This window comes from Carcharhinus amblyrhynchos, chromosome 3, assembly GCF_965287045.1.
Source record: "Carcharhinus amblyrhynchos chromosome 3, sCarAmb.v2.hapA, whole genome shotgun sequence".
Lineage (NCBI taxonomy): Eukaryota > Metazoa > Chordata > Chondrichthyes > Carcharhiniformes > Carcharhinidae > Carcharhinus > Carcharhinus amblyrhynchos.
This window is the reverse complement of record NC_137326.1, coordinates 13,436,749-13,580,927: the sequence shown is the minus strand read 5'-3', so window position 1 is coordinate 13,580,927 and position 144,179 is coordinate 13,436,749. Positions and strand designations below refer to the sequence as shown.

At 42.5% G+C, this 144,179-nt stretch overlaps 3 protein-coding genes across 5 annotated transcripts in view; all 3 read left to right on the top strand.

Annotated features, from left to right (window-relative positions):
- Positions 1-51,530, top strand: part of LOC145335809 (hyaluronidase-like) — a 55,708-nt gene extending 4,178 nt beyond the window's left edge. Inside the window, exons 2-5 of one of the 2 annotated variants that reach the window (XM_080181539.1) lie at positions 1,413-1,532; positions 44,745-45,728; positions 47,325-47,414; positions 48,104-51,530. In XM_080181539.1, the coding sequence (XP_080037665.1) occupies positions 1,458-1,532; positions 44,745-45,728; positions 47,325-47,414; positions 48,104-48,427 (1,473 nt within the window). In that variant the 5' untranslated portion in view covers positions 1,413-1,457 and the 3' untranslated portion in view covers positions 48,428-51,530. Of the gene's footprint in view, positions 1-1,412; positions 1,533-14,291; positions 14,379-44,744; positions 45,729-47,324; positions 47,415-48,103 lie in introns of those variants that run through there. The other variant, XM_080181545.1, reaches the window with a different exon arrangement.
- A 24,158-nt stretch (positions 51,531-75,688) lies between these two features.
- LOC145335792 (interferon-related developmental regulator 2-like) lies at positions 75,689-111,094 on the top strand. 2 transcript variants are annotated; one of them, XM_080181526.1, is made up of 13 exons: positions 75,689-75,985; positions 86,518-86,577; positions 93,495-93,605; positions 94,918-95,002; positions 95,109-95,233; positions 95,760-95,917; positions 98,064-98,114; positions 100,389-100,567; positions 103,595-103,703; positions 105,021-105,155; positions 108,229-108,357; positions 109,297-109,392; positions 110,634-111,094. In XM_080181526.1, exons 1-13 carry the CDS (start codon positions 75,949-75,951, stop codon positions 110,712-110,714), a joined length of 1,356 nt encoding a protein of 451 aa, XP_080037652.1. In that variant the 5' UTR covers positions 75,689-75,948; the 3' UTR covers positions 110,715-111,094. The 2 variants fall into 2 exon arrangements, with proteins under 2 accessions (XP_080037652.1, XP_080037659.1); XM_080181533.1 differs by lacking the exon at positions 86,518-86,577.
- Positions 111,095-115,152: 4,058 nt separating this feature from the next.
- On the top strand, positions 115,153-139,153 carry LOC145341337 (uncharacterized). Its single transcript, XM_080186252.1, has 4 exons — positions 115,153-115,325; positions 132,359-132,503; positions 135,132-135,395; positions 138,669-139,153. The coding sequence occupies exons 2-4, from the start codon at positions 132,398-132,400 to the stop codon at positions 138,812-138,814; spliced, it is 516 nt and encodes a 171-aa protein (XP_080042378.1). The 5' UTR covers positions 115,153-115,325; positions 132,359-132,397; the 3' UTR covers positions 138,815-139,153.
- Positions 139,154-144,179: the final 5,026 nt, after the last annotated feature.

Sequence of the window (144,179 nt, the reverse complement as noted above, 5' to 3'; positions counted from 1 at the left end):
AGCTTACTCACCCCGCCAACCCGCCACTGTTAGCAATGCCAGAGAATAGCACTCACACATTAGTAACTGTGATCAGAAATGTCAACATACAAACTAATTTGTGAATGACCTGCCACTTGGCGCTGTATTTGGCTCTTATTGCAACAGTCTGTTGTTTAGTTGTGGCAATTTGTTTTCATTTTCCTTTTTGCTCTATTCAGAATCAGAGCTGGTACAGCACAGGAGCTCATTTGACTTATTTCTATGCCCGCTGTTTAAGATTTAGTCCTAACCCTCCACCTTTCCTCTGGACCCCTTGCAAATTTGTTCTTGTCAGATAATTATCCAATTCCCTTTTGAAAGCCACAATTTAATTATAACTCCTGGTCTCTGGCAATGCATTCCACATCCTCACTGCCTGATGCATAAATACGATTTTCCAAATGTCACCTCTGATTCTTTGCCAATCATCATAAATTGGTGCCCGCTGATTCTCAACCCTTCTGTCAATAGGAACAGTTTCTCCCATTAAAAATTAACAGGGGTCTATTCAGAATCCTCTTGATATGGATTTCTCCTCTTTTTTTCCCCAAGGAGACCAGCCCCAGCTTCACCAGTTTACTGATGTAACTGTCTTTCACCCTGGCAGCATTCTTGTAAATGTTTTCCAACTCCAGTTCCTTCCTAAAGCCCAATGTTGAGGCCCAACTGCAGTTTTATAAAGGTTCATGAAAACTTCCTTGTTTATATATTCTATGTTATTTATAAAATCTAAAAGTCTTTCTGCCTTACCTCAACCTGCCTTCAGTGACTTGTGCTTACATAGCCCCAGGTCTCCCTGCTCCTGAGCCCTTTTTAAAATTGTATTCTTTATTTTATACTGCCTCTCCTCATTTTTCCTATCAAAATATGTAATTCCAAACTTCTCTGCATTACCAAGAGCAGCTTCTTCCCTGCTGCCATCAGACTTTTGAATGGACCTAAGCTGATCTTTCTCTATACCCTAGCTATGCCTAAAACACTACATTCTGCACTCCCTCCTTTCCTTCCCTATGAACAGTATGCTTTGAATAGCACGCAAGAAATAATACTTTTCACTGTAAGTACATGTGACAGTAAATCAAATCAAATACCGTCCATTTCACTAACCTATATTCTCTCCCTGCTTCACAATACTTCCAAGTTTTGCCTCATCTGCAGATTTTAAATGTGTCTTCTCTGCTCTTGTTAGCTGAGACTGTTGAGACATGTTTTAATAATTTTCTTTTAGATTTTCCTTTCCCCTGGTCAATCCATAACCCATTCTAGCCATCCTGAAATGTTTGTAGAAATCCAATATCAAAGGCGTTCTTATTTGCAATTTTCCCATTCATTAATGGTGAGTTGCCAACTCTGCAGACTTGCTTACCCATTTATATCTTGCCCTGATGCAGGCATGCCTCCCATTGGCTGATGACAGATTTCTGGTTGTCGCAGTCATGTCCGAGACCCGAGCCGGACGGCCTATAGGGCCTAATGGAAGATGTGCAGAGCTAGGTGAAAGAAAGATTGAGGTAAGTTCATTGTCCAAGTGATTGACTAAATTTGGGTAATGGGTCAATATCTCTAAAATAAAAGTCATAAATCCCAAAACCTCACATCCATATCCCCCTCCTTGAAGTCGCTCCTTAAAACCTGTGTTTTTGACCAAGCTTTTGTCCAAATGTCTTTGGCTGTGTGTTAGTTTTGTCTGATTATGTCCCTGTGAAGGGTTTTGGTTCATTTTACGTCGATGTTCATGTCTTAATGTTCCACCTCATCTTGGCTTTTCTGAACACCACATAACATTGTCTACACTGATCTGATAGTTGGAGCACTGCACAGCAGTCATTCAATCACAATTCACCTCTTGTGATTGAAACAATTACCCCCAAATAAGAATGCTTCTTCTCTGCTCCTGATAGTTTTGACAGCAGCTTCTTTATCCTCTCACAGCTTAAGGAAGCCCAGAGTCTATTAATGTCCCCTGGAAAAGAAAAATGATCAGTAGAGAATAAATGGCCAAATTTTTTTTGAATGGAATTTGGCTGCAGTTGGCAAGACCAATGAGTACTGTCCATACCCAGCTACCCGTGAGAAGATGGTGATGGTGAGCTGCCTTCTTGAACCATTACGATGCCTGTGGTGTAGGTATTCTCCAAGAATGCTATTAGGTAAGGAATTCCGGGATTTTGACTTGGTGACAGTGAAGAAACGGTCGTATATTTCCAAGTCAGAATGGTGTGTGAGTTGGAGGGAGTTTGCAGGTGGTGGTGTTCCCATGCATCTGCTCTCCTTGTCCTTCGAGTTGGTAGACTTTGAGAATTTGGGAGGTGCTGTTGAAGGAGCCTTGGCGAGTTGCTGCAGTGCATTTTACAGCTGGCGCACACTACTGCCACAATGCACCTGGATGGTGTCGAACCTCTTGAGTGTTGTTGGATCTGTACTCAATCCAGGCAAGTGGCGAATATTCCATCACACTCCTGACCTGTACCTTGTTGATGGTGGACAGGCTTTGGGGAGTTAGGAGGTGAGCTACTCACTCCGGAATTCCCAGACTCTTACCAACTCTTGCAAAGTGTTTATGATCCAGTTAAGTTCCTGGTCAATGCTAACCCCCACCCCAGGATATGAAGATGAGGATTCAATGGTTGTAACGGTGTTGAATATTAAGGGTTTTTTGTTAACTGTCTCTCGTTGCAGATGGTCATGCCTGGCAGTTGTGTGGTACAAATGTTACTTTGAATTATCAACTTGAGTATTGCTGAATGAAGAGACATTCTGTCAAAATTTTTCATCTTGCATTCATCAGGACAATTTGCGATAATCCCAATGTAGGCAATAACACATTTATACTGTTTGAGAAGTGAGCATTTGTTTCTTTGCTGTACCCATCACTCCTGGTAGAAGTCTACAAGATTATGAGAGGCATGGACAGAGCAGATAGTCAGAAGCTTTTTCCCACAGTGGAAGAGTCAATTACTTGGGGGCATAGGTGTAAGGTGCGAGGGGCAAGGTTTAAAGGAGATGTACGAGGTAGGTTTTTTACACAGAGGGTGGTGGGTGCCTGGAGGTAGTGGAAGCAGATACGATAGTGACTTTTAAAGGGCATCCGGACAAATATATGAATAGGATGGGAATAGGAATTAGGGTATGTCCCTGGAAGGATAGGGGGTTTTAGTTCAGTCAGGCAGCACGGTCGGTGCAGGCTTGGAAGGCCAAAGGGCCTGTCCCTGTGCTGTAATTTTCTTTGTTCTATCACCACTTCCCTTGGCTTTTGTATCATGAAACCTTTTATCATTTAATCCCTCCTCCCATCCATCCTATCACACTCCTTCCTTTTTGTTCTTCCTCCCCCTCCTCCCTTTCACTTGCTCAAAACATTTCTGTCTTTGATCAGTTTGATGACGGGTCATTGACCTGAAACATTAACTCTGTTTCTCTCCACAGGTGCTGTCTGACTCAGGGTTTATGGCCAAAACTTTCTTTGTGTGTCCATGATTCTGTGAGGTGGTGGTGGGAATCGATTATTTCTTTTTCCTCGTTTTCTCCCTCCCTACTCAGGAATTGTTGAGGTTCATTTTAAATGCACAGACAACACTTCTGTACCATATTCTTAATCAGTCTCACAACACCAGGTTAAAGTCCAACAGGTTTATTTGGAATCATGAGCTTTTGGAGCGCTGCTCCTTCATCAGGTGAGTGAGTGAGTGGACGGATCTGAAGAAGGGACAGCAATCCAAAAGCTTGTGATTCGAAATAGACCTGTTGGATTTTGACCTGGTGTTGTGAGACTTCTTACTGTGCCCACCCCAGTCCAACGCCGGCATCTCCAAATCATATTATTAATGTTGACAAGATGCTCAGCCAGGCTTTTTAATTCTTTTGTGGGAAATAAGTGTTGCTGGAAAGGTCAACGTAAGTTTCTCATTCCCAGTTGCACTTGGGAAGGTGGTGATGAGCCGCCTTTCTGAACCACTGCAGTCCATTGGATTCAGGTACACCTACTGTGCCATTCGGAAAGTAGTTCCAAAGTTTTGACCCAGTGACATTGAAGGGACGCTGTTATAGTTACATGTGAGGATGGATTGAAGGGGGGAGTTTGCAGGTGGTGATGAGCCCACGGTGGTAGATTCTAAGTGCTAGAGAGCGCAATTTTGGAAATGCTGTCAAAGGAACCTTGGTGAGTTGCTGCAGCATATCTTGTATTTATTAAAAATTAATCCAAGGGATGTGGGCGTCGCTGGCTAGATCAACATTTATTATCCATCCCTAACTGCCCTTGAGAAGGTGGGTGGTGAACTACCTCCTTGAACCATTAGGTTCCATATGGTGTAGTGCTGTTAGGGAGGGAATTCAGGGATTTTGACCCAGTCACAATGCAGGATGGCAAAATAGTTCCAAATCAGGATGGTTTGTGATATGGAGGGAAGGGAATAGCAGGTAATGGTGTTCCATGCATCTGATGCACTTGTCCTGTCAGGTGATAGAGGTCATGTATTTGTTTGGAATTTGCTATCGAGTGATTGAGGTAAGGTCAACAACTAAGATAGTTGGGTATGAGGAACTCCTGCAGTGATTCATTGAATGAGATTCATTATAGAATACAAGAAGTTCAGTCCTATGCTCACCTAGTATCCAGGCCTGCGTGCTTTATTAATGCTACTCATTAGGCAACATGTGGAGACATTTGTTTCTGTTCCTGGTGTTTAAACTTTCCTCCTACTCTGTGTCTTGTCAGTGAGAATTGTTGGGCAACCAGACCTGACTCGGGCATCACCTGGGATCCTCTCACTCCCTGCAGAACATAAGAACTAGGAGCAGGAGTAGGCCATCTGGCCCCTCGAGCCTGCTCCGCCATTCAATAAGATCTTTTCGTGAACTCAGCTCCACTTACCCAGCTGCTCCCATAACCTTTAATTTCTTTACTGTTCAAAAATTTATCTATCCTTGCTTTAAAAACATTCAATGGAGTAGCCTCAACTGCTTCACTGGACAGGGAATTCCACAGATTCACAAACTTTTGTGTGAAGAAGTTCTTCTTCAACTCAGTCCCAAATCTGCTTCCCCTTATTTTGAGGTCATGCCCCCAAGTCCTAGTTTCACCCGCCAGTGGAAACCACTTCCCTGCTTCTATCTGATATATCCCTTTATAATCTTATATGTTTCTATAAGATCTTCCCTCATTCTTCTGAATTCCGATGAGTGTCGTCCCAGTCTACTCAGTCTCTCCTCATAAGCCAACCTTCTCAACTCTGGAATCAACCTAGTGAATTTCCTCTGCACCCCCTCCAGTGCCAGTATATCCTTTCCCAAGTAAGGAGACTAAAATTATACACACTACTCCAGGTGTGGCCTCGCCAGCACCTTATACAGCTGTAACATAACCTCGCTGTTTTTAAACTCCATTCCTCTGGCAACAAAGGACAAAATTCCATTTGCCTTCTTAATTACCTGCTGCACCTGCAAACCAACTCCTTGTGATTCCTGCACAAGGACACCCAGGTCCCTCTGCACAGTGCTACGCTGTAATTTTTTACCATTTAAATAATAGTCCATTTTGCTGTTATTCCAAAATGGATGACCTCACATTTACCAACATTGTACTCCATCTGCCAGACACTCACCCACTCACTTAGACTATCAATATCCCTTTGCAGATTTTCAGCGTCCTCTGCACACTTTGCTCTGCCACTCACCTTAGTGTCATCTGCGAATTTTTACACACTACACTTGGTCCCCAACTTCAAATCATCTATGTAAATTGTAAACAATTGCGGCCCCAACACTGATCCCTGAGGCACACCGCTAGTCACTGATTGCCAACCAGAAAAACACCCATTTACCTCCAGTCTTTGCTTTCTGTTAGCTAACCAATCCTCTATCCATGCTAATACATCTTATGTAGCAGTTTTTGGTGCAGCATCTTGTCAAATGCTTTCTGGAAATCCAGATACGCCACATCCACAGGTTCCCCATTGTCCACTGCACGTGTAATGTTCTCAAAGAATTCCACCAAATTAGTCAAACATGACCTTCCCTTTATGAACCTATACTGCGTCTTACTAAAGGGACAGTTTATGTCCAGATGGCTCGCTACTTCTTGCTTGATGATAGATGCAAGCATTTTCCCTATAACAGAAATTTAACTAACCGGCTTATAGTTTACCTGCCTTTACCTACTTCATTTTTTAAACAGTGGTGTCACATTTGCTGTTTTTCAATCTGCGGGAACCACCCCAGAGTCCAACGAATATTGGTAAATTACCACTAATGCATTTGCTATTTCTCCTGCCATCTCTTTTAGTATCCTGGGACGCTTTCCATCAGGACCAGGAGACTTGTCTACCTTTAGCCCCATTAACTTGCCCAACATTAACCCTGTCATGATAATGATAGTTTCTAGGTTCTCACCTGCCATAGCCTTCCTGTCATTAATTTTTGGCATGTTATTTGTGTCTTCCACTTTGAAGACTGACACAATATACCTGCTCAATGCCTCAGCCATTTTCTCATTTCCAATTATCACATCCCCCTTCTCATCCTCTAAAAGACCAATGTTTACTTTAGCTGCTCTTTTTCATTTTATATATTTGTAGAAGCTTTTGCTATCTGTTTTTATATTCTGAGCTAGTTTACTCATGTCCATCTTACTTTTCTTTATAGGTTTTTTTGTGGTTTTCTGCTGACCTTTAAAAGATTTCCCAATCCTCTAGGTTCCCACTAATCTTTGCCATATAGCTGCTATATAAACAACCCGGCCAATATTCCCTTCTTGAACCCCAGGATTACAAAGCCTAACTATAGTACTCCTTGGTTGACATCTGTAAACTGAGTACAGACTGGCTTTGAATTGAGACTTCCTTGACCTGTTCAGCTGAGCTGCTCACTGGGTAAACTCAGTGAACAGCTGGGAGATTTCCTTTTGATGAAATCTTACTTTCACTTGTGGAAAGACAAAAAGTGATACATTAACGCATTTCCCCATTTTCAAACCACACATTAATCATCCTTTGCAACTGGAAGATATTGTTTGAATGCAATGAGTCAAGCCAACCACAGCCATTTTCTTGATCATGCAGCTAGTTGATTAAATTGTGTAAGGGGAAATGGTGGAAGTCATTCTGTTTCATATAAAATTCCTCTGCTGTGCTAAATACCTTGATCAATCTGGGAGGCATGGTGACATGGTGGTTAGCACTGCTGCTTCACAGCGCCAGGGATGCAGGTTCAGTTCCCGGCTTGGATAACTGTTGGTGTGGAGTATGCGCGGTCTCCCCATGTTTGCTTGAGTATCCTCCGGATGCTCCAGTTTTCTCCCATAGTCTGAAAGATGTGCTGGTTAGATGCATTGACCCGAACAGATGCTGGAGTGAGGCGATTAGAGGAATTTCACGGTAACTTCATTGCAGTAACTAATGTAAGCCTACTAATGACTAATAAATAAATAATAAAGAATTTAAACAGGAGCAAAGATGTGCGGGTTACATTGATTGGCCATAGTAAATTGTCCCTTAGTGTCAGGGGGACTGGCAGGGTAAATAAGTGGAGTTACGGGGATAGGGTCTGGGTGGGATTGTGGTCAGTGCAGACTCAATGGGCCAGTTGGCTTTCTTCTGCATTCTCTGGATTCGATTCGATTGTTCAAAAAGAAGCAAGTTGAGGAATACAATGCGGTAAGCATGTGTTCTTTACTATTAGATCATTACTAAACGTTCATTCAAATCTGGGAGGATCAGATTTCAAAGATGTAGGTTTGATGGCACATTTCATTACATTTAATAATGGAATTTGAGTCTTTGGGGCAGCACGATGGCACAGTGGTTAGCACTGCTGCCTCACAGCGCCGGGGACCTGGGCTCGATTCCTGGCCTGCGTGACTACCTGTGCAGAGTCTGCATGTTCTCCCCGTGTCAGCGTGGGTTTCCTCCAGATGCTCTGGTTTCCTTCAACAGTCTGAAAGATGTGCTGGTTAGATGCATTGGCCATGCTAAATTCTCCCTCAGTATACCCGAGCAGTCGCCGGAATGTAGTTACTCGGGGAGTAAGCCTATTTGTGACACGAATAAATAAACTTGACGATTGTTATAGCTAATAATGTGCATTTTATAGAAAGAAAGTGCATTTATAAAGCGCCTCTTACGACGTAGGATATCCCACAGTGCTCCATAGGCAATGAAGTAGTTTGGAAATCTAGTCATTATTTTAATTCAGAGATCTGTGGTAGCCAACTTTGTGCATAGCAAGGTCCCACTGACAGCAACAAGGTAAATAATCAAAAATAAGTGATGTTTGTTAATGAATAAATGTTTGACAGGAAATCCCCTGTTCTTTCTGGAGTATTGCCATGGGATTTTTTTCATCCACTATAAAGTCATAGAGGTTTACAGCATGGAAACAGGCCTTTTGTCTCAACTTGTCCATGCTGCCTTTTTTAAAACCCCTAAGCTAGTCCCAATTGCCCGCATTTGGTCCATATCCCTCTATACCAATCTTACCCATGTAACTATCTAAATGCTTTTTAAAAGACAAAATTGTATCTGCCTCTACTACTATCTCTGGCAGCTTGTTCCAGACACCACTCTCTGTGTGAAAAAATTGCCCCTCTGGACAATCTTGTATCTCTCCCCTCTCAGCTTAAATCTATGCCCTCTAGTTTTAAATTCCTCTATCTTTGGGAAAAGATATTGACTATCTAGCTGATCTGTGCCCTTCATTATTTTATAGACCACTGTAAGATCACCCCTCAGCTTCCTACACCCCAGAGAAAATGTCCCAGTCTATCCAGCCTCTCCTTATAACTCAAACCATCAAGCCTTGGTAGCAGCCTAGTAAACCTTTTCTGCACTCTTTCTAGTTTAATAATATCCTTTCTATAATAGGGTGACCAGAACTGCACGCAGTATTCCAAGTATGACCTTACCAATGTCTTGTACAACTTCAACAAGATGACCCAACTCCTGCACTCAACGTTCTGACCGACAAAATCAAGCATGCCAAAGTCCACCTGTGACCCCACTTTCAAGGACCATGAACATGTTTCCCTAGGTCTCTTTGTTCTGTAACTCTCCCCAATGCCCTACCAATAACTGAGTAAGTCCTGCCCTGGTTCAGTCTACCAAAATGCATCACCTCGTATTTGTCTAAATAAAACTCCATCTACCATTCATCAGCCCACTGGCCCAATTGATCAAGATCCCGTTGCAATCAGAGATAACTTTTTTAATTGTCCACTGTGCCACCAATCTTGGTGTCATTTACAAATTTACTAACCATGCCTCCTATATTCTCATCCAAATCATTAATGTAAATGACAAATAACAGTGGACCCAGCACTGATCCCTGAGACAGACTGCTGGTCCTGTGACATGTAGGACCCTCAAGTTAAATTGCATCCTAAACACAGTGCCCCTGTCAATGCAGCACTTGTTTAATACTGTACTCAAGTGTTCACCAGGATTCTGTGTTTAACTTTGGGAGCAGTATTTATACCTGCATCTTTCTAACTTAGGCAAGAGTGAAGACTGTCGCCCCTGTACTTCATACTAATCAGAATTTTGTGTGTATTGGAAGAAGAGTTATAGTTAATATAGCTAGTAATCAAAATTAATCTGTATTTGTGATCCGTGCTGAGATCTTTGGTGTTTGTAATATATGTAAATGATTTGGTGGAAAATGTAACTGGATTGATTGGTAAGTTTGCAGATGACACAAAGGTTGGTGGATTTGCGGATAGCGATGAGGACCAGGATATAGATCAGTTGGAGACTTGGGCGGAGAAATGGCAGGTGGAGTTTAATCTGGACAAACGTGAGGTAATGCATTTTGGAAAATCTAATACAGATAGGAAATATACAGTAAGTGGCAGAACCCTTAAGAGTATTGATAGACAAAGGGATATGGGTGTTCAGGTACACAGGTCATGGAAAGTGGCAACGCAGGTGGAGAAGGCAGTCACGAAGACATACAGTATGCTTGCTTTCATTGGCCGGGGTATTGAGTTTAAAAATTGGCAAGTCGTGCTGTAGCTTTATAGAATCTTAGTTAGGCCGCACCTGGAATATAGTGTTCAATTTTGGTCGCCACACTACCAGAAGGATATGGAGGCTTTGGAGAGGGTACAGAACAGATTTAACAGGATGTTGCCTGATATGGAGGGCATTAACTATGAGGAAAGGTTGGAGAAACTTGGTTTGTCCTCACTGGAGCAACAGAGGTTGAGGGGAGATCTGATAGAAGTCTACAAGATTATGAGAGGCATGGACAGAGTGGATAGTCAGAAGCTTTCTCCCACGGTGGAAGAGTCAATTACTAGGGGCTATAGCTTTACGGTGCGAAGGGCAAGGTTTAAAGGAAATGTACGAGGCAGACTTTTTACACAGAGTAGTGGATGCTGGAACTCGTTGCCGGGTGAGGTAGTGGAAGCGGATACGATAGTCTTGACAAATACATGTATAGGATGGGAATAGAGGGATACGGTCCCCTGAAGGTAGGGGGTTTTAATTAAGTCGGACAGCATGGTCGGTACAGGCTTGGAGGGTCGAAGGGCCTGTTCCTGTGCTGTAATTTTCTCTGTTCTTTGTATTGCGTTCTAACGGATTTAACTCTATATTTCTACTCTTGAGTATTGTACAGTTAGATTAACTGCCTGTAGATTTAATGAAAGAAAATTGCTTATTTGTCTGCAGATCCCAAGTTGAATCATTTTTTTCTGAGACGTCTAGTGAGAGAAAGCTGGGTAGATTTGTCAGCGGCTATATTTTCTGTTAAAAATAGATATAAAAAGCAAGTTCACCCTGGATTTTGTTCACCCTGAAACCAATACCTCAGTTATCGATATCTGATGTGGTGTGATCAGTCTTGCTGCAGTTTTCATTCTTCTGATGTCCTGTCATGCGGCATTGATGAAGTTGTTAGGACAGCCACACCTAGCAGAGAGCTTCCAGAGTCGCGGCCTATTGTAGACCATGAACAAATTGTTATTCTTGCCAGTTACCCTGAATTTGCCTTGCAACATAGATCATGTTCACTGTTGTGCTTGGAATAGGATCGTCACTGGGTTTCAAGATGACCTTTGAATTTCGTGGTAAAAGCAAATTACTGCGGATGTTGGAATCGGAAACAAAAACAGAAAATGCTGGAAAATCTCAGTAGGTCTGACAGCACCTGTGGGGAGAGAGTAGAGCCAATGTTTCAAGTCCAGATAACACTTTGTCAGAGCTGACGTTGAGCTGTGATGAAGGGTCATCTAGACTAAAGACGTTGGCTCTATTGAATTTGTTCAGCTGGCTCAGGAGAACCCTGGCAAGGATTTTACCCAGTAAGAAGTCTCACAACACCAGGTTAAAGACCAACAGGTTTATTTGATCGCAAAAGCCACTAGTTTTCAGAGCCCTGTTTCTTCATCAGGTGAGTGGGATTTCAGTTCACAAACAGGGCATATAAAGACACAAACTCAATTTACAAAATAATGGTTGGAATGCGAGTCTTCACAGGGTAATCAAGGTACAGACAATGTGAGTGGAGAGAGGGTTAAGCGCAGGCTAAAGAGATGTGTATTGTCTCCAGCCAGGACAGTTAGCGAGATTTTGCAAGCCCAGGCAAGTCATGGGGGTTACAGATAACGTGACATGAACCCAAGATCCCGGTTGAGGCCGTCCTGTTGTATGGAACTTGGCTGTAAGTCTCTGTTCAGCGATTCTGCGCTATCATGTGTCGTAAAGGCCGCCTTGGAGAACGCTTACCTGAAGATCAGAGGCCGAGTGCCCGTGACCGTTGAAATGTTCCCCAACAGGAAGAGAACACTCTTGCTTGGTGATTGTCGAGCGGTGTTCATTCATCCGTTCATAGGATTTTACCAGCCAGGGATAGAGTGAGACACTACAACGTTTCCACTGTTGAAACTGTCCCCTTCACATTTGTGCAGTGTGATAGCTATCATGTCTTTCAACCCTCAGGAACCACTTCTTTATCTCAGATTAGTATGTGAGCCCAGAGCGAGAGGTGTGGGTGGATGGGAGAATTTTGAAGGCTGTGAACCTACTTATACTGATCCCCAGCAACTAAGAGGGAATTCCTCTGTCCTCTTTGTGATATAAAAGCTTGTGCTGCCTCCCTCCTGTTTGACGTCTCTCCCTGTCGCTGCTCCCTGTGCCTCACCCTCCCCTTCCCTGCTGCTCGCCAACTGTCCCTTCCAACTTGCCATTTTCTGTGAATGAGGGCTCAACAGAGGGGTAGCAAGAGGCGAGGAAGCAACCAAAGGAACAAGGGAGGCAGCAAATGGGAGAGGGAGGTGGTGAGCAGCAACATTCCACAGATCCATTTAATAACTTAATTTGCATACACTTGTCAGTTTCTTAGTAAATTAGATATTTCCAAATTAAAAATCTTTCAAGACGTACATGTTAGGAGGTTTGTGGGTCTAAGAAAATCAGCACACTTCGAAAAGTTTTCAGGAACATGTGCAATCAGTGGAGTCTCTCAGTTCCAACTTGGAGGGCATGACCAGTTTGAGGACATGATTCAGGTGAATTGAATCTTGAACCAACATAAAAGATAATGGAAAACATAAACATAAGCATATTTGGGCATAACTCACACTTATTTACTTTGCACATTCTCCCCGTGTCTATGTGGGTTTCCTCCGGGTGCTCTGGTTTCTTCCCACAATCCAAAAATGCGCATGTTAGGTGGATTAGCCATGCTACCTTGTCTCTTAGTGTCCCAAATTCTGTAGGTTAGGGGATTAGCAGGGTAAATGCATGAGGTGAAAGGGATAGGGCAGGGGGTGGTCCTGGGTAAGATGCTGAAAGTAAGTATGCAGGCACAGCAGGCAGCAAAGAAGGCAAATGGTATGTTGGCCTTCACAGCAAAAGGATTTGAGTATAGGGATAGGGATTTTTTGCTGCAATTGTATAGGGCATTGGTGCGGCCATACCTGGAATATTGTGCAGTTTTGGTGTCCTTATCTGAGGAAGGATGTCCTTGCTGCAGAGGGAGTACAGCGAAGTTTACCAGGCTGATTCCTGGGATGGCAGGTCTGACTATGAGGAGAGACTAAATTGGTTAGGATTATATTCACTGGAGTTTAGAAGAGTCAGAGGGGATCTCAGAATTATAAAGTTCTAACACGGTTAGACAGGGTAGATTCAGAAAGAATATTCCCAATGGTGGGAAAGTCCAGAACTAGGGGTCATAGTTTGAGGACAAGAGGTAAACCTTTTAGAACTGAGGTGAGGAAAAATTTCTTCACCGAGAAGGTGGTGAATGTGTGAAATTCACTCCCACAGAATGTAGCTGAGGCCAAAACATGTGATTTCAAGAAGAAATTATTTATAGCTCTTGGGGCTAAAGGGATCTAGGGATATGGGGAGAAGGGAGGGGGGAATAGGATATTGAATTTGATGACCAGCCGTGATCAAAATGAATGGTGGAGCAGGCTGAAAGGGCTGAATGGCTTATTCCTGCCTCTAGTTTCTATGCCCTATCAGAGAGTCAGTGCACACTCAATGGGCTGAATAGCCTCCTTCTGCACTGTAGAGATTTTATGATTCTGTGATACTTAACCCTATGTTTATAACTCCATCTTTATGGAAGTTCATCTGATTGAACTTGAAATTGGGCACACAATGAATGGAAGCTCTATCTTGTGGGTGGGATTTAACACACAGCTCTGGATTCAGCTGAGCAGTAAGAAGGTCAGTGGATTAAATCAGTGCAAACTGACAAGGTAATTAAAGGGGCCAAAACAAATAGCATCAGTTTTGTGGATGCTGAGATGTGAGAAATTGTGGCTGAGCTAGGACTTGATGCAGGTGAGGCTGGAAAATTAAACTTGAAATTGAATAAAACTGGTTCCGTACTATGGAAGGTTTTGGGTTGAATAATCTTTCCAATGTCCGTTCACCCACTGTTCAAGTAAAAATTGTCCTTGTGTTAATTACCAAAATAATCATAGCCCGGAGTAATTGATTTATAATCATTTGTAAAAATGGTGGTTGGGATTTTTAATTTCCCATTCAATATAATATAAACTTTTTAAATAAAAAGTCCAACAAAGTTCAGTACAACTTCTCTGGGCTCAAAAAAATTATCTTTCTGATAATGAGTTTACACTTCAAATCATAATACTGAACAGTGACCAAATAAAAAAGTGGTATTTGTGTGTATTTATTCTGCCAATCTGACAAAGTTGAAAAAGGGATTTGCTGAGGCTTTTTTTTATGATTGTCACAAGAGCATTAGTCACTTCCTGCTGCTTAAGCCATTCAGAAACCTTTTCCCGTGCTAAAGTTGTTCTAGTTATGTTGTAGTTCTGCTCATTGATTCCTGCAATCCATGCGAGGATAACTCTCCCAAACACACTGGCGTTTCACCACTTGGTAAGTTAAATGCTGCTAAAAATTAGACTATGTTTTCAGATGTATTTGCGAAACTATGTTATTCAAATCACATCCAAATTGCTCTTAAAATCTGCCTTGTATTTCCTAAGGAAGTGAAAGCAGATGAGAACTGACTGTGTCACAACACTCTCCCTTTTTCTTTTTCTAATTTTCCTCTAGATATTACCATGCTTTGCATCTGTTACTGATTATCAATTAAATTTCCTTCCACACTGAAGTACAAAAGGGATTGTTGTTTTGTTCTTAACTTGTCCAGTCCTATGCCCTTTTGCCTAATGTGTGCAAACAAGACTCAAACGGAAGAGATAGGTGTAATGAATACAGTGCTTTTGCCCAAAATTCTTCAGGCATACAGATGTTCTTTTGTTTCCCTGCACAGTGACTGTTAGAACTAGTTTCAAATCACAATGCATTTCTGTGGAACTACGTAAGTACTATTGTGAAATCAATCACATGTACCACGAACATATGACATAGGAGCAGGCATGGGCCATTCGGCCCCTTCAGTCTGCTCCACCATTCAATAATATCATGGCTGATCTGTTTGTGTTTCAAATTCCACATTCCCATCTATCCCAATAACCTTTGATTCCCTTGCCTAATAGGAATCCAGCTATCCCTGCATTAAAAATATTCAGTTACCTGCCTCTACCATCTTCGAAGACAGTGGGTGCCAGAGTCACACAACTGACTGAGGGAATAAAAAATCAACTCTGTCCTAAAAGAGGGACCCTTGGTACTATGTGCCCTAGTTCTGGACTTGCCCACAAGAGGAAACATCCTTTCCACGTCCGCTTTGCGATGACTGTTCAGGACCTTATATACTTCAATCAAGTTACCCCTTACTCTTCGAAACTCCCACAGAAACAAGCCCAGTAATTCCAACTTTGCCTTATGAGATAACACATTCCTTAAGGAGGTCAAAGCTGCACACAGTATTTGAGATGAGATCTCAGCAATTCCCTGTATAACTGAAGCATAACATCCTTATTTTTCATGTTCAATTCCTCTTGTAAGAAAGAACAGCATTCCATTAACCTTCTTAATTACTTACTCTACCTATGTTCTAACTTTTTGTGACTCATGCAGTTGAACACCTAAATCCCTCTGCACTCTGGAATACTGAGCGGTGTGCCTCAGGGATCAGTGCTGGGTCCACTGTTACTTGTCATTTATATTAATGATTTGGATGAGAACTTAGTATGCATGGTTAGTAAGTTTGCAGATGACCTCAAGCTTGGTGGCATAGTGGACAGTGAAAAAGGTTATTTCGGATTGCAATGGGATCTTGATCAATTGGGCCAGTGGGCTGACGAAAGGCAGATGGAGTTTAATTTAGAAAAATGCGAGGTGATGCATTTTAGTTGATCGAACCAGAGTAGGACTTACTCAGTTAATGGTAGGGCATTGAGAGAGAACAAAGAAAATTACAGCAAAGGAACAGGCCCTTCAGCCTTCCAAGCCTGTACTGACCATGCTGCCTGACTTAACTAAAACCCCCTATCCTTCTGGAGACCATATCTCTCTATTCCCATCCTATTCATGTATTTGTCAAGATGCCTGTTAAAAGTCACAACCACATCCACTTCCACTACCTCCCCCGGCAATGAGTTCCAGGCACCCACTACTCTCTGTGTAAAAAATTGCCTTGTACATCTCCTTTAAACCTTAAACCTGTGCCCCCTAGTAATTGACTCTTCTACCCTGGGGAAAAGTTTCTGACTATCCACTCTGCCCATGCCTGTCATAATCTTGTAGATTTCTATCAGGTCGCCCCCTTGACCTCTGTCGTCCAGTGAGAACAAACCAAGTTTCTTCTACCTCTCATAGCTAGTATCCTCCATACCAGGCAACATCCTGGCAAATCTTTTCTATACTCTCTCCAAAGTCTCCACCTCCTTCTGGTAGTGTAGTGACCAGAATTGAACACTATACTCCAAGTGTGGCCTAAGTAAGGTTCTATAAAGCTTGACTTGCCAATTTTTAAACTCAGTTACCCAGCTGATGAAGGCAAGCATGCCATACGCCCTATTGACTACCTTCCCCACCTGCATTGCCACTTTCAGCGACCTGTGTATGTGTAAACCCAAACACGAGCAATTGGGACAAGCGTAGGGATTTTAAAAATGGGAGGCATGGACAAGTTGGGCCAAGGGCCTGTTTCCATGCTGTAAACTCTATGACTCTACTGCAGTCATTTTCTGTTTAAGTAATACCCTGCTTTTTTATTCTTCTGGCCAAAGTGAACAACTCATATTTTCCCACATTATACATCTTCCAGATTATTGACCATTGACTTTATCTACCTGTAGCTGTCTGCAATCTCCTTATGTCTCTTTCACAATATACTTTCCTACCTACCTTTGTGTCATCTGCAAATTTGGTTCCCGTGCCTTTGCGTCCCTCATCTAAGTAAGTGATACAAATTGGAATAAGTTGAGGCCCCAGCACATCCTGGCAATTAAGCAAAGAGCATTTGTGCATATTCTGTGTTTTCTGTCAGCCAGCCAATCTGCTATCCGTGCTAGTATGTTACCATATGCCTCGGGTGACTGTTTGGAGTTTGCACGTCCTCCCCATGTCTGTGGTGCTTGGTTCTCTTCCCACAGTCCAAAGATGTGCATGATAGATGAACTAGGCATGGGAAATGTGTGGGGTTACTCTAATTTATTTCTCCTGATTAACCTTTTGGTCATTCTCCACCATTCTTTATGTTCTGACCAATCATCTGACCTGCCACTTAGCTGCCACAGTTAGATGCTTTTTCCTTAAGTTTGATACTGTTCCTAACTTCTATAGTTAGCCATGGATCGTGGGCCCTCCCATTAAAATTTTTCTTTATAGTGGGAATATATTTGTACTGAGTATTATCAAATAGCCCCTTCTCCTTGGATCAATCCTCTTACCTAGTATCCCAGTTTACTCAAGTTAGTTCAGCTTTCATGCTCACATAATTGCTATTATTTAAGCTTAAAATAATCGTCTTAGACCCACACCTCTCCCTTTCAAACTGGACGTAAAAATCATTCACATTGGACATTCATGTAAATCTGCTTTGCGGTACTCCTTCAAATGGTAACAGAGAAGGCATCATTATAGTGGGACTGTTGGTCTGTCACAAGCTGGCTTGACACTGTTGTCACTAGGATTTCAGTAGATCCTAATGGTGGGCATGTGATATTTCTGTGCATTTATTATGTCAAAGATCTGAAAAATAGCCAAGGTCACATCTAGGTTTTATCTCATAATCGTCATGAACTTGGGTTGTGTCTGAGAGACGTTTGAGCAATTTTACACTTGAAGTACCAGTATTCACAAGTGTCTCACTGGCGGTACAGAACAGTTATCAGCAATGAATTGAGTATCACGTGAGAATCATACTTTAGCGTCAGCCTCAACCATTGAGTACCTCTTAATTGTACAAGGAAAGACTACTGTTGCTGGTTTATGTTCCGCAAGCTCTGTTTATCTAATCCACTATTTCCTTCAGGTTGTTATTAACCCTTATGTGCAGCAATCCAAATGATGAATTATACCCATAATTTATGGCGTTCAGATTTGTTCATTTGGTTTTTGATTTGAATCAGAAAGTTTTGGCGAGGGCGGGGGAGCCTTCCTACTTGGGCTGATTATCTAGGCAGTCATGCCAGTGAAGTACTAAGAGAGAGTGCTGTATAATGGTGCCATCTTTTGGGTCAGACTTTAAACCAAGGTTCTGTCAACCTGTTCAAGAACAGCAATGATTTCTGGTCTTGTCAGAAAAACTGGCCACACTGCTGTTTTATTATTCATTCATACAGTGAAGAACTTTGATTTGTTTTCTTTAAATCAGACATATTCTTAGACATTAATTCTGAAAGACTTCAGTGAATAGGCCATACAGAAATCAAAGGCTTAAATATATGGGCTTGTGTGCATTCATTTGTTCAAGTCATTAATGAATTTAGTACACAACTGGCTTTTTGAAAAGAAATGTGATCTGAAAAGCACTCAAGCGTCAACTAGCTGTTTGAAATAGTCCTTTCAGTTTTATAAAACATTACTGTTTGGACTTGAGCAAGAGTCTCACCCTCCGTCACCTGTACTAGATTGCGCAGTGTGGGGAGGACGGTGAATACAGAACAATGGGTTTGGAGGACATTTTGAGCTTGGTGTTCTCAGGCTTCTCAATCACAAATTGTAGAATCAGCCTCTTACCCTCTTGGCTTTCCCTCCTGCCTCTCAGCCAGGCAATGTTGTACAACAGTAAGTGAGCTTGGAGTGATGGGGGAGAAAATTATTAATCCAGCGGTGAAACTCCTTATGGAATAGGAGCATCTGTTTGGTTCAAGCTGGAAAATATTGTATAATGCAGCACCTCTCCATCAGAACTCCTGTGAATGCCATCGCACCCGGAAAGGATCTAATTGGTTGAGAAGATGACTGCAGTTTCCTGCTTTGTCAATTTTTCAGTGTAATGGGACACTTGGGTGGATAATGAATCCAGCACATTCTGGAGTTTCTGCTTCTGTTCTTGCATATCCACCAGTTTTGTTATAGACAAATAATTCACAGTGCGCCTGACCAATGGATTCTGTAATTTTTTTGTGGTGCACAACCGATTTGTTTTAGTTCGCAGGCCCTTTAGATTTTCTTGTATAACTGAAGTAACTTAGAGGGATCAACTTGCGCATGCCCTGTTTGGGAACCTTTGGATGTAGGGACGCACTGCATCTAACATGTACAGTATTGACAGTGCATTTCCTAGCATATTCGAGAGGTAGTGCTCGATCGACTAGCGGGACTGATGGTGGACAAGTCCCCAGGACCAGATGAAATGCATCCCAGGGTTCTGAAGGAAATGACAGAGGTGATAGTGGATGCCTTAGTGATTATTTTCCGAACCTCGCTGGATTCCGGGGAAGTGCCGGAAGATTGGAAAATGGCTAATGTTACGCCGCTGTTTAAAAAGGGTAGCAGGCAAAAGGCAGGGAATTATAGGCCGGTTAGTTTAACGTCTGTTGTAGGAAAAATGCTTGAATCCGTCATCAAAGAAGAAATAGCGAGGCACCTTGAGAAGAATTGTTTGATAGAGCAGACGCAGCACGGATTCGTTAAGGGGAAGTCGTGTCTGATGAATTTATTGGAATTCTATGAGGAGGTGACTAGTGCGGTGGACGGAGGGGAACCGGTGGATGTTGTGTTTCTCGATTTTCAGAAGGCATTTGATAAGGTGCTGCACAAAAGGTTGCTACAGAAGGTTAGGGGGCATGGAGTTGGGGGTAAGGTGTTAGCTTGGATAGAGGATTGGCTGTCTAATAGGAGGCAGAGAGTAGGTATCAATGGGTGCTATTCAGATTGGCAGTTGGTGATTAGTGGCATGCCCCAGGGATCAGTGCTGGGGCATTAGCTATTTACCATTTATATAGATGATCTGGAGGAGGGAGCTGAGAGTAGGGTGTCGAAATTTGCTGATGACACAAAGGTAAGTGGAAAAGCAAATTGTGCGGAGGGTGTAGAAAGCCTGCAGAGGGATCTAGATAGGCTAAGTGAGTGGGCGAGGACCTGGCAGATGGAGTACAATGTTAGCAAGTGTGAGATTATCCACTTTGGCAGGAATAATAGTAGGAGGGATTACTATTTAAAGGGCGAAAAGCTGCAGCATGCAACGGTGCAGAGGGACCTGGGGGTCCTTGTGCATGAGTCGCAAAAACCCAGCCTACAGGTGCAGCAGGTGATCAGGAAGGCAAATGGGATGCTGGCCTTCATAGCGAGGGGGATAGAATATAAAAGCAGGGAGGTCTTGCTGCAACTGTACAGGGCACTGGTGAGGCCGCAGCTGGAGTACTGTGTGCATTTTTGGTTGCCGCACTTGCGCAAGGATATTTTGGCCTTGGAGGGAGTGCAGAGGAGGTTCACTAGGCTGATACCGGAGTTGAGGGGGTTGAACTATGAAGAGAGGCTGGATAGACAGGGCTTGTACTCGTTGGAGTTTAGAAGGATGAGGGGGGATCTTATGGAGACGTATAAGATGATGAAGGGGATGGATAGGGTAGAGGTAGAGAGATTCTTCCCGCTCAGAAAGGACAGCAGGACTAGAGGGCACAGCCTCAAGATAAAGGAGGGGGGGCAGTTTAGAACGGAGTTGAGGAGAAACTTCTTCACTCAAAGGGTGGTGAATCTCTGGAATTCTCTGCCCGTTGAAGTGGTGGAGGCTACCTCGCTAAATATATTTAAGACACGGGTAGATAGGTTTTTGGTAGGCAAGGGGATTAAGGGTTATGGGGAGAAAGCGGGAAAGTGGAACTGAGCCACTTCAGATCAGCCATGATCTTAGTGAATGGTGGGGCAGGCTTGCGGGGCAGGCTTGCGGGACTAGATGGCCTACTCCTGCTCCTATTTCTTATGTTCTTATATTCCCCTTCATTCGCACCATAGTGATGCAGGATGCCAAGGTCACATTTTGACCTATGGAGTTGGAATTTTTGTGACTATTCCATGGTGTTCAGTTATATTTATACTTCATCTAATGAAGCAGCTCGTCAGCCTATCGCCAGACTTGAATAAGCATTCAGTCTTGGGCTAATGTGGTAGACATAATGTTTGTGTGACAGGTAGTGACCGTATTGAACAAAAGTAAAGCCTAGCCACCTCCCCGCGATCCAGAGTCGCACCACCGTCAGCAAGGCCCCCCTACCATGAATGCCTAGAGATCAAATTTGGACAGATGTTGAACTGAACCAGGTATATAAACACCATGGCTACTTAAACAGAACAGAGGTTGGGCTCATTTCATGACCTTTCAAAATTTCTCCACACTGGATTTAGGAACTTGTTGGAATACTCGCCCCTTTTCCGGATGGGTGCAACCATAACATTCAAGTTGCTCAACACCTTCCAATGTTGAACAATTCACTTGGTGATGCCCTTGCTGCTGGATTCAGTGAGTACACAGCCCATCCATTACAGATGCATTGTGGCTGCAGCGTGCACCCCCACTCTGAGAGGCTCATTTTCGTGGCAGACAAACTCCACCTATAAAGCCCCAGCTACAATGTTTTCAGCAAAAACAAAGGGAAGGGTTTCAACAGATGCAATTTACTCAAGAATGATATGAAATACAAATAGAAAATGCTGGAAATACTCAGTTGGTCAAGATAGTTTTCATATGAGAGAAACGGGAGTTAATTTTTCAGGTTGCTGACCTTTTGTCACATTTCAGATTGGTGAGTTTTTGTTGAATTAAAAGAGTTGTGCAGGTAATACTGCAGTAATGAGTCTGTTTTCATCTTTATATAACGTCCCAAATGATAGGAGTTAACGAAAAATGGTAAAAGAAATCTTTTGAATTGGGCCATTATTTTAGCATTTAATAAATACGTTTTAATAAAATTGTCAAAGAATTGTGAACACTGATTTGAGACGTGTCCACAAGGCGCCCTCTTTTTTTTTCCCCTCAATCATTATTTTACCTCTTTCTGTTAAATCACATCAATCACATTACCACAATCTTGTTTCATTTCATGTTGGATTTGCACTGTTTTGAATGTCAGAGAACTGCGGAAATGGTTCCTGAAAATGTCCTCCCTTGGGTGAGCTTAACATTTCCTTACCAGAGAAGCTCACCATTAACAGTCCCTTTTACCTTTGAACCATAGATTTCAATTTGCACATGCCATGAGTCTCTACTGCTGTTATTCCTAGTGTTCTTTTGCGATGTTTTAATATTTCTAATTTGCAAACAAACATCAGTCGGTTTCAAGAACACCGATAGTAATACACAGCCGCAAAAATAAAACAACGGATGCTGGAGAGGGAAATATAAATTTACATTGCAGCACCGTCTGCATCCTCCTTCCATACTCAGCTGCTAACCTTGTGTAAGACAGACCTCTGAACATGCAGCTGGTCTGCTTTTCAAATTGCCTCTAAACTTTAAAAGGATCACTTTGCACCTGTGTACTCTCTTTTCTACTGGTCTGTTTTGTCTCTTAACACATTTTAATTTTGTTCCTGTTAGGGGAATTTCACAGTAACTTCATCACAGTGATAATGTAAGCCTTACTTGTGACTAATAAATAAACTTTAAACTTTTTAAATTTTGCTTCCGCAGTCTGTAGCGCTTCATCACAACCCACCCACCTGTCATTTAACCTGCTTTGTCATGCTTTGTTGTGGATAATTGTAAATGATGTCAGTAGTTTTTTGGCATCCCCTCACAGGCTCCTGCCAATTTTTTTTTTAGCTTTTCTCCTGGACTGGGGAAGTGAATGAGATGGGCGCTGGATCTGGGGCAATGAGGAGAAAAACAGAAGTGAATAGAAACCAAAGATGAAGCAGCTCATTCTGCTGACCGTTTTTCAGTTTTGTTCCCTGTTTAATTTTAGCCAAGCTTGCGCCTCTCTTTTACCTCCCCAATCATATCTTTTTATCTGACGCCTCTTTTTTTCCCTCTTCACTCCTCATTTTTGTTTAGACCCTCCAGTGCTAGACATATTGTTCAGTTCTATTTACTAGACCATTGACCACCCAGCTTTTTAAAATGTTGCTTTATCTTTGGCTCCCATTCACATCAATTTTTCTCCTCATTGCCCCTTTTCACTTTATTAAGGTATTGCTGCCCACACCTATTTATCACTGTTGCCTATTGCTTTAATGTACTTAATTTTATTATTATACAGCTGCCAACTGATTCATTAGTTTTGTTTTTAGTTCGTCATTATGCTGTTCACTAGATTTATTAATGGTGTCCAGGCTCTCAAACTTCATTGATTCAGTGGTTGCTGGTGCTGTATTGACTCAACGCTGCCTGTAATGCTGTTTTGCAGTATTCATCAGTAGCCTTTTGTTGCTGTCTGGGTGTTGTGATGCATGTGACTTGTGTTGGTTTTTGTAGTTTGGGCTTTACTGTTGCAACCGTTTAATGTCTTAAAAACACATGTTTTGTAATACGTTAATTTTTTTTGTAACTGTTTATCCTGTTAGTCTTTAATCCCTAATTACACTAACTACTTATATTGTCCACTGTCCTATGGCTTACTGTCATCGCATTCTTTCAAAACATCAAGATAGAACTTTACAATGTTATACAGATCTTGCCCCCCCATGCACAATGGTCCATGTTATTGTTAAAATAAACCAGAGGAAGATTGACAAAATGGTGGCTTTCATGAGGCCACAGGACCTAGTTGGAGCATGAGAGAAAAGTTAAATATTCAACAATAGATTAATGAATTTGCTCTACAGTGATTGCAGAACGAGAAACCTGGTTTATGAAATTGTTAGCGCAACCTGCTTTCTTTTCCCAAAGGTGTACATTCTTTATGTTACCCCATGAATAGACACTAAATTAAATTCTAACATTCTATTGCTGTTAGTGTGAGAAGATCATTACTGAAGAGTTGAAAACAGTTCCTCTACACTACTGTCCTGAGTTTGTGGAGGCCTGTGCAGACCTCATCAACGAAGAATGGAAGAGGAGCAAAGCATCTCGGATTCATTCACTGCAGAAATCCTCCAATTCTTTCCCAGTTTGTCTTGTGTTGATTAGGACTCAGAAGAATGACTGCAACCCTAGGAGTGAAACCAAAGGCCAATTGGTGGGTCACAGCAGGCTCTCCCATGTAGTTGGCAAACCTGCTGCCTTGTTTGTGGAGACAGTTGTTATTGCTAAGGAGCTTCGGGGCAAGGGTTACGGTAGAAAACTAATGGAGGCCACAGAAGCCTATGCCAAGCACCGTGGGTTCAACACTCTGTATCTCACTACTCATGATAAACAACATTTCTATTCCCACTTGGGATACAAGTTATCGAAGCCAGTCCAGAATGCAGGGTCAATGACGACATTCATGCACATGGAATTTCTTGAAAGGCTATCTCTGGGTTCTACTATGCAACCCTCATGTAATTCCAGTCTCCCTCAATCATCAGGGACAGTTTCAGGTGTTGTATCATCATGCACTTCTCGCCACCCTATATCTGCTGACTCCTCAGCTCACGCATGTTTACAGACCCCAGTCACAAATCCTAACTGTCCAGCTACGTCATCACCATTTCTCCCTCGCCCCTCTTTACAAATAACTTCTTCACCGATTTCTTCATCTGCTCAAATATATACAATTAATCCTCCTTTAACATCTCATCCCATCTCACCTTCACATTCAATAAGTTCTCCATCCACTTCTATTATTACATGCTCTTCACAACCTAGAGAATATCAGGCTCCCGTGTCTTGCATCTCAACCACTCCACAATTAGAAGCCTGTATTCCTATTCCACCCCCACCTCCACTCCCACAATTATCCCAATTTCCTTGCCATTCTAATATATTAGGAGACAAGCATAAGTCAGTTAAGGACAAAGGAGATACTGCACAGAACACGTTGGAGACTCCCTACCGAGATGTCAAAGGCCTTCCTGTCTTCTGGATGAAGAAGGACATGTAACTTGATTTTTAAAAATGTTTCAAATGCATTAAAGAAGCTGCTTGAAGGCTGTCTGAGCCAGCTGTACCATGGGATACATTCTAAAATGACTACCTTAAAAACAGAAGGTTGGTGGTCTTAGTATTGGGTCCAGCTGGCATTGTTGCATTATTCAGATGAAAAATATATGCCTTATACATGTGAAAGCAGCTCCCTAGAAGTTCAAAATATCCTGGTCAAGGTATCTTTCAAAGCAATAATGTATTCAATTGCTTCACTGTTTTGAGAAATTTATGTTTCACTTGAATGCACAACGTATAAGGTTTACATGATCAATTATATGTTTATTTCACTTGCATTTTGCTCAGTATCTTTAGATCTTCTAATTGGACAAATATCCTTTCACAGATCTGCTCTTGTGCTAGCTGTTCTGAGTTACTTTTTTCCATCAGGGATGGATGTACCATCTTAAGTTTAAGCAAAACATATGAAGTATCTCTTATCAAGACAGGCATGATTATACTTGCTTTGTGAATGTCTTGTTAGTAAGGGTTCTAACATGACAGCCGGACACAAGACTATCCTAAACAAATTATGTTGAAACTAGAAAGGATGTAGTGTCTTCCAGGCCACTGAACAATGGAGATGTCATAGAAGGGGAGCTTTGCAGACAGTTCACAGACAGGAACAGAGCAGTAATCATTAAAATAAAGGTAGCGTGTAGTTAAGTGGAGAATGCTTTTTAGAATTAATCCAGTCCTATTTCTTAGATCAGTATGTTTCTGATTCAAAGAAACACAAGTGTGAATACATGGATTTCTATTTTTGGCAGGAAATGATGAGTAGAGTCCCACGTGGGTTGGTGCTGGAGCCACAACATTTTACAATTTCATCAGTAACTTAGATGAGGGGAACCAAGGTGTGATATCTAAATTTGCAGATGACACAAAGAGTAGGTTGGAAAGTAAGTTATGAAAAAAGAAGCTTAAGAAGCTGGTGGGCAGATATAGAAAGAACTATTGAGTCTCTACAGTGCAGAAAGAGGCCAATCAGTCCTTTGAGTCTGCACCAACCCTCCAACAGATCATTTCCTCCAGTTTAAAGCTAACCTGAACCTAAAAAGATGCACAGCGTCAAATATTAATTCCAATTCTCTCATGGGAAGTGTTGAGTGTTTCCACTATGATCTGTAATTATATGAACCAGTTAATATTACTTGTGGGAAAACTTTGAATCCATAATCCAAGATAAAAGTCATGTAAGAAATGCGTAAATTTATGAAGGGCAGCCAGCAAGAATTCACGGAAGGCAAGCTGTGTTTGCTAAACTTATTGGGATATTTTTGAATAACTGAGTGATTTTACAAAAACATAGGCTTAAACATGTGGACTTTCAGATAGTATTCAATAAGCTGTCTCACAAAAGTTGTTGCAAAATTACAAGGATGTGGTGTAAGAGGAAATGTAACATCATAGATGGAAATTTGATAATGGACAAGAGATGAGGATCAGTTTTATTGTATTGGAGTAACATTGGATCCAGTTTTGTTCTTATGTAAAAATGTTTTTATTTGGGCATAAGGAGAGAACTTTTCTAACAACTTGAAAGTAGGGGCTTGACAACCAATATTTCATCTAGATTTTAAGGTTGTGAGAAAATACTTAAAATGGCATTATAAAAAAGGATATTAAAACCACAGAGAATATACTACATAGATTCACAAGTGTGATGCCAGCAATGGAAAGCGAGGAGGAGAAACTGGAGGCCAGTGGACTGAAAGAATGAGGAAATATACTAGGAAAATTACAGTGAGGATTATTGGAACATGGAATGCTCAGTCATGTGGATTGGTTGCAGCAAGGATTATTGTATCTTTTAAGATCATATCAAATAACAGGACAATTGATAGAACGTGGTCATTGAATCCAGGTTTGGACTGGACTAGCAAAGCACAGCTCAGACACAATAAGTTAAATTGTTGTTTTCTATGATATAAGATTGTACTTGCATGGTTAATGCATGTTGGACCCATGAACACCAAAGTGGCAAAGTTAGTTGTCTGTTATATTTTGTTAATTCATTTACATGTGATCTTGAGTACTTACTTGAATGCTTCAGAATAAAACATTGTGTTCCTGTGTGATATGTTGCTTTGTACTCTGTTAACCAATCATTTGGACACTGGAGTAAATTACATTATAAATGAGTTAACGTTTTCATGAATCTGAGTCCGCTACTGTTTTCAAGTGAGATTGCAAACTTGATGTGCATTGGAAACTTGCATTTTTACCTCTACCACTGTGCCAGCCCAAAAGCAGTTAAATTGTTCACCCAAACTGATTTTATTTATTTTATTGTGTAATTACTGCACTTGTCAAACACATTGATTCAATATAATGCCATTAGAGTTGCTTTGCAATCTATGCAATACTATTGCTCTACAACCTTGGCAAGTTAACTATTTTGCAGAGTGGTGCTTGTTCAATCAAATCAATAAGAATAACTTGAATTTAATTCTGTTCATTAGGCACAGAATATAGATTTATTCCGTTCAGCTCATACACTGCCAGTTTTCCCACTGGTTTTTCCATTTTGTTGAATTATTGTACTCCAGTAAGATTTATTTTTGCTAAAGATTGAAGCATCATCTCTTCCTGATGATTGTGCTATAAAATTAGATTATCTGGTAATTTGAAACAAGCAATGCAAATAATACAGCAAAGTGAAAATTACATGCTTAAAAACGATCGGATAGTTCTAATTGAACAAATTGAGTGAACTAGTTTGCAATTTTTTTCACCGCTCCAGGAAAAGGGGTAAAAAGGGTGAGGCTTAATTGCCTTCCACGATACACTATTAATAAGTCTTAAACTTATTTATGTAAATATGCTATTTAAATTTCCTTCTATGCCTCCCCTAAGTTAGGCTGCTAATTGAATAATTAATTAGTGTTTTGTTATTGAATTTGCTCATGCTAGAATTGTGGTGAGGCTTCTGGTAACAATAATGCATAAAAGAGGAGGCTTTCATCCTGTTGATCCAAGCTGACATAGATCTTTGGTCACAGTACTTAAAGGACATTTTTTAACTTGCCTAACATATCCCACCCCTTGATCTTTTATTTGAAATGGAACTTGTATATTCTGCATTATAGGGGCACACAATTAATTATGTACTCTAACCTTCACAAACAAATGAATAGGCCATCATCTACAGTAGGGAAACTGTGGTAAAACTGTCCCATTAAAAGCTTGACACTACACAGTATCATACATGTTGAAGGCCTTGATAAAGCTCTCTGCTTTAGGCCTACTTCTGGTACAATAACAATTGAGCTTTTTTACTGCTTTTGATATCAAAAGAACAAATTTCTGCTGTACAATAGAGGGAAATTCATTCTATAACATTTTACTTTCACAGAATTCCAATGCAATCAGAATTTCAATCTGATGTGTTGTATGTATCTTGAAATTCCCACATGGGTGTCATTGGAATTCAGTGTTAGTAATACTGATGCTATAACAGACTCATGATGCTTTTGTTATTTCAACTATTTCTTCAGAAGTGCCATTTAAAATTTTTAATTTTGGAATGAAACACAGGAATGTTCAATTGCTGGTTAGACACCTTCTTGAGAAAGTTGCAGTTTGTTGCTGAGACAACATTGAAGTAAATTTTATTAATAGAATGTTCCCATGAGGTTTACTAGCCATTATATTTCATACAAAGTGTTATTTTACTAATCAAATAGTCATTGATCTTTGAATGCAGCTGGTGATTCTTCACACGTCACACCAAAAATTGTAATGGTTTTGAGATTTTATTTCCTCCCAGTTTCTGTAGAAACTCACTTGCATATTACTGAGCACAAAATCTGTCACCTGGCATAATTGAACATTGTTTTAAAATGTTAATTGTAGAAAAAGAAAATTTTGTTTCAAAAAATTCCATTGTGTGCTTAAGTGTGGTAACTTGGTGAAATTTGATTTGTAAAGTTGAAAATGGGTTTAAGAAGAAATTAAATATAGCTTTTGGGGCTAAAGGGATCAACGGATATGAGGGGAAGGAGAGATCAAAATATTGAATTTGATGATCAGCTATGGTCAGAATGCCAGAGCAGGCTCAAAGGGCTGAATGGCCTACTCCTGCTTTTAGTTTCTATGTTTACCACATCAACTACTGCCCGTGAGTAACCTAATTCTAAATTACTGAAAATGACTTTTAAAAAAATACAGAACCATTTCCTTGTTAGATTATGGTATAGTGGCTTATAAAAAACACATTCTAAATCTTTTAAAACACTCCTATTTATGTCCTTGCGCACAAAGGACACAATTTACTCTTTGGAACCCCATTGAAAGACTGCAAACAAGTGCAGTGAGTGGAAACCCCCAATGATGATTAACTCATACTACATGTGTGGTCAACTTTGTGGATAGGGCTTGCACCAAGAAAACTAGTGTAATCAAGCAGAAATTCTGGGTACTTCATGTCAAACCTCAGGTTTGCATTAAGGAGGAACTAGGATCATGCACTGAGCAGAAGTATGTGGTGTCCTTTTCCTCCTAAGATTATTTTCTTGTCATTTGGTGTATTTTGTCCAGCTCATTTGCAGAGCAACCCAAAGGACGTGGAAATATCATCTGTCCTTTAATGGATTTTTTTTTAGTCCAGTTTCTCCCTTCACCATAAGTGCTTACCCCTAAAAGATTCCACAATGTCAGCCCTCTCAAGCAGGTAACCTCCATGTCTGTGTCTAGGCAGTGAGTGTCAGCAAGCCAATTTCAAGGGAGGACGTCAGAGCCCACTTGCTTCTATTTACATTGTACGTCCATGTACACTTGGTCCAGCAAGGATCTCTATTTAATATTCAGAAGCTGGGTTGTTTTTACCCTTTTTATTCCAGGAGCAATAAAGAATGAAACGTGGGGCTGGATTTTATAGCCTCAGCACCCTGCCACACAACTGCTGCGAGAATTTTGACAGGATTTGTGGCAGCCAAAGGAAAAAAGGCCACATAATATACAAAGGGTGGTGCACCTTCTCACCCAATCCGAAGCTATCCCCCATAATAGAGTGGGTGGGTATGTGCCTAAGCTTGCAGCCTCCAGCCACATGTTAATAAGTAATTCAATTGAGTTTGTTCACATGCCACAACTACACTGCCCATACTATAACATGGTCAGCATGGGCAGGCAGCCAGGAGTGGACAACCCGGTTTTTGAAAAATATTTTTAATGGTACAGGAAGAAGGGAGGGGTACTATCTTCACATGCGGTGCCCTTTGTTCATTGGGGAATATCCCCTACCACACACACTCCCATTCCACACCCATGGGTTTTATGTATGTAGGGGCATGCCCCTTTAAGTGAACGGATCAAGTGACCTGGGACTCGAGCACCACCCTGGGTGGAGCTTGTCTTGCCAGTCTTATGCTAACTGTGTTAGGAATTAGTTGTGTTAATAAACTGTCCCAGTTGGTTTACTACCGTTGATCTGGTGGTCTATTATTAGTCTCAATATCAATCATAGTAACTGGTGACGAGGCAGTCATAACCCACAGACTGCAAATCACCGCTGATTTTTTGGGAGAGGGAGGAAGATTCAAGCTGCTGCCCTGGACTCCGAAAATGGCAGAAGTCACCGAGGTAATGCGGTAAACTCGAGGGTACAGACAGGCCTAGGCATTGAGAGGCATGATCACAGGGGGACATGGACTGTGTTCACACTGCAGAAGTACTTGATTTGATTTGATTTATTATTGACTGAAGGTAGTGGTCATGAGGGATCTCAGGCTACAGTTGGAGGCCAGGTATAGGAGAGGGATCTCTCCTAAATCTATATCGAGATGATTGGGATGGAAGCAGTTGCGAGGAGCTGCGGATGGCAACCAACAGGAAGAGTAGGGAAAGCAAAGGAGCGGCGGCAAGATGTGTGCGAGAAGCAGCTACAGAACAGGAAGGTGGGAAAATCTTCCACCAAAGGAACCAGGAAATGGTGGGTCAGTTCGAGACAATGGGGCCTTTCAGCGAAGACATGGAGAGCTGGACTCTCTGCATGGAGCATTTCAATGATTAATTAAAGACAAATAAGGTAAAGGATGAACTGCAGTAACAGTTTTCTTAAGCATTGTAGGGAATAAAATGTTTGCGACATCAAACAACCAGAGAAACTCACAGAGCATCCCCCTAGCAGAGGAATCATTTTGCCTTGAAGCCACTTATGACAACAGAACAGTTCCAATTTTATGAGAGAATGCAATTGGAAAGTGAATCCATTGCACAATTTGTATTAATGAGATAGGCTGAGACACTGTCTGACAAGATGCCTTGAGGGACTATGTGTGAACTTTGCAGTGACGTGATACAGTGGAAACTGCTGACTAAAAGCAGCCTAGATTTTTAAAGTGGCTTTTGAGATAGCTGCTTCCATGGAACTGACTGCAAATGAAGCAACACAGTTGGGTGTCGGTACCCCAGTGCACAAGGTAGCCAAAGAGCAACAGAACGGGGAGTCAACCATAGAATGTCGCCGCTGTGGCAAGTCCGGCCACAAAGAGTCCACATGCTGATGCTGAACTCTCAAATCCCAATGCCGCCAGTGTAAGCGGGTGGGACATATTGCCCAGAACTGTAGGCGCAATTAAAAGAAGGAAAGGAGAATCGGAGCAAGACAAATCTGAAAACGTGCCTTCAGCTTAGGAGAGGATAGAGATTCTGCCGAGGGGGCAGAAGAACCCAAATCGACAGAATTTCAGCTGAATGCTTTATCGGTTGGAAGAGAAGCTGATAGATTCTGGGTCCTTCCAAAGGTGGAAGGGAAGATAATCAAAATATAAGTAGATATGGGGGCAGCGGTATCACTGATTCCAGACTCAGAAAACAGCGACATAGTGGAAACACTGCCATTGAAGCCTTCAAAAATCACCTTACGTACTTATACAGCAGAAGAAGGGTCCCAACCATCTCTGATGAAGGAAGTGTCTTCCTTTTGGGATTATGTCGTCACCAGCCCATTTCCAAAGGTCAATGGACCAAATTCTAAGTGGATTACTTGGGGTCCAGTGTTAGCTGGACGACATTTTGGTGAAGGGCTCCACCATGGAGGAGCATTTGAAAAACCTTGAAAAGACCTTCAGAATTCTGACCCTGCAAATCCTTTACAGATTCAGTGAGTACCTGGGGCTTGTTATTAACAGTGAGGGACTACACAAGACAGCCAAGAAATGGAGGCCATCGTGAAAATTCCCAGGCCAGGGAATGTATCGCAGTTACGATCATTCCTGAGATTGCTAAATTATTATGTAAATTTGTGCCAATTTGGACACTGGACTGAGACCTTTACACCATCTGCTGAGTAAAGGGTGACCCTGGAGAAGGACCCAGAGGTGTGAAGGGGCTTACTGGGAGGTAAAACATGCCTTACAAAGGTTGGAAGTATTTGTACTCTTCAATCTGAAGTTGCCATTGCAATTGGCCTGCGATGCCTCACCTGGGGTTGGTGCGATATTGTCACACGTATTGTCCAATGAAGAAGAAAGGCCCATTGTCTTGGTGTCAAAGTTCCTGTCAAAAGCAGAGGAAAGATATGCCCAAATCAAGAAGGAAGGATTACGTATATTATTTGCAGTGAAGAAATTCTCCCATTTTCTATATGGCCAGTATTTATGCTATTAACCAATCACAGGCTCCTGACCACCATCTTCGGGTCATACACAGGAATATCATCCATGACAACAGCACGATTACAACAACAGGCATACCTTTGGCAGCATACTCCTTTAACGTGCACTATAGACAATCTGAACAACATGGGAACATTGTGCACTCTCAAGACTGCCTCTCCTGAGGGGAATGGATGTTTCTGATAAGCATTTGAAAATAATGTATTATCATCTAGACGATAAAGTACATGTATCAGCAACCCTGGATTAAAATGCCACAAGAAACAGCCCAGTCTTAAGTAAAATAATGGATTTAGTTTTACAAAGGAAGACTATTCATAGAAATCAGCCTTATTTGAGTACCTACCTCTGAAAGAGGTGGGAGATGTCTGTAACAGACAGATGTCTTTTATGGGATACGAGAGTGGTCATTCCTCCCATGTTGCATAGCAAGGTGCTGGATCAAGTGCAACAAGGGCACCTAGGTGTGGCGCAGATGGAAGAGGTTGCCAGGAGCTGTTTTTGGTGACTCGGTGTTGGCTCCCAGATTGAGGAAGAGGCAGGTGCTTTTGGATCCTGTGTGATAGTGCGGAAAGCTCTGCTGTTATCACCCCTCCACCTGTGGGAATGCCCTGAAACTCCTTGGCAAAGGATCCATGTAGACTTCACAAATCCAATGGAAGGTTTTTGGTGGTGGTCGATGCCCACTCGACATAGGCAGAAGTTGCAATATGAATTCGGTGTCCAGATAAGACCAAAGATAAGTTGTTTGGGCAGCACAATAACAGAGTGATTAGCACTGCTGTCTCTCAGAGCCAGGGACCCAGGTTCAATTCCAGCCTCTAGTTACTGCCTGTGTGGAGTTTGCATATTCTTTCTGTGTTTGCATAGGTTTCCTCCAGTTGCTTTGGTTTTCTCCCACAATCCAAAGATATGTGTGTTAGGTTGATTGGCCATGCTAAATTAACCCTAGTGCCAGGAAGATTAGCAGGCTAAATATGAGCAGTTACTGGAATAGAGCCTGGATGGGATTGTGGTCAGTGCAGACTCGATGGGCTGAATAGCTCCTTCTCCCTGTAGGGATTCTACGAATTCCACGTGTTTGTTTTAGAAGATCAAATAGTGAATGACAATGGGCCACAGTTTGAGGCAAAAGAATTTGAACTACCTCGACCACCAATGAGTTTGCCAGATGAAGTCGGCTCCACACCATCCTGCAACAAATAGCCAAGCCAAAAGGTTTATCCAGACCTTGAAACAGGCACTGAAGATTTCCCAAGGGGGTAGGTTCCCTTGGAAGGCGAGTGAATTGATTCTTAAGCACTTATCGCACAATACACTTCATGTGATGACCTAAGTTTCCCCAGCGTCGTTGATGTTTGGCCACAGATTGAGGACCACTTCTGACGTGATGCAGCCACAGGAGACAAGAGAAGTGGTAACAAAGAAGCAAAAAGGGCAGATGGCCAATAGAGAAAGAAAGACAAGAAAGGGAGAAACCATATTGGCAAGGAACTACATGGTGGGGGAAAAATGGGTTCCTGCCACAGTGGTGGCCTAGACAGTGCCAATGTCATACACTGTTCGTTGGCTCTGGAGATAATACATGGATCAGCTGGTGGCTGTTCCATCTCACAGAAGGGAAATGCTCCCTGACATGGGATTGTTGCAAGAGGACCCGGAGGAACTGACTCAGTCTTGTGTTCCTGAAACTAGGAAAGTTCTGACCAGAGAGGAATTGTTGGCAGAAGCTGCTGAAGACAGCAGCCAGCTTAGAGAGGAAGATCGAGAGCTTCTGGAAATGCGGAGAAGAACACCTGAGAGGAGCCAGGTGGCAGGAAGATAGCCATCCAGGAACCTTCATCGTCCAGATAGAGTGATCGTGTCTATGTAGACCTTTTAATGGATGTTGATATTGCCATTCACAGTTGATATTCATGTTTCTATATATAGTTAAATTGCATATTTATGTAATTGTGCTATATATAGTTAAATTGCATATTTATGTAATTGTGCTAAAAGTGTATCTACATTATTTCGGGTGTTTTGAAGTAAAGAAAGAGGAGTGTTATGTATGTTGGGGCATGCTCCTTTAAGAAAATGGGTCAGATGACCCGGGACCCGAGTTCCACCGTGGATGGAGTTTGCCCAGGCAGTCTTAAGCTGACTGTGCTTGAAGTAAGATGAGTTAATAAACTGTTCCAGTTGGTTTACTATCACTGATTTTGTGGTCCATTGTTAGTCTCAATATAAGATCTCAAAATGTAATAATAGACACTCCTGGTTTCTCATCATGCTAAACCAAAAAGCAGTATGCCATCAAGGACTTGTCTTAATCAGGTTTGAGCCCACCATTTAAACCCAACTGGTTTATTACTAGATTCAGAAAAACCAGCATCTTTTTTGTTGCTCTATTGCAATGTTTCCTGTAGGGTTTCTATCTGCAATTGGAAACACCCACAGGAAGACCAGGAAAATCACAACTATGGGATTGTAATGGCCGTTGCTACTTAAAATGAGCTGGTTATCAACCACTCCTCCTATTACACATCTGCACCTCGCTGCCCCTTCATTGTATCATTACGGCACAGAATGAGGCCTTTTGGCCCATCAGATCAATGCTGGATCTGTACAGCAATCTAGTCAGTCCCCTTCTCCCCACTCAATTCCCATAGCCCTGCGTTAGTTTGCCTCAAATGCCCATTCAATTTCCTTTTGAATCACCTCGGCTTCCACTACCATTCTCAAGCATCACATCGATCCGTTTAATCTGTAAAACACATTTTTAAATTTGGAGCATCTTATGGAATGTAGGACGTACCAATGAGTATATGAACAAGCTTGAAAGAATTAAGGGGGTCAGTTAGCTCTGTTGACTGGTTTGTGATGTGGAGCAACAGCGTGAGTTCAATTCCTACATCGGCTGAGGTTCTTCTCAAACTTATCCCTCACCTGAGGGATGGTGATCCTCAGTTTAAATGACCGCCAGTCAGCTCTTCCCCTCAAAGGAGTGAATAGCCTATGGTCTTCTGGGGCTATAGTGACTTTATCTTTACAAATGTTTAAGCTTTTAATGAATATAACATGACAGCATGGATATTAATACAGATGCAGAGTGCCCTAGAGTAGACCTTTTTAAACCTTGGCCACATAGTAGTTAACACTGCTGCCTCATAAAGGCAAGGATCTGAGTTCAGTTCCCAGATTGGGTCACTGTCTGTGCAGAGTCTACACATTCTCCCCATGTCTGAGTGGGTTTCCTCCGGGTGCCCTGGTTTCCTCCCACAGTTTGAAAGATGTGCTGGTTGGGTGCATTGACCATGCTAAATTGTCCCTCAGTGTAGCCAAAACAGGCACTGGAGTGTGGCAATGAGGGGATTTTCACAGGAACTTCATTGCAGTGTTAAAGTAAGCCTACTTGTGACACAAATTGATAAACTTAAGAAACTTAAAACTTATTCCGCAGATTAAGGAGACCTGCATTTTACAGCATATTGTAATTATTTGAATACTGGAGTTAACATGATTGTGCAATCCTTTTATTATTTTATACAATTGTATTTAAGTGATTGTAACTGTTATGAATCATGATTACTTGTTTTATTTGTATTATCGTCACAATTTGACACCTACCACCACAATAAGTTTTCAATAAAGAATTATCTATTCAAAACATCCCAAGACACATCACTGGACAGACAAAAAAAATCAACACCAAGTCAACAAAGGAAACATCAGGCAGATGATGAAAAGCCAAGTCAAACGAGTATGTTTTAAAGACTTATCTTAAAAGGCAATTATCTATCAGTTTAAGAAACAGCTATCTCAAAATGTAAGTGTGAACTTATCACTGTTAATTTGTGTAGAAGAAAGCCACTTTGACTGTTAAGAGTTCCACAGAAGACCATTGGCTGCAGGGTTTCCCAACATGAAACAGCCATTGGCTGTACATCGTTCTGAAACATCCTCAGGATGTGATGAGGCAATAGATAGGGACAAAGTCAAGTTTATTTCTTCAACCTTTCTGCTGGGAGACGCAGGAGTACTAGCTCGGATAGTGGTAAGTAAGTCTTTCACGTGTTGGCTGTGTATAAAACATTTTTAACGCTTCACAAAATATATATAATGACAACTTGTAGAATTAGAGCTCCAGTTCTCTGAGGTTTATCTAAATCTGCCTTTAAAAACAGAGCAATTATTGGTGATGTTTATGAAAGTACGGTTATTTTTCAGTTATTAAAATACGAGTACTTTACACCAAATGTAGTCAGTGAAAAGACTATCGTTTGGCTTCTTTGCAACAAGAATCAACTATTTTTAGTCAAGAGTACCTTTAAGGTGTAAAAACAGGCTGGACAAAACTGACGCTTAAAAATGTGGCTCCAGAAAATCAACCAGATATTAATGATGCAATTTGAGTAAAGTATTTTTGCTGCAAGTTATGACCAGAAAATAGAGGTTGCACCAAGTTAAAGTTGTGGGATCTAAGTAGACACAGGTTGGACTAAATAGTATGGTCATTAGACATTTATGCTGTATGAAAGCAGACCATGAATGGAGTCAGTATACATGTCCTACACACTAGTTAAACATAAGCATGGAAAACAGTATTTGTACTATATATGTGAAATATACGAAGTATAGAGATGCTTGCACTGAATTTAAGAAGCATGTAAGCTATTTTCAACAACCATGAGCTGTAAAGTTGAGCAAGAATGTGGTAGAGATCTTGATAATTTGTGTAGAGTAGCAACACGATGTGACAGAAGGAGGAAGTGGGGTGTCCTAGAAGGATCAGTGATGGGGACACTGTCTTCACACTTAATGTTAGCAAGTTAGATTTAGAAATCAAAACCACAGTTTCTAAATTTGCAGATGGCATCAAATAGTCATTACTGAGGAGGATTTCAATAAATTGCAAGAAGACGTTGATGAAGTTTCAGAATGGGTGTATAATTGGCAAATGAATTTCAATGTAGATAACTGATAATGTTGCAGTTTGGGGGGAAAAATAAGGTGTATTACTTGGAAACTAAGAATTAAATGGGGTTAGAGAAAATGGGTTCTGGGAGCACTAATACATAAATTACTAAAGTAACACTGCCATAAAAAAGTAAGGCAAATACTAGCATTTACTTCTAGAGGAATGGAATTGAAAAATAAAGACGTTATGCTGAACATGTATTGAACCTTGGTTAGACCGTATTTGAAATACTATGCTCAGTTGTGATCGCTGTTATAAAGACAATCAAAGGGCACGGGAGAGAGTGTGAGAAATGAGAAGAATGGTACCAGAAACTGCAAGGGAGGATGAATCGGCTGGTTCCCTTTCTCTGGGAAAGAGAAGGCTACAGAATGACCTAATAGAGATCCTTAAACTAACAGTTTTAGACACTGAGAAAGTAGCAAAAGCTTACCAAAAAATGGCAGATTGTTGGTTCTGGCACAAAAAATGAGCGTTCCCATTTGACAGCACCAGCATGTTTTTGATCTGAATCTTACGGTTCATTAGTGTTAATTTTTATTCCCGTGAGTTTCACGCTGCTAGAGTGGCTCGTTCCCTCTGATTCACTCAGCAGGTAACGGCTTAACTGCTGCACGCACTGGGGAGCTCCATATAAACAACTCCCCGACACTTGTTCCACAACCACTGCAGGGGATAACAAAGAACAAACAAACAACCCAGCACGGGAAACAGGCCCTTCGGCCCAACAAGCCTGCACCGCCGCACCCTCCTACACCTACCCTGCCCTGCGTGTCTGCAAGTGGAACCCCTAACTTAGCCAGATTCAGGGGAGAATAGTGTCAATTTGGTAAACCAATCAGCCTAAGAGCACATCTTTGGGGTGTGGGAGGAAACCGGAGCGCCCGGAGGAAACCCACGCAACCACAGGGAGAATGCGCAAACTCCCACAGACACAGGCCCAAATCCATGTATCTGCACAGCTAGCAGTGCTAGTCACTGAGCTGTTGCGGCGCCCGTCTACTGGTCCAGGATCAAGCACACACACCGGCACAAAGTACTAGGCCACTCCCGGAACCTCCAAGAGCAGCCCACGCACGACCCACCGTGTGCATGCCCCTTGTTTGACAACAAGGTGGACCTCCACCTGCAGAATAAAAAGACAAAAGAAGAAAGCAGCAAGAAGGCAGTACTGCGCATTTCAGAGGGGATCCTGAACAGGCTGCTGGATGGAGTGGAGCAGAGGAAGGAAAAGCACTTCAGAACAGTACCCGCACTTCAGGGACTGCAGTCCAACAGGGTGACCCTGGGATGCAGTGGCAGTCCTGGTCAGTGCATGTGCACTCCAGAAGAGGATGAGACAGCAGTGCTGAAAGAATATGAATGATCTTCATCGCTCAGTCAGGGTAAGTGAACCAGTCTCCCAGTAGACCCCCTTGCACCCCAAAGCCTTGCACCTCCAACCCTTCTCTCGCTTAGCCATCTTGTCCTCAGCCAACACCTGGCACAAGGTCCCACCTCCCTTCCACAATCACCCCCCCGCACCCCCAGTTGCTGCTATGCTCCTCACACTCAAGTTCACACTCAAGCCCCATACCTGCCACACCTCATCACCACCTTAAATGTCAAAACTCCTATCTACACTCTCCCCATCTGTATCATTACAGGACAAACTATCACAACACATATGAGCAGGCGCAGCCATCTGGAGTAATACCGGAGCTCCACACGCTTTGAGGAGCAAGCCCTCGACCTAGCTGCAGAGGAAGAAGAGTGTGCCTGTGCTGCTGGTGAAGTGGGGGTAGCAGAGAGACGTGGGGGTCTTCAGTGCATATGCTGCTATTCCTCAGGTCTTGAGTGAGTGATCAGTGTGCCCTCCGTATCTCCTGTAATGCACTGATGCCAACTCCCTTCTCTGCAGGCTGACCTCTGGAACAGGCTAGACTGTCCTTGTGTCCATTGGACTCCAGCAGCTCCAAGGAGGACTACTACAACCTCGCATTGAAGAGGCATCACAGCTATCACTCGCATCCAGAACCAGTGCAGATAATCACACCTAAGTGGGTCCAATTATTAGGCAGGCCTCTAGGTCATTTACTGGTGAGCACCTCACAGCTGAAGATCCACAGTAGGTGGAGACAGGGACATCCCATAGAACTGGCACTCGAAGGGATGCCAGGGCCCAGGACTCCGCTGAGCCCCTTGCAGGTGATGTGCTTTTGGGACCGGTCATCCCACAGCTGCTGGAGCTTCAAAGGCAGAGTCATGAGTATCAGGAAGAGATGACAGCAGCAGCCCTCCAACATAGGCCCGTTGGAGGAGTGCCATCGCCTTCTATCTGAGGAGATGCCATCACTGCAGCGCAACAAAATCAACACTGCGAGGTTGGCATCCACGGTGGAGACTTTGGTGCAAGATATGCACTCCCTGGCAGGAGATGCAGGGCCTTGGCTGCCTGGTGCACCCGCTGGTGGGAATCCACGAGTGTCATTGCCAAGGACGTTGGCACTCCTGGATTTCATCCAGCTGCCCCTGCATCTCATGGAGGAACCCAGGATCCCTGGGGATCTGAAGGGAGGAGGATGAGCAGCAGTACAGCCTGGAGGCCTCCAGCCAGGCGACCCTGGGTGTCTCCAGCCCATCTGACACCCCCCTCCCTGTGAGTGACACACCTCCAGCCCCTGACACTGGAGAGGGAAGCAATCAATCATCTGTGTTGTCCTGAAAGCAGACCTGGCTCTTCAAGGCCCCTGCTCCCCAGGTGTTTCCACCAGGGTTATTCGAGGCAGAGGGATGTGAAAGCAGCCCACCTCAACCTCTGTTGTGTATCCTGGGAATACACCTAGACATAGTGGGAGAGTCAGGAAGATTGATAACAGTAGGCACTTGGGTGAATATAGGCCTCAGTGTAGATAGGCCACCATTTTGTTTTGAATATTTGGCAATAAATTTCACTTTGTGCACTCAGAGAGTCTCCATCCTGTCTGTTCATGCCACCAAGCTTAAGGGAACTTCTGTGCGCCTCATCGCTGTAGAGTGTGAGAAGTCCTATTCCCTTCCACCCTTTTGCCGGCTCCCACTAAGGAAGGGCACTCCCTCCGCTGTGATATGGACCAGAACCCAGGAAGAAGGACATGGGAAGTGCTGCTTGCAAACCAGCCCGCACAACCCCATTAAAGCAAAAGGTGCCTTGACATGAAAGAAAAATGAGGCCTGCAAGTGACCCCTCCTGACGTCTCTCCCCAAAATGGTGATTCTGGGCCCTGAGTTAACTGCATCCCTTGAGTCCTCTCCAGTGCCCCCTGAGCAGTGAACACCGCGGAGGGAGCTGGCTACCTGAGTGCTCATCTCTGAAAGATGAAGGCGCCAGGTTCGTGCTTCTGTAGACCTGTTGTAAATGGTGCCAACATGACATCATGTGGAATATCCGGTGAGGGGGGGAAGTCCCGGAGAGAGTGCTCATTAATGACATGCTAATTGTGTTAAAATGAACCTGCAGCAGGTTTCACGCCACTCTGCCAGCGAGAGGGCTGGTACGGTTGGAACTTTGAAACTGGCCAGGATGAAATGCACTCTCTGGATTCTGATCATATCCTACTATTCCTGCAGAAGATGCAGGTTCAAAATCGCCCCAATGTTTCCATTTGCACACAAAAAAACCAGAAGCCATCAATGTAAGATCGTCACCATGAAATCAAACTGAAGAAACCTGTCTCTCCAGATACTGGTGCAAAAGTGGAACTCTCTACTGAGGGAAGTGGTTATACATATACATGTCTTTAAGGGAAGTCTAAATAAGTTTTTGAAAGAGAAGGAAATACAGGGTTATGCTGATAGAGTTAGATAAGGAAAGATGGGTGGCATGGTGGCACAGTGGTTAGCACTGCTGCCTCACAGCACCAGGGACCTCGGTTCAGTTCCAGCCTCGGTGACTGTGTGGAGTTTGCACATTCTCCCTGTGTCTGCAGGGAGTTTCCTCCGAGTTCTCCAGTTTCCTCCCACAGTCCAAAAATGTGTGGGTTAGGTTGATGTCAGGGGGGGATTAGGAGGGTAATATGTGGGGTTACGAGGCTAGGACCGGATCTGAGTGGGATTGTTGTCGGTGAAGGCTTGATGGGCCAAATGCCTCCTGGACGTTAGATTCTATGATTCGGTGGAACATAAATCTTGGTTAGGCTAAATGACCTGTTTCTGCACTGTGTATTTCATTTAATTGGTTTAACGTAATTGTGACAGAATTGTTATGATACAGAGGGAGAGCATTTGGCCCATTATGTTAGCACTCTTCAAACAAGCATCATGATTTAGTGCCATTCCTCTGCCTTTTCCCCATACCAACGCAAATTGTTCCTATTCAAGTAATCATCTAGTGCACTTTCCACTTCACAGTTTACAACACTTCTAAATCTTATGTCATCCACAAACTTTGAAGATCTAGATCATTAATATTTAATTGGAAAAGTAAGGATCCCAATACCAATCCCTGGAAAATACCATTGTAAATCTCCTCCAACTCGAAAAATATCCAAGGACTGTTATCTCTGCTTCCTATTGTTCCGCCACAGTCTAGTAATTAGGGGAATTAAAATCCCCCATTATAATGTTTGCATCTTTTTGTAACTTTCCTGCAGATTTGTTCTTCAGTAGTTCAATAGCTTAAGGAGGAAATTATTGGAAATAAAGAACAGTAATTACACTTAATGAGCAGCCATTTAATGAGCAACATTTTAATCCATAAACATGACACTATTATTTTAATATTAATCCATTACACATTAGGTTTGAAAATTATGATTTTAGAGTGGGGATTGGGACATTAATTCAGCAGACCAATTTAATTTGCATATGTCCGTCATCTCACGGCTGTGGACAACTAAACAACTCGCTGGAGGAGGAGACTCCACAAATAGCTGATGCAGTTTCCAGAATCGGTGTGGTGAAACTTTATAGGATTCCGGTGGGAATTCGGGGAGGCAGACACTGTGGAGTCTACCACAAAGAGAAGGGACGGAAAATTACTGCTACATTTTTATGGAATCTGTAATAGCTTAAAGAGACCTGTTGCCAGAAAACATGTCTCATCAAAATCTGGAGTTTTTCACACCAATTGCCCACTTTGTGGACTATTTAACTGCTGAATTGAGCTCCAAGAATCTTAACAATCACCTGTTGCACATTGGCATTATTAATGTCTAACGTTTGAGGGTAAATAATTAATGTACAGGATGTGGGTGATGCTGGCTAGGCCAGCATTTATGACCATCCCTAATCACTCTTCAGAAAGTGGTGGTGAGCTGCCTTCTAGAGCCGCTGCAGTCCCTGGGGTGTAGGTGCACCTACCATGCTCTTAGAGAGGAAATTCCACAATTTTGACATAGTGACAATGAAAGAATGGTGTTATATCTCCAAGTCAGAATGATGACTGACTTGGACGGGAACATGATGTGGAGATGCCAGCGTCGGGCTGATGTAATCACAGTAAGAAGTCTCACAATACCAGGTTAAAGTCCAACAGGTTTATAAGGGTGGCGATGTTCCCATGTGCCTGTTACTGTTGTCCTTCTAGATGGTAGTGGTCATAGGTTTGGAAGGTCCTGCCTAAGGAACCTTAGTGAGTTCCTGCAGTGCATCTTGTTGATGGTGCATATGGCTGCCACCGTTGGTTGATGGTGGAGGGCGTGAATGTTTGTGGAACAGATAGCAATCAAGTGGGCTGCTTTGTCCTGGATCGTGTCAAGCTTCTTGAGAGTTGGTGGATTTGCATTCATCCAGAAAAGTGGGGAGTATTCCCTTACATTCCTGACTTGTAGCATGATGGCATAATGGTTCACACTCACAGCCCCAAGGAATCGGGTTTGATTCTGGCCTTGGGTGACTCTCTGTGTGAAGTTTGCATATTCTCTCTGTGTCTGCATGGGTTTTCTCCAGATGTTCCAGTTTCCTCCCATAATCCAAAGATCTGTAGGTTAGGTGGATTAGCCACAGTAAATGCAAAGGGTTATGAGGCTAGGGCAGAAGGGACAGTTGGTGCAGACTGTTTCTACATGGGAGCGATTCTATGGTGGACAGGCTTTGGGAGTTAGGAGATGAGTTTCTCGCCACAGAATTTCTAGCCTTTGACCTGCTCTGTAGCAACAATTTCTGGTCAATAGCAACTCCAGGATATTGACAGGGGGAGATTCAGCAATGTCATGGGGTGATGGTTAGATCCTCCCTTGTTGGAGATGATCATTGCCCAACACTTCTGTGGCGCAAATGTTACTTGCCATTTGTCAGCTCAAACCTGGATATTGTATTTGGATGTGGATTGCTTCAATATCTGAGGTGTCACGAGTAGTACTAGAATTATGCAGTGATCTGCAAACATCCCCACTTCTGACCTTATGATGGAGGGCAAGTCATTGATGAAGCAGCTGAAAATAGTTGGGCCTAGGACACGAAGCTGAGGAACTCTTGCAGTGATGTCCTGGAGCTGAGATGATTAATCTCCAACCACCACAACCATCTTCCTTTATGCCAGGTATGACTCCAACCAGCAGAGAGCTTTTCCCTTAATTCCCAAAGATTCTGGTTTTGCTAGGGTTCCTTGATGCCACATTCGGTCAAATACTGCATTAATACCAAGGGCAGTCACTCTCACATCATCTACGAGTTCAACTCTTTTGTCCATGTTTGAGCCAAGGCTGTAATGAGTAATTGTATTGAACTACTAACACACTATCATTTAGATTAAAATAATAGATGCCATTAATATCATGGTCAGTCTAGGTGATTTAGAACTGTTTGTTTTCTGGTTTTTCTCTGCTGGTGAAGACACGGGTAGATCTTGACTTTGTGCAGAAGTGTAAAATTGGGTGGTAGCCAAGCAGCAGCCCCTTTACATCTCTCTCAACTGAAGTCAGTGCAAATAACAATCATAAAATTAGCTACCACCTGCTTTATACAATCACACAAAGTTAAGGACAACCATTAATTTTTACTCTGTAGTTTTATTGATGCAGGCACTTGACTGAAATGGGTATTCTTTGTCTTTAAGTGAGATATTGATCAGTAAGTTATTTTACTAGAAGAAGTGCTTGCTGTCATCTGGTATCAACACACAGACAACAAAGCTGTTATAGCCTCAGGTCAATGGTAGCATTCCAAATGCTGTTCGGGCTGAGGCCACTTAACACAACAGGGATCAAACTTTGGTTCTCCTTCATTGCATATCTATTATACAATGGATCTAGAGTGTTTGTGTGCATGACTATTATTCAGTGGATCTAGAATGTTTGATTTCCAAATGAACTTCTTTTTTGGTTCATATCTTACAGAATGATCTACTTGGGAGATCTTTACCAGCTACTGAGAAAAGAGCCACAGTCATGCTATCAGGCCTCATACTGTTCGCTTGCACTTTATTTTACTTCTCCACTCATCCAGCCTTCATATGGGGGGTAGAATTTAAACCAATATCGGCCTCACCAGAGATCCACAGTAAACCATTTATTGTGATTTGGAACACACCTACTGAAGGCTGTAAGACTAAATTTAATGTTGATTTGGATCTGACTGTCTTTGATATTGTTGAAAATGGAAATGAGAGCTTTGTCGGGAAGAATATCACCATATTTTACAAGAACAAATTGGGGCTCTACCCATACTATACCCATGAGGGGATCCCAGTGAATGGTGGCCTTGTGCAGGATGCCAATCTATCCAACCACCTCACAGTAGCTACAGAAAACATTGCCGATTTGCTGGACCAAGACTTCCATGGGCTTGCGGTGATCGATTGGGAAGAGTGGCGACCACTTTGGGACCGTGACTGGGGTCGTCTACGTATTTACAGAGAAAAATCTGAAGAGCTAGTAAGAAGCAAATACCCACATTTGTCAGAGAGTGAGATTCTCCGGATTGCCAAGAAGCAATATGAAGCTGCTGCACAGACATTTATGGAACAAACACTAAAACTAGGACAGATCCTGAGACCAAAGGGCTATTGGGGCTTTTATAAATTTCCGGACTGCTATAATTACTTTAAAAAAGATGCACCAAATAATTACACAGGTCATTGTAATAAGAAAGATATCCCTAGAAATAATGAGCTAGCATGGCTCTGGAAGGTGTCGCGATGCCTGTATCCCAGTATCTACATCCCTGAAAACCTAAAGTCCTCATATAAAGTTCAAAAGTTTGTTCACTACAAGATTAAAGAGGCTCTCCGCGTTGCTGCCCTTGATCCAGACAGAGATGCCTTGCCTGTTTTGGTCTATTCCAAATATTCATACATAAAAACACTTGACTTCCTCACTGAGGTAAGCAACAAATACATTGTTCCAAAATAAGTCAAATGGTGTTTGATAAAATAATTTGGGCTGTTAGTAGCTTGGATAGCGAGACTTGGATTTCAATCCCAATTTCAACTTTTTTGCATTTGGGCTTTCTTCCTGGTAGATGAAGCTGCAAGCAAAGACATGTTATCAGACTGTGAAAAAATCTCCACCTTTAATACTCTTACACTGTACTGCTGGCTGGGAAAACTTCTGGAATGTTCAGCTTTCCTTGCAATGGAGCTTTAAACTCTGGAATTGCTTCCTTACACCTCATCATCTCTTTTAGCGCTCCATTAAGAAGCACTATAAAATCAAATTCTTTGCAGTCCTAATTTCTTCTGCAAAGTGCTTTTGTTATCAAACTGTTGTTTTCTGGAGACTAGTTGAAGCTGGCCATGGAGGGAAGGAATTTGAGCTAAGGTATGATGGGATAGAAAAACACTTAAATATCAAAGTAGCTTAAAAATGATGTACGCAATTTGAAAGTAAAGGGACTGGAATTTAGACTGAGCAATTCTTTGGCAGGCTCACTGGCAATCCTTTGATAGTTGATACAGAGAGCTGGGGAGAGGCACTGTGTCCAGGGGAAGGGGATGGGGAACCCATGGGCTTGGGCTTCCCCTGGAAACATAGGGGGCCTGTAAAGGAGATGCACCACCCCTTGCCCAGCCACCAACTTGCCCAGTGAAACCTCCCAGGCTGCACACTTAGTGTAGGCCACTCCTGTTGTAGGTAAAATCACAGCAGCATTGGAAGGACCTCCCAATGCCTACCCCGCCACTAGTAAAACTATGGTGAGTGTGAGCAGGTAGGCACCCAATTTTATACCCCGCCCCCTCTTGTCTTGCCAGCCAACCCACTGCTAAGGGTGCCGGTAAAATCCAGCCCAAGGGGGAAAAAATATATAGTTGGAGCAATGAACTCTTTTGAGCACAGTATTCAAACACTATTATATTGTGGGATAGATTTCCCACCAGAACAATGCTGCAGAAGTAGTTTCCAAGCTGTTCCTCCTCTCTGCATCACTGTCCATCACCTTCGTTATTTACTCTGTTCAGCTGTCAATAAATGTAGAGTCATATTGAAATCTTCCATCTCTTTCACAAGTACAGGTAGGTGATATCAAGACAATATTCACAGGCCCCAGGATTGATGTCACTGCCCACTTTAGGCGATGATATGTGGCAGAGGGCGAAACTAAAAGCTGAGAAAGGGGAAAGGATGTTAAAGGAATCAGAAAGGGAGGACTTGCAGGAAGTGGCAGTATACCAACCTTGGGGGAACACCTAGACATGCACTCAGAGTGAGATTTTTAATCTAATATGAACTCTGTATGAGGAGACAGAAAGAAAAGACAGCTAACCTTGAGGTGCTTTTGAGCACCGTCCATCAGCTGGCTCGAGATTCCCTTTAGTCAGCATGAGGGAGCTTCTCCATTTTGTTTTCCATTATTGCGTGTGCTGTTATAAAGTAGTCTAACATAATATGAAAAATAATTTGATCTTCTAATGAGTTGAACTCAGCTCGATCTAGAGTACCTGATCTATAATTCACATCTTTACCTGTCATTTTTTTTAGATTGATTTGGTTCACACCATTGGAGAGAGTGCAGCCATGGGGACCTCTGGAGTGGTTTTATGGGGGGATATGGACTTTGCACGCACCATGGTAGGTATTTAATTCCCAGACTTGTCAACACAGTCAACTGCGGACAAATAAGAAATAAAATAAAAACGAAAAAAGACTGAATAATTGAGCAGGTCTGGCAGCATCTGTGGAGAGAGAAACAGAGTTAACATTTTTAGTTCATATGACCCTTCTACAGAACAAGAGGCTGTGAGCTGGAGACAACCTCCTATGATAGCCCAACCTTGTAATCTAGTTGTACTGGGTGACACGGTAGCATAGTGGTTAGCACTGCTGCCTCATAGTACCAGAGATCCAGATTCAATTCCTGGTTTGGGTCACTGTGCAGAGTCTGCGTGGATTTCTTCTGGGTACTCCAGTTTTCTCCCACAGTCTGAAAGACATGCTGGTTAGGTGCATTGACCCAAACAGATGCTGAAGTGTGGCGAGTAGAAGAATTTCACAGTAACTTCATTGCAGTTGTAAGCAATGTAAGCCTTACTTGTGACTAATAAATAAACTTTATTGAGTCACTCACACCTCCTACATCTTCCTCAGATAATCGACTGGAAGCTAGTCATTGTAATGTGAGAACCTACATCTGTTACCTCATGGCAAAGCTCACTAATGTGCCTAAATCCCTTGTTAACTTTTCAATATTTTCAATATTCTTGAAAATGTACTACTGAACCTTAAACTTTCTTAACGTGTGTGTGTACTTTCTCTATTAGGAACGCTGTGAGGCACTGAAGGATTACATTGACAAGGAGCTTGGAAGATATGTTCTAAACACTACCATTGCTGCCATGTTGTGCAGCAGGGCTATTTGCAATGGCCATGGACGCTGTGTGCGGAAGGATCCTGAATCCAGAACTTACTTGCAGCTTGATCCCAAAAGCTTTGAAATTTTCTCTGTTCTTAGTTCCACTGGCTCTGTGTTAACAGCCCGTGGAGAATTGCATTCTGAAGATGTGCAAAGCATGAAAGAGCAGTTCACCTGTCAGTGCTACAAGGGATGGATAGGGTCCCATTGTCAGGAAATGTCAAACTTTTAGATTGGGAATTGAACATTCTTCCTCTGTTTTTACTTTATATTTCAACTGAAGGTGGTGATTCTCAATTGGAATCATAAGGTACGACATCTAAACGGATATTTTTCTTAAGAGGTTAGAGTGAAAGTCTCAGTAGGCTATTTCAATGTTACATTCCCCATATGATGTGCACTTTTCAGCAGGCAATCACAAAACAGCAATCGCCTGCCAGAATCATGGAGTCATCATCATAGACATCATAGAAACGCTACAGTACAGAAAGAGGGCATTTGGCCCATCGACCACAATCCCACCCAGGCTGTACCTCCATATCCCCACATATTTTACCCACTAATCCCTCTAACCTACACATCTCAGGACTCAAAGGGGCAATTTTTTGTTAGCATAGCCAATCAACCTAACCCGCACATCTTTGGATTGTGGGAGGAAACCCACACAGACACGAGGAGAATGTGCAAACTCCATACAGACAGTGACCCAAGCCGGGAATTGAACCCATGTCCCTGGAGCTGTGAAGCAGCAGTGCTAACCACTGTGCCACCCAACGCAGGTTGTTCAAAAAAAAAGGTGTGCACTGTTTGCCCCATCTTCACCTGTATTTTAACAGGTTATTCTGACAACTAGTGCTCACTGATTTTTGGTCTTAGGAATGTTAGCCAATCTGGCGGAGACCCTAGATGGGTGCTCAGAGGAGAGAGAGTCAAAACCAAGATGGTGTGTGGCCGGGCCAGTAGTGCACTGCAATATTTCTGTGGATCCAGAAGGAGCACTCCTGTTCCATCTGACTCCACAATTACAAATGCCAGTAGCTATGGATGGAGAGTTTTGCATTGTACCTTCACCCCTGTGTCATAAACTTCCAATCTAGACACTAACCGTGGCATTCGGGACCTAATTTGCTAGCGAAAAGGCCTATCTCTGTTTCAGCCAGATTCATCACTACCCTAATGATAAGGATACCAGCTGAGCCCTTTCCCATCCTAACACCAATTGTTGGCAGAGAAAGATATATGTGTCAGCCTGATAGAAAATATCCATTTCAGCAACTCAGCTAATGTGTAAATTTTAGTCTTCATCGCAGTACTTACACTAAAATTGAGTAATTAAAGAGCCTGTTAATGAGTTTTCAGACACTCAGCCTTGGCAACAGTGTTGCCCAAAATTGTACCCCAGAAACCCTGGGGGTTAGTGCCACAGGAACATTTGTTCGATAGCCCTGAAGTTGATGATTTTGGGTTCGTGTCTATGAGTCACATGCTGCACCCACACCAACAGCAGGGTGGACTCGTCACACTAATAACTGAGTGGCTAAACAAATTGCAGTAAGTTCCTCGTATCTGGAAAACAGAGGCTGAGACCCAAATCCATTAAAATATAAAAATAATTAGTGAAGAAACCAAAGAAATATTATAACCTTGGTCGAGATCATAAAGAAATCTGTAATTCTAATTATTTACTGAAGGAATGAAGCCACAACATTATACAATCTAAAACAAAATATTTTTATATTACACAGTAAAGTTTTGCGATTCCAGGTTAAAGTCCAACGCATTTATTTGGTATCATGAGCTTTTGGAGCTCGTGTTACCAAACAAACCTGTTGGACTTTAACCTGGTATTGTGAGGCTTCTTATTGTCCCCACCTCAGTCCAACACTGGTGTCTCCACATCATGGATTTTATATTACAGGAATGAAACGAAGCAAACACTAAATATTACCTTGTATTACCACCTATGCTCTAAAATCCAGAAATAACATAAGTTCAATATGAATGAACAGGCAAATTGTGGTAGATTGTAAACTATAAATTACACATTAAATGTTTGCAATTATGTTACATCTGATATAAAAGTAAAATACTGTGGATGCTGGAAAATCTGAAATAAAAACAGTAAATGCTGGATAACCCCAAAGGCAGGTTCTGTAGAAGGGTCATTTGGGTCATTTAGACCTGAAATGTTAACTCTGTTTCTCTTTGATGCTGCCAGACCTGCTGAGTTTATCCAGAATTTTCTATTTTTATATGTTATAACTAAGACAGATCTTATGAATTGACTGAGCAGCCCATTCAGCACTCACATCATTTATCCCAGTCACAAAATAATTCAAAAACTCTTGTCTTCCTCCCTAAGAATTCCAGCTCTTCTAGAATTTCAACTCTTATAGAATTTCAGCTCTTCTAGAATTTAGCCTGATCCCTAGGAGAGCGTAATCAATCCAAGTTCCCATCGGCATGGTTTTCACCAAAAATGGCACATGTCTGCAGAACCTCCTCAATTCTGCTTACAAGAGTTAAGAAGGTTAGATATACCAATGTTTTCCTTAAGTGATGGAAAGAGCCAGAATGACTCCATATTCACTTATTCTCAACTTGTGGATCTTGCCTCTGTCTTTTTCAGCCTGCTTGTACTGCACCACTGGAATCAACACTGGAGCTCTGATGGCTGTGTCCCTTCATATGGTTTCCGTCAGTTTCAATCTCCCAAATTATGCTTTCCAATCTCAGCTTCAGGCTTGGTTTCCTTAGAATCTAGAACGATCAGTTTTGCAATTAGGGTCTGTCTCAAAAATACGAGCTTTGAAATTACGGATTCCTTCACAATATAGAGACCTGCTCTGAAGCATCCATCTATGCCATTGTATAGCTCAAAATTTGGAGCTGCTAAAGAGATTCCCAGGTGTCTCTTGGTGTGGGTGCAGCATTGATTCATAGACACAAACCCAAAATGACCACCTTCAGGGCTATAGAACAAATGTTCCTGTGGCAAGCATAATGACAGGGTTTCTGGGGTACAATTTTGGACTACACTGTTGCCAAAGAAGTGGACATTGCTGCTTAGGTCAGCAAATGTTGCCCATCACCAGCTCCCTCTGAGAAAACACTGGTGAACAATCTCATTAGCCATTTCAAAGGGCAGTTAAGAATCAATCACATTCCTGTGGGTCTGGAGTTACATATAGACTAGACCAAGTAAGGACGGCAGATTTTATTTCTAAAAGGATACCAGTGAAACAGATTAGCTTTTACAACAATCTAGAGTTTCATGGTCATGATTACTGATGTGAAATGAAATGAATTTAAATTCCCCACCGCCATGGTGGATATCTCTTGAGTGCAGAGGGACCTCGGGGTCCTTGTGCATGAGTCGCAAAAACCCAGCCTGCAGGTGCAGCAGGTGGTCAGGAAGGCGAATGGGATGCTGGCCTTCATAGCGAGGGGGATTGAATATAAAAGTAGGGAGGTCTTGCTGCAGCTGTATAGGGCATTGGTGAGGCCGCAGCTGGAGTACTGTGTGCAGTTTTGGGCGCCGCACCTGCGCAAGGATATTTTGGCCTTGGAGGGAGTGCAGAGGAGGTTTACTAGGCTGATACCGGAGTTGAGGGGGTTGAGCTATGAGGAGAGGCTGAATAAACTAGGCTTGTACTCGTTAGAGTTTAGAAGAATGAGGGGAGATCTCATTGAGACGTATAAGATGATGAATGGGATGGATAGGATAGAGGTGGAAAGACTCTTCCCGCTCAAAAAAGACAGTAGGACTAGGGGGCACAGCCTCAAGATAAAGGGGGGGGCGGTTCAGAACGGAGTTGAGGAGGAACTTCTTCACTCAAAGGGTGGTGAATCTCTGGAATTCTCTGCCCGTTGAAGTGGTGGAGGCTGCCTCACTAAATATTTTTAAGAAGCGGGTTGATGGGTTTTTGATAAGAGAGGGGATTAAGGGTTATGGGGAGAGGGCGGGAAAGTGGAACTGAGCCACGACAGATCAGCCATGATCTTATTGAATGGCGGGGCAGGCTCGAAGGGCCAGATGGCCTACTCCTGCTCCTATTTCTTATGTTCTTATGTTCTTATGTTCTTATTATTCCAAACCTCTAGATTGCTATGGAAGTAATGTAAACACTGTGCTACTGTAGCATAACTGCATTAGTTTAACATAAAAAAGGAACATAGAGTTTTGATACTTTTCTAGTTATACTTGATTGCCAGCTCAGAAAGAGATAGAGGAAAGAAATCTTCAGTCATCAGGAGCTAATATAAGTGATCAAAAGACTTAGCTCAAGATACTTAGTGCAACATACAAAAGAAAGTTCAGTTGAAGCTAGTAGCTCAACAACAATCAGCACAAAAATTCATCATACGTAATAAGTGTCCTCTTACAGCCTTACTGGATTCCTGTCTCTGTTCATTGCTTCATCTGCAAAGCACACAGAGCCTCATACATGTCTGTGAGAATCATTGCTTCTCAAAGTTGCCAAGTGGAAGCACTTCACTCAAATATTTTTGATTTGATTTATTATTGTTACATGTGTTAGTATACAGTGAAAAGTATTGTTTCTTGTGTGCTACACAGACAAAGCATACCATACATAGGGAAGGAAATGAGAGAGTGCAGAATGTGTTACAGTGATAGTTAGAGTGTAGTGAAAGATCAACTTAATGCAAGGTAGGTCCATTCAAAAGTCTGATGGCAGCAATGACGAAGCTGTTTTTGAGTTGGTTGGTACATGTCCTCAGACTTTTGTATCTCTTTCCTGATGGAAGAAGGTGAAAGAGAATATGTCTGGGGTGCGTGGGGTCCTTCATTATGCTGGCAGCTTTTTCAAGGCAGTGGGAAGTGTAGACAGAGTCAGTGGATGGGAGGCTGGTTTGAGTGATGGACTGGACTTTGTTCATGACTTTGTAGCTTATTGCAGTCTTGGACAGAACAAGAGCTATACCAAGCTGTGATGCAACTGGAAAGAATGCTTTCTATGGTGCGTCTGTACAAAATTGGTTAGAGTTGTAGCAGACATGCCAAATTTCTTCAGTCTCCTGAGAAAGTAGAGGCATTGGTGGATTTTCTTAACTATAGCGGCCGCATGGAGGGACCAGGACAGGTTGTTGGTGATCTGGACACCTAAAAATTTGAAGCTGTCAACCATTTCTACTTCGTCCCCATTGATGTAGACAGGGGCATGCACTTAACTATGTTTCATGAAATTGATGACTATCTCCATCATTTTGTTGACATTGAGGGAGAGATTATTGTCACTGCACCAGTTCACCAAATTCTCTTTCCTGTACTGTGTCCCATCATTGTTTGAGACCCGACCAACTGCAGTACAGTTCACCTTGCGGCCTAATGTCAAAGAATTTTTTTTTAGTTTATTGCCTAATCTGTTTATCTGGTATACAATCAAAGCTGGTTTTGCTCAATTTTTGCTTCTTTATAGTGTCATTTTTCAATATTCTGTTGACCAAATGCTTGCAATATACTGAAATTATGCTTGTGTGGAGGCTATTGTTTGATGCATCATACAGTAGAGCCTGGAGTGACAAAATATGATGGTCCTGCTGAACACATCTTCCTTTCATCCCTCTGTCAGCATTCCACAGAGACCATTCCGTCTATTAGGATAATCTAGTCCACTCCTCCACTCTTCCCAACACCTCTCCCGTCACTCATGGTACCTTCCCATGCAATCACAGAAGGTGTAACACCTGCCCTTTTACATCTTCCACACTTGCTATCCAAAGTCCAAAATACTCATCCAGGTTAAGCAGCATTTCACTTCTGCCCTTTTCAATTTCATCTATTACATTCACTGCTCCCGATGTGGTCTCCTCTATATCAGAGGGACCAAACATAGACTGGGTGATTGCTTTGCTGAGAACCTCGGCCTGTGTATGATCAGAACCCTGACCTTCCGGTTGCTTGCCATTTTAACGCACAATCCTGCTGCCACGCCCACATGTCTGTCCTTGGCCTGTTGCAATGTTCCAGTGAAGCTCAACGCAAACTGGAGGAGCAGCATCTCATCTTCCGGCTAGGCACTTTACAGCCTTCCAGTCTCAACATCGAATTCAACAACTTCAGATGATTTGTTCTATCCCACCTCGACCCCTTTGTTTTCATTTTATTTTGTTTTTAACTGTTCTCTACCTTGTATTTCTTCATTACGTTTATTTTTCTTCCCCCCCCAACTTTTTTTGCCCTTTTTTATCCCCCTTCTCTTACCTTTATTCTCCATTTGCTTCCTTTCTCCCCCTTTTCCTCAGTTTTACCTATTTCCCACCCATTTCCCCCTTCCCTAACATCTTCACCTATCACAGCTTCCCCTCTGATTTCAGCTTTTCTGCTGTTTGGCCATTCACACCTTCTATCCTCTCTATGGACTGCCATTACCAGCCTTTCCCTTTGTTTTAGTGGCTATGATTCATCTTTCATTCCCTCACCCTACAGTATAAGTATCTGCCAGTTTGTATGCCTTTTAGCTTTGACAAAGGGTCATGTAGACTCGAAACACCAGGTCTTTTCCCTCCTTACAAATACTGCCAGACCTGCTGAGATTTTCCAGCATTTTCTCTTTTGGTTTTAAATTCCAGCATCTGAAGTAATTCACTTTTATCCAGTGACAAAATACAGTTTGCAATACTTTTCACACAATGAGCTGGTCACAGCAGTGCTGTTATCAGTTGGGAGCTAAGAGGAGTCCAGGTTATGGATGGAAAGTTGCAGATTGTGTCACACAGAGCCGCCCAATTCCAGAGCAGGATTGAAGGTGGTCAATGAGAAGCTTTTATACTTGCTCTCTCTCTTGGGTACCAATATCCTGGGGGGGGAGTTTGTTAATGCTGTTCGGGAGGCTTTAAACTAATTCAGCAGGGGGGTGGGAACCTGAATTGTAGCTCCAGTGTACAGGAGGTTGAGAGTGGTGAGGTCATGAATAAGGTTTCAAGGTCACAGGAGCGTACCGGCAGGCAGGAACGTGGTTTGAGGTGTCTCTACTTCAATGCCAGGAGCATCCAGAATAAGGTGGATGAACTTGCAGCATGGGTTGGTACCTGGGACTTTGAAGTTGTAGTCATTTCGGAGACATAGATGAAGCAGGACAGGAATGGTTGTTGTAGGTTCCAGGATTTAAATGTTTCAGTAAGATCAGGAAAGAGGGGGAGGTGTGGCATTGTTAGGGACAGTATTACAGTGGCAAAAAGGATGTTTGATAAGGACTCGTCTACTGAGGTAGTATGAGCTGAGGTTAGAAACAGGAAAGGAGAGGTCATTCTGGGAGTTTTTTATAGGCCTCCGAAAAGTTCCAGAGATGTAGAGGAAAGGATTGCAAAGATGATTCTGAATATGAGCAAAAGTAACAGGGTAGTTGTTATGGGGGATTTTAACTTTACAAATATTGACTGGAAAAGCTATAGTTCAAGTACTTTAGACAGGTCAGTTTTTGTCCAATGTGTCCAATTTGTCCAATGGCGCTAAATGAAAATTTTTCGTCAGTATGCACACAGGAAAAAGACAATGTTGTCAAGTAGAATACTGAGATACAGGCTATTAGACGGGATTGAGGTTCATAAGGAGGAGGTGTTAGCAATTCCGGGAAGTATGAAAATAGATAAGTCCCCTGGACTGGATGGGATTTATCCTAGGATTCTCTGGGAGACTAGGGAGGAGATTGCAGAGCCTTTGGCTTTGATCTGCCAGAAGACTGGAAGATAGCAAATGTTGTCCCCTTGTTCAAGAAGGGGAGTAGAGACAACCCTGGTAATTATAGACCAGTGTACCTTACTTCTGTTGTGGGCAAAATTTTGGAAAGGATTATAAGAGATAGGATTTATAATCATCTAGAAAGGAATAATTTGATTAGGGATAGTTAGCACGGTTTTGAGAAGGGTAGGTCATGCCTCACAAACCTTATTGAGTTCTTTGAGAAGATGACCAAAGAGGTGGATGAGAGTAAAGCAATTGATGTGATGTACATGATTTTCAGTAAAGTATTTGATAATGTTCCCCACGGTAAGCTATTGCAGAAGTTATGGAGGCATGGGATTGAGGGTGATTTAGCGGTTTGGATCAGAAATTGGCTAGCTGTAAGAAGAGAGAGGGTGATGGTTGATGGGAAATGTTCATCCTGGAGTTCAGTTACTAGTGCTGTACCGCAAGGATCTGCATTGGGGCCACTGCTGTTTGTCATTTTTATAAAGGATCTGATTGAGGGGGTAGCAGGATGGGTTAGTAAGTTTGCAGATGACACTAAAGTCGGTGGAGTTATGGACAGTGCGGAAGGATGTTGCAGTTTACAGAGGGACATAGATAAGCTGCAGAGCTGGGCTGAGAGGTGGCAAATGGAGTTTAATGCGGAAAAGTGTGAAGTGATTCACTTTTGAAGGAGTAAAAGGAATACAGAGTACTGGGCTTACAGTAAGTTACTTGGTAGTGTGGTTGGGTAGAGAGATCTTGGTGTCCATGTGCATAGATCCCTGAAAGTTAACATCCAGGTTGATAGGGTTGTTAAGAAGGCATTTGGTGTGTTAGTTTTTATTGGTAGAGGGATTGAGTTTAGGAGCCATGAGGTCATGTTACAGCTGTACAAAACTCTGTGGTGCAGCTGCACTTGGAGTATTGCGTACGGTTCTGGTCACCGCAATATAGGAAAGATGTGGAAGCATTGGAAAGGGTACAGAGGAGATTTACCAGGATGTTGCCTGATATGGTGGGAAGGTCTTATGAGGAAAGGCTGAGGGACTTGAGGCTGTTTTCGTTAGAGAGAAGGTTAAGAGGTATATAAGATGATCAGAGGATTAGATAGGGTGGACAGTGTGAATCTTTTTCCTCGGATGAAGATGGCTAGCACGAGAGGACATAACTTTAAATTGAGGGGTGATAGATATTGGATAGATGTCAGAGGTAGGTTCTTTACTCAGAGTAGTAAGAGCGTGGAATGCCCTGCCTGCAACAGTAGTGGATTCACCAACATTAAGGGCAATTAAATGGTCATTGGACAAACATATGGATGATATTGGAATAGTGTAGGTTAGAGGGGCTTTAGATTGGTTTCACTGGTCGGCACAACATCGAGGGCCGAAGGGCCTGTACTGCGCTGTGATGTTTTATGTGGATGAGATGCCTGACAGAAAGGCAAAGGAGAGAGAATGACTGAAAGTATTAGCTTATGAGGGAACAATCAGGGACTTGGCTCAAAATCCAAATAATTAAAGAAAGCTTTAAATGGAACAGTTTTGTAAAATAAAGTGTGCTTAAACATGATTTTAGATTAACAGCTACAAGGTAGCAAACAGCTTAAAAACTAAAAAAACCTGAGGTTGTTTTGCATTGCAAACAAAAGAAAGCATTTGAGATAAAGCAGTACTATTGCAATTATTTCACTGCAAATGTTTTGTAATTCTCTGCTAATTTTCCAGTATTAAGATTTGCCAGAATGCATTTTACTATTATGTTTTGTTGGACCTTTTACTAATTTTAATAAAGAAATAATGAGAATAAAGCATATTGTTGAGGCTGGGATTTTTTTACAGTTTGAATTATTATTTCAGTCTAGAGAAGGAACCTGCCCAAACAGACAAGTCTGAATGAGCATCAACGCCTCATATTAGATTAGAATAATTGTTGCAATGTTAAAGTGTCACTCATTAGATCAAATGCTTGCAGGCCAGAAAGAGGAAAGCATTGTAACATGAAAGTGTGAATAACAATATTCCCATCATATGTGCCTTAGCCATAGTCACGCTCATTAAGATGTAACAATCAATTATAAAGCTTTCCATCATGAGTTGTTCATTCTTACTGGCTGAAGGATTTGATTTGATTTATTATTGTCACATGTATTAATATACAGTGAAAAGTATTGTTTTGTGCGCACTATACAGACAAAGCATACCATTCATGGATAAGGAAGCAAGAGAGTGCAGAATGTTGTGTTACACTCATTGCTAGGATATAGGGAAAGATCAACTTAATACAAGGTAAGTCCATTCAAAAGTCTGAAGACAGCAGGAAGAAGCTGTTCTTGAGTCGGTTGGTGCGCCTCAGACTTTTGTATCTTTTTCCCGACAGAAAAAGGTGGAAGAGAGAATGTCCAGGGTGCATGAGGTCCTTAATTATGCTGGCTGTTTTGTCGAGGCACTGGGAAGTGTAGACAGAGTCAATGAATGGGAGGCTGGTTTGTGTGATGGATTGGGCTACATTCACGATCTTTTGTAGTGTCTTGGGCAGAGCAGGAGCCATATCAAGCTGTGATATAACCAGAAAGAATGCTTTCTATAGTGCATCCGTAAAAGTTGGTGAGAGTCTTGGCTGACATGCCAAATTTCCTTAGTCTTCTGAGAAAGTACAGGCGTTTTGCAATTATTCGGCATAGGAGAACCAGGATATGTTGTCGGTAATCTGGACACCTAAAAACTCGAAGCTCTCAACCCTTTCTACTTCGTCCCCATTGATGTAGACAGGGCATGTTCTCCTCTATGCTTCCTGAAGTCGATGACTATTTCCTTCATTTTGTTGACGTTGAGGGAGAGATTATTGTCGCTGCACTGGTTCACCAGATTCTCTCTCATTCCTGTACTTTGCCTCATCATTGTTTGAGATCTGTCCCACTACGGTGGTGTCGTCAGCAAACTTGAAAATCAAATTGGAGGGGAATTTGGCCACACAGTCATGTATAAGTGTATAAGTAGCAGGGGGCTGAGAATATAGCCTTGTGAGGCACCAGTGTTGAGGATGGTCATGAAGGAGATGTTGTTGCCTATCCTTACTGATTGTGGTCTGTCAGTTAGGAAGTTCAGGATCCAGTCGTGGAGGGAGGAGCCAAGGCCCAGGCTGCAGAATTTGGAAATGAGTTTTGTGGGAATAATAGTGTTGAAGGCTGAGCTGTAGTTAACAAATAGGAGTCTGAAATAGGTGTCTTTGTTATCTCGGTGTTCCAGGGTTGAGTGCAGGGCCAGGGAGATGGTGTCTGCTGTGGACCTGTTGCAGTAGTAGGCAAACTGTAGTTTGGGAGGCTGGAATTAATTTGTGCCATGTCTAGTCTTTTGAAGCACTCCATAATGATGGATGTCAGAGCCACTGGACGATACTCATTGAGGCACATTGCTTGATTTTTCTTAGGTACGGGGATGATGGCTGTCTTCTTAAAGCAGATAGGGACCTCAGATTGTTATAAACAGAGGTTGAAGATGTCTGCGAATACCCTCACCAGCTGATCTGAGCACGAGTATTAATCACAGTAACAACTTACAGAATACTAAAATTCAAGTTCAATATTAGACCTTGACTTAACTTTTGAGTGACTGGCAAGTATCCAGGCAGATATTGGACGTTATCTGTGTCTCGGTCTCTGTAGTCCTCTGCGTAGTCTGGTTCTTTGGTCTGGTCTGACACACTGGCTTTGGTCTTCCTTCCTTCCTTAGGTATGGTGGCTGTCCTCGTGCTGGTCGTTGCTGGTGATGGTCACAGTTGTTGTTGTTCATTTGTTGGGAGAGAGAAATTCTATTTTTGCGCAGCACCCTTTATACCTCATTAGTTTTCTTACCTTTTTGGCCATTGCCAATCAGTCGATCAGGACTTGGTCACCTTTATCGTTAAGATTCAATCAGGTGCTGCCAAACCAATGTCTGTGTGTGTTCCCAACGGCTGTGCCTGTAGGTGGTGGAGGCACATAGAACACATATCTCCCTCCCAATAAGGGGTTAAAGTGCCCCGATGTCTGATAAACATTTGCCCTGGAGATGGCCTATATTCTGTCTATTATGCTCTTGCAGCTGCAGCCTATTTACCTCTGCCCAATTTCTTTTGAGCCTGCAGCCTATCTGTTTCTGTCCTTGTCCAATTATCCTAGCATGCTCTTGCAAACCATCATCTTAGGTGACCCGTTTGGCCACAAGTAGGGAACTCAAAAATTAACTCAGGGTACAGCATTGAACAAGGAGCATCAGATGAGTCAATGCGGACAAAATTGTAGAATGGAGTCTTGGCTTCTACCCAAAGGGCAATATGATGTGAAGATGTCGGCGTTGGATTGGGATGGGCACAGTAAGAAGTCTCACAACACCAGGTTGAAGACCAACAGGTTTGTCTGGAATTACGAGCTTTCTGAGCACTGCTCCTTCATCAGGACGATGAACGATATAATTTGCAGTTGCACATTTCAATCTCCTCATTCTTACTTGTGCCAAATAAAGTCATAACGATGAACAATAGGTGTCAGTGTTAAACAATTGAGCAGCATTCAAGTGACTACGAGAGGAAATTGAAACTCCAAAGAGTTGAAAGGATTTTGTTGTTTAGACATTGCCATATCCTGATCAGCAACAAATTAAACCAATCCTGATGGAACCAAAATCTACAATTTTTTGAAGCCATGCCTAATATGATGATAGTTTTGAATTTTTAGTGTATGATATACAGGTAATGGTGTACAGGTATTTATCAATAAACATTCTACATATAGAAATATGTGTGTATGGTTTGTGTAGCATGTTCAGAAATGTGACTTCTATAAAGGCAGGCTTGGTAGCAGGCAGATGCTGCAAAGGCAGAATACATTTTTAAACTTCCTATGATGGTGTTTGTGGATTTTCGAGGTGTGAAATGTGGTGTCACACCAAATATGAGCCATGTTGCGATGAGGACCCTGCTGCTTGGTTTTAGAATTGAAAGCTCTTGGGGGTGAACTTTGACCTGTAAGACAAAAACCAGACTAGTTTTTGGTAACGCTACGTGTGGAATGATTTTGTTCTTTCTGCTCAAAATAGCATTAAAGATTGGAACCACAGATCCTTAAAATACAGAAGGCAATTATTTGGACCACTTTATCAGTGCAAAACTAATGCAATATTGCATGTTTACTTTCCAAATCATTATTGTTGATATCCTTTAAGCAACTTCATACATCTCACCACAACTTTGCTATAGTTAAGTGGTTAGGTACGCAATTAGGTCCTGCATTTTAAAAACTGAGGGGGTGATCTTGAGCCCATGATAGCCGTCCGTGTGAATGTGGTCAGAGGCTCAAGATCCGGAACTCTCAGTTCTCACCGGTGAGATCGCAATCTTGGATCTTTCCCACGCCTCGCTAGCGACATCATCAGGTTCACACTCAAAACGTTTAATATCATTAACCCACCCCCTCACCAGATATTGAGTCCCTGCTGTGTATTGACGCTATACTGACGTGATGTCACATCCGCAAGGTTTGCAACAGGTTCGCCCAGACTTGAACCGATCATGGGGGTCTTCCTGAGGGCTAAGTATAGTCCTTGGGGGAGAGGCACATGACCAGGTAGTGGCTCGGCAATACCCTGACAGGTTGGTATGCTACCAACCTGGCAATGCCAAGCTGTGCCCAGGAGCAGGCCCCAATAGGAGCCTCATGAGGAAGGGGGGGTTCATTTAGATATGGTTGTGGCCTGGAGCAGATGGAGAAGCAGGGGGTGCCAGCAATGGCCGTTGCTGAGGGGGTAGGGTGTGGTGGGGAGAGCTGGGTGCCAACTCTGACTGTGGAGCTGGGGGAAAGAGCTGATGGTGTGCAGTGAGGATTCAGTAGTCACAGGGGGTGGGAGAAGAGGCTGATGATTGGGAGTGGGGAAAATAGGCCAATGGTTGGGAGGGGCTGCAGGAAGGGGCCAATGATTGGAGCGAGGGGAGAGAAGTGCCAACTCTGATCAGGGGTGAGGAGGGAAGCTTCTGAGATCTCTGTAGTGGACTGGGTTGGGGGCTGGGGAGATGGAATGTTATAAAAGGACTTTGTGTCTTCAAATTGACCCAAGTTTAACCAAGACAGTTGCTGACCAGAACATAACTTCAAGCTGTGAAAGAATATTAATGAACTTACTGATAGGAAAGTCAATGTTCTAAATGTGTCTGTTCAAAGGTGACTTTTTTTAAAAAAAAGTATTGATCCTGGGTCACTCAACTGTAATCACATTTTTGAAACATAGATGATACTGTGCCTGAACTAATAAAAGTAGAATTGTTCGAAGTTGTAGATGCAAAGAGTGAGCATTGACAAGTAATATCAAATGAAGCACTGACCGTTTCAATGTCATTTGGAAGATACATTTCTATGATACAAGTAGCTGTGTATTTCAGGAAACAATTCTAAAGGCTCTTGGAATTTTGGACGGTGTCACTATCTATTATTGAGATTACATTATAATCCACATTTTAGATGAAAGAGACCATGTTTGGATACTGGACACCCGATTAAAAGTAATGCCTTCAAAAAAAATCAAACTAAACAAAGGTAAGATGAGAAATGAAAGATTTAGTCAACAAGTTTCTTAAGATGGACTAAAACAAACTCCCATGAAGTTAGAGCAGCAATTAAGAAACTTCACCCCACCCATGCACTCAACATGAACAGTGGTTACAGTGCCGGGGATCCAGATTCAATTCTGGCCTTGAGTGACTGCGTAGAGTTTGCACATTCTTCCCATGTCTGCATAGGTTTCCTCCTGGTGCTCCAGTTTCCTCCCACAGACAAAAAGATGTGCAGGTTAGGTAGACTGGGGCCATGCTAAATTGCTCCTTAGTGTCCCAAGATGTGTAGGTTGGGGGGAGCACCTAGGTGAATACATAGGGTTCCAGGGATAGGGCCTGGGTAAGATGCTTTGACAGTCAATGCAGGCTCAATGTACTGAAAGGCCTCCTTCTGCCTTTAGGATTTTATTCTATTTCATGAACAGCAAACAAGATACCCAAAGGGTTTTTGAATGGTCAGATTGATTTATTTAATAATTATTAGAGTAAACCATTTCTTGTAATCTGCTTAATAGAAAAGCAGGTTTAAATGACACTATCACTGTGAGTTTGTCAAGGATGACAAAGAGATACTGTTTAAGTATTACTTTGACATCAATAAGGAGGTATTCTATTCTATAGTAGGCAGGTGTGCTTGTACTTTGAGAAGAAAAGGCTTATGCTCAGGGTGAGGATTGTCCACCAGAATAAACCAATGGCTCAATCTCCATCCTTGGTTTTGACTGGTATTTTTTTCCCTTTACCACAGGCTTCCTCCTCCAGTTTATCTTGCTTCTATTTCCACATGCCTTCGCGCCTTTTCTGTGGCCAGTAATTATCTTTTATCTGCTTGATTCTTTCATGTTAATATCACTTCAGCGTTTTAATCATCTCCTGTGTCTAGTTAAGTACTTTACAAGGTGGGCAACATGATAACACACTGCAGCTTCACAGTACCAGAGACTCAGGTTCAATTCCCTGCTTGGGTCACTGTCTGTGTGGAGTTTGCAGGTTCTCCCCGTGTCTGTGTGTGTTTCCTCCGGGTGCCCCGGTTTCCTCCCACATTCTGAAAGATGTGCTGGTTGGGTGCATTGACCCGAACTGGATCCGGAGTGTGGCGACTAGGGGAATTTCACAGTAACTTCATTGCAGTGTTAACATAAGCCTTACTTGTGACTAATAAGTAAACCTTACTTCTATTTCTACTTCGGTGTATGTTTTATCGTCTTCTGCACACTTTCTCTTTATGCTGTTCCTTTTAAATTAAGAATATTCTGCAGAATTCCTATTTGGACAAGGGTTGACAATATTAATGTTAGTATCATGTATTTATTTAGCACCTTTGATGTAATAAAAATTTCCAAAGGCACTCAAATTAAGGTGTGAATTTCACTTCTTTTAACACTTTGATTATGGGTGTCAGCTGTGGCTTAGTTGATAATACTTTGAGTCAAAAGGTTGTGGGTTCAAGTCCCACTTCAAATGAGTTGAGCACAAAAAAGTAGGTAAGGTTGCCAATGCAACATTAAGGAGCATAATATTTGAAATGTTAAACTCAGGCCTTCTCTGCCTTCTTAAGTTCTAAGGTAAATGTAAAAGATTCTATTGTAAGAAATCATAGAAGTTGGAATATAGTGTTCGATTCTGATAGCTGCATTACCAGAAGGATGTGGAGGCTTTGGAGAGGGTACAGAAAAGATTTACCAGGATGTTGCCTGGTATGGAGGGCATTAGTTATGAAGAGGTTGGAGAAACTTGGTTTGTTCTCATTGGAAAGACGGAGATTGAGGGGCAGCCTGATAGAAGACTACAAGATTATGAGGGACATGGACAGTGGATAGTCAGAAGCTTTTTCCCAGGGTGGAAGAGTTAATTACTAGGCAGCATAGGTTTAAGATGCGAGGGGCAAGGTTTAAAGAAGATTCATAGAATCCCTACAGTATAGAAGGAGGTCCTTCGGCCCATCGAGTCTTGTGAACATAGCCCAGTCCATCACGCAAACCAGTTACCCTGCTAATCCTGCTGACACTAGGGTCAATTTAGCATGTCCAATCAACCTAACCCACACATCTTTGGAGTGTGGGAGGAAACCAGAGCACTGGAAGAAACCCATGTAGACACAGGGAGAATGTGCAAACTCCACACAGTGACCCAAGGCCGGAATTGAACCTGGGACCCTGGCGCTGAGGCAGCAGTGCTAACCACCATGCCACCACGCTGCCCTTTTATGATGATATGTATGAGGCAATTTTTCTTTACACAGTGCCTGGAACTTGCTGTCAGGGGAAGTCGTGGAAGCAAATACGATAGTGACTTTTAAGGGGCAGCTTGACAAATACATAAATAGGATGGGAATGGAGGGATATAGTGCCCAGAAGGATAGGGGGTTTTAATTCAGTTGAGCAGAATGGACGATGCAGGTTTGGAGGGCTGAAGGGCCTGTTCCTGTGCTGTAATTTTCTTTGTTCTTTGTAATTCTAGAACATTCTAAGAAATGTATTGGATCTTTTTCCTTAGTTCCCATGGTAATGTCTCAGACTAACAAACACAAGATAGCAAAGACTGTTATCTCTGCCAAGGACATGCCTCTAGCACAAGCTCTGAAACAACAGTGCTAATCTTGCTCGAGGGGACAAGTGGTGACCTTATGTCCCATATGTAAGCCAGCTGTCTGAAGGTTGAATAGCAGGATATCCTAACAAGTGATGAGCCACAAGGCTTCCTACTGAAATAGGAGGAGTTACCTTGAATACCTCATACCCATAGTGGACAAATGGATAAACGTTTGGCAAAGTCTCCCAGAAATGAAGAATAAAAATGGACTCTCAAGATGGAAAAACAACAGTCTAAACAAAAGAGAGTTTTTCAAGGTGGATGAACGCTGGCTCCAGCTGAGTAGCTTAGTTAGCTCAAAACAACTGAAAAAAAAAGAAACTGCTGCTTTCAACCCTCATTTGATTTATTATTGTCACATGTATTGGGATATGGTAAAAAGTATTGTTTCTTGCACGCAATACAGACAAAACATACCATTCATAGAGTACGTAAGAGAGGAGAAAAGGAGAGGGTGCAGAATATTGTATTACAGTCATAACTAGAGTGAAGAGAAAGGTCAGCTTCATTTCTGGTAAGTCCATTCAAAAGTCTGATGCAGCAGGGAGGAATCTGTTCTTGAATTGGTTGGTACGCGTTCTCAGACTCTTGTATCTTTTTCCTGTCAGAAGGTGGAAAGAGTGTGTATGGGATGTGTGGAATTATGCTGGCTGCTTTTCCAAGGCAGCAGGCAGAAGATAAGGGGGCATGGAGTTGGGGGTAGGGTGTTAGCGTGGATAGAGGATTGGTTGTCAAATAGGAGGCAGAGAGTGGGGGTTAATGGGTGCTATTCAGATTGGCGGTTGGTGACTAGTGGAGTGCTCCAGGGGTCAGTGCTGGGGCCTCAGCTATTTACCATTTATATAGATGATCTGGAGGAGGGAACTGAGTGTATGGTGTCGAAATTTGCTGATGACACCAAGATTGGGGGAACGGCAAATTGCGCAGAGAGTGTGGAGAGTCTGCAGAAGGATCTAGATAGGCTGCGTGAATGGGCCAGGAAATGGCAAATGGAATTTAATGTTGGCAAGTGCGAGGTGGTCCACTTTGGTAGGAATAATGGTAGGAAGGACTATTTCTTACGTGGCGAAAAACTGCAGCAGGCGACGGTGCAGAGGGACCTTGGGGTCCTTGTGCATGAATCGCAAAAACCCAGCCTGCAGGTGCAGCAGGTGGTCAGGAAGGCGAATGGGATGCTGGCCTTCATAGCGAGGGGGATTGAATATAAAAGTAGAGAGGTCTTGCTGTGGCTGTACAGGGCATTGGTGAGGCCACAGCTGGAGTACTGTGTGCAGTTTTGGTCGCCGTACTTACGCAAGGATATTTTGGCCTTGGAGGGAGTGCAGAGGAGGTTTACTAGGCTGATACCGGAGTTGAGGGGGTTGAGCTATGAGGAGAGGCTGAATAAACTAGGCTTGTACTCGTTAGAGTTTAGAAGAATGAGGGGAGATCTCATTGAGACGTATAAGATGATGAATGGGATGGATAGGATAGAGGTGGAGAGACTCTTCCTGCTCAGAAAGGACAGTAGGACTAGGGGGCACAGCCTCAAGATAAAGGGGGGGCGGTTTAGAACGGAGTTGAGGAGGAACTTCTTCACTCAAAGGGTGGTGAATCTCTGGAATTCTCTGCCCGTTGAGGTGGTGGAGGCTGCCTCGCTAAATATTTTTAAGACGCGGGTTGATGGGTTTTTGATAAGAGAGGGGATTAAGGGTTATGGGGAGAGGGCGGGAATGTGGAACTGAGCCACGACAGATCAGCCATGATCTTATTGAATGGCGGGGCAGGCTCGAAGGACTAGATGGCCTATTCTGCTCCTATTTCTTATGTTTCTTATGTAAATGGAGTCAATGGATGGAAGACTGGTTTGCGTGATGGACTGGGCTATGTTCACAACCCTTCCTAGTTTCTTGCAGTCTTGGTCAGACCAAGAGCCATATCAAGTTGTGATACATCTGGAAAAGATGCTTTCTGTGGTCCATTCTGTAAAAATTGGTGCGAGTCGGAGCGGACATGCTGAATTTCCTTAGCCTTCCGAGAAAGTAGAGGCGTTAGTGGGTTTTCTTCACTATAGCATCAGCATGGAGAGAGCAGGACAGGTTGTTGGTGATTTAGACACCTAGAAACTTGAAGCTGTCCACCATTTTCACTTTATTCTGATTGATGTAGACAAAGGCATGTCCTCCACTACGCTTTCTGAAGTTGATGACTATCTCCTTCATTTTACTGACATTGAGGGAGAGATTATTGTCACAGCATTTCACCAGATACTCTATCTCTTTCCTATACTCATCAAGGAGAGGACAAAGAACTTCTTGAGATCACAGCCAACTCAAGGAAGGAAAGAAGAAAGAGAGAAGACTGCTGTCAATAAACAGACAAGAGGCTGTCACTTCCAGCCATAGAGGTCATCTTCATCCATCTGTTTCTCTGATCCAGGAACAATAAACCATCCTGATGAAACTGCCACCTCAGTCATGGAGATCAGTCATTTTCCCTCATCCATTATTCCGATTTGGGAGCAGTAAACAGTTCTCACCTTTCTTTTATTCTTTCATGGGATGTGATCATCGCTGGCTATGACAACATTTATTGCTCATCCCTAATAGTCTCTGAGAAGGTGCCAGTGTACTGCCCCCTTGAACTGCTGCTGTGCACATGGTGTGGGTGCACCCATTATGCTGTTAGGGAGGGAGTTCCAGGATTTTGACCGAATGCTGTATTTCCAAGTCATGATGGTTTGTGACTTGGAGTGAAGCTTGTAGATGGTGGTGTTAGGAACATAGTAACAGGACTAGGGCATTCAGCCTGTCAAGCCTAGTCCGTCATTCAATATGATCATGGCTGATTAGACACTTCAATGCCTTTTACATACACTATCTCTGTAATTGTTTAGGTTATTGTTAATCAGAAATCTATCAATCTGTACCTTAAACATACCCAATAATTGAGCTTCCAAAACCCTTTGGGGTAGAGAATTCCAAAGGATCACAACCCTCTTTGTTTTGAAATTGTGTCCCCTGGATCTAGTTGCCCTTGTCTTTTTGGATGATGGAGGTTGGTTGTTTGAACCTTCCAAATAAGGTGAGTTGCTGCAGTGCATCTTGTAAGTGCTGCACACTAGTGCATTGTTGGAGCTGCAGTCATTCGGACAAGCAGATAGTATTTGAACACACTCCTGACTTGTGCCTTGTACATGATGGACCATCTTTGACAAGTCAGGAGGCTACTCTCCACAGAATTCCCAGCCTTTGACCTGCTCTTGCAGCCACAGCATTTAAATATTTCAAATCAAATGATGTTGACAGCATGGAATTCACCGAAACATAGAAGATAGGAGCAGAAAGGGGCCATTTCGCCCATTATAATCATGGATGATCGTCCAACTCAATAGCCTAATCCTGCTTTCTCCTATAAACTTTGATCTGACCATCTCTTGAATACATTCAATGTTTTGGCATCAACTACTTCCTGTGGTAATGAATTCACCAGACTCACCATTCTTTGGGTGGAGAAATGTCTCCTCCATTCTAAATGGTCTATCCTGAATCTTCAGGATGTGACCCCTTGTTGTTTTTGCTTCCAAAGTGAATACTTCACATTTACCCAAATTTTATTGCATCTGCCATTGATTTGCCCATTCACCCAACCTGTCCAGATCATTCTGAAGGATCTCTGCATCCCCATTTTGGTTCACCCTCCTACCAATTTGGCATTATCTGCAAACTTTGAGATGTTAAATTTTGTTCCCTCATCCAAATCGTTAAAATATTGGGGTCCCATCACCTATCCCTGTGGCACCCCGTTAGTTACTGCCTGCCAATTCCACTTTGCCAACTAGTTTTCAATCCATCTCAATACTTTTCCCCCAATCTCATGTGCTTTAATCTAGCACAATAATCTCTTGTGCGGGATTTTGTCAAATACTTTCTAATAGTCCAAATATACTACATTGACTGGCTTCTCCTTGTCAACTCTACTGGTTACATCTTCAAAGAATTCCAACAGATTTGTGAAGCATGATCTTCCCTTCATAAATCCATGCTGACTTTGTCTGATCCTGCCACTATTTTCTAAATGCTCTGCTATAATGGTTTCAAGAATTTTTCCCACTACCGATGTTAAGCTTACTGGTCTGTAATTCCCTGTTTTCTTTTTACCTCCCTTTTTGAATATTGGAGTGACACTAGCTACCCTCCAATCTGCAGGGACTGTTCCAGAGTCTATAGAATCCTGGAAGCTGACCACCAATGCATCAACTATTTCTAGAACCACTTCCTTAAGTACTCTGGGATGTAGATAATCAGGCCCTCCTTCAATCCCATCAATTTTCCCAGCACCATTTCCCTACTAATATTGATCTCCCTTAGTTCTTCCCTCTCAATAAATCTTGCATTCTACAACATTTCTGGCACCTGATTAGTGGCCTCTTTTGTGAAGACAGAATTAAAGGATGTATTCACTTGCTCAGCTATTTCTTAGTCCCCATTATACATACAGGAGGTTATTGCAGAAGGTCAGGGGACATTGAGTTGGGGGTAGGGTGTTAGCATGCATAGAGGATTGGTTGTCAAATAGGAGGCAGAGAGTGGGGGTCAATGGGTGCTATTCGGATTGGCGGATGGTGACTAGTGGAGTGCCCCAGGGGTCGGTGCTGGGGCCTCAGCTATTTACCATTTATATAGATGATCTGGAGGAGGGAACCGAGTGTAGGGTGTCGAAATTTGCTGATGACACCAAGATTGGTGGAACGGCAAATTGTGCGGAGGGTGTGGAGAGTCTACAGAAGGATCTAGATAGGCTGCGTGAATGGGCCAGGAAATGGCAAATGGAATTTAATGTTGGCAAGTGCGAGGTGGTCCACTTTGGTAGGAATAATGGTAGGAAGGATTATTACTTACGTGGGGAAAAACTGCAGCAGGCGGCGGTGCAGAGGGACCTTGGGGTCCTTGTGCATGAGTCGCAAAAACCCAGTTTGCAGGTGCAGCAGGTGGTCAGGAAGGCGAATGGGATGCTGGCCTTCATAGCGAGGGGGATTGAATATAAAAGTAGGGAGGTCTTGCTGCGGCTGTATAGGGCATTGGTGAGGCCGCAGCTGGAGTACAGTGTGCAGTTTTGGGCCCCGTACCTACGCAAGGATATTTTGGCCTTGGAGGGAGTGCAGAGGAGGTTTAATAGGCTGATACCGGAGTTGAGGGGATTGAGCTATGAGGAGAGGCTGAATAAACTAGGCTTGTACTCGTTAGAGTTTAGAAGAATGAGGGGAGATCTCATTGAGACATATAAGATGATGAATGGGATGGATAGGATAGAGGTGGAGAGACTCTTCCCGCTCAGAAAGGACAGTAGGACTAGGGGACACAGCCTCAAGATAAAGGGGGGGGCGGTTTAGAACAGAGTTGAGGAGGAACTTCTTCACTCAAAGGGTGGTGAATCTCTGGAATTCTCTGCCCGTTGAAGTGGTGGAGGCTGCCTCGCTAAATATTTTTAAGACGCGGGTTGATGGGTTTTTGATAAGAGAGGGGATTAAGGGTTATGGGGAGAGGGCGGGAATGTGGAACTGAGCCACAACAGATCAGCCATGATCTTATTGAATGGCGGGGCAGGCTCGAAGGGCTAGATGGCCTACTCCTGCTCCTATTTCTTATGTTCTTATGTTCTTATACCCCGTTTCTGTCTGTAAGGGACTACATTTGTCTTTACCAATCTCTTTCTCTTCACATATTTATAGAAACTCTGAGTGTCAGCCTTTATGTTCCCTGCAATCTTACTTGCATACTGTATTTTCCCCTTCTTAATCAATCACTTGATCCTTCTTTGCTGAATTCTAAACTGCTCCCAACCCTCAGACCTATTATTTTTCTTGGCCAATCTGTAGGCTTCTTCCTTGGATCAGATACTTTATCTAATTTCCTTTGTAAGCCATGGATTGGCCCTCTTACCCATTTTGTTTTTGTACCAGACAGGAATAAACAGTTGCTGCAGTTCCCCCATGCATTCCTTGATTGTCTGCCATTGCCTATTCACTTTCATCCCTTTAAATAACTCTCTCCAATGTATCAAGGCCATCTCACACCTCATATCCTCATAATTTCCTTTATTAAGATTCAGCACCCTAGTCTCTGAATCAACTATTTCATGCTCCACCTTGATAATGAATTCTGTCATGGTCACTCATCCCCAAACAGTCTCGTACAGCTAGATTGGAAATATTTCCCTTCTCATTACACAGTACCCAGTCTAAGGTGGCCTGCTCTCTAGTTGATTCCTCCACATTTTTGTCAAGAAAATCATTTCATATACTCTCCAGGAATATTCCTCCTCTACGGCATTGTGGCTAATTTGATTTGCCCAATCTATGTGCAGATTAAAATCATCCATGATCACTGATATTTCCTTATCACATGCATCTCTAATTTTGTGTTTAGTGGCATTCCCAACATCATCACTGCAGTTTGGGGTTTTGTGTATGACACCCACCAATATTTTTTGCTCCTTGATATTTCTCAACTCTACCCATACAGACACTGCATTGTCAGAGCTAATATCCTTTCTCACTATTGTGTTAATTTCCTCTTTAAACAGCAGTGCCTCTCCATCTCCTTTTACTTTATTCCTGTCCTTCCTAAATATTAAAAACCCTGAGACGTTCAACTGCCATCCTGGTCACCCTGCAGCCATATCTCAGTAATCCCAATTATATCAAATCCATTTACATCTATCTGCATGATTAGTTCATTGACTTTATTGCAAATGCTCCACACATTAAGGCACAGAGAGTTTAAAGGTTGTCATTTTAGCATTGTTTGCCTTGCTCCCAATATTTTTCTCTATAGCCCTGCTTGAACTTTGTCCTTGGTTTCTCTGCCTATCACTTTTCTTATTCCTTTCCTATCTTTTGTTTTTGTCCTTGCTCCCTCCTTCTCTGACACAGGAACATAGGTTCCCAACCCCCTGGAATATTAGTTTAAATTGTCCCCAACCGCTTTAATTCAGCGGCCACAATGCCATTGAATACCAAGGGCAGATGGTTGGGTTCTGTCTTGTTGGAGATGGTCATTGCCTCACACTTGTCTGGCACGAATATTACTTGCCACATATCAGGCAAGCCTGATCTTGCTGCATATAGACATCGACTGCTTCAGTATCTTGAGTTATAAATGGTGCTAAACATTGTGCAAATATCAGCAAGCGTCGCCACTTCTGACTATATTATAGAAGGAAGGTCATTGATGAAACAAATGAAGATGTTTGGGCCTTGGAACTACTCTAAGAAACTCCTGTCGTGATGTCCTAGGACTGAGATAATTGACCTCCAACTTTGCGCCAGGTATGGCTTCAACCAGTGAAGATTCTTCCTTCTTATTCCCATTGACTGCAATTTTCCTCAGGCTCCTTAATGCTACGCTCAGGCAAATGCTACCCTGATGTCAAAGGCAGTGACTTTCTCTCTAGAGTTGGGCTCCTTTGTTTGGACCAAGATGAGTCTGGAATTGAGTGTCCCTGGCAAAATCCAAACTGATCATCAGTGAGCATGTTATTGCTGAGTAGATGCCTCTCGATAGCACTATCAATGACACCTTCCATCACTTTGCTGATGATTGAGAGTAGACTAATTCGATCAAAATTGGTCAGGTTGAATTTGTCCTGCTTTTTGTGGACTGGACACACCTGGGCAATGTTGCAATTGTACTGGAATGGTGTTCCTAAAGACATTGCTAGCTCTGAGGCACAAGTCTTTAAAACTATTGCTGAAATGCTACCAGGGTCCATAGCCTTTGCAGTATTGAGTACTTTATGATATTACATGGAATGAATCAAATTTTCTGAAGACTGACAACTGTGATGCTGAGGACATCTGCAGGAGGCCAAAATGGATCATCACTCAGCACTTCTGTCTGAAGGTGGCTACAAATGCTTCAGCCTTGTCATTTGCACTAATATACTGAGCTCCTCCATCAATGAGGGTGGGGATATTTGTGATGCCTCCTCCTTCCGCTATTTGTTTAATTGTCCTCCACCATTCATTGATGGAGTTTATCTTGTAGATGGTGGAATGGCTTTGGGGAGTGAAGAGGGAAGTTATTTACAACAGAATTCCCCACCTCTGACTCTTGTAGCCACCTATTTATATGGCTAGTGATCCACTTAATGTTGGTCTTGTAGTACAGTGATAGCATCCCAGTGTCTGGTGAGTTGGTTTCTTTGATTTATAAAATTAAATGATACTCTTCGACAGCTTTTCTTTTTCTCCCCCAGGGGAGAATTCCCCTATTATTATTTAAAATAACAGCAACAGCAGTTTGAATTTTCTATTGTGCCTTTAATATAGGAAAAGTCAGGATGGGGAGGTGGGGGAAGTTGTTTTCAGTTCAAACTATTTCTATTGTGCTGAGGAGAGTTTATGACTGGAAAAGTGAACACAAGCTTGAAGAAAGAATGAGCTGTTGCTGAGTAACCAGGGGCCACCTTTGAGACAAAACCTTCTGAGTGTATTTAACTGCACAACTTAAAGGGTTACATGTGGGAATCACAGGAGCACCCGGAACACAAGAAGAATGGAAGCATGAGAGCTACTTTACAGATGCATCATAGTTGGCACCCTTCCTGGATGTATCACAGCTTGCTATGGCTCCTGCTCTGAGCGAGACTGCAAGAATCTACAAGGGTTGTGAACATAGCCCAGTCCACTACGCAAACCAGCCTCCCACCCATTGACTTTGTCTACACTTTCCACTGCCTCAGAAAAGTAACCAGCATTATCAAGGACCCAACACATCCTGGGCATACTCTCTTCCACCTTCTTCCATGGGAAAAACATACAAAAGTCTGAGATCACATACCAACCGAATCAAAAATAGCTTCTTCCCTGCTGCCATCAGACTTTTGAATGGACCCGCCTCTTATTACACTGGCTTTCTCTACACTCTAGCTATGACCAACACTACATTCTGAACTCTCTCCTTTCCTTCTCCCCTATGTACTCTATGAACATCCATACATACAGTGCAGAAGGAGACAATTTGGCCCATCGAGCGTGCACTGACAACAATCCCACCCAGGCCCCATCACTGTAACCACAAGTGTGCTAATCCCCCTAACACTGAGGGGCAATTTACTTTGGCCAGTCCACCTAACCTGCACATTTTTGGACGGTGGGAAGAAACAGGAGTGCCCAGAGGAAACCCATGCCAACACAGGGAGAAAATTCAGACTCCACACAGATAGTGACCCGAGGCCAGAATTGAACCCAGGTCTTTGGTGCTAAGGCAACAGTGCAAGCCACTGTTCCGCCCATATGGTATGCTTTGTTTATATAGTGAGCAAGAAACAATATTTTTCACTGTTTCCCAATATAAGTGACAAAAATAAATCAAATGAAAAAGTACTTAATAAACTGTTATTGTTATAAGTCCTGATGCGGAGATGCTGGTGTTGGACTGGGGAATTCCCTGTTGGGGAATACTTCACCAGGTTAAAGTCCAACAGGTTTATTTGGTAACACAAGCCACAACCCACAAGCTTTTGGAGGACTGCTCCTTCAACAGTGGGAGTCGTGTTTACAAACAGGGCATATAAAGGCACAAGACTTGATTACCTGTACAGACTCGCATTCCAACCATTATCTTGTAAATCGAGTTGGTGTCTTTACTACGCCTTGTTTGGGAATGCAACTCCCACTCACCTGATGAACGAGCAGCACTCAAAAAGCTTGTGGCTTGTGCTACCAAATAAACCTGTTGGACTTTAACCTGGTGCTGTGAGACTTCTTACTGTGCTTATCCCAGTCCAACACCAGCATCTCCACATCGAGGGAACGCTTCAGCAGTCAAGGGCACTCAGCCTCTGATCTCGGGTAAACATTCTCCAAGGCAGCCTTCAATACACATGATAATGCAGAATCGCTGAGCGGAAACTGATAGCCAAGTTCTGCACATGTGAGGACGGCCTCAAACGGGATCTTGGGTTGGTGTCACACTACCTGTAACCCCCATGACTTGCCTGGGCTTGCAAAACTGGTCTGAGACAAATCACACCTCTTTAAACTGTGCTTAACCCTCTCTCCACTGGCATTGTCTGCATCCGTAAAGACTTGATTACCTGTTAAGACTCACATTCCAACCAATATCTTGTAATTGAGTCTGTGTCTATAAATGCTCTGTTTGTGAACCCAATCCCCCATTCACCTGATGAAGGAACAGCGCTCCAAAAGCTCGTGCTATCAAATGAACCTGTTGGACTTTAACTGGTGATGTGAGACTTCTTCCTGTTATAAGTCCTCGGCTGCTAGTCATGGGAAGATTGCACATCTACAATGGTCATTGTCTGTTTCTGAACAGGAACGATGGGAAGAATTGCAAAAGAGGAATAACAAGGGCAAAAAAAAGTTGCAAAAATGATCCAAGGCAGAGCTGCGCGGGAAACTGGAATCCCGACACGTGACCTGTTCCCGCCCTGGGGGCGCCGCTGGATGATCACGTGGTGTCGCGGGCCGGCCACAGCGTGTCAGACCGGATTGTGAGTCCGCGCCTGCGCCACCTGAGCGGTGCATGCCGGGATTTGTAGTTTGCCGCCGGGCCCGCGGCCGCTGCCCGGGCGAGAGGCAGTGCGCCGGTGCGGACTACAACTCCCGGCAGCAACCGTGGCACCGGCCGGCACAGTGTGGGAGCGAGAGGAAAGATGGTGGAGGTGCGTGCCTGCTTGTCCCCTTATCATAGCCAGAAAATCCACCTCATCCAGCCTTGTAACCAGCGCGGCCGCTCGCTTGTGACAACTCTCGACCGTGTCAAGCCCCGGAGTCGGTCTCAAAGGCCGTTGGCATCTGTTGGCTGATACAGGGCCCCCTCACCAGCCGCCAGCCAGAGGGTCGTCCCGGCCGAGTCCAAGCCGCCAAACACTCGAGAACGGAGATGCCGAAATCGCGGGGCCGGACTGGCCACAAGAAGGGTGAGAGACAGGCCCGGGGCCCATGAGGAACAGAACACAGTCTGTACCAGTGCTGAAAGCTGGGGGTGAGGGCCAATGGGCAGGGAAAGAGCCAGGCTCGGTTTGACATGTGCTCGGGATTAGAGATCTCTGTTCTGGATTCAGTATCTACGAGAGTCAGAGTTGTTGGGAAGTGGGGTGGGGTGGGTGGAGCTAGGGCTGCTTGTGTTTTTAATTTTTAAAAATTATTTATTAGTCACAAGTAGGCTTACATTAACACTGCAATGAAGTTACTATGAAAATCCCTAAGTTGTCATACTCCGGTGCCTACATTGAGGGAGAATTTAGCACGGCCAGTGCATCTAACCAGCACGTCTTTTGGACTGTGGGAGGAAATCGGAGCACCTGGAGAAAACCCACACGGAGAATGTGCAGACTCCACATAAACAGTAAACCAAGCTGGGAATCGAACCCGTGTCCCTGGTGCTTTGAGGCAGCAGTGCTAACTATTCACCTGACAAAGTGCTAACCAGTGCTTACCACTCATCTGACGACGGGGCAGCGCTCTGAAAGCTAGTGGCTTTTGCTACTAAATAAACCTGTTGGACTTTAACCTAGTCTTGTGAGACTTCTTACGGTGTACTTACGCCACATGGACTGCAACGATTCAAGAAGATTGCACTTCATTTTATTACAGAGGCAGTTGGAGATCGGCAGTAAATGCTGACTTAAGCATCCATGCTTATGTTTGTACTGCGTATGAAAATGTGTTCGTCCTGGACTGAGAGCTGCACACTGGTTAGCACGACTGCATTACAATGCCAGGGACCTGGGCTCTCTCCAGCCTTGGATGTTTGTCTGTGTGGAGTTTGCATGTTGTCATATTTACACGGGTTTTCTCTGGATTCCTTCCACAATGTGCAGATCAGTTGGATTGGCCATGCTAAATTGTCCCTTAGTGTGCCAATATGTGAGAGGAGAATTAGCAGGGCAGCTACAGGGATAGGGCCTGGGGTGGGATGCTTTATCAGAGAGCTAGTGTAGACTAGATGAGCCAAATAGCGGTTACAGGGCAGGAGAGGTTAAATAACAAAGATGTAATAGAACACATGACAAAAGGATTGGTAATTACAGTATTGAACATTAAAGCTTTGGTCCGGATTAGGTGTTGATAGCAAAATAAAGGTCAATGCTGTAGGGATTCTTTGAAGGTAGGCTGGACGTCATTATACATTGGGGTGGGCGAGAACTGGAATTGATGTTTGAAGTGTACCAGGTTGTGGGCCAAAGTTCAATGGGTTACTTGTGATAAGTGCTGGGGCCGCCAACAACTGATTTGTAACAAAGTGATCTAATGTGCAAGGACTTGCATTAGTTTGGTGGGGTGACAAGTCCTAAGTGTCATTTAATATTTACAATGCAGGGTCATGGAAAAGAATTATAAGGAAAGTAGCTAAGTAAAATAAAATTCTGACGTTCTACTTGTCATAAGAACAGACTTGTGTTTATGTCGCACTGTTTGATTTTGAAATGTGATCTAATCACTGAGAATCTAGGGAAACGTGGCATCCTGTGGCAGGGTCCTATATTACACAGCTCAGATTCCGATCTGGGTGTCCAAAAGGTTAGTGTGCAGGTACAACTAAGAGAATGTTATTTATTGCAAGAGTAATTGAGTACAAGAGTAAGGAGGTTATGTTTTAGTTATACAGGGCACTGAGGAGATCACATCTGCAGTACTGTGTACAGTGCTGTCTAGGTTTAAGGGAATATCTAAATACATTAGAAGCAGTTCTCAGAAAGTTTACTAGACTAATACCAGGAATGGGAGGGTTGTTTAAGATGAACAGGCTAAGCTCGTATCCACGAGAGATTAGGAAAGTAATAGTTGTCTTGATTGAAACGTTTAAGAACCTCAGGGGTCTTGGCAGTGGATTTGTAGGGGATAGTCCTCTTGTGGCAGACCCTTGAGCTAAGGGTCATGTGTTAAAAATAAGGGGTCACTTATTTAAGGCAGATGAGGGGATTTTTTTTGAGGGCTGAGTCTTTAAAACTCAGGCAGTGAAAGCAGGATTTTTGAACATTTTTAAGGTGGAGTTAGCTGGTGGTTCACCGATTAGCAAGGTGATGAAAGGTTATCGGGTATGTGTTATGAGATCAGCCATGATGAAGGGTCGTCCAAACTTGAAACATTTGGCTCTATTCTCTTTCCACAGATACTGTCAAACCTGCTGAGATTTTCCAGCATTTTCCATTTTTGTTTCAGATTCCAGCATCTGCAGTCATTTGCTTTTATATCAGCCATGATCTTATTGAAGGTTGGAGGGAAGTGAGTGACCTAGCCCTTGTTTGTTTGGATGCTGGAAATATGAAATGCAAAGCAGAAAGTTCTGGAAACATTCAGCAGGTCTGGCAGCATCCAAGGAGAAGGAAACAGTTAAGAATTCAAGTTCAATATTTTCTTTGCAACTGAAAACAGGTAGAAATGTGGTGGGTTTTATGCTGTTGAAAATGGGGAGGTGGAGCAAAGTAAAGGTGAAGGGATAGGTTACAGGGTAAGAGAGATTAAATGACAAAGATGTAATAGAACACAAGACAAAAGAATTGGTAATTATAGTATTGAACATTAAAGCTTTGGTCCAGATTAGATGTTGATAGCAAAATAAAGGTCAATGCTGTCTGAATAGTAGAATGTGTTAATAACAAATAAAGGGTCAGCATGATAAACAACTAGATCATCCGTTTTAAGATTTTGTTTAGGGATAAGTTATTTCACACACACAGCCTTGGCTTAACAACACATCCAAAAGACAATGCCTCTTAACAGTGCAGCACTCCCTCAGTACTGTACTGAAATGTCAGTTATTTTATGGGCGCGACAGAATTAAATAATTTAGATTTACTAATGGAAGATCATTGAAGCTGTTAGCACATAAAGATGATGCACAAGTTCTTGGCAAGTACAGATAAAACAGAGCAAAAACCTCAGGAAATGATCAAGTTGCATAAATACAGTTTCAACCCTGCTTGTGAGCTTCATGCACAATCCTGGTTCTTTATACTGAGAATGTATGTGTCCACACGTTGAAGGTTGCTCAGTGAAGAGCAGGTAAATTACCTGGGATACATTACCTGAGTCATAATGTGTTTATATTTGAGGGGTCTTTAATGGTAATATGAGTGAATTATTCAGGATCCTCAGGGTATCAACAAAATAAATGGTAGTATGTTTAATGCAGTTACAGGTTCTACAATAAGCACGCAGCCTCAAAACTTAGAGAAAACTGTTAAGTGTTGACATTGAACTACATCAAGGGCTGTGAATTCTTTGGAATTAATTCTAGGATCAGTGTTTAGCGGTCAAGGCCAATATTTATTGCTAATCCCTAACTGCCCTTGAAAAGATGCTTGAGTCAGTTTCTTCAACCACAGCAGTATTGTGTGATGAAGGTATTCCTATAGTGCTAGTTGGCAAGGAGCTCCCTGATTTTGACCCAGTGACTTCAAAAAGAATCATGGAATATGACCACGTCAGATTGGTATGTGGCTTGGAAGTGATGATGCTTCCATGCACCTGCCTTGACCTCTTAAGAGGTGAGGATTTGGGAAATCCTGCCATCTTTAGATTGTAGATTCTAGACATGAAACTCATGATACATGGATGGTGGAGGGAATTGATGCTAAGGCTGGTGGATGAAGTGGCAATCAAATAGAGCTCTTTTCCCTTAATGATGAGTGCTCTTGCAGCTGCCCATGGTGATAAGCCATTTACTGCAGCCTTTGACCTGTTCCAGTTACCATAGCATTTATGTGGCTCGGTGGCCTCAGAGTGCCAGAGACCCAGGTTTGATTCCCAGTTTGGGACACTATCTGTGCGGATTCTATGCATTCTCCATGTCTGCGTAGGTTTCCTCCAGGTGTGCCAGTTCCCTTCCACAGTCCAAAGATGTGCTGATTACGTTGATTGGTCATGGTAAATTGACCCTAGTGTCAGGGGATTATCAAGGTAAGTACATCGGGCTATGGTGCTAGGATCTGGGTGGGATTGTTGATAGTGCAGACTCGATGGGCCAAATGGCCACCTTCTGCACTATATGGATTCTGCTATGTGACTGGGTGCAGTTGAGTTTCCAGATAGTGGTGACCTCAGGGTATTGAAAATGGGATTTCTGGTGATTGCATTGTTATTAAATGTCTAGGAGAGGTTAGATGCTCTGTTTGGTGATGATCAGTGCTTGGTACATGAGACACCATACTCTTGCCATTCATCTGCCCTGCCTTGAATGTTGACCAGGTTTTGCTGCATACAAACATTGATTACTTCACAAATAGAACTGAACATTATGCAATCATCAGCAAACAGATTCACTTCGTACAATACCGATGACTACGTGTCATTTGATTGTATTGATAATGGTTTCTTACGTTATTTTCAGATGAGAGCAGCTTTAAAAGGGTTGTGATTGGCCTGGATAGATTTGTCCTGCTTTTTGTGAACAGGATGTACTTGGGCAATCTTCCATATTGGATTGATGCCAGTATTGTAGCTGTATTAAAACAGTTCAGTGAGGGCCGTGGCTAGTTCTAGCGCGCATGTCATTAGCATTACTGCTTGGACATTGTTAGATACCTTAGCCTTTACCATATATAGTACGTTAGCAATACAACATTTAAATTTCGGCATTCCGTGACTGGAAGGAGATTAAAACAATAGTGTTTGATGGAGGTTCACTGAGATGTTTTCTGGGGTAAGAAATTAGTTAGTAGAAAAAAGTGGCTACAAAAGTAAAAGGAAGTATCATTTATGTAGCAATGGTTCATACACTCAGGATGTCCCAAAGTGTTTCCCAATCAATTAATTTTTTGTGTATTATTGTTGGATAGTTAATTTTGAACAGTGAGATATCTGAAAATCTCATTTCTTTGAATCCCAAATGATCGCACAGTATAGCGAGCTTTAGAAAACACTGGGGTCTGGCCAGTGAGTTGCTCCAGCACTTCAGCGGCTCTAGATGACCAGATAGTCTGCCTTATAACCTTGATTGAGTGATCATTGCTGTCTGGGACAATAGGATGATAGAAGGACAAGCAAAATGAAACCATAGCCATCTGACTGTAGGAACAGTAAGAGTCCTGTTCAAAACCCTTGATAGAATTACCCAACAAATATTGATCAGTCTGTGAATTGCAAGTTCCATTGACCCAGCATTCAGTCTTTTAGTGAGAAATTTCAGATTTCCAACACTGTTAAAAGGTGCTTTCTGATTCTTAAATGGCCCATCAAGTCACTCAGTTCAAAAGCAATTAGGGATATGGGCAATAAAAGCTGGCCCAACCGGGGATGCCCATATTCCATAAGCGAATTTAAAAAATTCAATCTTATATGACCTAGATCTGATTTTAAGTTTATAGCTATTTGTTTTAAATTCTGTTAGCAGAGGAGATGGTTTCTTTGTGGCTATTCTATATAAATGTCTCAGTTAAATCATTCCCGTTGAGATCATACCTCGAAGGATATGCAGAAAACTTTGTTAGCGTCCAACCGGAATTTTCTAGTAACTGGAATTTTTGACAACTTGATTTTTTTTTGAAAAGCCAGTCACTTTGTGTTCAATTGATCCAATCTTTAAAAATAAACTTTATGGGGGGAATTTGAGGGCAAACCTTTTTACCCAGAGGGTGGTGATAGTCTGGAATCCACTGCCTAAGAAAGTGGTGGAGGCGGGATATCTCTTAGTACCTGGATGAGTACTTGGCATGCCATAACATTTCAAGGCTATGGACCAAGTGGGATTAGGTGGGCAGGTCAGGGCCTTTCATGCATCGGTGCAGAGTCAATGGGCTGAAGAGCCTCTTCTGCGCTGTAGGATTCTGTGATTCTGAAATTGATAATACTAACAGTAGATGGTAAATCTGCAGAATTGGTCTTGGCCATTACATTAAAAATTACTAAATTATTGGATCATTGTTTGCTCAGGCAAAAACAAGCAATACTGCCGCTTGTTTTGTGTCCAGTTTAAGATAATTCTCTGTTAATTGATGTCACTCATTCCCCGAGCATGGCAGGTAAAGACTTTACAGTATTGCATTTAAAGAGGGTGGGGCAGCAACACAGATTAAGCAGAATGATACATGGGTGCAAAGGTTTAAATTTTGAGGACAGATTGCATAGACCATCTTTGTATTTGTTGAATGTAGAAGATTACCACATGATCTAATTGAAGGTTTGATATAATAGATTGGGTGAAAACTAGAAATTAAAGTAGGCAATTTGACCCTTGAACCTGCTGCACGACTGAACAAGGTTGTGACTGGTCTTCTATTTCAACTCCAGCTTTCCATGCCTCTTAATTCTCCTGGGCTGATAGATTTTTGGGCGCCATGCCACAAATATACTCAATGATGGAACATCCCAGTTCTCTGGGGTAGAAATTTCCAGAGATTCGTAATCCTTTGAGGGAAGAAATTTTTCTCATCGGTGCCAAATGGCTGACCCCTTATTCTGGTATTGTAACCCTGTGTTCTAGATTCCCCAACCGGGGGAAACACTTTTTTGTCAAGCTGATTAAGAATTTTATATGTTCCAGTTAGATCATAATTAATCCTTCTAAACTTTGAAAGATACAGGTCATTCTATGCAATCTGTTCTTATCGGACAATCCCTTCATCCCAGGAACCAGTCTAACCAGCTTTTGTTGCACTCCCTCAAGGGCACCTATGCCTTTCCTAAGACAAGGAGGCCAAATCTGCACAATGTTCTAGCTGTAGCCTCACCATTTCATTCCTTATTCCCCAAGCCCTGTGAAACAAAAGCTAACATGCCATTAGCCTTCCTAACTGCTTACTGTTGTTACTGTTATGAGTTTACAAACAGGCATATTAATTGGGAGTAGGCAACTTGGCCCCTTGAGCCTGCTCTGCCATTTGATAAGATGATGGCTGATATGGTAGTAACCCCAACTCGCATTCCCACCTACCCTGATAATCTTTCACCCCCTTGTTTATCAAGAATCTATCCAGCTCTGCCTTAAAATATTCAGAGACTCTGCTTCCACTGCCTTTTGAAGAAGAAAGTTTCAGAGATGCTCAACCCTCCCAAGAACAAGAGTTTCTCCTCACATCTGTCTTAAATAGGCGACCTCTAATTTTTAAACAGTGGCCCCTAGTTCAAGATTGTCCAACAAAATGAAACATCCTTTCTACATGCATCCAGATAAGACCATTCAGGATCTTGTATGATTCAATCAAGTCATCTCTTACTCTTCTAAACTCCAATGGATACAAGCCTAGCCTGTCCAACCTTTCCTCATATGACAACCCACGCTTTCCAGGTATTAATCTGGTAAACCTTCTCGGAATGGCTTCCAATGCATTTGCATCCTTCCTTACATGAGAAAGATACTACTTCACGTGCCCTGCATAACTGAAACAGATCCCTATTTTTACATTTAATTCCCCTCACAATAAATAAAATTCTGTTAACTTTCATAATTACTTGCTTTACCTGCAAATTAAACTTTTGTGATTTGTGCACAAATACATCCACATCTCTGTATCTCAGAGCTCTGCAATTTCTCATCATTTAGATAATATGCTTTATTTTTCAATTCCACCTGCCAAAGTGGACAATTTCATATATTTTCACATTTGCCAGATCTTTGCCCACTCGTTCTTCATTGAAATCCCTTTGTAGCCTCCAAATGCCCTCTTCAGAATAGTTTATAAGTTGCTGATATTTCAGAGCTGTGTCTCTAAGGTGAAATGAAGGAATTCATGTGATCCATGCTGAAGTCTGCTTGAAAACAAGCCTAGTTGTTTTGATTGTTAGAGATTAAAGGGGGCCCAAATTGTTTTGCTGGGAAAGATGGTGCAAAGTCTTTACTCTTGGAGACAATGGTAGCAACTTGTCTGAAATGCTGAATGCTGTCAGACGCTGAAAGATGCCCTCATAAGAACAGGATATGGTACTCGCCTCATCAATCGACAGTTTCAGCGTGCCACAGCAAAAAACCGCACCGACCTCCTCAGAAGACAAGCATGAGATAAGGTGCTCAGAGTACCCTTTGTTGTCCAGTACTTCCCCGGAGCGGAGAAGCTACAACATATTCTCCGGAACCCTCAACATGTCATTGATGAAGACAAATATCTCGCCAAGGCCATTTCCACGCCCCACTTGCCTTCAAACAACTGCACAACTTCAAACAGACCATTGTCTGCAGCAAACTACCGAGCCTTCAGGAGAACAGTCACTACGACACCAACAACCCTGCCACAGCAACCTCTGCAAGACCTGCCGGATCATCGATACGAATGCCATCATCTCACGTGAGAATACCATCCATCAAGTACGCGGAACGTACTCTTGAAACTCGGCCGTTGTCTATATGATACACTGCAGAAAAGGAAGTCCCAAGGCATGGTACATTAGGGAGACCATGCAGACGCTATGACAACAGATGAATGAACACCGCTCGGCAATCACCAAGCAAGAGTGTTCTCTTCCTGTTGGGGAACACTTCAGTGGTCACGGGTATTTGGCCTCTGATCTTCGGGTGAGCATTCTCCAAGGTGGTTTTCACGACACACAACAACGCAAGAATCACTGAGTAGAGACTGATAGCCAAGTTCCGCACACATGAGGACGGCATCAACTGGGACCTTGGGTTCATGTCACACTATCTGTGATCCCCACGACTTGCCTGGGCTTGCAAAATTCAGTAGCCATCCCAGCTGACAAGACACATCTCTTTAACCTGTGCTTAATGCTTGCTCTGCTCACATTGTCTGTACCTTTAAGACATGATTTCCTGTAAAGACTCGCATTCCGACCATTATTTTGTAAATTGAGTTTGTGTCTTTATATGCCCTGTTTGTGAATAGAGCCCCCATTCACCTGATGAAGGGGCAGCACTCCGAAAGCTTGTGGCTTTTGCTACCAAATAAACCTGTTGGACTTTAACCTGGTGTTGTGAGACTTCTTACTGTGTTTACCACAGTCCAACACCGGCATCTCCACAACAGTGAATAGACCATATTAAAAACGTCAGGCTGTAAATAGTTGTGCTTTAAACTTCATTTAGTTCTATGGTGGAAGAAAGTTGGACTCTTGTGGATAACTAATCAGTATTTTTACCTGGATACAAGGCCAAATATGATTTATGTTGCCATGGAGATGGGCTCTGAGAGACTAGAGATTTCTAAGATATCCTTGGAAATACTCAGACAAGGTTAGTCTGCCAGGGTCTAAGAGACAAAGTGTAGCAAGTCTCTGGTTCGAAGCGCTGAAAAAATTAAATTGAAAGATTCATCTAGTTTACATTAAAGGAAAGATTTCTAGTAACCCTGTCACTGAAGGATAGTTCTGGGGGTAGAAGTTCCCAGGCTTAGAAAGAAAAAAGAACAGAAGTAAACCCCGGGAGCCAACAATCATTTTAAACTGATTTCAAGAGTATTAAATATCTGTTTGAAAGACAGTGCCATGTATATCTGTGAAGTGTTTTTTCTTGGTTGTGCCAAAACAAAAAGGAGGGTATTCTATTCTGTGGTTATAAAGTACAGTTTACTTACAAAAATATTGTTTAGTCAATAGAGTCTTTAGCTTTTTATTACAGTAAGCGTCTTAAATATGAAATCTTATTTCAGATATTAACTGGAAGTTCAGATTTCTTTAGCAAAGCTATTGGTCTCCACGGAGATTGTAACACAATGCTTGGATTTTCATTTATTGTGATTCTTGTACAAGAGCATCCCCTCTGAGTATAAATCTTTTCCTGTCCCTCGCCATTTCAAAATATAGCCTGCTCTTTCATTTTTCAAGTACAAAGCAAGGCAGATAGATATAGCTGCCAGTGAAGCTCAGATTAAAATCAACTTTGTGAAACTAAATGACTGCATAAAGGGATACCATAATGTAGAAAGGAGTCACTTGCTGACGTGAACATTTTGCTTGTTATTGAGTTTCTTGAAAGTGAAATGTAAAACAATGCAAATTAATGAAAGTGACCTCAGTTGTAAGGCTACATTTTGTGCTGGATGCCGAAATAAATTTTAAAAAAGCACCAGGTGTTTGGCAGGACTTTATCTCATTTCATGTAGCAATTTGCTGAGAACAATGCTGTAGAATAAAAAGCATCCATACTTTCCCTGTGTTTTATGTATAATCTGCTTGATGACAGCAGTAAGTGTGTGGAGATGAATAGCTCTAAATGATGTGTTTTAACGTAATTGCCCAAATCTAGAGTGAACTCTAATGTCAATGGTAATGTTCATTTAATAGATATCTTAGGAATAGATCAGTTGGCTTGGGTAAGAATAAGTCGATTGCATTGGACGAATGCCTGGAATTTTTACTGACAGCTGTGTTTGCATGGCATGCATTGTCTCTGGTAGAAGAAATAGGAGTTCTGTACAAAAGGTTCGTTAAAAATCCATTAGCATTCAGAAATGGTATTTTAACAAAATTATTTACTGAGTAGTGAACATTTTGTCAGTGAGGGGAAGAGTCACAAAATGTTTGACTTTTAAAGTGGTTTTCCAACTTTGTTTCTTGACAGGTTCTTTAAGACATGAACTACTCCAGCTGAAGGTTTCAGCCAAAGTAGCTCAGCAGAAAGGTACATAGTCATCATCTGTAATCTGCATGATGCATGGCTACTGTTGTTTCTTTCATCGTTTTGCGGGTTTGAAAGAAATTGATGCTTCTGCTGTCTTGGATTTACAGCAAATATTAAAATGTAAAGCTGCACAAATCCCAGTGGTCTAGTATATAAAGCTGCAATTCAATGTGATACTAAATTATTTCAATTCCTGTTCTGTCTAGAAATAGAATCGTAGGAACCTTACAGTCCAGAAGGAGACCATTCGACCCATCAAGTCTGCACCGACAACAATCCCACCCAGGCCCTATCCCCACAATCACACACATTTAGCCTGCTAATCCCTCTAACCTATGCATTCCGGGACACTGGGCAATTTATCAAGGCCAATCAACCTAACCCGCACGTCTTTGCAATGTGGGAGGAAATCGGAGCACCGGGAGGAAATCCACACAGACACAGGGAAAATGTGCCAACTTCACACAGACAGTGACCCAAGCTGGGAATCGAACCCAGGTCCCTGGAGCTGTGACGCAGCACTGCTAACCACTGTGCCGCCCCTTATCTGATCTCAATCCCATATGTAGGCTTTCCCAGCTTGGGGCTGGGAAAGGGTAAAATCAGCTACAATTCCTGAGAGCAATCATTATCCATTGCTGTCTGCTGGTAAATGCACCCATGTTTATAGTGATTGTGAGAAGGTTTGATGTCCCTCTGTTTAATATTGACATTTGCTCTCCAGTCTTATATGAATGACCATTTGGATGAACTATCAAAAGGGGAGTTGATAATAGTAGTACATTATTGTCTCTAGGAAGTGGGTGAGGGCGCAAGTATAAATCATTATTTTGTTACCTTTCCTGTTTTCTTAATCTTGTTCAAACTTCATCCGGATTCCGGCCTTTTCTTGCATTTTGACACTTCAGTCTGGGTAAAATGTTGATATTACCATATGAGGTAGGGTATACCCATAATCTTGCTAAAGCTGCTATGTTTTCTTTAGGCCAGCAGCAGATTGTCACCTTACCAGCATGTGGTGTATAACATCAAGGTCCAACAGAAACTTGGAGATATTTTTCTCCTAATTTGCAATGCAGGTGAAGGGGGTCTCAGTTGGACAGACAGCGAGAGACCAGTATGCCCCTTTGGAGGAGGTCTGCTGAATTAGAATCCCTACAGTACAGATGGAGGCCATTTAGCCCATTGAATGCACTGATGCTCTGAAGGAACAACTTAGCCTGTAAACCCTATCCCTTTAACCCTACAGATTTACCCAGCTAATCTCCCTAATCTATGCATTTTAGGATACTCAGGTGGTTTGGCCAGGCTAAATTGCCCCTAACAACACATCTTTGGACAGTGGGAGGAAACTGGAGCACCCACAGGAAACCCATGCAGACATGGGGAGAACTTGCTAAATCCACAGAGTCACCCAAAGCTGTAATTGAATCCGAGTCCCTGGTGCTCACCACTGTGCCACCTGATAAATTGAGTCAATCAGGCAATTAACATGTAATGGGTGGGCCTTCCAGAACCCCAGGCCATAGGTCCTGCCCATCAAGGGCTGGCAATCATTTAGTTAACCTGTTTGAAAACAATGTGACAATATATGATCTGTGGGCTTTAATACAAAATGCAGAGTGCAGCATACCTTTCATTTTTGTACTGTAAATTAAGGAGACTTACATTTTGCAATGTACTTTAATAATTTGTACACTGAAATGTCTCTAACTGTGCAATCCTTTTGTTATTTTAACTTATGAATTATGAGTAATTGTTTTATTTGTATCAAGATCGCAATTTGACTTGTGTCACCATAATGATTTTTCGCAATAAAACTATCCTAATTTTCTCTTCAGCTATTTAGAATACTTTTCCTATGTTTCTTTCCTGTTTGTTATTTCCGTGACAGTGTACTAACTTAATTTTATCTGAGTGTTGTTATGCTATTGTTATTTTTATAATAAAACTGCTTCACTTTCACTACCCCATTTAGTATGCAGTGCAGATTGTTTTTGTTTTTGTTCTGAGAAAATGAGAAATACGTATTGCCTTGGCCAATCTATGAAGAGGCTCTTAGACCTCTTTCATGCACAATGTGGTTCACTAGGTGAAGCATTTATAAAGGTTCAGTTTTTTTTTACAAATTGTTTGTTTGGTTTGGCCAGGAGGGAGGAGAATGGTGGAGATTCTTCAGCCCTTCCTTGCTTGTATTTCTATCAGAAATGTGCAAGTTGATTAAAGTTTTTAGTTTAGAACTTTTGCTATACTGCTGTTAGTAATGTGTCTGATTTCAGACTCCAATATCATAGAATTCCTACAGTGCAGAAGGAGTATATTGGGCCCGTCAGGTCTGCACCAACTCATGTTTTACCCAGACCCCTTCCCCCACCTTATCGCTGTAACTCTGTACATTCACTGTGGCTAATCCAGTCAACCTACATATATTGGAACACAAAGGGACAATTTAGCATGTTCAGTCAACCTAACACTCGCATCTTTGGACTGTGGGAGGAAACTAGAGTACCTGGAGGAAACCCACACACACTGGGAGCATATGTAAACTCCACACACAGTCAGTCAAGGCTGGAATTGAATCTGGATTCCTGGGACTGTGAGGCAGCAGTGTTAATCGCTGTCCCACCCAGATGATTGTGGTTTAATTTGTACGGTGTTTTGTTTCTTATATCTAATATGGTTTCTGTAATCTTTTCTGTGTCAAAGTTAACAGCTGCTGTTTGCTTTCCCCCTCTCCCTGTCCTGAAACATCTCTGCCGAATTTTCAAGCCTCAGTTCGCTTTCACAGCCGTGGGATACAAAAGTTACAAATGCCTAGTTTTGTGGTCAGAATGTGTTGTGATGGAACCAAATTGGAGCAGGCATTTCCATTCAACTTCTAGCTTATCACCACTGACATTCAGTGCCACTCACCATGTTGTGAAAATTGTACGTCAGTGTTTTACACTGCAATAACTCAAAATTGCTGCTGATTGGATATACAGTATCCAGACCAAATTGTAGCTCTTGATCAGATGGCAGCTTATTTCTGAATGTTGCAGTGTATGTCGGATGATTGAAGTAGCATCTGCAAATCTCTGCTGTAGAATAAATACAAATAAATTATGTAATAAAATTCACCTTTATCTTCTAGCCTCAACATGTTTCATTTAGAAGAAATTAATTATACTAGAGAAAGGTGCTTTATGTACTTGAGATTACATTAGGGAAAGGCACTTCATGTGCTTGAGATTGTGTTAGGAAAAGGTACTTGATGTACTAGAGATAAAGATATGTGAGATTGGGTCTTATTCAGTGAAAATATTTACATTGTTACGTGATCTGAGTTTTCTTTAGTTCTGACCAACAGCATATGTTTTTGTCAGAAAGCTGCCTTGTGTGCGAAGTCTGTGTTGGTCTTTAATCTGGACAGTGATTTTCTGCTTATTTGGTACAAAGTTCCTTGTGTTACTTTTTAAAATGCTGTGTTCAATTTGAAGTTCTGGTTTGAGCGCACAGATAAAATTTTGATAACTAAATTTCTATAAATTTTCCTGACAGAGGAACCATCACCGTCACTAATATCCAAAAGAGAAATCAGTTTGTGAATGAGGTTGACTCAGGGACTCTTGCACCACCTGTCTGGTTTCCTCATACTGTCTGGCAGTCACCCATTCTCTCTCTTTGCCTGCTAACCTGAGGTGTACCATCCTAGTAAGCATGCTACTTAGGTGGTTCTGTGCCTTATGCGTGCAACCGTTGCTCAAGTTCCACGGCATGTGATACTGTTGAAGGTCAGCATATTTATCACTACATTCCATCCGCCATATATTCCATTAGGAGCTTTCCAACACCAATATTTAACAGAAAAATAAATAAGCATTAGCAGTTTGGCTGCTGAGTACCTGGATTTTTCAGTGGTTGGTAACATAACCATCCTATTTCCATATATTTTCACTAAAACATTATTTTCAGTCATTAAATCAATGAAAACACCTGTCAATAAATACTACCTTGAGTGAGTTACAGGTGGATTATTTTTGTTACTGGTGACGATAAGAGTATTTAGATGTATGTTGGGTTCTACTGCAGCTAAGGTGTTAGAATAGATGGCTATGAACCAAGCTCATACAGGGACATTGGGATGGATATAGGCCATTCAGCCTCTTGAGCCTGTTCCATATTTGGTGAACTAATTGCTGACCTTACCATCCATTTATCTGCCTTGGCAACACATTCCTTAATACCCCTGGATAACAAAACTCTACCAATCTCAGTTTAAAATTATTAATAGAGCTTGTATCTATTGTGCTTTTGTGGAAAAGAATGCCACACACCCATGTGCGAAAATATTCCCTACTTTTTTTTTGCTGAATGGTCTGATTCTGATTTTAAGGCTATGTCCAGTTGTCCAAGATTGTCCCACCAGTGGAGAAATCCTTAAGCCTCAGTCAAATTGATCCTTAGCCTCTTGTATTCTAGGGAATGCAAACCTAGACAATGTAATCTCTTGTAAATTAATCTTTGGCGTTCGATGATGTTTGAGTGAATCTACACAACATTCCTTCCAAGGCCAATGTAGCTATGTTGCAGTACCCAGTACTGTATAGTTACTGCAGATGTGGTCTGACCACGTTTATATGCAAAGTTCCCTCACTTATATTTCTAATCCTCCTAGATATAAAGCCTAACATTTAATTAGCCTTTTTGATTATATTTTGTATCCAGCCAGCAACTGTGTGAAAGGATGAATATAAAATTCATTGGATGTGATTTATCAATATTCACAAAGCACTTTTTTCCTTCCTGTCATCTGTGCTGTTGCTTATTTATTTTTCTGTATTCTGGCTACGTTTGAGAGAACAGTTCCCACTTATGAAAGGGGTTCTTGTTCCATTCACTGTTTCGCAGCTCCTCCTGAATACCAGAGGTTTTGTTTGCAGAAGAGAATTATAATCCAGGTGTTGTAAGGGTATGCCAAATGTATGCCACCATAAATATCTTGAGCAGTAATATTGCCTGCTTTTTTCATTACGTTGTGTAGGACAGGTACTTTTGTACAGTGAAGAGAGGCTCCATAAATTGCTAGGCTGCATGGGTGCTGCCTGTCAGGATTTATAATAGCATTATTGAAGGCCTTGGAACCAGTCATGAGCTCTAGATGAAATAATGTATGCTCTGACAGAAGAGTGAAGATTTTTATAACAAAATCACATGCTGGGCAAAGGTTATAAAATGATTGTATTGAACATTGCTGTTACAGGCAGGGGGATGAGGTGAATTGAATTATAGTTACCATTCCCCACTTCTGTCCATGACAGTGGTAGTTATTGTTTCGAATCTAATTTGTTTCTTTTGGTATCCTGTGCCTTGTTAAAATGGGCCATGGTGTGTATCCCAAACCTGGCTTATGAGGTCCGTATTTAAAAATTACCCCACAGCAACTCTTTAAGGTGAAACAAAACTAGGTGCGTTCAAACCCCAAAGGATGGATTTTGACACTTTCTCTGGTATACAAGATAGAAAGGCAGAGAAAGAAAGAGGAGAAAGTTACAAATTGCAAGTTACTTAAAAGAAAATCAAAAAAGATATTTTACGACCAGTAAATAATGTCCAATGATGGTTCTTTCAGGTAGCTTTTTTGATTTGATTTATTATTGTTACATGTATTAACATGCACGAGAAGTATTATTTCTTGCGTGCTGTACAGACAAAGCGTACCATTCATAGAGAAGGAAACGAGCGTGCAGATTGTAGTGTTACAGTCGTAGCTAGGGTGTAGAGAAAGATCAACTTAATGTAAGGTAGGTCCATTCAAGAGTCTGACAGCAGCAGGGAAAAAGCTGTTCTTGAGTCGGTTGGTACATGGCTTCAGACTTCTATATCTCTTTCCTGAGGGAAGAAGGTGGAAGAGAGAATGTCCAGGGTGTGTGGGGTCCTTAATTGTGCTGACTGCTTTGCAGAGACAGTGGGAAGTGTAGACAGAGCCAATAGATGGGAAGCTGGTTTGGGTGATGGATTGGGCTACATTCATGGCGTTTTGTAGTTCCTTTGGTTGCATTCCTGGGAATTAGGTGAAGGTGGTTGAAGGTGCAACAAAGTATTCTTGTATTCTGGGAGGTAGTTCACACTGTAGGAATTCTTCTAGAAATCCGACCTAGAGAAAAATAGAGGTCAGAGGCAGCCTGCTCCAAGTCCGATTTCAGCAATGTAAAAACGAGTCTAAAAGCTGTATAATTAAATTAATTCCAACAGTTAAAGTCTCGGTCATGTGGGAGGTTGGTTTCAGGATTAAGGACCTTGTTAAAATCCATTGTATTTTGAGCAGGTAATCGTGGTACCGTTAGCACAACATTGGGGATGAGAAGTCACCAATAGCTCTGCTTCTGTCCAGAGGCGTTTTGAGTAAACATCTCATCATCTGGTCCTTTGTGTTGGCTTAGCTGGAATGTTCATGCAATACAAAGTGAGGTTGCATTCCCAGAGGATGATGAGTTAGCTTTTATTCCTTTGGAATGACTTAAAATCTTGCAGAACTACCAGCATTAGATCAACAGTGACCATTTTATAAGCGACTGTCCACTTTAAAAAAAAAACAAAATTTAAAGCAGAGAATGTGGAAGGGAAATACATTTTTTAGATTTTTTTCTTCATGACTTCTCGCAAAAAAAAGTTTGAATTTTTGTAGCATTGAAAAGATTGTGATGCAACTTGTATTTTCAAAACTATTAAAGGGATGAAAAGCATGGTTCGATACAGCGCTTTACATGTGTGTCACAGATGTCTGAAAGCTTTTCGTTTGCAGTGGATTGTAAATGCATGTGTAGTACCACACAAAGCAGCGCTTGCACAGATACAAGTTCAAGTTAGTCACACGCAACAGCACTTGTGCCCTGTAGAACCAGAATGCAATTCATTTTACTACACTTTCCCTGCAGGAGGACGGAATGGAATTAAGGGGGAGACTCAGGCCAGTGATGATGATCTCGCCAGTGAAGTGCTGAGCCATTGCAGCAGTGCCAGTGAGACGCCCAGTGTGCCTGAAGAAGGTAGTAATGTGATGCATTTCCTTCGGTGTTTGATGTTTCGAGACCTGGCACATACGTTTTGAAACATGTTCCAAGCCCTTAAGTTTTAAGAGTGTGAATGTGAACCACCTTGATACTTACAAAGCCCTGCAGGTTTATAGCTTTGCTTTTATACTTAATTATCATTGACAAGAAAGAGAATTTTGCTTTCTGTCCCTCACCTTTAGAAGTCCTAACTGGCATTTCATAGTTTTTTTAAAGTTTGTTTATTAGTCACAAGTAAGGCTTACATTAACACTGCAATGGAGTTACTGTGAAATTCCCCCGAGTCGGCACAGTCCGGTGCCTGTTCAGGTAAATACATCTAACCAGCACATCTTTCAGAATGTGAATGTCTTTCACGTGTTTCAAAAGATTAGAAAAGCTGTGGGAAATCATCAATTGTAGTTATTCTGCACAAAGTGCTCCCTAGCCACATTTATATGGCAAATTTTCCAGGTATGTCCTGTCTACAAAAAGATTCTATTTAATCAATGGTCCCCAACAGTCTACTTCTAATTATCAGCAAAGTGATAGGGCACATTTGTTGTACTATCAAACAATGCTTATTCATCAATAACCTGCTGAATAACGTCACTAGTACACAGTTTGAGGCCATTTGTCTCCAGACCTCATTCCAAATGTGGACAAAAGAACTGAATTCCAGAGGTGAGGTGAAACCACATTGGACTGTCAAGGCGTCCTAGCAAAACAGAAGTTAATATGAAACGGAGGGGAAATCTTTCCACTGGTTGGAATTGCATCTAGCTCAAAAGAAAGTAGTTGTGTTGTTGGAAGGCCAGTCATCTTAGCCCCAGGGTATCCCTTGCCAATGTTACTTACCACTTACCCATCCAGACCTGAATGTTGTTCAGACCTTGCTTCATCAAGGCATGGCAGCTTCATTTTCTGATGAATTGCAAATGGAACTGAGCACTGTAATCATCAGCAAGCATTTCCATTTCTGACCTTATGACAGAAGGAAGATCTTCTGTTGAAATATTTCTTCATGGTTTGTGTCAACTACCGTATTTGGTAATGTGTTCCACATTCTTTACCACAGTCTGACTATTTAGCAAGAACAGATTTTGCAATTAGGTGCTGCACTGCTCTGGAGAGTTAATATTCTTTTCAGTATCCTCCAGGTTATGATGACCAATGTTCAGTGGCAGGTTTTAAGCTATGTTCTTTTACTGTTAAAGATTTCATTTGTTTCCCCATCACCTTATTCTCGCTAACGTCCTAGAAGATGGGAGAACATTGACAAATATCCCTGTATTCTTTTTATTTTTAGGAAATGAAGCCATTAATGAACAAATGGCCCAAGAGGAAGCTGAAGATAAATTGAAGGAATGTATTGATAATACAATGGACAAAAGGTGAGGCAGGCTTGAGAGCTTTGTATTTGCATTTGGGTTTTCATGCTAGCTGGAGTTATTTATCATTTGTTTTTGTTACATTCACTCGCTCATTTTCTATTTTTAGTGCAAAAACAAGACAATATGCCCTCGAAAGCCTCAAGTTAGCATTTTCTTCCAAAATCCTGTCAGACTTCTTGGTGGAAAGGAGAGTCACCCTCACTGACTGCTTGGAACGCTGCTTAAAGAAAGGTGCGTACATCTTGCGAAACTGAAGTGGCATGTTCAGAGATGGTTAGTTTGAAGAGGTGACTGGTGGATCCTTACCTTGCAGAACTGACCTTGAATACAATGAAATGCTTGTAATAATCTATCCTCACCAGAATAGCTCATATTTTGCCATGGTGAACTACAATTAAATTTGAAATAAAAAGTGAAAACACTGAAAATGGGTCAGGCAATATTTGGTGGAGAGAGCAATGAAGGTAGCATTTGCAATGATTTTTAATCGCAACCAGAAGATGTTGGCAAGAGCTGTTCTTAAACAAGTAACTGAGTCAGTGAAAGAATGAAGGTCAAATGTCTGGTAGGATAGAAGGCAGGACGAATTAAATGATAAAAAGGGACAAAGATGCAAGGCAAAGGGAACTCGTAATGGGGCACACACAGAATCGAAGGATAGGCCCAGCAGAGATGTAAATGATTACCAAAGTACATAGGGGAAAACACTGAAAGTTTAAAAACAACTATAATTTTGTGTTTACTTTTTTTTCTAAAGGGAAAGGTGAAGAACAAGCCATTGCAGCTACTATTGTATCGTTACTATGTGTTCAACTGGGGTCATGCAAAGAAGGCGAAGATGTTTTCAAAACCCTGAAGTCTGTCCTAATTAATATCTTTACTGACAAATCAGCTAGCTTGGCTGCCAGACACAGTGTAAGTATTGTAATTTCCAAGTGATACGTGTGCATGCTTCAAATCTTAGTCTTTACACCCTAATGAGGCCAGAACAGTGGATTTGTAAAGCTGTGCTGAGAGATTCTTGAAATAAATACTTAATTGAATTTTTGACATTAAATCTATGGCAGTAAAGTACATTTAAGAAATGGGAGTGCTTCATACTGTATGAATATAACCTATAATGAGAGATTTTGAGGCACAAAACAGATTTTTGTAGTATTGTGTGTAGCGGGTACTTCAGCCTCATGCTTCCATAAAAGTCTAGGACCTATCAATAACCAGTTGATCCATATCCAAATGTTCTTGTCCTTTCATTGCCAAAGTTTGGGACAAAGATGTCAGCCTCTCCTATAGCCGTAGACAAGATTAGACAAATGGAGTCAAACATTCTGTTTAATTTGACTTTCCCAGTTCTTTCCTTTTGTTTAGGGTTCCAAGAAGACACGTACCAGCACAAATTGACATAATTCCAGAGAATGCTACAGTCTTTGTTTTGGGGCATACAAAAAAAATAAAAAGCTAGCATGTCTTATTATGTGGCATTCGCAGTGACCGATCCCATGGTCGTCAGCAGCCATGTACAAAGCAAATAAAGCAGGCTTTAAACAAAGGATTGATTACAGGACCAAGCACAAATTGAATTTTACCGCAGACTGGTCTGTACGTTATACCCATCTGTACCAACCTATGCAATGCATCATTTGAATCAAAATCAAATTAAGTGCCTCATACATGGGTCACCATATCTGCATCAGCCAAAACCTATAAACATGCAAAATGCAACAGCACAACAGGCTTTTGGATTGTTCTAGGGCGGCACGGTAGCACAGTGGTTAGCACTACTGCCTCACAGCACCAGGGACCCGTGTTCGATTCCTGGCTTGGGTTGCTGTCTGTGTGGAGTTTGCATGTTCTCCCCGTGTCTATGTGGGTTTCCACCCACATTCTGAAAGACATGCTGGTTAGGTGCATTGACCCGAACAGGCACCAGACTATAGCGACTAGGGGAATTTCACAGTAATTTCATTGCAGTGTTAATGTAAGCTTTACTTGTGCCTAATAAATAAACTGAAGAACTTTACAAAATTTCCATTCCCAACCCGGCTACTGTGACTGCCCAAACTTGCCTCTCGTCAGAACAGCACAAAAAGAATAGTTTACAATAACTTAGCTGAGCACATTAAAGTTAAAATTTCCATTTGAGTTTTGTAGATCAGCTTGTCTGTGCTGCTGAAGCATGAATCCTATGTGGCTCAAAAAACTACATGATTTTGTATAATGCTGGAACAAACCACACCAGACAGCCAAGATACAACCCTTTCATGTCCCAGTTGCTGATTTTTTTTTTTAAGTAGGTATCCAAAAAATAGGAACAGGAGGAGGCCATTCAGTCCCTCGAGCCTGTTCTGCCATTCAGTGAGATCAGGCTGATCATATACCTGCCTTTGGTCCATTTGTTTAACAAAAATTTATGAATCTCGGATTTAAAATTAGCCACTGATCTAGCCTCAACTGCCATTTGTAGACATGTGCTCCAAACCTCCACCACCCTTTTGTGTGTAGAAGTGCTTCTAACATCTCTCCTGAACAATCTGGCCCAAAGTTTAGACTATGCCCCCTTGTTTTAGAATCTCAAACCATTGGAAATTGTTTATCTAACCTGAACTTTTCTGTTAATTTTCCTGTAATTCGTATAATCTCTCCTCAGACTGAACCCCTGAAGTCCAGGTAACACTCTTGTAAAACGACATTGCGCTCCTTCCAGAGTCTATGTCCCCTTCAAGATGTGGTGCCCAAATCTGCTCAAAGTATGTTAAGTCAACTCATGTTTTACGATTCTGAGAATTAAGTATGATCATAAAAGTGTTAACACATCTTCATTGTAGAGGCACAGCTAGTCCAAAACAGTAAAATTATTTAAAGTTTAAATATTTTGCCCTATCATCCTCCATACGGTGCACATTTTGCATACCAATTGTAAGGCTTCAGACTATCCAAACTAAGGTACAGCTATACTAATTTTGACAGAAGCTGAAATGATTAATGGGTTGAACCTTATTCAGCCTTTTAGTTTGGAAATATATTTGGCTATCTGTTACTTACTGTTTTTATTGTTTTATAGTGTGCCATTGCTCTAGGCATATGCTGCTACATTGCTGCTAATGAAACAGAGGTGAGTCTTGGATCTGCTGGTTAATTTTGCCTTTTTAAAAGAGCAGCGACTTGTTCTGGTATTCGGTCAGTGAAACTGATGGCACGTTAAATGTATAGTACTGTGTAATGATGCTCATTTTGAGGCTCAAAGCTCATTGCTGGCCGTAAAATAATTCTTGTACATGTCACCTTCGGACCATAGAGGGACCAGTTACTCTGAGGAGGCAATGGTGTAGTGGTATTGTCACTGGACGAGTGATCCAGAAACCCAGGGTAATCCTCTGGGGACCTGGATTTGTATCCTCCCCCATGGCAGATGGTTAAATTTAAATTCAATAGAAAACTGGTATTAAAAGTCTAATGATGACTATGAAACCATTGTCGATTGTCATTAAAAAAAAATCTGGTTTCAGTAATGTTATTTAGGGAGGTAAATCTGTCATCCTTACCTGGTCTGGCCTATAGGTGACTCCAGATCCACAGCAATGTGGTTGACTATTAAATGCCCTCCGGATTGGACAATAAATACTGGCCCAGCCAGCGATGCCCCCCTCCCATAAATGAATGCGAAAACAAAATCTGACTGTGGAAATGGCGTCTGTGAAATTAAGTTAATTGATGTTGTTAAATTTGTTATCCTAGAGTTTTACCAAATACTCTGGGGATCAGAGAAATTTTGTAGCAGTTTGTCTTGTTTCTTCTAAATTGAATGGAGCCCATCTTCAGGCTGATTGTATATGGTCTGTAAAAGTAATTGATTCAAATAATAAGGATCTGAACTAGAAGCATTAAAAATGGAAATATACAGGGCTGTTAGCATTGATATTGAGAGAAGATAATTTAGTGTGTACTTCTAATGAGGATTATGCATCTGAAATGCTGACACTTTTTCCAAATGCACATGCTGCCTATTTCAAATGTATTCTGCTTTGTGGAATTCTCTTGATGATTTGAACAAAACTTTCAACTATATTTTCTTGTCGCTTGTTTTTGCATTTATAAAGTTGAGGAGTTACTTTGGTACCTTCCACTTAAATATGTGACATCAGTTCAAACTATTTCCCATTTATATAGACTTGTGAGAATCAAGAGAAATGCTGATTACAGAGATAAAGTAAAACTAAGAAAAGGTGGCTCAGGTCTATACTCTTTATCAAGGTCTCGCAACCTGTAAAATATTGACCAGTAATTGACATGAGATTGAGGCAATGGGTAGGTAAAGGATAAAGAACTAGTGAGAGTCGTAGGGCTAGAGAGAGTAATGGTGTGTTGTAAAGAACATAAGTAGTATTGGGAAGAATCATTTGAATTTTATTATGTGACATATATTAGTATTATATGATATATCATATTAGGGGGAGGTGATGGCCTTGTGGTATTGTCGCTAGATGACTAATCCAGAAACTCAGCTCATGTTGTGGGGACCAGGTTCGAATTCCTGGTTTCATGGTCATCAGTAGATTCCTAATTCCAGATTTTTTTTATTGAATTGGCAAATTGATTATTATGTGGCAAAATGTGAAATTGTCCATTTTGGCAGGAAGAATGGTGAGAGATTGCGGAGTTCTGAGGTGCAGAGGGATCTGGACATCGTAGTGCATAAGTCACTGAAGGCTAGTACAGAGGCACAGCTAATAATTCTGAAAGCTTATAGAATGTTACTGGTTATTGTGAGGGGAATTGAATGCAAAAGTGATTGTACAGGGCATTAGTGAGATCATATTGGGACTGTTATATACAGAATTGGTCTCCTTATTTAAGGAAATATATCAGTGTGTTAAAAGCAATGCAGAAATTTACTAGACTAACACCAGGAGTGGGTGGATTGTTTTATGAGGAAAGATTGAACAGGTTAGGCTTGTGTCCGTTAAAATTTAGAAGACAAAGAGGCGACTTGATTAAACCCTTTAAGATCCTGAGGGATCTTGATAGTTTGGATATGGAGGGGATATTTCCTCTTGTAGGAGAATCTAGAACGAGGTTGCTGCTTAAAAATAAGGGAGTCAGTCGTTTAAGACAGATTAAGAGAATTGTTTTCTCTTGAGGGTCATGAATCTTTGAAACCCTCTTCCTCAAAAGAACAGCCTTTAAATATTTTTAAGGCAGGGCTGGATAGATTCTTGATTAACAAAGGGATGAAAGATTACAGGGAGTAGGCAAGAATGTGGGTTGAGGTTACAATCAGATCAACCATGGTCTTATTGAATGGCAAAGCAGTCTCAAGGAACCAGGTGGCCTACTCCTGCTCCTGGTGTGTTTGTATGTTCTTATCTATGTTACTTATCTTTTTCAGGACCTTGTATCTTGCCTGATCTGTTTGGAGAGTGTCTTTAGTGCTTCATATATAAAGGGTGATGGATCAGTCCCCTCTCCCAATTCTCAGACTCAAGCCCTTCACTGCAGTGCTCTTCAGTCCTGGTCTTTACTAGTTACCATCTGCCCACCTTCCAAAATCCAAAAGCTCTTGGAAAAGTAAGTGATGACTGATTTAGGTCTGCTGCCTGTAGTTGCATCTTAATATTTTGTTTTGGTACCCAGTTATGGTAAAGCCAGGTTAGGTACCTGAAGATTGATCAGTAATGTCACTGTGAAGGTTTTAGAGAAGAAATACCATTCTGTGACATTAGAAGGTGTTAGAACATAGAACACTACAGCACAAACAGGCCCTTCAGCTCACGAGTTGCGCCGATCACATCAACACCTACCAATCTATAGACCTATCTATAACCCCCAATCCCATTAAATCCCATATACTCATCCAGAAGTCTTTTAAAAGACCCCAGCGAGTTCGCCTCCACCACCACTGACGGCAGCTGATTCCATTCACTCACCACCCTCTGAGTGAAAAACTTACCCCTAACATCACTTCTGTACTTGCCTCCCCGCACCTTCAACCTGTGTCCTCTTGTAGCGACCATTTCAACCTGGGGAAATAGCCTCTGAGAATCCACCCTATCTATTCCTCTCAACGTTTTATAAACCTCTATCAGGTTGCCTCTCAACCTTTGTCTCTCCAGGGAAAAGAGTCCCAGCTCCCTCAACCTAACTTCATAAGGCATGCCTCCCAGTCCAGGCAACATCCTTGTAAATCTCCTCTGTACCCTTTCAATAGCTTCTACGTCCTTCCTATAGTGAGGTGACCAGAACTGCGCACAGTACTCCAAATGAGGCCTGACAAGGGTCTTATAAAGTTGCAGCATTACCTCCTGATTCCTAAACTCAATCCCTCGATTAATGAAGGCCAGTACACCATACGCCTTCTTGACCACATCCTCCACCTGCGAGGCCGATTTAAGAGTCCTGTGGACCCGGACCCCAAGATCTTTTGAGGTTGTTCAGGGAAATGCTGCCAAATGAATCACCTAGTCTTGGCAATCCTTAAATTCCTGAGAGAATAAATTAGCCTTTCATCTTTTATTTTTGAGGAAAGTGGTTTAAGTATAAATCAAGCTCCTATCCTTAGTGAGCCAAAACAATTAAGACCTCTGCACTTTAAAAGTCATCAGAATTTGGACTTTTTAATTGCAGCCTTATGCATATCTGACATTGAGAAGATTTGAATAGCAGATCCTACAGGCACCCAACTATTCAGTACTTTTAATTGAATTCTTGACAAATATGTTCTTGTCAGTAAGTTGATGGAAAGGGCCCTGAGGGATAGGATTTATGACCATTTGGAAAGATGCAGCTTAATCCGGGATAGTCAGCACGGTTTCGTGAGGGGTTAAGTCCTGCCTCTCAAATTTGATTGAATTTTTTGAGGAAGTAACTAAGTGTGTAGACGAAGGTAGAGCAGTTGATGTCGTATACATGGATTTTAGTAAGGCGTTTGAAAAGGTTCCCCGTGGTAGGCTCATGAAGAAACTAAGGAGGTGTGGGATTGAAGGAAATCTGGCTGATTGGATAAGTAACTGGCTGTCTCATAGAAGACAGGGTGGTGGTGGAAAGAAAGTTTTCAGACTGGAGGCCAGTTACCAGCGGTGTACCACAGGAATCAGTGCTGGGTCCTCAGCTATTTGTGATTTTTATCAATGACTTGGAAGAGGGGGCTGAAGGATGGGTCAGTAAATTTGCTGATGACATCAAGATTGGTGGAGTAGTGGATGAAGTGGCAGGCTCTTGTAGCTTGCAAAGAGAATTGATAGGGTGCAGAGCTGGGCAGAAAAGTGGCAGATGAAGTTTAACCTTGATAAGTGCAAGGTGATTCATTTTGGTAGGATGAACTTGAATGCAGATTACAGGGTCAACAGCAGGGTTCTAAGGAATGTGGAGAAACAGTGTGATCTTGGGGTTCATATCCACAGATCTCTGAAGGTTGCCACTGAAGTGGATAGAGTCATGAAGAACGCTTACAGTGTGTTAACGCTTATTGACAGGGGATTTGAGTTTAAAAGTCGTGGGGTTATGCTGCAACTATTTAGGACCTTGGTGAGACCACATTTGGAATATTGTGTGCAGTTCTGGTCACCTCACTAAGAAGGATGTGGAAGCATTGGAGAGAGTGCAGAGGAGATTTACCAGGATGCTGCCTGGTTTGGAGAGTTTGGGGCTTTTCTCTTTAGAACGGAGGAGGATTAGAGGCAACTTAATACAGGTTTGTAAGATGATGAGGGGGATAAATAGAGTGGATGTTCTGAGACTATTTCCTTGGGTAGATGTAGCTGTTACTAGGGGGCATAACTATAAGGTTCATGGTGGGAGATATAGGAGGGATGTCCAAGGTAGATTTTTCAGAGTGGTTGGGGTGTGGAATGCACTGCCTGCTGTGATAGTGGAGTCGGACACTTTTGGAACTTTCAAGTGGTTATTGGATAGGCACATGGAACACACACCAGAATGATAGGGAATGGGATAGCTTGATCTTGGGTTCAAACGTAGCTCGGCACAACTTCGAGGGCCGAAGGGCCTGTACTGAGCTGTACTGTCCTATGTTTTATGTTCTCTTTTCAGTCTCTGGACAACTTGTTACTGTTTGACTATATTGATTGGAGTCCACTCCCAGGACTTTACCAATGCTGCAATACAGTTAGTCATTAATGCGTGAGGAATGCCAAGGGTGAGTCATCATCATTTTGGTAACCATTGGGCACTAACGTGAGGAACTCAGTTCACTGAGACTATCTGGAGAATCAGTACGGATGTCCAAGAGAGATTGATGACCTCAAAGAAAAAATGAAACAACCTTCTGTGACTTCAAGAAATTGAAGTTAAAATGCTCATCTTGATTTTTCTGTCTGCTGTCATCTGATCCCCACCTCCCTGTGAGCAGATGCATAACCTCAGCTGGTTATCTCAAAATGTTGAGACATCTGAAATTAGAATGTAGCCCTGTTGAGTGTGAACTCGTGTCCTGTTACTCCTATGGCATGGTTTGTTGTGCACACAGCTTATCTAGAGCCTCAGAGAAACTCAGATTTCATTAAAAGGAAAGGTTACATTGTATGGAATATTGATCTGACAAAAATGTTGTACTAATGAATTGTTAACTATATTTTCCAGTCATCTGTCCAAATTACCTGGCCTCCTGTGTAGTGACAATGTGACCTTGCGAATAGCAGCTGGGGAAGTGATAGCACTTCTGTTTGAATTGGCACGCAAGACTGATCAAGTAAGAAGCCTTTTGTGCTGTGCACTTTCCTGAAGAGAAATTACACCATCGCTTCTCAACGCAAAGAATTTGCTGCTTATTTGTGCAGAAATGTATTAAATATCCAAAGATCCGGGAGCGTTTCCTGTCAAGTTTCTCATCCTCCTCCCCACATTTGATTGACAAGCTTGCCTCTTGGAGAATTGAAGTCCAGTGTTCATGATTTGAGTTTTTTGTTTATTTACTTTCTTGATGCTAATTTTATGTCAAAAATAAGTACCTGACTTTCCTTTGTTATTGGTTTAGTATTCTGTAAGCAATCGCTCAGGCAAATCAATCTTCTGATTGGCACTGAAGCATTAAGCAATCATCATGTTTGTCCTACAGATGCTTATTGAATTGGGTAGACAAGAGAGCTTTGTGTTAAAATTGTCGGCACAGTGGTTAGCACTGCTGCCTCACAGCGCCAGGGACCCGGGTTCAATTCCTTGGGTGACTCTGTGTGGAGTTTGCACGTTCTCCCCATATCTGCATGGGTTTCTTCTGAGTACTGCAGTTTTCTTCCATAATCAAAGATGTGAAGGTTAGGTTGGTTGAGCATGCTAAATTGTCCCTTAGTGTCCCAAGATGTGGAGGTTTGATGGATTAGCCGTGTTAAATGTGTGGGGTTACAGGGATAGGGAGATGGCCTGGGTAAGATACTCTGTTAGAGAGTTTGTGCAGACTCATTGGGTCAAATGGCCTCTTTCTGCGCTGTAAGAATTCAATGAAATTAGACCTTCTTGTACCTCCTTTGCCTGTGCTCACATATTCAGCGAATGTTTGCCCTTTTGGCAGGTATTTATTGACAGAGACGTAGGTTGCACTACTGGATTTGAATGTCAGAAAAAAATGACAGCTCAGCAAAGTGTAAATTAATGACTAGATTTTCTGATAATTCCCATGCGAAGCCTTGGAAACATAAATGTTCTGTGTGCCCTGGTGCTGACGGGGAAGTTCCCAGGTTCAGTTGTCCATGTGCACACATTACTGTAGTCCTTGCTTAAACGGAAAAAAGCTGAACTGGACAGTCATTGCCATGCTTGTTGTGTAAACTAGCAGCCTCAATATACAGGGAGCGCTTCTCTCTGTGACAAATGTGTTGGTGAATCTGAGAACCTCTGTGCTTGAATCTAGTAAGAACTGGTCCCAGTAGTGTTGAATCCTGTTAACACAAAGTGTTAAACAGTCACCTATTCCTTCAAAACTGAATATTGATAAACATGTACATAAAACTCACTTTTGTTGTATCTTGATTCTGCTATCTGATCTCCTGTATATTGCTGTTTTATTTCAAAGGAGTTTTTGTATGACAACACTGATCAACTTTGTGAAAAGTTGAAGGCATTGGCAACCGACAGTAACAAGTACAGGGCAAAAAACGATCGTCGAAAGCAGCGTTCTATTTTCCGAGATGTCATGCATTTCATTGAGGTACGTTGTGTTCAAATTGCCTTGATGACAGAAAAATAGGTTCAGTGCTTTCTAACCAAGAATGAATGCAACACATCAAACCACAAAACTGGTGGAAAATTTGGAGACGTTTAGACTTCTCAATTTCAAGATACACATTCCAAAAATTTTGTTTGCTTATATTAATGCCTTCATGCACATAATCGAGAGACAGAGTTGAAGCTTCAGTGAAATTTGCTGGGGAGCAATTAGTGTTTTGTGATCTAATGCCTTTTGTTTTACAAAAATCATCTCTATATGTTATATAAGTACTCCATTGATGCCTCCATGGACAAATATATCATGCGCAATGGTGCTGCACTGTGAGAACTCTATTAGCCTGAAGGCATATCCTGTGCAGGAGGTGCTCTTTTGATACCAGGAAATCTGGAAGAACTGATTTCCAAAATGACCTGCCTCTCCCAGCTGTATTGTGAAGACATTTCGTAGATTCAGAATCCTTCTCTCACTTTCTTTCACTTGCCAAATTTCCTGAGGCCTAAGCTGAATTAAAAATAGTATTACTCTTGATGAAACTGTCTTCTCATTTTATGATAGTTAAATGACCAAGCCATCTCCCTGAACTGATTGCTTGCTCACCTCTTGTCCCACCTCTATTAAAACTGAAAGCAAGCGAGTTGGGTTCCAGTTTCCAATTTTTTAAAAAATATTATCTTTGACCTAATCTCTATGCCTTTAGGAGTTGAGATTCAATCCATAGTATCAGTTTTTAGCGCTTCCCTGAGATGGAGGATTGTGGTGTGTTCATACTTGCAATCCAGTGGCAATAAACAGATGTGTCCCACACTGTCTTGCACATATTAGGTCTTCCTTCAGGGCATTAGAAGGCTTGAACTTGCCAGAGAGATGGCCCAAGGTAAAGCTACCTGGAGAATTCAGAAACATAGTAGCTATGTAATTCAATTCTGTGTTGCATTAGATGCTGCAAGTGAACTGCAGCTTGTTGTGAGTACTTAATGGTTGGGGGTCAGGGGGAGTGGCAAGATACTGTGCCTGAGGTTAAATCAGGTATAAATTTGTTTTCTTTCTGAACTGCAAGATTTAGCTTCAAGTGGTTGTTTTAGAAAAATACTACCTTCAAATGCTGGAGAACTGTACGCTTAAAATAGCTATAACTCAGTTGACTGCATGAAATACTTACAAATAAAAGCCAGTCATGTTAATGCCATTGATTACTAAACTATGAATGCTTCTAGGTGACTAATAACCAAGTCCTACTAATTATTTACAGCATGCATTATCAGACCATTAATCTTTATATAATTGAACCAGAATAACATGCTATAACTTGCCAGGCATAAGTATACTTTTTGCATATGTATCTTGGGGGTTGCAATCCATTTATTAAAGTACATTGCCTCAAGGCATTTTATGGGTGCAAAAATAAACTCTTGATAACTGACAATTCATTCTTGACTGACTCATATTGGACTGAGGCAAGATGTAGCTCACTTTCAATGCACTCTTGAGATAGAATGTAACTGAATTCAATACTGCAGAAAATATAGAAAGCACATGGGTGAAATTATAAAGGAAACTGAGAAAGCAGAGAGCATAAAAAATATTGGCAAGTAAATTCAAGCAAAACTTAAATACGATATTGTCATACAAGCATAAAGAATAAGAAGGTAACTAAGGAAAGTTAAGTGCCAATTAGAGACCATAAAGATCATTTTTATCTGGTGATACAGGACCTGGGCATAGTTCTTAATGCATACTTTCTGTATGTATTAAGAACTAAGAGAGACGAAGCATCTGTAGCTAAGGAGGAGTCTGAAATGTTGGATGGGATCAGTAGAATGAGGTAATGATCATTGGTATTTAGCATCCTTGAAAGTGGGTAACTTGCCAGGTCCCCAAATTTCTCCCCAACCCAGCTATAGATGTGTTGCTGGAGAGGGAAACAGGAGAAGGCAATGCAGAATAAATGATAGGACTCAGAGGGGCAGCCTTGTCCACAGATTCCTGAAGGTAGCAGGACGGGTAGGCAAGGTGGTTGAGAAAGCATACACAAATTCCTGGTCAAGACTTACTGTGTAAGAGCAAAGAAATTATTCTGAAAAACTGTACAAAACATTATAGCTAGAGTATGATTTATAGTTCTAATCACATTACATGAAAGCTTGTTTGCATTAGCAAAATGGGATTTACAAGGCTGTTGCTGGGAATAGAGAATTTTAGTTAAAAAGACTGGATAGATTGGGACTGTTCACTTTCGGGATTGAGGCATGTAAAATTATGAGGGACCTGGAACCTTGTGATTTTGAGGTGAGAGTGCTACCCACTAAGCCAACAATAGTGATCTTCAATATCTTAGACACAAAAGGAAACCACAAGCTAATAATTCAAACTACATCCCAATTATAAACCCTGCAAATCGGGTGTAGAGGGTAGTAATTTAAGGTACAGCTCTCATACCTGAGCAATGATTGCATAGGAAGCATCTTCACACGGAGGAAGAGTAGTCAGAAAACCACTCCATGGTTTTCCTCGTGCAGTTTCCAATCCATGAGAGAATATTTTAAAATCTGAACTAAATTTCAGGTCTCAAGACCACCCGGCCAACTACTAACTGTCCAAAATTCCCAGTGTGGCTAGTTCCAGATCACAATGAATCCATTCCAATCTTGAGTGACTATGTGTAGAGTTGCACATTCTCCCCATGTCTGTGTGGGTTTTCTCCAGGTTTCATGGTTTCCTCCCACAGTCCAAAGATGTGCAGGTTAGATTGATCAGCCATGATAAACTGTTCCTTAGTGTCAGAAGGGACAATTAGTGGGATAAATATGTGGGGTTACAGGGATAGGGCTTAGGTTGGATTGTTGTCGGCAAAGACTTGATGGGCTCAATTGACAACCTTCTGCACTCTAGCGATTCTATGATTTGCTGTTCTGAGAGTGAAATTATTGTATGCCATTTGTGGGAAGATAGTATAGTTATGCATATGTAAATCTGATTTCTGTGCTGCACTGATCATGCTTTAGTATAGAATCAAATGGAATTTATAAATTACTGATTGCTTTTTATTTCATAGGATAAAGAGTATCCAGAGGAAACAATCAAGTTTGGGATTGAGTGCCTTTACGTTGACACTTGGGTCAGAAGAAGAGTCTATGATGCCTTCAAGGAGATTCTTGGATCTGGTATCAGACATCATCTGCAGGTAAAACAAAAATGAGGCACATGCGGAGCAAATTAAGTGAAGCTAACTGTTTGAAACTCATTAATAGCTCTTGGGATATGCATTTTGACGTGGATATTTAAGCAGCTTTAAGCAAAGAATTACAAGCGGGGCGCACTAACTTTTTTCCTGCCTTCTCCTGCCAATAGACCTAAAGGCTGCAGTGCACACAAGCCAGTCCATAAAATCATAAGAAATAGGAAGAGAGTAGACCATTCAGCCCATCGAGCCTGCTCGGCCATTCCATAAGATCATGCACTTGCTTGCCTGCCTCTGTAATCCTTGACTTGCTAATCAAAAATCTGTCTAACTCGAGCCTTGAATATATTTAACAATCCAGCCTCCACTGCTCTCTGTGGAAGAGAATCCCAAAGACTAACACCCATTTGAGAGTAGAACTTCTGATCCCGATCTGATATCATCTGACTTGGAACAGACTAGGTCAGACACAGGACCTTTCTACTCTATCTGATTCAGGACCATATCATTCTGACATTGAATGCCATCAACGTTTTGCTAGTTGAGACTTGATAAGGGGCGTAAGAAATCTTCCCTCTGGTCAATGACACTGGTGCTGATGAACAAGCTGCTCAGACTGCTAAAAGCAGCAATAATTAGCAAGCTTTGTTTGTTAGGAGCAGAAGGATTCTCCTGATGGTGAGGAATCATGCAATCTTTATCTTGCCGCCTTCCTGTTTCTTAAAAATAAAAATAAAATGCTTTGCCACCTTAACTTTTGAGCAGAGTTCAGAGGTTTTCCCCAGAGTGGTGGTTCCCTGATAGGATCCTGAAACGTGTTAGACCACAGGAACTCTGGACTCCCTGTTTACACTTTGAAATGTACCAATTTTTAATTTTAAAAAATTGTCAAAAAATGATTCTGATTTCAATTCAACTTTGGTTACCTTTCTCCTTCCAAAGCATAATGAACTGCTGCGGGATATCTTTGAACTGGGTCCTCCGTTAATGTTAGATGCTGCTGCTATCAGGGCCAACAAAATTTCAAGATATGAAAAGGTAAGCGCTTTATAGCCCACATATTTAATAGTATGTATCCTATTTGAAATGCTTACGGTTTGGCTTTTTCCCCCTCATTCTCCCTCTTGCCCGATTTGCAAAGTTGGGTATGGGATGAGCATGAATGAATCACATTTTCCCTTCTCTTGGAGAATGGATTCATTGTGATTTCGAACTAGCCACACTGGGAATTTTGGACAGTTAGTAGTTGGCCATGTGATCTTGAAACCTGAAATTTAATTCAGATTTTAAAATATTCTCTCATTGATTGGAAATTGCACAAGGAAAACCATGGAGTGGTTTTCTGACTGCTGTTCCTCCATGTGAAGATGCTTCCTATGCAATCATTGCTCAGGTATGAGAGCTGTACCTTAAATTACTACCCTCTACACCCGATTTGCAGGGTTTATAATTGGGATGTAGTTTGAATTATTAGCTTGCAGTTTCCTTTTGTGTCTAAGATATTGAAGATCACTATTGTCACAAAGTTCCAAATTCAAAACTCACTCCAGGACTCGAACACAGAAAAAAAACAAGCATTGTTGTAATTAATTAGGCACAGTAAGTAGTCTCATAAAAACCAGGTTAAAGTCCAATAGGTTTATTTGGTAGCATGAGCTTTCGGAGTGCTGCTCCTTCATCAAGTGAGTACTGCACTGCTACCAAATAAACCTGTTGGACTTTAACCTGGTGTTGTGAGACTACTTAGTGTGCCTACCCCAGTCCAATGCTGGCAACTCCATATCATAATTAGGCCACCTCAAGCCTTATTGAAGCTAATTGCCTTTGTGAACCTGTTTAGAGTAAATTCTTCTTGTCTGCTGGAGTCTGATTCTGCTTCCTGGTTTGTTGAGACTTTGCTACAGTTTAGTTATATATCCACATCCACTTTTGCATATTATTAAGTAGTTTCCACTCTGGTGGAGTACTGTTCAGGTCTGACCCAAATAATATGTTGACTAAAAGGATGTACAGACTGGCTATCAGGTACTTGCCATTTCTGCATGAAATTGACCCTTGAATAGTGTGCCGGTTTTGTGACATACTTAACTGGGGAAATGTCTTTAAAAGATATACTTTTACCAATTCCTGTTGCCATCTTCTGAGGAGTTTTAGAAGCTGCTACATTGAATCTGCCATTTCCTTTACTCATAATGAGCCATTGCTATTATAATTATATATACATTTGTATCTGCTAGAAAGTAAGAGTAATTTGTTGATTTACGTCTTTCCTGAAACAGCATCTGTACAATTCTGCGGCATTCAAAGCAAGGACCAAGGCAAGAAGCAAAGTCCGGGATAAAAGAGCTGATGTACTTTGACAAACCAAAACAGAAATCATGTCAGACCTCCTTCTGTAAATTTTAATGTTTCTGGTCACTGTGATATAAAGTACACTCAACAGGGTTTTCTGAATTGTATAAGCAATCATGGGGCCTTTTAATATTGCATACATGCACAGTTCCCCTTGCTGTGTTTGCTTTTTATTTAATTGTCATTTCACAAAATCTGCATTTTAAATTATATAAAAAAATATATAATTTGTAGGGTTGATTCAGAAAAAGTGTTACTATGGATTGATCCATTCGTCAAGTAAATTAACACAGTTGTCTCCACTTGACCTTCTGCTTTGCAGTGAGCTTGTAAATTTAATCACTTCATTCAAGATGTATTATGGCAAAATTGATTAAATATTTCAAAATGAATTTAATTTTGCAAAAAAAAGAAAAGCACAAAAATAAGTGGGTAGCTTTTTGTACTTTTTCTACCTACATTTTGTACCACTATGCTTTTTAAATACGAATAATTGTCATAGTGAGAGCTGGGACTGGAGTTGGATTTGGGAAAGGCTGAGTGTATAGACTCACCATTTTGAATGTGGTAACCAGATGTTTTAATGATGCCTAGGATTTTGAATTTGAAATTAAAAATCATTCCTGTCTGGTTTCCTTGTGTTACACACCTAGTCAATATAATTAATGTCTTCAAATTTAACCTCCAGACTTTCCACTTTTAATATAAGGTAGGTAGGCAGTGCAAATGATCTTTGACAAGGGCCTATCCCCATAATTTAAATGATAGAGTAGAGGTCATACATGGCTGAATACGGGTCACTTGAAAAGTACAAGCTTTGGCATTGGCAGGACTTGTCATGCATGACTCCATACATGCATTTTAGATTTATGCTTTTACTTATTGCAGCACAACATTTCCACGCTAGGTCTGTGACACTTCTAACTTAAAATTATTTATTCAGAGCATACTTGAAGCCAAAATACTGTGTATTCAATTTGTGTGAAAGGATTATTGAAGAAAAGGTTTCCTTAAACCCCAAACATTTCTGTTGAATTCACACCAAAGGGTAAAATAATGGGTCTAATGTGATTGTCCTCCTCTTAATTTTATCATTATGAATCTTATCATTAACACTTCCCAGAATCTCTATCCCATTCTCTGGTTGAGAAAATTCCACAGGATTTACCATGTTGTTCTGTGTCCATAAGAATTGTTTGAGTGTTGACTGGGATTGATTCTCCTCTGCTGCTTGGTGGGTCTTGTAGTTAGTCTCAGTTCAGAGCTGTACCCAAGGGCCCAGCTAGCAATGGTGTTCTTTCTTTGGGCATCCTAGGGATGAGAGAAGGAAAAAGTGAGGGAAATTGTGAACTATATGCTATTAGAATTATTTTGATCTTGGGATTCCAATTCTACGATTTTAGTGTATACTCATGTGAAATCAGCCAGTCTCCTTGCCTATACTTATGCCTATTGATCCCTTGTTTTCTACAAACATACTAGAATTGTTGCTGACATTTGGATGTTGACCTTGAGAGTTTGTTTTCACTCTATCTGACAAGCTAACTGTAACTGTTTTGACGTTGAAAATCGTCTTGCCTCGATGAATATGGCATTGGAGCTATTTCCTGACAGTCCCAGGACTATAATTTAGCAGCAGTTGTGTACATTTACTCAGGAAACAGAACTGGCATTGTCATGTTGTACAAATTTTTTTTCTCCACCATGAATGTTTGCTGTAGACGAGGGCTCACTCTGTACCCCATTGCCCTTGCTTCTCCAATTGCCAACTTGAAAATGCATGTCAGAAAAGATGTACCTCTTGTGGAACTATTGCTTTTTGTTCATGAAAAGAAACTGGTTGATTTTCTCACATTGACTACCAATTGGGAAGATGGTTGGGGATTATTGCTCTGAAAGCAAATAACAGTGAACCCAGGAGATGTCATAGATGTTGCAATTTTCAGCATTTTTAAAACTTAGCCATTTACAGATATAACGATGTTTGGCAGTAATACGTGTAAACCTCAAACCTATTCCTGATTTGGCAACACCCAATTGTCAGATGGAACAAAAATGTAAAAGCGCATCTCCCTCCATCCCCTGCTTGAGTAGATTGGATTTGGGTACTTGATCTTTATCTCCCCATCCTGCAGAGTTGGATTTAGGGTTCCTTAGTGCCCTCCCACTCAGCTACCCTGTGTAGATTGAATCTGAGCTACCTGGTTTTCACCAAATCCGATGAGTCTGTCTCCAGCTGCTTCAAGCAAGTGATACTTTTATGCAAACAGTTTTTAACAACTAAATCCTTTCCCAAGTCTCACTTCTTGTAAAGAATAAGGAAGGATTGTTGTGTATGTGCCTTTGCATCAGGTATGCTGTATCTGGAAGAGCTTATTAAATATTGCAAAAGTAGTTGTGGTTTATTTATTTTATTGCTGGAGTTTTGGAGAGCGACTTTGGAAGCACAGAGAGGCAGCAAGAGCCTGACAAAAATGATTTGGAAAAGGGATTTTTGTTTTTAAACTGCCTTTTAAACTAAAATTGAAGGAAAGTCTAACCTCACTGTGAACAGCAGTCATTCAAAACCTTGTTTTCCAGTTATCTTCGAGATGAGATCATCTTCAATTGAGAAAATGTATTCCTGATGTTTTCAGTCAACAGATAACCTGCACCTGCGGCTATCACAAGTGTTTCCTAAGTCAACCATTTATAAATGAGCAGTAATTAATGTTTCAAATGTGAGATTTGCTTGAACTTTTCTACTTATTTTTGAAAACCAATCTCTGATCCTCAGGATTTGAACATTTTACATCTGCTCAGAAGCTCACTGATGCAAGCAGGGCAAGTCTGTGCATGCACAGATGTGACTGATAGCTCTGTCCTGAGACCTTGAAGCTTTAATGAAGGACGTTGGTACACTTAGTTTGGTGGGTGAATAAGACCAATGCAATTTTTTTTCCTTTAGGGGCAGCATGGTGGCATAGTGGTTAGCACTGCTACCTCTCAGCACTAGGGACCCGGGTTCAATTCTCGGCTTGGGTTACTGCATGGAGTTTGCACGTTCTCCCCACGTCGGTGAGGGTCTCCTCCCACAGTCTGACTGACGTACTGGCGCCGTAATGTGGTAACTAGGGGAATTTCACAATAACTTTGCTGCAGTGTTAATGTAAGTCTTACTTGTGACTAACAAATAAACTTTAACTTTAAACTTTATTTTAATTATTCTAACCAGTGATTAAGCATTATTTGAGTTTGAGCCTGTTCCATCATTTAATGAGATCATGGCCAACCTGTGGTTACCCCATATCCATATTGCTTAGTACCTTTGCTTAACAAAAAATTATCTACCCCAGATTTAAGATAACAACTGATCTAGCATGAATTGCTGTTTGTGGAAGAGACTTCCAAACCTTTACCTCTACTTTGAGATCAAAGTATAATGGCATACAAAGCACATTATGCAATGCCAATGTATACAGTGTATGCTGTATAAGCAGTTTTCCCACAGTAGTTAAAAGTGAACTTCTGTAACTTACCTTACCAAAGCACTGTTCCCATGTGCAGTTGAATCATAGAATCCGTACAGTGACAAAGGAGGCCAGTTAGCCCACTGAGTCTGCACCTACCATAATCACACCCAGGCCCCATTTCTGTAATCCCACATATTTATCCTGCTAGTCCCCTGTTATGGTCAATTTAGCATAGCCAATTAACCTAATCTGCGCATCTTTGGACTGGGGGAGGAAACCCACACAGACACGGAGAATGTGCAAACTCCACACAGATAGTGACCCATGGCCAGAATTCAACCCAGGTCCCTGGTGCTTTGAGGCAGCAGTGCTAATCACTATGCCACCATGGACCCAGTACAGAGCTAAATTGATTTTTGAGAAAATCTTAAGTTGATTTATCTTTTGACTGCAAACTATTCAAAATCTAAGTGTTGGCAAAAACTAATTAGAAAAATGTAGCTACAAATCACCCACAGTCAATCAACGACCTGATTGTAGCAATAAAGAGCAGGAATTCAGCCTATCGTGGCTATGCCTGCTGTTTGAAAGGCCCATTTAATCATCACTTCCCCCTTCCTGTTACCCTAAACGTTTCTTTTTCCTTTTTAAGTATAACTCAGCATTCCTTTTGAGTCTGAGGTTTTAAATGGAATTGTTTAGGATTTCCTCTTAACTCTTCCTTTGGATTGCTGTTAGGGGCTGGTACTTAGACCATTTTCACTCAGCAGCTGAACTACTTGGCAGGACTGTGGCAGCTGCCTTACCCCTCCATTCACAGCTGCACCATTATCTGGAGTGCCTTCAATGTAAACTAAGGGGCTATTTTTAACTGGTTATCCTCAGATCGCTCCTATTTTAGAAGAGAATTTCTTTAGTAAGTGAATGCGACAGCAGGTTGTCTCTCTTTCTCTCTCTTACACATACACACACACACAGACAAAAGTCCATTCAGCTCTGGAAAGACCTCTGGCGAGTTTCATCCGATGAGCTGTTTCTTGGCGTGTCCTTTCCATTCCATCAGAGCTGCAGAAGAACACAGCAGAGGAGGGCAACGAAATGTAAAAAAGCATATCATCCGTGATCGCTGGTATTGAGAATAGTGTTATCCTGGCACTTTTAATCCAGGTAAGCAAGTTGAAGCTTCAATAAATTTCTCACAAGTGTTTGCAATTGGCACGGTGGTTAGTGCCGCTGCTTCACAGCACCAGAACCCGAGTTCAATTCCCAGCTTCGGTCACTCTGTGAAGTTTGCATCCTCTCCCCTGTGTCTGCCTGAGTTTCCTCTGGGTGCTCTAACTACCTCTCACAATCCAAAAATGTGCTAGTTAGATGCATTGGCCATGCTAAATTCTCCTTTCTGTACCCGAACAGGAGCTGGAGTGTGGCGACTAGGGGATTTGCGCAGTAACTTTTTTAATTGATACTGCAGCAGCCACATCCATTTGATACAGTTTGCATTAGATCAATGTTTTACAACACTTGTATTGTCTTTAATATCTTCATTAAGAAACCTCATAGATCAGGTTTCAAGTCCAGTCCCCTCCTCTGGCTAATTGTCACTTTCAGTCCAATCATTCTTTTCTGAAATGCTTTGGGATTATTCCTCCAATTGTAAAGGTGTTTCATGATGCATTTGTTTGAATGCAGTCATTTGTTTTTATTTTCTTCCATATTCCATATCCCATCTCCCAGCTTTCATTTGATTTATTATTGTCATGTATTAGCATACAGTGCAAAAATATTGTTTCTTACGCACAATACAGACAAAGCATACCGTTCATAGAGAAGGAAAGGAGAGAGTGCAGAATATAGTGTTACAGTCATAGCTAGGGTGTAGAGAAAAATCAACTTAATGTGAGGTAGGTCCATTCAAAAGTCTTATGCCAGTAGGGAAGAAGTTGTTCTTGAGTTGGTTGGTCTGTGACCTCCGACTTTTGTATCTTTTTCCCGACGGAAGAAGGTGGAAGAGAGTATGTCTGGGGTGCATGAGACCCTTAATTAAAGTATCGTTAGAGTGACGTTTGAGAAGCATAGAATGAGAGTAAAAGATAGGATTAGAAGGTATGTGGGCAGCTTGCAAAAAGTCACCTCGCTCCGGTGCCATCTTGGAAATCAAGCTTGAGTCCGTTCATATTTTACCCCGTTTAATTTGTCTATCTGTGTCTGTCTCAGGCACAGACATTGTTGGCCTCGACATATTTGCTGTGGTTACCCTCAGAGATTATGTACAAAAATTCAGCCTGAAATGGGTGGAACTGATATAAGGCAAGTGTGAGGTGGTCCACTTTGGTAGGAAGGACTATTACTTACGTGGCGAAAAACTGCAGCAGGCGACGGTGCAGAGGGACCTCGGGGTCCTTGTGCATGAGTCGCAAAAACCCAGCCTGCAGGTGCAGCAGGTGGTCAGGAAGGCGAATGGGATGCTGGCCTTCATAGCGAGGGGGATTGAATATAAAAGTAGGGAGGTCTTGCTGCAGCTGTATAGGGCACTGGTGAGGCCGCAGCTGGAGTACTGTGTGCAGTTTTGGGCGCCGCACTTACGCAAGGAAATTTTGGCCTTGGAGGGAGTGCAGAGGAGGTTTACTAGGCTGATGCCGGAGTTGAGGGGGTTGAGCTATGAGGAGAGGCTGAATAAACTAGGCTTGTACTCGTTAGAGTTTAGAAGAATGAGGGGAGATCTCATTGAGACGTATAAGATGATGAATGGGATGGATAGCATAGAGGTGGAGAGACTCTTCCCGCTCAGAAAGGACAGTAGGACTAGGGGGCACAGCCTCAAGATAAAGGGGGGGCACTTTAGAACGGAGTTGAGGAGGAACTTCTTCACTCAAAGGGTGGTGAATCTCTGGAATTCTCTGCCCGTTGAAGTGGTGGACGCTGCCTCGCTAAATATTTTTAAGACGTGGGTTGATGGGTTTTTGATAAGCGAGGGGATTAAGGGTTATGGGGAGAGGGCGGGAATGTGGAACTGAGCCACGACAGATCAGCCATGATCTTATTGACTGGCGGGGCAGGCTCGAAGGGCTGGATGGCCTACTCCTGCTCCTATTTTTTATGTTCTTATGTTCAGCCCATAATTTCATATCTGAGCCTTAAATTCTGTGCAGTGTGCAGGTGTATGGAGGCACTAGTGAAGATCTGGCTGCCCCTTTTGCCACCTCCAAGGCAATAGAAGGAACGGTTCCACCTCAGATCAAATCACTGGTGTTGAGAGCAGAGTTAAATGCATCATATAAATCAAGGCCCATTCAGACTGAGAAATAATCCTGCAAACTTCTGATCTCAGCTTCTGGTTTTCAGAGTTTGGCTTTGTCATGTCCTGGCAACTAATTGAATGTTGGGCCATATTTCATGGGGGTTGGAGTATGAGAGGGGGGATGTTGCTGCTGCAAGGTACTGGTAAGAGCATGGGGGGAGTTTTTCCATCCCGCCTGTCACAGGAATTGTAGTGGGCAGGAGGGCGAAAGGGGGTGGGTGGACCATGCAAAGGCCTGTTGACCTCAGGCAGGATTTTCCAGTTTTGGGGCAAGCATGGCTGGAAAATTCCACCCTGCGCCTGGAGTACTGTGATCAGTTTTTGGCCCCCCCTTATTTAAAGAAAAAATATTATTTAATTGGAGGCACGTCAGAGAAGGTTCACTAGTATGGCCCCTGTTATGGAGAGATTGTTTTTATGAGGAAAAGTTAAATAGGTCACGACTCTATATAGTAAATGGTAGAACCCTTTAAGAGTATTGATAGGCAGAAGGATCTGGGTGTACAGGGACACAGGTCACTGAAAATGACAACGCAGATAGAAAGGTAATGAAGGAGGCATACGGCATGCTACCTTCATCGGCCAGGGCACTGAGTTTAAAAATTGGCAAAGTCATGTTGCAGCTTTATAGAACCTTAGTTAGGCCGCACTTGGGATATGGTGTTCAATTCTGATTGCTACACTACCAGGAAGATGTGGAGGCTTTGGAAACGGTACAGAAAAGATTTACCAAGATGTTGCCTGGTATGAAAGGCATCAGCTATGGGGAGAGGCTGGAGAAATTTGGTTTATTCTTACTGGAACGACGGAAATTGAGGGGTGACCCGAAAGAAGTCTACAAGGTTATGAGTGGATAGTCAGATGCTTTTTCCTAGGGTGGAAGAGTCAACCACTATGGGGCAAAGGTTTAAGGTGCGAGGGGCAAGGTTTAAAGGAGATGTATGACGCAAATCTTTTACAGAGAGTAGTGGTGACTGGAACTCATTGCTGGGGGAGGTAGAGGAAGTAGATACGATAGTGACTTTTAAGGGGCATCTTGACAAATATATGAATAGGATGGGAATGGAGGGATATGGTCCCCGGAAGGGTAGGAGGTTTTGGCTCAGTTGGACAGCATGGTCGGTGCAGGCTTGGAGGCCGGAGGGCCTGTTCCTGTTCTGTCATTTTCTTTGTTCTACTAATTGAAATTTAGAAGAACAAGAGGTGATCTCACAGAAACATGTCAGATTCGTAAGGTGCTTGACAGGGTGAATGCTGAGAGGCTGCTTCCCCTTGGAAAAGTCTAGGACCAGAGGGTCTATCTTGGAATAAAGGGGTGCCAATTTAAGACTGAGATGAGACTTGGTCTCCTTGATACAGAGGTGTGGGGGCAGAATCCTTATGCATATTTAAGGCTGAGATATAATTTTTGATCAGTAGGGGAATCCAGGGTTATGGGGGAAGGACAGGAAAGTGAACGTGAGAAACGTTGGAACAACCATGACCCTATTGAATGGCAGAGCAGACTCAAGGGGCCAAATGGCCTACTCCTGTTTCTATTTCTTATGGTTTAACCCGATCTAGTTTCCCCTGGATAGAGGAATACTTCTAGATTTACATACTAAATTTATCTTTACATCAATGCGTGTGCTAGGAACGCAGTTATTAACTCTGGGACAGTCGAAGGTTCTCGACCGAGGCAGAAGTTAGAGGTATATTGTTGGAAGAAAAGTGGAGATAACTTTATTTTGCACCTGAACTGGAACCCGTTGTTGCTGACACTACATGCCATGCCAAAACATAACTTGTTTCCATTTCCCAATGCTGATAGCCTTCACTTGCAGATTTTTTAAAAAGGCAAAATGGACTTTAAAAAGATTAACCTGTTGAGCAGAATAAAATAACACATAAGAACATAAGAAATAGGAGCAGGAGTAGGCCATCTAGCCCTTCGAGCCTGCCCCGCCATTCAATAAGATCATGGCTGATCTGTTGTGGCTCAGTTCCACTTTCCCGCCCTCTCCCCATAACCCTTAATCCCCTCTCTTATCAAGAACCCATCAACCCGCTTCTTAAAAATATTTAGCGAGGCAGCCTCCACCACTTCAACGGGCAGAGAATTCCAGAGATTCACCACCCTTTGAGTGAAGAAGTTCCTCCTCAACTCCGTTCTAAACCGCCTCCCCTTTATCTTGAGGCTGTGCCCCCTAGTCCTGCTGTCCTTTCTGAGCGGGAAGAGTCTCTCCACCTCTATCCTATCCATCCCATTCATCATCTTATACGTCTCAATGAGATCTCCCCTCATTCTTCTAAACTCTAATGAGTACAAGCCTAGTTTATTCAGCCTCTCCTCATAGCTCAACCCCCTCAACTCCGGTATCAGCCTAGTAAACCTCCTCTGCACTCCCTCCAGGGCCAAAATTGTTCCTGTGGAGCAGAGTCGAGAGGCAGCGATTTTTGGGCGTGCGAGGAGGCAAAAATAAGGTATATTTTTCTGTTTATTCCGTTTAACTTTTTATTTTTAGTGCTAAGTCGCGAGTTTCGGCGGTTTTTTTTAAAATTAGTTAGAAACCGGAAGTCGTCACTAGGACGCTTACCGGTAGTTGTAGTTTTTTTTTCTCGTGCCCCTAACACTATAAATTAGTGCAGAGAGGATTCCCGATTCTCTACACTGGTAGAGAATCCCACCCTTCCACCTCCTCTAACCTAATTATAAGTGCAAGGGAAGTTTTTTTTTTATATTTTTACTTTTCTGCTGGTAATTGATTCAGGGATGGCAGTTCAGGCTGTAAGCTGCATCTCCTGTGGGATGTATGTAGTGAGGGACTCCCACAGTGTTTCAGGTGATTTTACTTGTGGGAAGTGTGTTAGATTGCAGTTTCTGGAGGAGCGTGTAAAGGAGCTGGAAGGGGAATTAGAGGAGCTCCGTATAATTCGGGAAGTGGAGGCGGACATAGAAAGGAGTTATAAGGAGATAGTCACTCCTAGGAATAAGTCTTGGGTCACTGCCAGGAAGAGGGGCAAAAAGCAGTTGGGGGGACAATCCCCTGGGGCTGTTCCCCTCCAAAATAGGTTCTCGGTCCTGGAGGCTACAGTTGAGGAGAAATCAACTGGGGATAGCCAAAGGGAGCAGGTCTCTGGGGGTGAGCCTATTGGCAAGCCTCAGGTGGTTAGGGGTAAGAGATTGGGCCTCGTGATTGGGGACTCCACAGTTATGGGGACGGATAGGAGAGTTGGAGGTAAGGGTAGGGACTCTGGGCTGGTGTGTTGCCTACCAGGGGCTGGGGTCCAGGATGTATCGGACAGAGTATTCAGGACTCTTAGGGGAGAGGGAGATCAACCCCAAGTTATAGTTCATGTGGGGACACATGACATAGGGAGATTAAGGGAAAGGGATATTAAGCAAAGATTTATGGAGTTGGGGTGGAAACTAAAGGCGAAGTCAGAAAGAGTAGTTATATCTGGACTCTTGCCTGTGCCACGGGATAGTTTAGAGAGGAATAGGGAGAGGGAAAGTTTGAACTCGTGGCTGAGGGGATGGTGCAGGAGGGAGGGGTTCAGGTACTTGAGCAATTGGGGCTCATTCTGGGGAAGGTGGGACCTCTATAAGAGGGATGGTCTACACCTGAACCAGAGGGGAATCAATATCCTGGGGGGTAAATTTGCAAAAGCGATGCAGGAAGGTTTAAACTGATTCGGAGGGGGGGAGGGATAGTGAGGAAAGGGGGTGAAAGTGAGGGGGGCATAGTTGGGGAATGCAAGGCACGGCATAGTGGGGGTGGGGCGGAGCAGGGTTTGAAATGCGTGTACTTTAATGCGAGGAGTATTTGCAATAAAGTGGATGAACTTGCAGCGTGGATCAGTACCTGGGACTTTGATGTTGTGGCCATTTCTGAGACATGGATAGAGCAGGGTCAGGAATGGATGTTGCAGGTTCCGGGGTACAAATGCTTTAGTCAGAGTAGAGAAGAAGGTAGAAGGGGGGGTGGGGTAGCATTGCCAGTCAAGGACTGTATCACAGTGTCGGAGAGAAAGTTTGATGAGGACTTGTCAGTTGAGGTAGTATGGGCGGAGATTAGAAATAGGAGAGGAGAGGTCACCCTGTTGGGAGTCTTTTATAGACCTCCTAAAAGTTCTAGAGAGGTTGAGGAAAGGATTGCGGAGACAATCCTGGTTAGGAGTGAAAGTAATAGGGTAATTGTTATGGGGGACTTTAACTTTACGAATATTGATTGGAGTTGCTATAGTTCTAGCTCGCTAGAGGGGTCAGTGTTTGTACAAAGCGTGCAGGAAGGTTTTTTGTCTCAGTATGTAGACAGGCCAACTAGAGGTGAGGCTATATTGGATTTGGTGCTGGGAAATGAGCCAGACCAGGTGCTAGACTTGGAAGTTGGTGTGCATTTTGGTGATAGTGACCACAATTCGGTTACGTTCACCTTAGTGATGGGAAGAGATAGGCATGAACCTCGGGTCAGCAATTTTAGCTGGGGTAAGGGCGATTATGAGGCTATCAGGAGTGAATTAGGAAGCATGGATTGGATTAGGGGATTACAGGGACTGGGAACGTCTGAAATGTGGAGTTTTTTCAAGGAGCAGCTACTGCGAGTCCTTGATAGGTATGTCCCTGTCAGGCATGGTGGATTTGGTAGATCTAGGGAACCGTGGTGCACTAAAAGAGTTGAGTCGATGGTTAAAAAGAAAAAGGAGGCTTATGTTCGGATGAGATTGGAGGGCTCAGATAGTGCACTAGAAAGCTTTAGATTGGCTAGGAGGGAGTTGAAGAGTGAGTTGAGAAGGGCTAAAAGAGGACATGAGAAGACTTTGGCTGATAGGATTAAGGAGAATCCTAAGGCGTTCTATAGGTATGTCAAGAACAGAAGGTTGGTCAGGGCAAGATTAGGGCCAGTTACAGACAGCAGGGGGAAGTTGTGTGTGGAACCGGAGGAGATTGGAGAAGTATTGAACCAATATTTCTCTTCGGTGTTCACGCAGGGGGACATGAATATAGCTGAGGAGGACATTGGGTTGCAGGGGTGTAAAATAGACAGTATTACGGTTGATAAAGAGGATGTGCTGGAAATTCTTGAGGGGCTGAAAATAGATAAGTCCCCTGGTCCGGATGGGATGTACCCTAGGATTCTCTGGGAGGCTAGAGAGGTGATTGCAGAGCCTCTGGCTCAGATCTTCAGGTCGTCATTGGTCTCTGGTGTAGTCCCGGAGGATTGGAGGATAGCGAATGTTGTCCCATTGTTTAAGAAGGGGAACAGAGACTTTGCCGGGAATTATAGACCGGTGAGTCTTACTTCTGTTGTGGGCAAGGTTTTAGAAAAAATTATTAGGGATAGGATTTATAGTTATTTGGAGTGTAATGAATTGATTAGAAATAGTCAGCATGGTTTTGTAGCGGGTAGGTCGTGCCTTACTAACCTTATTGAGTTTTTTGAGAAGGTGACCAAAGAGGTGGATGGGGGTAAGGCAGTTGACGTGGTATACATGGATTTTAGTAAGGCGTTCGATAAGGTTCACCATGGTAGGCTTCTGCAGAAAATGCAGATGTATGGGATTGTGGGTAATCTAGGAAGTTGGATCAGGAATTGGCTATCAGATAGGAGACAGAGGGTGGTGGTGGATGGTAAATATTCATCATGGAGTGCAGTTACGAGTGGTGTGCCTCAGGGATCTGTTTTGGGGCCACTGTTGTTTGTAATTTTTATTAATGATCTGGATGAGGGTATAGTTGGGTGGATTAGTAAATTTGCTGATGACACCAAAGTTGGAGGTGTGGTAGATTGTGAGGAAGGGTGTCATAGTCTGCAGGGAGACTTAGATAGGTTGCAGAGCTGGGCCGAGAGGTGGCGGATGGAATTTAATGCGGAGAAGTGTGAGGTAATTCACTTTGGTAGGAGCAACAGATGTGTCGAGTATAGGGCTAACGGGAGGACTTTGAATAGTGTGGATGAACAGAGGGATCTAGGTGTGTGTGTACATAGATCCCTGAAAGTTGGGAATCAAGTAGATAAGGTTGTCAAGAAGGCGTACGGTGTCTTGGCGTTTATTGGTAGGGGGATTGAATTTAGGAGTCGCAGTGTAATGTTGCAACTGTACACTACTCTAGTGCGGCCGCACTTGGAGTACTGTGTGCAGTTCTGGTCCCCGCATTACAAGAAGGATGTGGAGGCGTTGGAGAGGGTGCAGAGGAGGTTTACTAGGATGTTGCCTGGTATGGTGGGGAGGTCCTATGAGGAGAGACTGAGGGATCTAGGGTTGTTTTCGTTGGAAAGAAGGCGGCTAAGAGGGGATCTTATTGAAACATATAAGATGATTAGAGGTTTAGATAGGGTGGATAGTGATAGCCTTTTTCCTCGGATGGAGAAAGCTAGCACGAGGGGGCATGGCTTTAAATTAAGGGGGGGTAGCTACAGGACGGATGTCAGGGGTAGGTTCTTTACCCAGCGGGTGGTGAGGGATTGGAATGCCCTGCCTGCTGCAGTTGTAAATGCGTCTAGTTTGGGGGCGTTTAAGAGATCTCTGGATAGGTTTATGGACGAAAAGGGATTGGTATAGGCTAGTGGGTCATTGTTTTTGTAACTGGTCGGCGCAACATCGTGGGCCGAAGGGCCTGTTCTGCGCTGTAATGTTCTATGTTCTATGTTCTATGTTCTAAAATATCCTTGCGCAGGTGCGGCGCCCAAAACTGCACACAGTACTCCAGCTGCGGCCTCACCAATGCCCTATACAGCTGCAGCAAGACCTCCCTACTTTTATATTCAATCCCCCTCGCTATGAAGGCCAGCATCCCATTCGCCTTCCTGACCACCTGCTGCACCTGCAAGCTGGGTTTTTGCGACTCATGCACAAGGACCCCGAGGTCCCTCTGCACCGTCGCCTGCTGCAGTTTTTCGCCACGTAAGTAATAGTCCTTCCTACCATTCTTCCTACCAAAGTGGACCACCTCACACTTGCCAACATTAAATTCCATTTGCCATTTCCTGGCCCATTCGCCCAGCCTATCTAGATCCTTCTGCAGACTCTCCACACCCTCCGCACAATTTCTAAGGTATGTGATCATTTGAAGCACATCTTAATCTCAAATATATCAGAGTGAAGATTATTTTTAAATATAATGAATCTAGCTACCAATATTAGGAATAAACAAGATCAGGGGCTGAGGTGGAAAATCACCAGGTTAACAATTGAGTATTGTTAACAGATTTCACCCTTCAAAGTAGTCTCCCCACCCCATTCAAATCTGTCATCATCATCTATTCCTCCAAAAAACAATTCATAAGCTCTCTGTGCTTGCAAACTACTTCCCCACCTCTAACCTTCCATTGCTCTTCAAATTCTTGAATGTGTTGTCACCTCCCAGATCGTTGACATCTTTCCAGGAATTCCACTTTTGAATCCCTGCAATCAGGTTTTTGTCTCCGCTGTACCACAAAGGCTCTTATCATTGTCTCAACCTGTGACCATGACAGAGGTAAATTATTCGTCCTTATCCTTGACTGATGACAAAGTTTCTAGGTGTCCAGATCACCAATGACTTGTCCTGGTCCCTCGCTGATGCTATTGTTAAGAAAGCCCACCAACGCCTCTACTTTCTCAGGAGGCTAAGGAAATTCGGCTTGTCTGCTACGACTCTCACCAATTTTTACAGATGCACCATAGAAAGTATACTTTCCAGATGTATCACAGGTTGGTATGGCTCCTGCTCTGTCAAGACTGCAAGAAATTACAAAGGGTTGTGACTGTAACCCAATCCGTCATGCAAAATAGCCTCCCACCCACTGACACTGTCTACACTTTCCGCTGCCTCAGAAAAGCAGCCAGCATAATTAAAGATCCCACACACCCTGGACATTCTCTCGTCCACCTTCTTCTATCAGGAAAAAGATACAAAAGTCTGAGATTGTGTATCAACCCACTCAAGAACATCTTCTTCCCGTATCATTTGGCAATTATTGGCACTCAATGGTTTTAGCTGCAAAATGTGCTTTCAATTGGTGAATTCCTCGACAGCTTAGTTGCTAAATGCACTGTCCAGAGTAGAACCTAGCTGAAAAATGAGTTAACTGATCAGAATGATAGCAGCAGTACAATTCATCTCAGTGTCCCTGGAATAGGGGGAAAGAAATTGGCACTGGAGGTAACCCATTGCAAACCAGCAAGTTACACTGAAATATAGTCCAATCATGGAATCCCACAGTGCAGAAGGGGATATTTGGCCCATTGAGTCTGCACTGACCACAATCCCACCCACACCCTATTCCCATAACCTCACATATTAGCCCTGCAAATCCCCCAACACTAGGGCCAATTTACCACGGCCAATCCACCTAACCAGCACATCTTTGGACTGTCGGAGGAAACCAGAGCACCCAGAGGAAAACCAGGCAGACGGGGAAGAATGTGCAGAATCCACACAGACAGTGACTCGAGGCCCAAATTGACCCTGGGTCCCTGGTGCTATGAGGCACCAGTGCTAACTACTGTGCTACCCCAATGAGAGGTGCAGGCTCGGCTGTGTTATTTCCCACTCAGATTGGACTCGCTTGTCATGATTGGCAGTCTGGGCGAGTTGCAGACGGTCTGGGCGAGTTACAGAAGGATGGCTAGCAGCTGTGAAATTGTACCCAATCATAGGTCAGAGAGAGGTGGAAAACAGGAATTCAAAACACCAGAGTGAGTATTTATTACCACTAACTTAACACCGATTTAATCGTCACTTTTCAGTGTTGCAACCTATACCACATATTCTCTTACAGATGTAAGCTATGCTTGGGAAAAATAAAACTTTTTCACATATTTGGAAAATGATTGACTATAATGTGAGAATTCTCCACTGTGCATTACATAGAATATAAAACCAGGTCATTTGACTCAATTAGTTTGTATTGGTTTTTATATTCCACACGAGCCTCACCCCACCCAGCCTTTCAACTCATTTTCAATTCTTTATATCTCATATACCCATCTATTTGCCTTTTGAAAACACCTGAGCTATTTGTCTCAACTACTTCCTGTTCTTGTGCATTCCAGTTTCAAACCATGCTAACTAAAGTAATGAAACTTCTCTTGGTTTCCTGAATGGATTTAATGTTAGCTGCTGTGCTTTTATGGCCCCTAATTTTGGATTCTCCCACAAGTGGGAACAATTTCTCCACTTTTCCTTGTTCGACATACTAATAATTTTAAAGACCTCTGTCGTATTATCTTGAAGCCAAGGTTTTCTAAAGGAAAAAAGTCCCAACCTGTTCAAGAGTTCTAATCTCTCAATTCTCTCATCATCCTTGTTAATCAATTTTGCACTTTCCCCCAGGGGTTCTCTGTCCTGTTTTCAATATTGAGAAGTCCAATCATAAAACCAGGATAGTGAGTGCAACACATTAAAATCCGGTTTAAGATTTAAATAAAATGCTCTACTCCCAAATGAATATTAATGAATGGAAGGAGAGAATTTTACAAGCTATTGTGTGGCAATGACAAAAAGTGGACAATTTGAGTTTATTGCCAACCCTCCACTTTATTTTAAATGTACTTCAAATAAAAAAGGTATCATGTTTCTTTAGAAACATAGAAGGAGGAGGCCATTTGGTCTTTCAAGCCTGCTCCGCCATTCATTACGATCATGGCTGATCATCCAACTCAACAGCGTAATTCTGCTTTGTCTCCATAACCTTTGATCCCATTCACCCGAAGTGCTGTAGAAACATATAACCCTTCCTCTTCCTGTTGAAAATTATTGCTCCTTTGCTGCTGACTGAACAAATGCTTGTTAACTCCCAAAGATGTGCAGGTTAACTTGTTTGGCCATGCTAGATTGTCCCTTAGTGTCAAAAGGATTAGCAGGATAAATATGTGGGGTTACCAGGTTAGTGCCTGGATGGGACTGTTGTCGGTGCAGGCTCGATGGGCCAAATGGCCTCCTTTTGCTCTGTAGGAATTCTAATTCTAAAAAATAGTCCTCTGCGAACTTTTGCAACTGTTTGTCTTCTGTGGATAAATGCAGATAGTCGAGGCTGTTTGAGGCATAACCAAATCCAGTCATGAGTTCACCTTGTGGTGTCTACACACGTTCAGTTTGAGCTGGAGTCAGGAATTTGGAATTCCTCACAAGGCCAGTATTTGTTGTCCATTCCTAAATGCTCTTGAGACAGTGGTGGAGGTACCTTCTTCAATTTTTGAAATCCAGCAGGTACACCCTCACTGCTGTCAGGACGGGATCCAGGATTTTAACGCAGCACTGGTGATATAATTTAGAATAGCATATGACTAAGTTAGAATAGCATGTGGCTCAGAGGGGAATTTGCCACTGGTAGTGTTCCCATGGGTCTGCCACCATTATTCTTTAGGTTTTAGAGGTTTTAGTGTTCAAATGTGCTGTCAAAGCAGTCTTAGTCAACTGCTGCAGTACGCTTTGTACATCATGCATACTGCTACCACTGTCTGGTGGTGGAGCAAATGAATGTTTAAGCTAGTGGATAAGGTGCTGATCAGGCAGGCTTCTTTGTCCTGAATGATGTCAAAGTTCTATGGTTGGATTTTCCAGCTGTGCTTGCCTCAAAACTGGAAAATCCCATCGGAGATTAACAGACCTTTGTGTGGTCCACTCCCCGCCCCCTACGATTCCTATGGCAGGTGGGATGGGAAAATTAACCTCCGTGTGTCTTGTTGGAGCTGCACTTGTTTAGGCAAGTGGGGAGTATTTGATCACATCTGATTTGTTCCTTTAGAAAGTGGATAGGTTTTGAAGGCCTCAGAGGTGAGTTAATTACCCATCAGAATTCCCAGTCTCTGAACAGCTCTTCTGGCCACAGTATTAATATAGCTGGTTTAGAATAATAAGGTCAATGAGTCAACATAGCCCAGAAGGAGGCAGTTCAGCCCATTGAGTTCATGCTCACTCTCTGCAGAACCATCCAGTCAGGCCCAATCCCCTGCTCTATCACTCTAGCCATTCAAGAATCCAATTTAACTAGCGCCTATCCAATTTAACTAGTGCCAATCTAGGTTAACTAGTACCTATCCAATTTCCTTTTGAAATCCTTGACTGTCTGTTTTCGCCACCATTGCAGGCAGCAAATTCCACATCATTACTACTCACTTCTCACATTTCCCCTTTATCTCTCGCCCAAAATGTTAAATCTGTCCCCTCCAATCTATATATTATCAGTTAATGGGGACTGTCCTCATTGTCTATCTTTATCTAAACCCTTCATAATCTTGTACACCTCAATCAGATCTCTCCCCAACTTCCTTTTCTCCAAGGAAAATAATCCCAACTTCACCAAATTAACCTGATGGCAAGAATCAATTTTCTCTGGAACCATTCTGGTAAATCTCCTCTGTACCATAGAATCATAGAAGCCCTACAGTGCAGAAGAAGGCCATTTGGCCCATCGAGGCTGCACCAACCACTATCCCACCAAGGCTTTATATCTGTCACCCCACATATTTACTCCACTAATCCCTCTAACCTACGCACCCCGGGTCACTAAGGGGCAATTTAGTATGGCCAATCAACCTTACCCGCATATCTTTGGCCTGTGGGAGGAAACTGGAGCACCTGGAGGAATCATGTTCTCCCACGCGGGTATAGGGAGAATGTGTAGACTCCACACAGACAATGACCCAAGCCGGAAATCGAACCCAGGTCCCTGGAGCAGTGAGGCAGCAGTGCTAACCACTGTGCCACCGTGCCACCCCATCTCAAAGGTCTTCATATCCTTCCTAAAGTGAGAAGAGCAAAGTTGAACACAGTATTCTCGCCAAACTAGTGCTTCATAAAGGTTCCGGTTTTGTACTCAATGCTGCTATTTATGAAGCCAAAGCCCACTTATTCTTTGCTAATTACTCTTTCAATAGGTGCTGCCACCTTTAAAGATCTATGCACATGAACCCCAGGTTCTCTGTCCCCGTGTACTTATAAGAACCGTGCCATTAAGTATATATTGCCTTGGCCAGTTTCCTCCCACAATCTGAAGATGTGCAGGTTAGGTTGATTGGCCATGCTAAATTGCCCTTTAGTGTCAGGGGATTTGCAGGGTAAGTGCATGGGGTTACGGGGATAGGTTTTGGGTGAGATTGGTGTTGGTGCAGACTTGATAAGCCAAATGGCCTACTTCTGCACTGTAGGGGTCCTATTCTATTCTCTCTATTCATCGTACTAAAATTGCATCACCTCACATTTCTCTGTGTTAAATTCCATTTGCCACTTTCCTTCCATTCTGTGAGCCTGTCAGTGTTCTGTTGCAGTTGATTGGTATCATCCTCAGTTTGCCACACCTCAGGTTATATATCAATCAAGGCAATGACCTTAACACTGGCTCTTGCGGAACAATTATTTACCTTGACCTGCTCTTTTCTGTTTTACGGCCAATTGTTTTGTTCAAACTGACTCTGAATCTCATGTTACAAGAACCTCAGTGCTGGTAACCAGTCTTTTATTGTACTTTCTCAAATGCATTTTTTCAAATCCATTTCAATACCATCCACTGCTTTCCCTTCATCATCCCTCTCTGTTACTTAATTTTAAAAATCATTTTGATTACTCAAATACAACCTGACTTTTAAAATCCATGCTGGCTCTGCTTAATTAACTCAAACCACTCCAGACGCCTGCAATTTTCTCCCCGACTATTGTTTCTTACCCATCCCCGATGTTAACCTTTCCAGCATGTAGTTATGAAGTATGTCCTTACGCAATTTCTTGAACTACAACGTCATATTTGCCATTCTTCGATCCTCTGGCACTGTTCCCACATGTCGGGAAGATTGAAAGGCCATGGCAAGCGCTTCCAATCTCTCCACTCATAGTGTTTGTTGGGCAGCACAGTGGTTAGCACTGCTGCTTCACAGCGCCAGGCTCTCGGGTTCGATTCCTGGCTTGGGTCACTGTCCACGTGGAGTTTGCACCTTTTCCCTGTGTCTGCTTGGGTTTCCGCCAGATGCTTCAGTTTCCTCCCACAGTCCAGAGATGTGCGGGGTTAGGTTGATTGGCTATGCTAAATTGCCCCTTTGTATCCCGAGATATGTAGCTTAGAGAAATTAGTGGGTAAATATGTAGGGATACGAGGATAGGGCCTGGGTGGGACTGTGATTGACTTGATGGGCCGAATGGCCCCTTTCTGCACTGTGGGATTTCTATGATTCTAGGAAAAGAATATTGATTAAATGTCAGTCGAAATGAACAAAGAAAATTACAGCACAGTACAGGCCCTTCGTCCAACCAAACTGCCCGACTGAACTAAATCACCCTACCCTTCAGAGAAGAACAATGACGATTACAGAAACAAAGAAAATTATGGAGATGAAAGTGTTAAAAGTTTATTCATTAGTCACAAGTAAAGCTTACATTAACACTGCAATGAAGTTATTGTGAAATTCCCCTGGTTGCCACAGTCCGGCGCCTGTTCAGGCCAGTGCACCTAACTAGCACATCTTTGAGGCTGTGGGCGAAATCAGACTACCCAAAGGAAACTCACACAGACACAGGGTAAACGTGCAAACTCCATGCAGACAGTGACCCAAGCTAGGAATCGAACCCAGGTCCCTGGCGCTGTGAGGCAACAGTGCTAACCCCTGTACCTCCGTGACACCCACTTTAAAAGGCAAACATACGCAACTAAAATAAAGGACATTAACAATCAATAGCCTTCACCTCACTCCCAGCAGCTATCAGCAAAAATACAAAACAAATAAAAAAGCAATTGAAAAATTATTTTTCAGCTCGGGCTAGAAGATGCAGCAGCAGCAAGTAGCATTTGTAAATCAGTGAAAAGATAGAAAAATAAACCCTGAACTTCCTTCACCATTGGGGACCTTACCTTCAGCTCTCGGGAATTTCATTCCTAAACCACTCCATCACTCTCTCTTCCTGTAAGATACCACTTAAAAATTTTTGTCCAAGATTTCGATGACCAATTAATTAATTCCTATTTCCTTACACTCTGATGAATGTTGGAGATTTTACCATGGTAAAGGCGCTATATAGATGCAAACACCTATTGCTATGGGTGAAATGATGATTGCCAGGGCAGTGAAAGAGATACTAGAAGGGAGTAATTAAATGTTTAGTCAATAAAGTGGATATTAAGGATAGTCTTAAGGGGAAATAGGGAGGTTAAAGGGTTTTTAAATTGAAGCAGCAAAAGGTTCTCCTGGACATGGTGGGGCAAGAGGAAATAAATATAGAAAACTGTGAGTGGCATGGTGACAGAGTGGTATTTCTGCTGCCTCACAGTGCCAGGGACCTGGGTTCGATTCCTGGGTTCGGGAGTGAGGTCACTGTCTGTGTGGAGTCTCCATGTTTCTCCAGGTGTTCCATGTTCCTCCCATAGAGTAAAAAATGTGCTGGTTAGGTGCACTGGCTGTGCTAAATTCTCCCTCAGTGTATCTGAACTGGCGCCAGAGTGTGGTGATGAGGAGATTTTCACATAACTTCATTGCAGTGTTAATGTAAGCCTACTTGTGACACTGATAAGTAAACTTTAAATAATGGAATCAGAGATTACCTTTCTTTCCACCAAAGATCTTTCCTGCTTCCCTCTCCTCCTCCCAACATCCTGCCAATGCTAACTATCTGGATTCACGTGTGAAGGATCATTTGTGACCAGTGACAGTACGCAATGGCAGCCTTGGACTTGTTCCAAATAGCGGAATATGTGGGAGACAAGAGTGACTATTGCTAGGTGATGAAGTGACAAGCTTGGAGAGTTGCCACCCCACAATGTTGGAGTGTCACTTTATCCACTCCCATCTGCCGGTCACACAGCTGCCTCTCAATCACCTGAGTTAAGCACCGTCCTCATTCAATTCAGCCACTAGCCTGCAAAGACTCACTGCTGTTTAATTCAAGCAACTTTCACCGCATTTTAATCTCATTGTAAATGGTAATGGTGTTTTTGGTTTTATTTTAACGCAGATATTGAAAGTGGCACCTTCTAGGTCAGGTAGATCCTCAATGCAGAGCGACAGTGACCTACACGAAATTGAGCTCCATGTTGTGGAGTCCATTAATGATTTACACCGTACCAATTCCAACCTCGAGGTGACTAAGTCTTATTCAGGTAACTGCTGTGTCGTCAGTCTGTGTATTAGATATGTCCTCAATTTGAATGAACACAGCTATTATAAAGTGCTCCATTAAAGATTTGGTTCAAAGAGAAAGACCATGTTGAAATGCCTGAATCGATAGTTGGTTGCAAGAGAGTAAAATGTTGTTATGACACATGAAAAGCTCTGAAGGGAGTTGCAAGCAGATATGGGCAGTTTAGGGGAGCAGGCAAATATATGGTAACTGTAGATAAATAGGAACCACCATTTAAAGGAAAAGAGAAATTAAATATATCCTAAATGGTGCTCTCAGACATTTTGTATGAACTTCACTGGAGTGGTGGAAAAAAAGAGCCCTAAGTGTACAGAAACCCTTTTAAAAAAAAGTTGCACTGGAGACTTTACACAGAGTGGCACTGAGTGCGAAAGCAGGGAAGTGATGACGAAATTATGTAAACATTTGATAAGATTGCAGTTGGAGCACAAGATTACAGACTGGGTATTGGAAACAAGGGCAAGGTGCATGAACAGTTTGCTGGAGTGATAACTCTATTAGAGGACAATGTTATAGTGATCGTATCCTCTAGAGCAAAGGAGACTAACTGGAGTGCTGGGGTGGGTGAACTCATCCAAAATATTGAAATATTGTAAAGGCCGAAGCTGGTAAATTGTAAATATGTAAAACACGTCTTTCCCTCCTTTCCTTGTGTATTTTGTTGAGGGTGCTTCATAAGCTCAGGATGTTCCAAAGCGCTTTATCAAGCATTTTTGAAGTTTACTTCCTGCTGTAATGAAGGAAATACATAGTGGCGCGTCAGCACAGTGGTTAGCACTGCTGTCTCACAACTCCAGGATTTGGGTTCAATTCCCGGCTTGGGTCACTGTCTGTATGAGTTCGCACATTCTCCCCATGTCTGTGTGGGTTTCCTCCAGGTGCTCCGGTTTCCTCCCACAGTCCAAAGACGTGCTGGTTAGGTGATTTGGCCATGCTAAATTCACTCTCAGTGTAACCAAACAGGTGCTGGAGTGTAGCGACTAGGGGCTTTTCACAGTAACTTCATTGCAGTGTTAATGTAAGCTTACTTGTGAACAATAAACAAATAAATTTTAAAAACGTGGGCAAATTTAAGCTCCACAAAGTTCCTGAAACAAATGTTAGTGATGTTGGTTGAGCTACATATATTGAACATGATACCTGGGATAACTTCGCACTTTTTCCTCAGCGTACTGGCATAGGATCTCTCACATTAACCTGAGAACATAAGAACATAAGAAATAGGAGCAGGAGTAGGCCATCTAGCCCTTCGAGCCTGCCCCGCCATTCAATAAGATCATGGCTGATCTGTCGTGGCTCAGTTCCACATTCCCGCCCTCTCCCCATAACCCTTAATCCCCTCGCTTATCAAAAACCTATGAACCCGCGTCTTAAAAATATTTAGCGAGGCAGCCTCCACCACAGGCCTGTTTAATGTTTCAACTGAAACATTAGCGCTTCCTTAGTATTGCACTGACAGTGAACACCGAGATGGTGTGCTCTGATGTAACATAGAACATTACAGCACAGTACAGGCCCTTCGGCCCTCAATGTTGTGCTGAGCTATGTCCAACCCCAAGATCAAGATATCCCCTCCCTATAATTCTGGTGTGCTCCATGTGCCTATCCAATAACTGCTTGAAAGTTCCTAAAGTGTCCGACTTCACTATCACAGCAGGCCGTCTATTCCACACCCCAACCACTCTTGAATCTATAACCGTTTGTTTCAGGCGCCCTCTTTTTTGCTGACTCTGGATGAATGTGCAGCCCATCTACCTCCGTTTCACTTCTGTGTTGGAGCTCCAGCTCCCTTGGCTCCTATGAGCTGGATTCCTTCTGACTTTCAAAAGCCTCTGAACATGCCTTCAGTTGTTTCCTTGATGGGGAGATAGTAGCATAGAGGTGACGTCTCAGGACTAGTAATCCAGTGGCCTAATGCTCCTGGGATATGGGTTCAAACCTCACCATGATGGCCTGTGGAACTTAAACTTCATGAATAAATCTGGAATGTAAAACTAACCTCACTGATGGTGACCATGAAACTATCGATCGATGTAAAAATACATCTGGTTTGCTGATGTCCTTTAAGGAAGGATGTCCTTTAAGGAAGACACATGGCCTACATGTGACTCCAGACCTGCAGTAATGTGATTGATCCTTACCTGCCCTCTGAAACTCAGTTCAAGCAATGGGCACCAAATGCTGGTCTTGCCATGTCATGAAATAAATTTTTAAAAACTAATAAAGATCAGTATTCCCTTTCTCTCCTTTGTTTAGCATCTTAGACGTACTCACAACGTTGAAGGAGCTGTAAAAAGGCAAATTGGCACTTTATTATTAAACCATAAGACTGTAAGATATAGGAGCAGAATTACGCCATTCAGCCCATCGAATCTGCTCCACCATTCAATCATGGCTGATATGATTCTCATCCCCATAACCCTTGATCCTCTTATTAATCAAGAGCCTATCTATCTCTATTGCCAAAGAAATCTCCCAAAATGTCAGTCAGAAACCATTCCCTTCGATATGCAGATTTCACACAGAAGCACTGTATTTAGAGAAAATAATCGCTCTCTTAAATATTGTTGCATCATTCACACTGCAGGTCAGATCCATTCAAGGCCTTCAACCATCGTAATTGCTCAGGAGACCTCTGTAAATGGGCTGGTGACAGCTCCTTTGCTGGAAGAGAGGCAGCGAGAGCCAGCCTTCAGTCATCTGCTTGATTCAGTCCGTGAGTCTCGAGAGCGATGTGAGTGCAGCTGTGTTTGCTGTCAATCTGCTGGCTGTGATAAAGTTTTCTACGTTGTATTAATCACGCTGGTACTGGTCAGCATTGCCATTGGCATCTTCACCATTTACTATACGGGTAAGTTTGAATTGTCTGATCCTTTCCCTTCCAACCTGGTGTGAGTCTTGGCCACCGCCTGCCCCATCTGTGACAATGACTGTTGTATGGGCATTGGACTCCTCAGTCACCTGAGAACTCACTTTCAGTGTGGGAGCAAATCAACCTGGGCAGCACGGTGGCACAGTGGTTAGCACTGCTGCCCCACGGCGCCAGGGACCCCGGTTCAAGTGACTGAGATTGGGTCACTGTCTGTGAAGTAGCAATGCTAACCTCTGTGCTACCGTGCCGTTTGATGGGTTCTGAGATGGCTGATGAGTCCAATGTATGATCTGCGGATTCTGCCACAAGCGGGGAAGGTGGTGCTCGAAGGGTCGGGTAGATAAGTTGTTTGGATGTTTGTGTGCTCCCTCGGAAGCCTCGGTTTTGCCTCTGCGTATTCCCAGTGAAGTTTCCCCAATTGTTTTCTTCTTTTCCGAATGAACCCTCTCCATTTTTTGTCAGCCTCCAAGCCAGGGCCATCCAAGAATTGACAGGAAAGCTTGAACTCTTCAGGAGATGCTTTGAGGATATCTCCAATGTGTTTTCATTGTCTTCCTTGCCACTCTTGTCCCATCTTGCTGATGACACCAAGATTGGAGGAACGGCAAATTGTGCGGAGGGTGTGGAGAGTCTGCAGAAGGATCTAGATAGGCTGGGCGAATGGGCCAGGAAATGGCAAATGGAATTTAATGTTGGCAAGTGCGAGGTGGTCCACTTTGGTAGGAAGAATGGTAGGAAGGATTATTACTTACGGGGCGAAAAACTGCAGCAGGCGACGGTGCAGAGGGACCTCGGGGTCCTTGTGCATGAGTCGCAAAAACCCAGCTTGCAGGTGCAGCAGGTGGTCAGGAAGGCGAATGGGATGCTGGCCTTCATAGCGAGGGGGATTGAATATAAAAGTAGGGAGGTCTTGCTGCAGCTGTATAGGGCATTGGTGAGGCCGCAGCTGGAGTACTGTGTGCAGTTTTGGACGCCGCACCTGCGCAAAGATATTTTGGCCTTGGAGGGAGTGCAGAGGAGGTTTACTAGGCTGATACCGGAGTTGAGGGGGTTGAGCTATGAGGAGAGGCTGAATAAACTGGGCTTGTACTCGTTAGAGTTTAGAAGAATGAGGGGAGATCTCATTGAGACATATAAGATGATGAATGGGATGGATAGGATAGAGGTGGAGAGACTCTTCCCGCTCAAAAAAGACAGTAGGACTAGGGGGCACAGCCTCAAGATAAAGGGGGGGGCGGTTTAGAACGGAGTTGAGGAGGAATTTCTTCACTCAAAGGGTGGTGAATCTCTGGAATTCTCTGCCTGTTGAAGTGGTGGAGGCTGCCTCGCTAATTATTTTTAAGACGCGGTTTGATGGGTTTTTGATAAGAGAGGGGATTAAGGGTTATGGGGAGAGGGTGGGAATGTGGAACTGAGCCACGACAGATCAGCCATGATCTTATTGAATGGCGGGGCAGGCTCGAAGGGCTAGATGGCCTACTCCTGCTCCTATTTCTTATGTTCTTATGTTCTTATGTTCAACCAAGTTCCAATTAGAAGTTGCTTTGTCAGTCATATGTCAGCATGCCCACCTAGCAGAGTTTGTTTTCAGTGATTAGCGCTTACACACTTACCTGTACTGTAATCAAGCTGAAGTTGGTGTGTTCTCCGTCCCAGTGATGGCTGCCAGGTGTCAAGTGAATGTGAAATGGTATGATGTCCAACATATAATTTCAAGTCAGATGGTGTGAATTGGTGCACGATCCAGTGATAGGGACTTTCCGGGTTGCTTTAGACTTCTACCTATGAAATAGAGAAGCTGTTTTTACTGGAAACAGATTTCTTTTAAAAATTGTAGATTTGATTTAAAAACTTTTCCAAATTTTCATTTGAACTCAAAACTCTGTAGGCTGAGTGGGTGACGAGTATAGAGAGTGGTGCATGCATGAGGCTCACAGGCTAATGACATGAAGAAAGTGTTAGGTTTCTGACACCTCCCTTCACACATACTCTAACAGAAGCTGTTTGCACTCATAGTGAGCTCCAAGGCCCAGTCTTAGAATATGCTTCTCTAGTGAGAGTTGTACATTTGACTTTGGAGCCTAATTAGTCCCGTGAATCGCTCGGAATGCTCACTTCAGCATGGTATTCTGATTAGAAGTAGTGTCAGCACTTAACATCTGACTGGAAAGTGTTGCAGTGTCTGTCGGTAGATTCAGACAAAAATATTCTTAATGAGGGTCAGCCTGTTGCTTTTTAAGCATCAGTGGCTCAGTGTGATAGGGTATTGGGTTTGCACGAGCAATTCCCCACAGTACTCAGTTCTGAAACTCAGCTGCTGGCAAGGGGAAAGAATCCAAGTGATTGGGCACTTTCTTCCAAGAAAGATGGATAAATTCAGGGAGGCACAGTGGCACAGTGGTTAGCACTGCTGCTTCACAGCTCCAGGGACCTGGGTTCGATTCATGGCTCGGGTCGCTGTCTGTGTGGAGTTTGCACATTCTCCTTGTGTCTGCATGGGTTTCCTCCGGGTGCTCCGGTTACCTCCAAAGATCTGTGGGTAAGGTTGATTGGCCATGCTTAAATTGCCCCTTAGTGTTCTGAGATGTGTAGGTTAGAGGGATTAGTGGATAAATATGTAGGGATATGGCAGGACGGCCTGGGTGGGATTGTGGTCGGTGCAGACTCGATGGGCTAAATGACCTCTTTCTGCACTGTAGGGTTTCTATGGTTTGGAGAGTGAGATCAGCTCACTCCCACACATCATCTACCCAATACTATCTAGTGGGCGGCACGGTGGCACAGTGGTTAGCACTGCTGCTTCACAGCCCCAAGGACCTGGGTTCGATTCCAAGCTTGAATCACTGTCTGTGTGGAGTTTGCACATTCTCCCCGTGTCTGCATGGGTTTCCTCCAGGTACTCTGGTTTACTCCCACAGTCCAAAGGTGCATGGGTTAGGTTGATTGGCCATGCTAAATTGCCCCTTAGTGTGAGGGGGACTAGCTAGGGTAAATGCATGGGGTTTGGGGGATAGGGCCTGGGTGGGATTGTGATCGGTGCAAACTTGATGGGCCGAATGGCCTCCTTCTGCACTGTAGGATTCTGTGATTAGCACATGGGAGCTGGTTGGCCTGTTCACCCTTGGTGTTGAGTGCAGGAGTCGAAGGAGAAAGAATAAAGGATTGAAAGAACTCTTCAAATTTCCAAGAGGAAATTCTAAATGTGCTTCACAGTTGAGACTTAAGCTAATTTTTTAAATTAAATCTCAACAGGAAAAATTAACAAAGAACTTGGGGAGATTTCCCGTCGCCTGGATTCCTTGGACCAGAGTGTGAAGCAGGTGAAATTTACAAACTTCCTACTGCGAAATCCAGTGAATGCGACAGAAAGCATGGACACACTCTTCAAGAATACATGAGTCATGTTTCAAAGAGAGCATAATGAAAATGTGATTATGGCTTGTTTCGATTGCAACAAGGGATTACCCGAGGCACATGGCAAAAGGGGCTGATAGGGCTGAAGCTGCACACTAACTTAACAGAAACATTAGACTGATGTTTCACTATCTCCATGCCATCACGTACTCTCTCTGTGTGAGATTGGTGAATACAAGTGCAACAGAGAAACATCATAGAACAGTGGCACAGTGGTTAGAACTGCTGCCTCACTGCGCCAGGGACCCAGGTTTGATTCCCAGCTTGGGACACTGACTGTGTTGAGTCTGCACTTTTTCCCCATGTCTGTGTGAGTTTCCTCTGGATGCCCCGGTTTTCTCCCACAGACGTGTTGGTGAGGTGCATTGGCCATGCTAAATTCTCCCTCAGTGTACCCAAACAGGTGCCAGAGTGTAGGGAATTTTCATAGTAGCTTCATTGCAAAGTTAAGCCTACTTGTGACACTAATAAATAAACTTTAAAAAAAGAAAGAATTCAATAATAAAAGAAGAAAATGCTGGAAATATATAAGAGCCTGGCAGCATCTGTAGAGACAGAAATGGAGTTAACGTTTCAGGTTGTGACCTTTCATCACTTTGTGACTCACTTTGATTTCCAAACAACATGGAAAGCAGGAATCATCAATTGCTCCTCACGTACAACTTACAACAAATATAGATAAAAACTGAAATTGCTGGAAATACTCAGTTGGTCTGACAGCCTCTGTGGAGACAGAAATAGAAGTTAACACTTCAGATTGATGGCCTTTCTCCAGAACTGGAGATGTCAAAATATTAACAATCTTAAAGCAAATTCAGAGCTGGGGATGAGAGGGTGTAAGGTTGGGGTGGGACAGAGAACGTTGGAGAGCAAAGTGGACAAAGTAGAGTTTGGAAATGACTAATTGGCAAAAGAGATCAGGGCGCATGGCAAAAATGGGTGAGATGGCAAGAAACAAATGATGGGTCCACAGGAGATGTAAATGGTTATTACAAAGTGGCAGAAAGAGAGGGAATAAAAGAGAATCCCACATGGATTGTTTTCAATGCACCCACCCTCCACTCCACACTATCCCCCGACTCCATCCCCTTTTTACAATCTCGTTACAAGATTATAATCTATTGAACAGTTAACATTTTCCAATTCTGCTGAACTCACAGACCTGAAAGCTTAATTCCGTTTTTCTCATCACAGATTCCGCTCAACATTTCTGGCATTTTGTGTTTTTTTTTAATTTCAGATTTTCAGCAAAATAATATTTTGTTTTTGTTGCTAGGTTATTAACCGCAGTGTTAACCCCGTTTTGAATTTATTACAGTTTTTGTCAATGCAGTCACCGATTTGTTACTGGTTAACAAGAGTTTGGATGTTTTGTGACTTCTTTTGCTTCCTGTAAATAAAGTGCAGAAATTGCAAATTGTTGTGTTCACTGTTGAATCTTTTAAGAGCAGAGGGATATTACATTCATCAATGTGACCCTGTGACAAGACAACACTTTTTTTATATTCGAAATCTCTTAAATAAATTGAACATCCCCATTGTTCGCTGTTCTGTTGTCATGAGTACTATGGCATGTTCTGTAGTTGTGAAACATATACTACTTACACAATGCAATGAATGATGTAGGGCAGTGCAAGGACTGGTCATTTAAGAGTGTTGGAGTGTTGGAAACTTTTTATCTTTGAGGACCATTTAATAACCCAGCGCTGAGTCTCATGGGTCACATATAAAATGTACAGCAATGTACCTGTTGATTTGCTTATATATGAAATGCACTCTCCAGGTCTTAGATTTCTGATTCTGTGCATTTTTTTTTTCATTATTCATTTGTGGGATATGGGTGTCGCTGGCTGGCCAGCATTTATTGCCCACCCCTGGTTGCCCTTGTTCAGAGGTCAGTTGAGAGTCAACCACATTGCTGTGGCTCTGGAGTCACGTGTAGACCAGATCAGGTAAGGACTGCAGATTTCCTTCTCTAAAGGACATTAATAAACCAGATGGAATTTTCCAACAATTGACAACAGTCATCAGTAGATTCTAAATTCCAGATATATTTAATTGAATTAAAATTCCACCATCTATTGGCAGGATTCAAACCCAGGTCCCCAGAACATTAGCTAAGTTTCTGAATTAGTAGTCTATCGATAATACCACTGGGACATCACCTCCCCTAGGGTGTTAGTGCTGTGAGCAGTCATTCCAAAACACGACAAGCCAGATAATGATACATCCCGATTCAAATAGAACTGCATTGCCAGGGATTCATGTGTTACTTTACCAAGATGCATTGGCTACAGGTGACTATGGGCTTGTAGTTGGGACATTCCTGACATATTGGGGGGGAAATTCTCCCAAAAGTGCTGAATTGGTGGGAAAAATGTTCTAGGTTATGACTGTTCTGTCAGTTCAGCTCCTCACCTGAATCTCTGCACTCTGTGCTCTGAAGAGGTCCCAGTCGGGAATCTCATTAAAAACTTGGGGGGGGGGGGAGCGGGTCCCATTCATGCCAGAATTTGACAATTCTGGAACTCTGTGCAGTGGCCCCAAACTGTCAACCTCCTGTTTGCTGGCCAGCTCAATCGCTGCCCAGATTGGACCCCCACAGTATTGCCCCTCCAGCCTTCCCATGGCCTAATCGCGGCCCCCACCACAATTCCCAGGCCAGCCCTGACCCCGGAATGTCCCAATACCCGGGCCCCCATCCCCCAAGCAGTGGCGATCCCCCCATACCCCACTCAGCCCAGTACACCCCGTTATCCCGCTGACTCCCCCCCCCCCCAACCCCAGGGTCAGACCGACCCAGAGGCAGCCCCCACCCCCATCAGACCTTCCCACTCCCCAGCCCAACCCAACTGCTGCCCTCTCGCCATCCCAGACCGATCCCAATGCAGGGTGGCAGCGGGACCCCCTCACTCTCACCAATCGCACCTAGACCCTGTCCACAACAGGCCCCGCCCCTTGGCACTGCCCGATGGCTGAAGGGCAGTGCCAAGGTGCCCCCTGCCGTCTGACCCTGAAGGGCCCCAATTGCCCCCCTTCATTTTGGCGGGGTCTCCGGCTAGCTCCCCAAACATGGGGAATTAGTCTGGACCCTGCCAGGGTGAAGTACTCCTGGTGGGGTGGGAGATTCGATCAGGGCCTAAAATGTCCCAATAATGAGCAAATATACATATTTAAAATAGATTTTAAAAAAGATTCAAACGAGTTACCTGCTTTCCCGCTGGTTTCCAGCGTGGTCTGGCTGGCAACTGTTTGCCGGATCTGCAAGATGCACATGTACTCCCCCCGCACGCACAAATCCCCAGGTGGGCGCGGATGGGAGAATCACGGCCATTGTGTGTGAAGTGGAGATAGATATTGATCAGTGTAAGGAATCCTCTTTGTATACATTTGTCAGAAAAAATGTGCGCTGGTGTGCACTCATATGCTTGGCCTGTCGACAGTTCTGAATCGAGGTGGTCAGATCTGAAATTACAACATGCTGTATCAACCAAATGTTTTTCAATCGGTTAAAATCCTTGAGGTGACAGATAATATTCCATAATTATGTTATATTCCTGTTCCATAATCTTCTATTTGACACACAATGCGCATCAACATCCAGACAGCATACATTATCTTCAACACGTCAGTTTAATTAGACGATCCTCTGTACAAGTTTCTACATGGCATGTTCTCCATTTAATGCAGATTAGGGTCCACTGGATGATGGGCATATGTCTGAAGATATGAGGATAAATTTGGCCAGTATATAATCACTGACTACTTCTGTGGAGTATAGCCTTTTTAAAGTTTATTTATTAGTGCCACAAGTAGGCTTGCATTCACACTACTATGAAGTTACTACGAAAATCCTCTAGTCGTCACACTCTGGCACCTGTTTGGATACACTGGGGGAGAATTTAGAATGCCAATGCACTTAACCAGCATCTGACCAGCACATCTTGTGGTTTGTGGGAAAAAAGCAGCGCTCCAGTTTCCTCCCACACCCCAAAGATGTGCTATTAGGCTGATTGGAGGTAATAAATTGTCCCTAAATTAGTTTCCCTCAATGCGGAATGCCATAAGCATAGATAAGGGTCATGGGTGGAGGGGGGACTGGTAATGTTAAAATGGCGGCGTGGGCTCGTTGGACCGAAGGGCCCGTTTCCCGGGCTGTTTTTGTTCTTTGTTCATACACAGAAAACCCACGCAGAGACGGGGCGAACCACTGTGCCACCGTGCTGCCCAATGATTGTGACGTGAAACCTAATCTGGTTTTGGTTATTGGAAATCTGTTCCAGTTACGTATGGTTTGATAACGATTTCTGCATCTATCATTAAAGTAGAAAGAACAGAGTGTGTTTGCTACCAGTGCACTGCACCAGACGTGACAAGTTTCTAATCTCAGATTTGTCATTGAAACAAGGTTGGAACCTAGGCTGTTTATACGTCATAGTTGGTATATTGACACACCAGATCGGCCTAGTAAATGGACTGCTGAATTGTGGCTTTACATTAACAATCCTCCATGTTTAAGATCTTGACCTTAACCGTGACAATGAAAGGAAATGTCAAGTCAATCCATGGTTTTATTACATATTTCAGGGGAATGGGAGGAGTTATACAATCATCCCTGAGTTTTCCAGAGTATGCTGGTTTATTGGGCTAGTTCTGTCTACAGGGAATGAAGTTACCCAGTCACGTTCTTCGAGAGCTGATGTATTGCTCACAGGACGATGAAATGGGAACAAGAAGGTTTATCCTTGTATACTTTGCTTCTTAAGTGGTATTGTACAGTTCTTTTCAACTCTTGTCTATGCTCCGAGCCAGAGAATGATTCATTGGCCAGAGAGGAAAGAATCATTAAATTTGTCCTGAGGAAGAAGAGTTCTCTCTTTACTATCACCATGCTCATGTGATATCACCTAGTCTGCTCAGAGGCAAAACAGCAACCCAAGTGCAATTGTAAAGGCATTAATCACAATATCTAATCTAATTTAGAATCAACCAGCAGTTCTCCCATCAGCGTTGAACTTCACAATAAAACACACAAAATTTTTGATGGAGGTGCAGTAACACAAATGCAGCAAAGACTTGAGTTCATTATATTTTAGCCTTCAAAGGGTGCTCTACTGTAACTAAATATTTCCAAATAAAACAAAGGTCTCTTTCCTTTGTGACAAATGCACTTGTTGCTCCTTATACATTGTGTGAATTGTTTGTGCTTTTTCTTGTCAGGTTTAAAGCTTATTTGTTTATTCGTCACAAGTAGACTTACATTAACACTGCAATGAAATTACTGTGAAAATCCCCTAGTTGCCATACTCCAGTGCCTGTTCGGGTACACTGAGGGAGAATTTAGCTCGG

Bases quoted from the DNA above. Each gene is read 5' to 3' on its own strand.
- LOC145335792 (XM_080181526.1), top strand. From the start codon at position 75,949: ATGCCGAAATCGCGGGGCCGGACTGGCCACAAGAAGG. The intron at 103,704-105,020 runs GTAAGAAGCCTT...TTTATTTCAAAG, and splicing joins TGGCACGCAAGACTGATCAA to GAGTTTTTGTATGACAACAC. The intron at 108,358-109,296 runs GTAAAACAAAAA...CTCCTTCCAAAG, and splicing joins GTATCAGACATCATCTGCAG to CATAATGAACTGCTGCGGGA.
- LOC145341337 (XM_080186252.1), top strand. From the start codon at position 132,398: ATGCAGAGCGACAGTGACCTACACGAAATTGAGCTCCATGTTGTGGAG. The intron at 132,504-135,131 runs GTAACTGCTGTG...TTCACACTGCAG, and splicing joins GGTGACTAAGTCTTATTCAG to GTCAGATCCATTCAAGGCCT. The intron at 135,396-138,668 runs GTAAGTTTGAAT...AAATCTCAACAG, and splicing joins CTTCACCATTTACTATACGG to GAAAAATTAACAAAGAACTT.